Raw genomic sequence first — 141,864 nt, 5'->3', positions numbered from 1 at the left:
GCCACCTGAATCGTAGGTAGGAGGCAGCATGTGAGAATCTGCTTGCCACTGCTAAGTCCCTTCTATAGAGAACTTCTCCAGTGGCTAGTGTCTCTACTTCCTTCCCTCCTGTACAAGTTGCCCCAAACCCCACCCCCCTGCCACCTCTCCGTTCCTCAGCCAGAATTTTCTGTAGATTTTGGGGACAAGTGTGTATCTTTTCACATTTCCATCTAGCCCTTGGCATATTATCAACTTTCTCTGAGTCTTACACGCTTTGCAGGTCACTGCTTCCTAAATGGATGTGTCATGCTTATTGGGGTGGGTTAAGGAGAAGGAGCAGGAGAGAAAGAGGAAAAGAAAGCCCCTCAGATACCACTGAGAGGGAAGAAGGGGAGAGAAATACAAGGAAAGAAAGGAGGATTAATACTCAGTAAGGCTGAAGCAAAATGGAAAGTCGTAATTCTGGACAATACTAAATCTGATCGAGGGAGAGCCAATTTCCTCCTGTTCTAGAATCTTCCTTGTCCCACCTCCCTTTTCTTACATAGAAGCAACAGAGGGAGGCACAATTGAAGTACAGTTTTGGGGTGTTTTCTTGGTTTGTGTGGGTGTGCTTTATCCTGTCTTAAATTAAGAATTTGTTTCTACCAGAATTAGAAGTAATACTGATGATATAAGAAGGCTTATGTGTTTTTGCTGTTTGGCCCTCCCGGTTCAGAGGGTGTTCCCAGCGTCTTTTCTTCTGTTTTCAGTCATCCTCCCTTTGACATAGAGGCAGCACATGACTTTGGCATAGGGCAGAGGTTTTCAAAAATAAATTTTAGCAACTGATCCCCTTTCTCCAAATGAAATCTGTTGCAGAAGCCCAGAATGTAAAATGGGTGAATGCAAATCTCCAGTTGAAACAGGGGTTGAAGGTCATGCCTGCCTCCCCCCACCCCGCCGGAAGCTGCTGCCAGACCTGCAGGATAGAAATCCAAGACTGGGGCTCTCTCTGCCACACCTGGAGGAGCCTTAAGAAGCTCTACCTCAGATTGTACCAAACTCTCCATCTCAGCCACAAGGCTGCCAACTCAGGCGGAGGGGACCAGGACTCCCCCAAAACCTCCCTACACCCTGAATGACATTGTAAAAGGAGCTTTCTCTCAGAGACTAATAGAGGCAGTACTATATGCAACAATTAACTTGTTTCCTTCCAATTGCTTTATCATAAATGTCTGGGTTTTGTTCACATTTATGTTCTTTTTGTGATCACTAAGAATAAAATATTGTGCTGTGAACACAACTAGATTTTATAAACCTAAAGACTGTCGAATTGTGCTGCAGCTTACCTTGTTATGATGTAATCACACCAATTATAGGAGGTGATGTTTTAATGGGAAATGTTACCCACTTGGCAGACACTATTGATTTAAAATAAAAGAAGTGATTAAAAACAATTTATGGAGCTCTCTTGGGTAAAAGCATGAAACCAATATAAAATCATTGGATTGTGATTCATGGAGTGGACGGTGTGGGACTTTCTTAGATGCGATAGTTCAGACAATATTACAAGGAGACCCAACAAAGGTTTGATGGAGTGTTATTATGTCGCTCTCCTACTGCTAAGATTATACCATTAAATCCCAATTAACATTTCATGTTAGGACTCTTAGCCATTTTGCTAATTTCACTTTTCAACTTAATTTAAGGTAAATACTCTGCATCTTTTATATCCAGAATTTCCATCAATTTTCTGAAGATACACTTCCTTTATACTTATGTTCTGGAAAACAACTCATCATCTAATTCTCATAATTAGCATTTAGCAACAAATTAAGAACTTATTCTTAAATGGTCCGTTTTTGATAGGGGTAGTAAGAAGATTCTGGCCTCCTCACACACATGAGAAGAAAAAAAGAACTATACTAAGCAAATGTTGCAGAAACAGTTCTTTCCTGAGATCTTTGGTTCAAAACTTCAAGCAAAACAAGGTGCTATTCTGACCATAAAGGCGTACCTAAAATTAGTGCCTCTGTGGGAGACAGGAAGGAACTCATAAATAGTCGAACACTGGAACCTCAGTGTAAGATACGGAAGTCAATAAACCGGTCTGTTGTCTTTCTGTTCAACTCCTGCCTGAGAATTTTATTAGAAGTGAGTGAGAGAGAAAGAATAGTAGAATATTTTAAAAAAAATTATTTTTAAGCTACATAGTAATTCATGGAAAAACACTTTAAAAAGTCTAAATGTAAATGTAATGTAAATGGAGTGAAAAGTGACAGTCCCTCCTCACACCCCTGCTTCCCACGCCCCACTTGCATCATCGGAAGTAGTGACTCTCAACAAGTTGGTGTTTTTCTTTCTAATTTTTTTTTCACCTAAATGGTTAACATATGGTATCGTTCTGTGACTTGCTATTTCCACCTATCAATATGTCTTGGAAATCTTCACATGTCATTATACATAGCTTTATCTCATTCTTTTAAACAGTTGCATAGTGTTCCATAGAATAAATGTGTTTTAATATATTTACCTGTTCTCCTGTTAATGGACATTTAGGTTGTTTCCAGTTTTTCACTATTATACTCATTCCTGTAATAAATCCTCTTATACACATCTTTATACACATATGAGAATTTGGGGGCAGGGTAGATGCCTAAATGGATGTAGCAAGACCGGGAATCTGAGGAACCTGAGAGGAGAGGCGGGAAATGTCAGCAGACTGGTGGAGTGAGAGGAGGTGAGGGAAGTGGGAAGCGAGCAGGTGTGGGTATTGAAGGCCTGCTCCTGTCCCCCAGTGAATGGCACCAACCCCAAATCCCTATCCCACTCCTGTTGCTTTGCCTTACTGTTCAGGAGCTCATAGTAACCACGCAGAATGTGATGGTCACTGGATGCTGGCTGATGAGATACTCATTCCAAACCTCTTCTTATCTGGACTGAAACAAAGTTCAGCACTCGTTTTACTTCAGTATTCAATGTAGAAGATTTATCTTATCTTGCTGCTGAAATTGAAAATCACCTGTATTTCATTAAATGAGGAGATTAGGATTTTAAGAAGCTGCCAGCTGCCAAGTATTTGCAGGTTCACTTTTCCTTTTTTAGTATTCATTGCAAATTTCCATTCAATGTGCTACTTTGGAGATTCCATTTGATTGAACAGAGGCAGCATCTGCAGAACCCTGTGAGGGACGGGAGGGAGCTTGCTAAAGCCCAGAGTAATGCAGAAAAGCAATTCTAATGCAAAAACAAACACAAAAAACTGAAAAAACAACCCAGAGACACTTTGGAAACACAATAGATGATAGAGTCATCCTATTCTCTTCACTTTAATGAAATGATTTTTAAAAGCACTCTTTAAAACTCTTTTTTTTTTTTTTTTTGCTGAGGAAGATTAGCCCTGAGCTAACATCTGTGCCAATCTTCCTCCACCTTGCATATGGGACACAGCCACAACGTGGCTGACAAGCAGTGTAGGTCCACACCTGGGGTTTGAACCCGTGAACCTGGGCAACCAAAGCAAAGCTCACTGCACTTAACCACTATGCCACTGGGCCAGCCCCTCTTCTGCTTTTTTTTCTGTTTTGTTTCTTTTGTTTTACTAAGCAATGGAAATCCTCATTTAGCAAAAAATTTGCAGGAAAGCATATAGAACTACAAGGATAACTGATGTTGCCAATAGGTGCGCTCAACTTTCTTCTTTCATGTTCCCTTTGAGAGCTTGGATTAAGGTCAAAGAATCAGTTTTTGAATTTAGAATCTACCACACGCCAAGTACGTGACCTTGGACAGTCACCAGAGTTGCACATTCTCTGTCCTCGTCTTATTTCCTGGGACAGGGACACTGATCTTGGCGTATCTTGCTAAAGGAGATTTGACCAAGTTGACCACTCTTTCCTTCCGGAAACACTCTTTTCACTCCACTCCAAGGATACCACAAGCCCTGACCCCTTTCTCTGACCATACATTCTCAGCCCCCTTTTCTGGTTTCTCCTAGTCTCTCTGTCACGTAAAGACTAGTGGCCCCACAGCTCAGGCCTTCGTTTCCTCTTTGGTGATTTCATCCATGGTTGTGGCTTTAAGCACTACTAACATGTCCTGAAAACAGATTAGCCCAACCTCTACCCTGAACTCCACACTCACACATCCACCTGTCTATCTGACATATCCATTTGTGCATCCTCATGGCCTGTAAGACCAATCTGAGATGATCTCCCAAGCCTTCTCTTCTCGCAGACGTCCTCATCTCAGTAAACAGTGTTGCCATTTTTCCAATTGCTCACAAGTCTAGTTGTCATCCTTGACTTTTTTTTTTTGCTTTGTCTCCTCATGTCTACTCTGTCAGGAAATCCTATCCACCCTACCTTCAAAATATATCCAGAAATTAAATCACTTCTGACCACCTCAACTCAGCCACTCTAGTTCAAACCACCATCATCCCTTGCCTGGGTTATTGCAAAAGTCTGCTAAGGTCCATATTCAATAGAGGAACTAGATCTAAGCAGATGATCCTGCTAAAACAACACTTGTCTGTTCAAAACCTGCCAATGGCTTCCCATCCCACAAACAATAGTAGTCCAAGTCACTACAGCGACCTAAGAGGCCCCACCTGGTTTACCTCTCTCTGCCCCACTGGCCACCTAGTAAGCACCTCAGGGCCTTTGCTCTTGCTGTTCTCTCTTCCTGGAATGCTCTTCCCCAAGACTGTTGCGTTGCTCACTAGCACACCACCTCAAGGCCTTCCCTGGTCACTCTATCTAAAGTGGCACCCCCCATACTTCCTGCTCTCCTCTGCTTCTCCGTTCTTTATTGCACTCCCCGCTACCTGAAATTGAAAATACTGCACATTTCATACATTAATCTTGTTCATTGTCACCCGCTACAACGTAAGACCCAGGAGGGCAGGAATTTTGTCTGCTTGCCTCCCCATGAATCTTTAATGCTTAGAACAGTGCTTGCACACAGGTGCTCAGTAAATATTTGTTAAAGGAATGAATGAATAACAGACAATGGCCCCATCTATTAATTCTATCTGCTTCCCATGAGAAGGAAGACAATATCGCAGGAAGCATCAAAGAACATTCAGACGTCAGTGTGCTTTCTGAGGCTCTTCCATAACACTCTATTATTTTATCATCATTGTTTCTCTCCAAACTGCCACTACGTGAAGAGAAAGCAATGATATAATGCAAAAATATGCAGTTTCCTTTTTTTTGTTTTGGTGAGGAGGATTGGCGTTGAGCTAACATCTGTTGCCAATCCTCCTCTTTTTGCTGAGGAAGATTGGCGTTGAGCTAACATCTGTTGCCAATCCTCCTCTTTTTGCTGAGGAAGATTGGCCCTGGGCTAACATCCGTGCCCATCTTCCTCTATTTTGCATATGGGACGCCACCACAGCACGGCTTGATGAGCAGTGTGCAGGTCTGCGCCTGGGATCCAAACCTGCGAACCCCAGGCCACCAAAGCAGAGTGTGTGAACCTAACTACCATGCCACTGGGCCAGCCCTGCAGTTTTCTTTTTAACTGTATGGTTTTCTTTTATTTCCTTAGATCATTTCAACATGACAGTTATTTTCAACCACCTGTTTTACTTTTGACCAAAACCCTTACTTCAAATAGACTCATATGGCAGAGTTAACAACACTTCAGTGAGCAAACAATCTTTCATTTCTTTAGGAGGAGCTGTTTCTAGCCACCACACTCATTAGACAGCTCTCTGGCTGATAATCAGGGGTCGACAAATTTTGTGGTGTATTAAAGAAAATGAGAAAACAGGTGTACTCACCTTACAGAACATTAATTAAATAGCTTACTAATAAAAGACAACAGCTGAATTCTAAGACCAGGCATTCTTGCAGTTGATACAAACTTTGCTGTAAAGAGATATTGCTAAATTCTACCTAAAATAGTCAAGTAGAGACAATGCATAGAATGTACGAATGTACTTCTTCCTTCTTTCCTTCCTTCCTCCCTTCCTTCCTCTCTTCCTTCCTTCTTCTCTCCCTCTCTCTGTCGTTTTTTTTCTCCCTCCCTTCCCCTCTTCTTTTTCTTTCTCCTTTTCTTCCTCCCTCCCTCCCTCCCTCTTTCTCTCTCTCTTTCCCTTCCTTCCTTCCTTCCTTCCTCCCCCTCCCTCCCTCCCTTCCTTCCTTATTGTTTTAAATGCCATCTAATTTTGTTTCAATCTAGCCTGTTAATCTTCTAAATGAAGCTGGGTTGGCTAGGTGACTTGTGCGCAGTGGCAGAGCTGGGGGCAGATCCCACTTTCCTGACTCCTGGCCCAGGGCTCTTTTATAACCTATGCCAGATTAGCTGTTTAGAAATGCACCAGTAGTTCTCGCCTGCCTAAACATTAGAATCACCTGGGGAACTTAAAAAAAAAAAAGGAAAACCAAACTACTGAAGCCTGCCTGATCACCACCACCAGCCTCATCGACACTTTTTTAAAGGTTCATCAAGGGTATTTTGTGCACCGCCAAGGTTGAAAACCATCCACTTAGCTGTTCCTCCTTGTGAAAAGGAACTTTTTGCCTTTGTCCATTATTATTTAGCACCCTCAATTCTCCCACCACCTCCTCTTCTCAGGGACAACAGATGCCAATCAATGGGAGTCCCTTCACCTCACCACCACCCTGTCTACAAACTGCTTTCACCCACTCTCTCTCCTTACTTTCATAAAACAAAAGAGGTACACCTTTCTGGTGTCATGCTAACCTCTCCACCTGGCACTGGGCTCCTCTCTCGTCTGGGCCTCCCTAGGGACTGGCTGCAGTTGTCTGTTTATAAATCACACACATCTTGTTCCCATTTCCAGTGTCTGGCTCACAGAAATGTGGTAGAGATTTCTAATCGTCTATTCAACATCCATTCCCACATTCTCTCTTACCAACAGAACTTCTGTCTTATTGAAGCAGCAATGTGCTCTGAGAGAAGACACATTTTCCAGCCTCTCCTGACACTAAGTGTGGGCATGTGGCTATGTTCGTCTAATGACATATACATAGAAGCTGTTAGAGGGATTTCCAGGAAGTCTTTTTAAAAGGGGAGACAGGTGAATGGAGAAATCCTTTCTCCTCTTCCTCCCCCATCCTCCTTCCTGATGAGTGGAAAGTGGACATGATATCTGGAGCTCCAGCAGCCATGTGGGACCATAAGGTGACCTGGAGAGTAGAAGCCATGCACCGAGGGTGGTGGAGCAGAAAGATGGAAGGAGCCCATGTCCCTGACGACTTTGAGGAGCTGTCCTGGAGCACTTGCCTCTACTTTTAGATGAGACTAATGTTTTTAAATCACTGTTATTGGTGGTCCTGCTATTTGTATCTGAATTAATCCTAATGGATGCAGTAGGTAATCAAAAATTCTTTTTTCCAAGAATAGATGGAGTGGTCATCTATGATGGTCATCTATTGTCTCCCCAATTCCGTGTTTCTGGGAACTGCCCCTTTCCTCCATCCACAAGTTCCTTCAGTGTCACCCTGGTCAGCTGGCTGCAGTGGACTGTTGTGAGGTATCTAATCCGAGCTGGACCAATCAAAGGGTTTCCCCAGGAATTCTGAGGAAACACAGTCTCTCTCCAAGCACAGAATTTTAGAAGCACACTTCAGAAGCTGTCGTCAGCCATGTTTTTCTCTGTGTGGTCTGCAGACAGAGGGCAAGAAGAATGAACAGATGAACATAGAGGGGCAAAGAGGAGAGATGGAATGAGAACCCTAAATGCATCTGAACCCCTGGTGTTAATTGCTAATAAAGTTCAATTACATTCACAGCTTATGATAGATGAAAAACTTTTATCAACAGTCTTCTTTTTGCTTAAGCTTCTTAAAGTTGTATTTCTGTTATTTATAATTGAGAGTCCTAACTAATACAACCTCCTAGAATTAAAGAAAAAGAAAAAAGCTTTGTATTTTGCTCCCAGAGTCTATACGAATTTCTTTTATTAATGATTAGCAAGGATTGTGTGTGTTTGTTTTATCTTGTACACCAATTTACCTGAAATTGAACAGGGACAACTGGACAAAGATACAATGACATTGTTTTCAGTAAACTGTTCCAGGAGTTGAACCCTAAGCCATCCTGACAGCTTCTCCCAACATCGACCTCTTTGCAATTACAGAAGAAGAATTTGCAATAAATGCAATTCAGCTTGAAGAAAACGCGATAAATGTTAAAAGCTGTGAGGGACCACTGGATTGCATTATCAACTCATTGTGCATCCTATTTGGAAGACTAAAATAGAAATGAAGTTCTAATGTTTTTATTTTTATAAATGTTTACAATTGTCTTCTTTCCATCTCAGCAATTATGCCTGGATAAAGATAGTGCACATTATCTGAGAAGAGGAAAAGCCCTTTAAATTACATGACTGAGTTTCAGAATGTGAGTAGAGTATGGCTAACCAAAATGTTCAAGTGAAATGATGCACATTTCCTTTTCTATGACTACATAAACAAAAGTCTTTTGCACGATATCAAGTTTTATGTGGTGGTACTGGCACAAAAACAGACACACAGATCAATGGAATAGAATCGAAAGCCCAGAAATAAACCCACACATCTATGGACAGCTAATCTTTGACAAAGGAGCCAAGAACATACAATGGGGAAAAGAAAGTCTCTTCAACAAATGGTGTTGGGAAAACTGGATAGCCATATGCAAAAAAATGAAAGTAGATCCTTACCTTACACCATACACAAAAATTAACTCCAAATGGATTAAAGACTTGAATGTAAGACCTGAAACTGTGAAAGTTCTAGAAGAAAACATAGGCAGTACGCTCTTCGACATCGGTCTTAGCAACATCTTTTCAAACACCACATCTGACCGGGCAAGAGAAACAATAGAAAAATAAACAAATGGGACTACATCAAACTAAAAAGCTTCTGCACAGCAAAGGAAACCATCAACAAAACGAAAAGACAACCTAACAATTGGGAGAAGATATTTGCAAACCATACATCTGATAAGGGCTTAATCTCCAAAATATATAAAGAACTCATGCATCTCAACAACAAAAACTACCAACCCAATTAAAAAATGGGCAAAAGACCTGAACAGACATTTCTCCAAAGAAGATATACAGATGGCCAACAGACACATGAAAAGATGTTCAAAATCACTAACTATCAGGGAAATGCAAATCAAAACTACAATGAGATATCACCTCACGCCTGTCAGAATGGCTATAATTAACAAGACAGGAAACAACATGTGTTGGAGAGGATGTGGAGAGAAGGGAACTCTCATACACTGCTGGTGGGAGTGCAAACTGGTGCAGCCACTATGGAAAACAGTATGGAGATTCCTCAAAAATCAACGATAGAACTACCATATGATCCAGCTATTCCACTGTTGGGTATTTATCCAAAGAACTTGAAAACACCAATTTGCAAAGGTACATGCACCCCTGTGTTCATTGCAGCCTTATTCACAATAGCCAAGACTTGAAGCAACCTAAGTGCCCATCAAGGGACGAATGGATAAAGAAGCTGTGGTATATATACACAATGGAATACTACTCAGCCATAAGAAACGACTTCAAATCCAGCCATTTGTGACAACATGGATGGACATTGAGGGGATAATGCAAAGTGAAATAAGTCAGAGGGAGAAGGCCAAATACCGTATGATTTCCTTCATTAAGTAGTAGATAATAACAACAATAAACAAACACATAGGGACAGAGATTGGATTGGTGGTTACCAGAGGGGAAGGGGGGAGGGTGGAGGGTGAAAGGGATAATTCGGTACATGTGTGTGGTGATGGGTTGTAATTAGTATTTTGGTGGTGAACATGATGTAGTCCATGCAGAAATAGAAGTACAATGATGTACACCTGAATTTTTTGCAATGTTATAAACCAATGTTACTGCAATAAAAAAAAAAAAAAGTTTTATGTGGTATAAAATGTAAAAGAGGAAGCACCTTATCTGTGTTTGTGCAGAAGCCAGATAACTCTGCCATAACCTGGGGAAGAAATGACTTAAGTGTCACCTCCCACATCTTCTGCTGTGAACAGACTTAAGGGCTACTAGGTGTCATAATCATTAACACACAAACCTGACAGAAACTAAATCTCAGCGCACAAATTGAAAAAAAAACCCAGTATCTGCTATAAATGACATCTACAAATTCACACTTGGCTCTTCCCATACGTTCTTTAGCTTCCCAACAGCTTGTGAGGTATTATCATCACACTTTACAGCTGAAGAAACTGAGTCAGAGAGATGATGCATCTTGCCAGGGTCACTGAGCCAGTAAGCTTTTGAATGTAGTTCACCTCATTCCCATCATGTGCCTAATTCAGCCCTGTGCCCTACTGTGAACCCCTCAAGGTGTGGAAGCTGATGTTTAAATTGTTTCTTTAAATCAACATTTTCCATGCAAGACTGGAATCTTCTTGGTAGCAATAATGTGTACAGCACCAATAATATACCAGTTCCATCAAGAGTATATTAAAGTCAGCAGGTGTGTGTAATAGAGGAATTAGGAAAGGCTCACCAGTGAAACATTTTCAGAGTCAGCAATAATGAATCATTTACAAACTAGGCTTGACCACCAAATGCTACACATGATCCTGGACTGAATGCTACGCCGAGGGCAAGTGTGACAGGAGATTTGTCATCAAGATTATTATTGGGACATTCAACAAAATTTTAATATGGGCTGTAGATTCTTTTTAAAATGCTGTATCAATGTTAAATTTCCTGCATTTGATACCTGTACCATGAATACTTAAAAATATGCCTTTATTTATATAAAAACACATTGGAGTATTATAGTGAAAGGGCCATAATATATGCAAGCAACCTCTCTCAGATAGGCTGGTAAACAAATTGTATCTCTAGAGAGAGAGATAGAATAAGAGAGAGAAAAAAAGCAAAAGTGACAAAATGTAAATAATCTGGCAAAAGATATATAGGAATTCTTTGTATGTATTGTTTTCATGATTTTTCTGTAAGTTTGAAATTATTTCAAAATATAAGGTTAATAAAAAAACTTAGGGGCTGGCCCAGTGGTGTAGTGGTTAAGTTCATGGGCTCCGCTTTGGTGGCCTGGGGTTGGCAGGTTTGGATCCAACATGAGGACCTATGCACCGCTCATCAAGCCATGCTGTGGTGACATCTCATATACAAAATAGAGGAAGATGGGCACAGATGTTAGCTCAGAGCCAATCTTCCTCAACAAAAAGAGGAAGATTGGCAACAGAGGTTAGCTTAGGGACAATCTTCGTCGCCAAAAAAAAAAAGAGCTTAGACCCAGGAGCTTTGGATTCAGGTTCATATTTCCCATTACTACCTGAGTGGCATTTGGCATTTCACATAACCTCTCTGGACCACATAAAATACAGAAGTTACTTTAACTGTGGATTGGCATTCCATTACTTGGAGAAACCTCAGCTCGTCGGTCCCCTACCCTGGGCAGTTTCCACTTTCTCACTATTCCAAACAGTGCTGCAGTGAGCAGCTGTACACGTGCTTCCTTGTGCTCAGCTTGTCCTAGAGCTGATCCGCTCCTATCAACAGGGATAAACTCAAGAATATAAGATTGAGTGAAAAAAAGCACACTGCAAAAGGATACGTTAACATGGTCCCATTTATGTAAATTTTCAGACACTAAAATACATCATGAAAGTATAAAAACCTACACTGGATTGATATACACCAGTTTCACCAGAGAGCTTACCTCTAGGGGAGAGGGCGAGGAAGGAAAGTGTAGGACGTGCTTTAGTTGTATCTAATGTTTTATTTCTCAGAGAGAGAGAGACAGACAGACAGAAGAAGAGAGACAGACAGAGGGAGAGAGACAGAGAGAGTAATAAAAGGTTTCAGCTAAAGAATCTCTCAGTCTCTTCCAGCTCTAAGGGTCTACATTTGAATTAGATTTGTAACCTTAACAAACTTTACAACCTTTAGCCTGCTTATGAGTGTGTGCAGCTTAATTTAACAGAATTCAACAAGCACGTACGGAGAAAATACTTTATGCAGGGCATTGAGCTACCTGCCAGGTAGTCAGAGATAAATAAAACATGGTTTAGAATGCTTTCAAGGAAAAAAGACTCTGACGTTGTCTTAAAGAAAAGGGTTGGTTAATCATTTCCTTGAGATAACGAACTTAGGCTACAATTAAAGGAGATAGTGAAGATGGGGGGAAGGGTGGGCCTCGGTTAGAGAAATGCTTGCAGCCATACATTCCTGATGTGAGGACAGGAGACTTTCATTCTCAGCATTGTTGGCTCAGCGAACCGCCTAAGGAAGCTACACGCCAGAGGAAACATGTTATTACACATTGGAATCAAGTGGCCCTCCATTAATAGCTACAATCGAAACTGCATGTTTTGAAACAGCAGAAAAACACAAGCAAAGAGAAAATATTTCTGATCTAGGACTGGTATCGTTTAAAGTAAAACAAAGTGGAAGTTTGGTAATTATCCAGTGAATTTCTGCAACTTGATAACCAAACTGAATAATTCAAGCAAAAAGTGCATCTATTGGTACATACACACGATTACAGAAAACATCTATCTTTGAGGGTCACCTTACGGAAACATGAACAGAAGAAGGGTTTATCCCTCGGGTCTCTTTTGGTACCAAAGAGCAGAAAACCTAACTCATGAAAATAGGAATTTATTGGATCAAGTAACTAAAAAGTCCAGGGGTAGATTCAACTTCAAGCACACCTTGACTCAGGAGCTCAGGCGATGGCATCAAGACTCCGTTTCTCCCCATCTCTCGCCTTGTCCTTCTGCAGTGTTGGCTTCATCTTCAGGCCTCATATAGTGGCCACAACAACTCCAGACTCAGGTCACTCTCACTGCTAGCAGTCTTGGGGAAAAAGAGGTGGTCTCAGCTGAGCAGTTCCCACACAAATTCCCATACTTAGGGTGCTTGGCATCACCTGTGTCCCATGCCTATCTCTAAACTAATTAATCACTGTTGCCAGGGAATGCAATGCTCTCGTTGGCCGGGCCAAGTCACATGCCCACCAGAGGAGTCAGGGGCGGGGTCAGCTCTACTCTCAGCACATATGGGGGATGACGTGTTCTCAGTTGACATTTCTCACACTTTAATGGGCATTAAATTGCCCATAATCTGCATTTAAAATGCAGATTATGATTCAGTAAGTCTGGAGTAGGCCCAGAGAGTCTGCATTTACCACAATCCTGGCCATACGAAACTCCAAGGAGCATGCTAAACTGCTGTTTAAGGATTGCAAGTGTAGTAAGTTGCAGGCTAGACCAGCTACATAAACTAAGTGGCCCAGTGCAAAATGAAAATGTGGAGCTCCTTGTTCAAAAGTTATTAAGAATTTCCAGAAGGTGACAGCAGAGCATTAAATCAACCACAGGGCTCTTCTAAGCTTGGGGCCTGTGCCACTTCACAGGTCACAGACCCATGAAGCCAGCTTTGATTGCAGGCTTCTGCTCTGGTGAGTTGGGGGCCAGAGCAGGATTGCTGTGAACGGTAGGAGAGAGACAGAGGCAGACCCTGTGGTCCTTCTCTGCTCTTCTCCCAAATAGATTCTGCCTCATCTTCGAACACATGTTGAACAGTTATTTGAATACCATCTCCTTGAAGGAGCACCAGTTATTAGCCTGCTTGTGGAGCCCCCGTATCTCATTAGTAGAGCCCTGAAATGCTTACCCCTCTTAATTGCCACTGATTTTGCTCCCGTATTAGGCTAGATATTCTTGCTGTGTGTCCCCAAAGCACCTCACACTTTCACAGTCATAGCACTTAGCACATAGTATTTCTGTTAACAAGTTCAGTTGTCTGTCTTCCTTCCTGGACCCTAAGTTCGAGGAGGGTAGGGACGGTGGCTGTCTTGTTTATCTTGGTGGCCCCTTTCTCTAGTCTGGTGCCTGGGACAATGTTTTATAAATATCTATTAAAGGAGTCAGCAATTGTAGTAATAGTTAACACTTTTGGCATTGTCAGATGTTTAAATTTTAGCCATTCTGGAGCGGAGTGGTGGTATCCTATTATCGTTTTAATTTGCATTTCCCTGATGATAATGAGGTAGAACACCTTTTTATGTATTTACTGGCCTTATGAATACCTTCTATATTAGTTTGTTAGGGCTGCCATAACAAAGTACCACAAACTGGGTGGCTTAAACAGCAGAAACTTATTTTCTCACAATTTTGGAGGCTAGAAGTTTGAGACCAAGGTGTCAGCAGGGTTGGTTTCTTCTGGGGCCTCTCTCTTTGATGCATAGATGGCTGTGTTCTCTCTGTCTTTACATGATCTTCCCTCTATGTGTGTCTGCCTCCTAATCTGCTCTTCTTATAAGGACATCAGTCATATTGGATCTTAACGACCTGAGTTTAACTTAATACTTCTTTAAAGATCCTATGTCCAAATACAGTCACATTCTGTGGTACTGGGGAGTCAACATACGAATTTGGGGGTTGGGGACAATTCACATAACACATATCCTATTTTGTAGAAATGTCTTTAAAATCTCTTGCCCATTTTTCTTTTGAGTTGTCTGCTGCTAGGAGCTCTTTATATATCCTGGATTCTGTCCTATTTGCTCTCTTCTCTCTCTCTCTCTTCTCTATATACCAGCTACAGGTATATTAGGCCTTTCTATTGTGTCCCTTATGTCTCTCACATCTTTGTCTCTCCCTGCTTCAGTCTGGATATTTTATTCTGACCCATATTCCAATTTACTTATTTTCTCTTTAGCTGCATCTAATTTACTATTAAATCAATCCATTCAGTTCTTACTTGGTATTTTTCAGTTCTAGAACTTCCATTTGATTCATTTTTATAGTTTTCAGTTCTCTGACAAAATTCTTCATCTTTTAATTTACTTTCTTAAACATATTCTCATAGTTATTTTAAAATCATGTCTAAAAACTCTAATATTTGTATCTTCTGTGCCTCTGTTTCTATTTTCTTTCTGGTTTAGGTCAATTATTATTTTTGTAGGTTTAATTTTTTTTATTGAGTTCTAGACCTTGTACATGAAGAATTATAAAGGCGATTTGAGGCTCTGGGTTGACTTTTACTTCTGGCAGGAAGTTTTGATAGATAAGCCAAACAGGCCTCCATAGAGGTTGCACTAACTCACATTCCCACCAGCAATGTAAGTCAGTGCGTTTTCTCTCAATATACTCTCCATCTCAGTGTTTTTTTGAAATTTGATCCTTGCCAATAGGATAGGTAAAAAATGGTCTTATGAGGGGCCGGCCCAGCGGCACAAGCGGTTAAGTGTGCACGCTCTGCTGCACGGCCAGGGGTTTGCCGGATCGGAAGCGCACAGATGCACCACTTGCCGAGCCATGCTGTGGCGGCGTCCCATATAAAGTAGAGGAAGATAGGCATGGGTGTTAGCTCAGGGCCAATCTTCCTCAGCAAAAAGAGGAGGATTGGCATCAGATGTTAGCTCAGGGCTGATCTTCCTCAAACACACACACAAAAAATGGTCTCATGCAAATGAAAAGAGATACCACTTCACACATACAAGGATGGTTATTATCAAAAAGACTGGTAATAAGTTTTGGCGAGGAACTCTCATATACTGCTGATGGCAGAAATTTTAAATGATGCAGCCACCTTGGAAAACAGTTCAGCAGTTTCTCAGAAACTTAAACATAGAGTTACTACTTGATCTAGCAATTTGACTCCGAGGGATATATCGAGGAGAAATGAAAATATATGTCCACCCAGAAATTTGTAAACGAATGCTCATAGCAGCATCATTCCACCAAAAGATAGAAACAACCAAATGTCCATCAGTTGATGAATGGATAAACAAAATGTAGGATATCAACACAGTGGAATATCATTCAACCATAGAAAGAAACAAAGTACTGATCCATGCTACAACACAGGTGAACCTTGAAAACATTATGCTATGTGAAAGAGGCCAGTCACAAAAGACCGCATATTATATGATTCCATTTATATGAAATGTCCAGAATAGGCAAATCTATAGATACAGAAAGTAGATCAGTGGTTGCCTAAGGTTGGGAGGGATGGAGAGTTTGAAGGTGATGGCCAAAGATTACAGTGCCTCTTTTCAGGGTGACGAAAAACAGTCTAAAATTGATGGTTCTGGTGATGGTTGCACCACTCTGTGAATATACTAAAACCATTGAATTATATTCTTTAAATGGGTGAATTGTATCATATATGAACTATATCTCAAGCTGTTACAAAAAATGGCCTCAGTGTAGTTTTAATTTGCATTGCTATTATTAAGAGGGAAGTTGAGCATCTCTCTACGTATTTATTAGCCCTTTCAGGTTTTTTTCTTCTGTGAATTGTCTATTTATATTCATTACTAATTAGTAATGAATTAGTATGAATTTCTATTCATTTTTTTCCCCTACCAATTTATAAGAGTTCTTCGTACATTTTAGCTACATTGAGATGCTTTACAGATTGGCAAAAATTAGAAAGTTGGAGTGGTAGGCAGAAAAATGGCTCCCTAAAGGTATCTACATTTGAATCCCCAGAACCAAAATATGTTGTTAGGTGGCAAAAGAGAATTAAAGTTGCAGGTGGAATTACAGTTGTTAATCAGTTGACTTTGAGAGAAGGACATTATCTGGGAGGGCCCAATGTAATCAGAAATGTCCCTAAATGTGAAAGAGGGAGGCAGAAGAGGGAGCGTCAGAGTGATATGATGTGAAAAACACTTGACTGGCCATTGTTATCTTTGAACATGAAAGGGAGCCATGAGCCAAGGGATGCAAGTAGATTCTAGAAGCTGGGAAAGGCGAGAAAATGGATTCTCCCCTAGAGTCTCCGGAAAAGAATGTAGCCCTGACAACACATTGATTTTAGCTCAGTAAGACCCATTTCAGACTTCCGACCTTCAGAATTGTAAAAATTTTTGTTGTTTTAAGCCACCAAGCTTGTAGTAATTTGTTGCAGAAGCAACAGAAAACTAATACAATTGAATAATACAAAATTCTGAAAAGGATGAGAAGAAACAGATATCCTCATGTGCCACTCATGTGAGTGTCAATTGGTACAGTGAATTTTAGAGAGCAATTTTCTAGTACTTAGTGCAATTGAATGTGTGCATCATTTATGATAGCTGGCCCTGGTGATCTAGTGGTGAAGATCTGGTGATCTCACTACCACAGCTGGAACCACATCAGCCATCTATCGGTTGTCATATCATGGTGGCTGCCTGTTGCTGAAAGCTATGCCACAGGGTATGTGCAATACCATCAGAGTCACCCACGGTGGACAGGTTTCAGCAGAGCTTGCTGACTAAGACAGACTAGGAAGAAGGACCTAGCCATGCACTTCAGAAAAAAATGGTCATGGAAACTCTATGAACAGCAGCAGAGCATTGTCTGATAGAAGATGAGACGATGGCACAAAAAGACCGCACAGGGTTCTGCTCTACTGTACACAGGGTCACTAGGAGTCAGAATCAACTTGATGGCACTAACAACAAATGATTTATGACCCAGCACTTCTATTTCTGGGTACACATCTCAGAGAAACATCCATGTACATGCACAAGAGGCATACATAAGGACGTTCATTCATCAAGGTATTATTTGTGGTAGCAAGGAGATGGAGGCAACCTAGAAGCCCATCAATATGAGTATGGATGTGGAAATGTGAGTTAACTTTTGATGGGATGCGATGCAGCAGGCTGAAACAATGAACCAAAACTACTTGTAACAACATGAATTGATCATAAAAACATGATGTTGAGAAATAAAAGTAAAATCGGTATTAAATTCATCAAATATCATTCATTTAAAATTTTAAAACATAACAATGTTAGATATTTATCACAGATTCATATGTATGTAAATAAACATATGGAATGTGTATTAGAAAGACATATAAATGAGAGTGTCAATGTGGTGGGAAGGGGAAGACTGGAGGTGGAGGATAAATGAGGAAAAAAGAAAAGAAGACAAAACAAAAAGTTAAAAGGGGTGTGAATTAGACTCACCAAAAAAAGAGAGAGAGGACTCAAATAAATAAAATCAGAAACAAAAGAAGAGACATTACAACTGATACCACAGAAATACAAAGGATCATAAGAGACTGCTATGAACAATTATAGGCCCAAAAAATGGACAACCTAGAAGAAATGGATAAATTCTTAGAAACATACAACCTGCCAACCTGAATCATGAAGAAATAGAAAATCTGAACAGACTGATTACTAGTAAGGAGATTGAAGCAGTAATCAAAAACCTCCCAACAAACACAAGTCCAGGACCAGATGGCTTCACTGGTGAATTCTAACAAACATTTAAAGAAGAACTAAAGCCAATCCTTCTCAAACTCTCCCAAAAAATAAATAAAAGAGGAGGGAACACTTCCAAACTCATTTTATGAAGCCAGCATTATCCTGATACCAAAGCCAGACAAGGCCACTACAAGAAAAGAAAATTACAGGCCAATATCCTTGATGAACATTGATGTAAAAATCCTCAACAAAATATTAGCAAACAAAATTCAACAATACATTAAAAGGATCACTCATTATAATCAAGTGGGATTTATTCCAGGGATGCAAGGATGGTTCAACATCCACAAATCAGTCAATGTGATAGACCACATTAACAAAACGAAGGATAAAAATCACATGATCATCTAAATAGATGCAGAAAAAGTATGTGACAAAATTCAACATCCATTCATGATAAAAACTCTCAATGGGGGCTGGCCTGGTGGCGCAAGTGGTTAAGTGCGTGGGCTCCGCTGCGGCGTCCCGGGGTTCGCTAGTTCGGATCCTGGGCGCACACTGATGCACCGCTTGTGAAGCCATGCTGTGGCGGCGTCCCATATAAAGTAGAGGAAGATGGGCATGGATGTTAGCCCAGGGCCAGTCTTCCTCAACAAAAAGAGGAGGATTGGCAGATGTTAGCTCAGGGCCGATCTTCCTCACAAAAAAAAAAAAAAAACTCTCAATAAAGTGCGTATAGAGGGAATGTTCCTCAACTTAATAAAGGCCATATATGACAAGCCCACAGCAAACATCATACTCGATGGTGAAAAGCTGAAAGCTTTTCCTCTAAGATCAGGAACAAGACAAAGGTGCTCACTCTCACCACTTTTATTCAACATAGTAATGGAAGACCTAGCCAGAGCAACTAAGCAAGAAAAAGAAAAGAAGGACATCCAAATTGGAAAGGAAGAAGTAAAACTGTCTCTACTTGCAAATGACATGATATCATATACAGAAAACCCTAAAGACATCACCAAAAAAACTCTTAGAACTAGAAAGCAAATTCAGTAAAGTTGCAGGATACGAAATCAATATACAAAACCAGTTAGGTTTCCATATACTAATAATGAACTATCAAGAAGAGAAATTAAGAAAACAATCCCATTTACAATTGCATCAAAAAGAATAAAATACCTAGGAATAAATTTAACCAAGGAGGTGAAAGATCTGTACACTGAAAACTATAAAAAATTGATGGAAAAAACTGAAGATGACACAAATAAATGGAAAAATATTCCATGCTTATGGATTGGAGTAATTAATGTTGTTAAAATGTCCATACTACCTGAAGCAAACTACAGATTCAATGCAATCCCCACTAAAATTCCCATCACAGAAACCAAGCAAAAAATCCTAAAAACTTGTATGGAACCACAAAAGCCCTTGAGTAGCCAAAGCAATCTTGAGAAAAAAAGAACAAATTGGAGACATCATGCTTACTGATTTCAAACTATTATAAAGCTATAGTAATCAAACAGTATGATATTGGCATAAAAACAGACACATAGATCAATGGAACAGAATAGAGAGCCCAGACATAAACCCACGTATCTCTGGTTAGTTAATTTACAACAAAGGAGCCAAGAATATACAATGGGGAAAGAATAGTCTCTTCAATAAATGGTGTTGGGAAAACTGGACAGCCACATGCAAAAGAATGAATCTATCTTACATAATAAACTCAGAATGAATTGAAGACTTGAACATAAGACTTGAAACTATAAAACTGTTAGAAGAAAACACAGGTGGCCATTCCTTGACATCGGTCTTAGCAATGATTTTTTTGGATTTGACACCAAAAGCAAAGGCCACAAAAGCAAAAATAAACAAGCGGAACTACATCAAACTAAAAAGCTTCTGCACAGCAAAGGAAACCATCAACAACATGATAAGGCAACCTACTGAATGGGAGAAAATATTTGCAAGTCATATATCTGATAAGGGGTTAATATCCAAAATATAAAAACGACTCATACAACTCAATAGCAAGACAATCAAGCAAACAATCTGATTAAAAAACAGGCAGAGGATCTGAATAAACATTTTTCAAAAAGCATCCAAATGGACAAGTGCATGAAAAGGTGCTCAACATCAGGAATCATCAGGGAAATGCAAATCAAAACCACAATGAGATATCACTTAACACTTGTTAGAATGGCTAGTAACAAAAAGATAAGAAATACCAAGTGTTAGTGAGGACATGGAGAAAAGGGAACTTTTGTGCACTGTTGGTGGGATTGTAAATTGGTGCAGCCACTATGGGAAACAGTATGGAGGTTCCTCAAGAAATTAAAAATATAACTACCATATGATCCAGCAATTCTACTTCTGGGTATTTATCCAAAGGAAACAAAAACACCAACTTGAAAAGATATCTGTACCCCATGCTTATTGCAGCATTATTTACAATAGCCAAGATATGGAAACAACCTAAATGTCCATCGATGGATGAATGGATAAAGAAAATGTGTTATATATATATACAATGAAATATTATTCAGCCACAAAAAAGGAAATCCTGCCATTTGCAACAACAAGGTCTACCTCAAGATAGATCTTGAGAGCATTGTGCTAAGTTAAATGTCAGATAGAGAAAGACAAATACCATATGATCTCATTTATATGTGGAATCTAAAAAACAAACAAACACACACCAAACTCATAAATATAGAGAACAGATTGGTGGTTGACCAGAGGCAGAGGGTTGGGGGTGGCAAAACTGGTGATGGTGGTCAAAAGGTACAAAATTCCAGTTATAAAAAAGTCCTGGGGATGTAACGTACAGTCTGGTGACTATAGTTAATACTGTGTTGTAAATTTAAAAGTTGCTGAGATAGGAAATCGAAGAAGTTCTCATCACAAGAAAAAAGAATTTGTAACAATGTGGTGTGATGGATATTAACTAGACTTATTGTGGTGATCATTTTGCAATATATACATATATCAAATCATTATGTTGTACATCTGAAATTAATATAATGTTATATGGCAATTATATCTCAATAAAAAAAATTGTAACCATGCACTTTCCCTGATGCTGAAATTCTGCTTCCAAAAATTTATCCCATGAAATAGCCACACAAGTTCAGCAATAAGTATATAAACTATATAAAGGATATTTCTTGCCATATCATTTATAATAATGGAAAATTACAAATAAAAATGTCCATTAAAGTCTAAATAGTTCATGAATTGTGGTCTGTTTATACTTTAGATGTGAGGAAGTTGTTTAAGAAAAGTATGAGGTAGACTTATACCCCTTGACATGGAAAGAACTCTGAGATGAATAATGCTAATAAAGAAATAATACATATACTGCAGTCTCAAATACACCACACAAATAAAGGTGTATGTTTGTGAACACAATGAATAGAAAGTGGATGTAGAGATTAGAAATTGTTAACAGCAGACCCAGCTTTTGAGTTGTGTTTGCTTGGAAAGTTTGCATAAATTGAAAAAATAGAAAGTGTCACTATCAAAGCATGCTGTGGAAGGACTGTTAGAGAATATGAGAGGACCAAAATCTCCCTACACCAAAGATTGACAATTGTTGAGTTTGTGATTGGGGTGTGGAACAAAGGGGATTGTTCATATTTTTTTCTCCACTCTTCTGTATTCTTGACTCTTGCCCAATAAAAAAAAATGTACTGATGTATTAATTGTGAAAAAAAAAAGGCAGGGGTAGGACTTCAAAAAACTTGCATGCTCTGTACTCCATGTCCTGACAATTATACTCAACCCAATTCTACACATTTAGGGCAAGGTCAGCAAACTTTTTCTGTAAAGGACCAAATAGCAAATACTTTAGCCTTTGTAGATCACATAACATTTACAATCTCTAGGATTCAGAAAAAAAATTACTAGATGGGCAAAGAAGCACAATTAATGTGACTCATGAGTAGGAGAAAAATCATGCAGTAAAAATAAACCTAGAAATAGCAGAGATGATAGAAATAGCAGGCAAGGACTTTACTGCAACTATGATATATGTACTCAAGGATTTAAAGGAAAAACTGATGATAAGAGGAACGGAAACTATAAAAAATAACCAAATGGAACTTCTAAAGCTGATAAATATTTTAACATATAAAACTAATTGGGTGCATTTAATAGATTTGATACTGCAGAAGAAAGAGCAATAAATTTGAAGACATAGCAATAGAAACTATCCAAACTGAAGCAAAGAGAGAAAAAAAAGCTGAAAAAAAAGAACAGTGCCTCAGCGACCTGTGGCACAACATAAAGCACTGTGTAACTGGAATCTAGAAGTGGGGGCAGAAGAAACATTTGAAGAAATAATGTCTGAAAAATTTTCCGAATTTGGCAAAAACTAAAAAACCACAGATTTAACAAGCTCAACAAACACTAAGCAGAATAAATACCAGGGAAACCCCACCAAGGCACATCATAATACAGTACTGAAAATCCGTGCTGAGGAGAAGATCTTGAAGGCACTGAGAGAAAAGAAGACATAACACACAAGAGAACAAGTTAAGAGTCTCGCTGACTTCTCATCAGAATCAATGCAGAGCAGAAGACATGGAATAATGTCTTTAATGTGCCAGGGAGAAAAAAACCCATCATGTTATATACAATAAAAAAATTCTTCAAAAACAAAGGTGAAATACAAGACATTTTTAGACAAACAAAAGCTGAGAAAATGTGTCACTAGCACACCTGCTATAGTATAGTATAGGAAATGTTAAAGGAGTTTCTTTAGGTGGAAGTGAAATGATATCTGGGGGAAATGTTGATCGATACAAAGGAATGAGGGCGCTGGCAATTGTAAATATGTGGGAAGATATAGAAAATTTCTGTTTTCTATTTTTAAATTTCTTTAAAAGATAAACAGATAAAAGTGGTAACAACATATTGTGGGGCTTATGATATATATGAAAGTAAAATATACAACGGAATAGCGTAGAAGATATGAAGACAGAAGTACAGTGTTGTGAAGCTCCTGCATTATACACCATTTAAAAGTAGACTGGGATAAATTAATAACACATATTTGTAAAAACTATCAGACATGAAAAGATGTTCGTAGTCAAGGCTATGAAGTCTAAATCAATGAGATATCATATTTCACCTGTTAGATTGATAAAAATTACAGCAGATGGAGAGCATTCACTGTTGGTGATAATGTGGTATGCCGGTAGGAGCATGAATTGCTAGTTTGGATAATAATCTGGCGTACGGGCCGGCCCTGTGGCTTAGCGGTTAAGTGCGTGCTCTCTGATGCTGGCGGCCCGGGTTCGGATCCCGGGCGCACACCGACGCACCGCTTCTCCGGCCACGCTGAGGCCGTGTCCCACATATGGCAACTGGAAAGCTGTGCAACTATGACATACAACTATCTACTGGGGCTTTGGGGCGAAAATAAATAAATCTTAAAAAAATAATAATAATAATAATAATAATCTGGCATAATCCATTAAAGTGAAAAAGCTCATACCCTTTGATTCAACAAGCCACATGGAAGATTTTACTACACACAAATAAAAGCATCATCTATTTGTACAATGTATATGGGTAAGAATATTTTTATTTTGGTTAGTATTTTGTACTTTGCACGAAAATTGGAAAAAACCTGAAGACCTGTAAATAAGACAATGATTGACTAAATCTTAGTACATACATAGGATGGAATACTTGTAGTTGTTTAGAGAATGAGTTAGATCCATTATGTATGTTATGGAATGAAGTTTATACCGTGTGGTAAAGAAACACGAAAGATAGATAGATGGATGCATAGACAGATGGCTCCATTTTTGTTTAAATGTAGAAAAAAAGCCTATCATGTTATTATATATCTATAAAGGCAAGAAGAAAAATGTGGAAAGATTCCCAAAAAATTATTACTTTCTGGGGAGAGATTGGAGAGGAGAAGACAAATTATTAAAATTTGATATTACTCTGTTGTGTTTGACTTGTAGAAAAGGATACTTAATTGAGATTCTTCCTGTCCCAGTTTTAGCAGAGGTCCTATAGGTCAAAATCAAAAGCTCTAAGACATCACCCAGCAGACAGCAGTGCTTCCGACCAGTGACTGCTGGTGCCTCACTTTCTTCTCCTTTCCAAAGGGGAGCATTCATTGTTCCCGTTTCACCACTTTACATCGTGGGGGGCGGGGGGAGGGAGGCGCAGGTAATGTGCATTTGGGGATTATAGACAGTGGACCAGAGGAGTCATACCCCACTAGGGAGCTGCCGCTGCTGAACACCCAGAGAGCTTGGCTCTGAGCTGGGTGCAGTGACGGGACAGGATTTGGGGTGTCACACTCGGGAAATCAGAGAGTATTTTCTATGTATGGGAATCATGGAGCAAAGGGATATTTGGAGCCTAAAGGACTGAAATATAGAAAAGAATGTTAATGCTCACCAAGTATCCATGTTCCAGAGTGCTCTTCATTAGGCTCATTGAGGAACTCTACAACAAAATAAATAAATAAACAAATAAGGAACATATGTGTGATTTTGTGTAGGAATGTTTGTAAGAAATTTGTCTATTATGTGAGTCACTCTCTTCTTTATAAGAATCCACTTATAAAAACACTTTCTCTTGAGCCATCAAAATTCTGCCTCTGATGACCAAGCTACAAGCCCTTATACTATGGAATCTGTGAATCTGTAACTCATATGTCTCTTAGATTCAGCTGTTGAGAACAGCAGAGCCAGAATGTGAACTCCGTTTACATTGTGTGGGATTTGCTGACAGTGTTTTAAATTTGCCCATGTCTCATTTTACTCTTTAACCTTTATTTTCATTTAAAAAGGCCTCTGGCAACCCAAAAACCTCTTGAAAGTGCATTCCTCCTATCCAAGACATGGCATTTTCCATGCGGTCTGTTTATCTATAAACAACATCGATGCTTGCCGAAAGTCAGCTGTGGAAAAGTTACAACTCTGCACTTTAAGAATCTTTGGGGATTACTGATAATCTAAGAATCTTGCACTATAGTTTTGTACATAAGCCTTTTGACATATGACACTACAAGTATATTTAGGAGCTATGTTGGTGTCCTAGAAGTGTAACACTTTGGACAGATGAGTAGAATGAATAATTAAGTGAACACTTTTAGAAATGAAACTTCTGCAAAGTGAAGCAGCAAGGATGAATAATTAATCTTACATTCTGATCTCTTTATTAAAGTAAAAGGTTAAAATGTATGTCAAAACCTTCTTACGAAGCTTATCTGGTGCCAACATTTGTCTGAGGCACTAAATCACAGCGTTGGCACCCACCTCTTCATATTTATTCTGACAAACGACAGCCGGTGGTTCACAGCACAGTGTGAGTAGGTATTTTCAGGACTTTTGGTATCAACAGTGAACAAAAATAGACATTTAAAGGAATGGAAAAGTACCAGAAATGGAAACTGAACTAGTATTTCCTAGAAAAGTCTTTGTCACTGTCACTGCGGTTATTCACCTAACTGAGCTTTTGATTCATCTAGAGCTACGCAGAGGCCACCTCACACCCAGAGACTTCAAAATAAGCATCCTAACAATCAGAGGTTGATGTTTTGGCTTGTATGTTAGGTTCTTGCCTCATCAGGCATTCTCCATTATTTAGGGCTTGCTCTCAGAAAACACAGAAGCAAGACTTTTTTTTTCTGTAGCTAGACAGGCAACCACTGGCAACAGCCATGCATCTACTAGGGAAACTCCCCAGATATTAAAAGGAGAAGGAGGAGGAGAAGAAAGAGAAAGGAAGAAAGAAAATAGAAAGGCCTCTACTGATAGTTAGAGTCCATACAGAAGGGTCACTGACTTGCTGAGAAAAACTATATATAATTTTCCAACTACTTTTTTTTATTTCACCTTTGCTGAAAGTTTTCAAGATTCAACACCACCTATAACTTTGGTTCACCAAAGAGGGAGATCTCTCCAGAACAAGTCAATTCAACTCAACAAATATTTGTTGAGCACCTGTGCCCCTCACGGTGCCAGGTGCCGGAGATAAGGGAGCAAACAAGACAGGTGCAGTCTTTGCACTCATGGAGCTTATAACACAGGGAAGATGCAGGAAGGATGAGAGAACCACTGTTACCAGTAACTATTAGCACAAACCCTCCCTCAGTGTTTAACCCTAAACTGAATGATACATCGATGGACTTAGAAGATGATAATTTCTCTAATAATATTTATGTAAGATTGGTCATCTTCTGATGTATTTGCATCTAGGGAAAAGAAGAGAAGAAAGAAGACTATCATTGTTGCCTGCATCTTATTGTATTCTCATAATTCATTGTTCTTGCTTAATAATCAGATTCTTTCTCCAAAACCTCTCATCTGCTTCCCTAAAGAAAATGGCTTGGATGCGTGTGGAATGCCATCTTGTGTCTGACTTAGCAATTTTGTAAGATGATGTAATTAGAAGTTAACAGACCAGTGGTCTTGAAACATTTTAGATTGTGTACTCCTTCAGAAAAAAGTGATTTGAGAATACACCTCCAATATATGTTCAGTTGCTTTTTTCATTTACATACAAATTTTATATATACATAAATATATATTGCAAATATTTATTTACAATATATATTGTAAAATGTACACAACAATATAAATAAAATTTTAAAATGAGAAAAAGAGTAAAATACATTTTTGGAATAATTTATTAACAAAATAAAAGCCTTTCTTCTCACTAAAAATTGTTGAAAAATAAGCTAATCTATGAATTATACAAGTTTATTATTAACAGCTAGTTACCATAATTTTATTATCCCTGATATTGATCAGTCGTCCTTTCAAACTAATCAGAAGCAGCCACATTTTCATATTTTTTAACAAATGGGTTCAAAACTCACTGAACTACTCAACTGAAAGATTGAAACCAGATAGAAAATTGGTTCCAAGATTTTTAAGCATTTTTTTGGTAGGTGAAAGACTTACATAATTTTTAGTGGGGAAAAAAAAACCCCCACACAATAATGGTAACATTTTGAAATACTTGTTTTCAAATGTGCTCTTCATAGCACTTTCTTATTCAGTGTTAAAATGTTATCTTTACGTAGAAGGGACAGAGAAGCCTGTGATTTTTTTGAAACTATTAGGCAACATACCACTGAGAGACATATATCATTACCAAACGCTCAGTAAATTTAGAATATTTGTGTTTTTCTGTAAAAAAGATAAAGTAAAATATAACTCACTTTTAACTAAGATAACTCTTTGTTGCAAATGATTTTCACAATCATTTACCATCTCACTACACAGTAATGTTAAGACTCTACAATTTAAAAGATTTATTTTTATCAAATTATTCTCTTGGATAAATTGCTGAAGTGTGTAAACTACAATATGTCCAGTCTCATAAAAGCAGTCTACTGTATGTTGTCAAAGTACATTTTTCCTATTTAACATCTCTAAAATTGGGAGATGTCTCATGCCTACTGCCCAAACCGTACAGTGAGGTCGTTGGCTCCACGTATGCTCAGCAAACCTGGCTTGGTTTCAGCGGACTGGAAGAACATCCCAGAGAGGACAGTGGGGCACTCTTTAAAGAAATGTTGCCTTCATGTCACTGAGGATGACATCGGGTGAAACAAAAAAGTGATTGGGAGTGTTGGACTCTGAATGTGAACGTGTCTAAAGAATATTTTAACCAAGTTATTTTGCTTATATTTTGCTTTTTCTTATTTGAATGAGCAAGAATGGTAGATAATAAATATATATGCCTAAATAAATCTAAAAGGGATATTTCAATAAATAAAATTTTAATCAAAAATATTCTCAGTGATAAGAAAGCATTGCATCATCGTTTACGAAACAGTTCTTTTTCTTACTGGTATATAAAAAATGATATGTCTTAGAGTTGATGAATTCCTAGATTCAATGAACTATTGTCATAAGGAAGGGCACAGCTGTCACCCCCTCCGCATTTGGTGCGCTTTGCCCTCTTCCCTCAGAACCCCACTTAGAACATACAGAACACGTGACCATTTAGGGTCGGTGTCATGCCACCTATTAAATGCTCATTTCTTTCTCATTTTGCAGATAGCAAACACAAACGAGAGTCCTAGTACTTTCTTGCCACACGGGGTCGTGCATGCAGCCCCCTGCGGGGAGCAGGGCACCGGGTGCGGGGAGGGCCGGGCAGTCCAGAGCCCAGAGGAAGAACCTCTGGGGAAAGTTCCCAATGAGTGTCAACCAAATGCCACTGCTCTGTGTCTGTGAAAGACAACAGCAGGATTTGTCGTGCTTATCAAACTCATCACACAACTCAGTCGGTCTCCGGAGACAGGCGATCCGCTCCGCGTGTTCTCTCGGGGGAAGCGGAGGTGGGGCGCGGTAACCACCTCCTCAGGGCTACGCGGGCACAGCCCGCCGGGGGCACCGGCGCGCAGCGCGCCAGGAGCGCGGTGAGTGCGCGGGGACTTGGGGGACGTGGGGCGGCGGGGACCCCGGGTCCCGGGCTGAGGGCGCACGCTGGCCCCGACGCCCGGAGCGCGGTGAGTGCCCGGGGGCGCGGGGGGCGGGGGGAGGGGACCCGGGGTCCCGGGCTGAGGGCGCGCGCTGGCCCCGACGCCCGGAGCTCGGTGAGTGCGCGGGGACGCGGGGGGCGGGGGGACCCCGGGTCCCGGGCTGAGGGCGCGCGCTGGCCCCGACGCCCGGAGCGCGGTGAGTGCCCGGGGACGCGGGGGGCGGGGGGACCCCGGGTCCCGGGCTGAGGGCGCGCGCTGGCCCCGACGCCCGGAGCGCGGTGAGTGCCCGGGGACGCGGGGGACGAGGGGCGGAGGGGGGGGCGCCGGGGACCCCGGGACACGGACCGAGCCAGGGGTCTACGTGTCCGGCTCCCGTGCCTCGCTGCTCCCGGGGGGACTTGGGGGGCGGCCACTCCTCACGGAGGGCCGCACGCTTGGGGCGCCGAAGTTCACTCGACGTGCTGGGTTGGGGTTTGGCCCGATGGAGGCGAGGGGCGCCCCCGGGGCGGGACGCAGCATGGTGGGGGCGCGAGAAGGGAGGAGAGATGGCGTCTGGAAGGACAGAGGGCCCCCCCTCAGGGTCCAGCCTGAGCCCAGGCCCGCCGGCAGGACCTTGGGCGAGTAAGATATTGAGGAGTCTTGCTTCGTCTTGCAGCAGGGTGAACTGTCCCTTCCTCAGCAGCACTTTCCTGTGCCCTCTGTAGACAGACCCGGGGTCCCTGCCTGGCCAGTTACTGGCAGAATGCTCTGGAGTGGTGAGCCGACTCAGCCTCAGTTTTCTCGTCTGTGAAATGTCTCTTTAGGGAGGCCCGTCTCACCTGGGTGAGGGGCACTAAAAATAAGCATTGTTAAGAGATTAAGTATCTGTATGATTAGATCTAGGTCTTACAAATAGTAACCCAAAAGCATACAAAAAGTCTTTTTCCTGATGTGTCTAAAGAACAGGGCAAAATTCGTCTGTATCCTTGTTTTTAACTCTGGATGATTGTTACAATCCCCTAGTGTATATCCTGTCTGGATAAAAAGCTTTGTTGAGCACCTACTTTTCTCTTGGGTATACGTTGTTATCCTATTCAATTCTTTAAAATCCCCGGGGAAGTGGTTGTTCGTATTCCCGTTTTACAGATGTGGAAACTGTCTCACTTTCAGAGAGAGAGTGAGTTACAGGTTTCTGACTCCAAACTCTGTTCTCCTTGCCTTTGCACCTCTGGCTGGTAACATTATATCCACCTTCACTTGGGCAAGCAAACATTAGATTCTCATCTCCCATTAGCAAGGAGTGGTACAGCGCCCTATTTCTCTGTCCCACGTATAACTGAAAGGACCTTGGTGGCTAAGAGCTGACACTCTCCTCCCCCATTTTAGTGTGAAATCCTCAATTCATTACTATCACTTTGTTAGGCAGAAAGGCTCTAGAAGAGTTTGCAACATTCTTTTGTCGTGTGTCATGTTTCTTGAATGTCATAATGGTTACATAGGATGGTAAATTTCAAAATTTTGGCAAGCCCTGAATCTTCTCTATATTAGAATGAGTTCTAGTGTGCAAGACATTCTAAAGCACGTGTAAGATTTTTATGGGAGGAGAATCCTCTGAGTACAGTATATGTTGTGCATCATTTCTCGATGGTGGACTTATTTTTGTATTACTGCACTTGCTTTGTTCTCTGGCCAGTTATTTGTCATCTTTGTAATTATACTCACAGCACTGCTCTCAACTCTTACATGTAAGTTTGTGCAGGCTAACCTGAAAAGAAAGCCAGATCCCAAAGAAGCCTCGTCCAATTTCCTTTGGGTGCTTGTTGTTAATGGTAACAATGGTTTTTGAAAGCACAAATATATATTGAACATCCATTATGTTCAGCACATCGTGCTGGTCAGTGTAGTGCATATAAAGAAATCTAAGACCCAGTTCCTGTCCTCAGGAAGTTAAAACTGGGAAAACAGTAATTATGAGAACACTGAGTATGTCATAAATGACAGGTGGCATAAAGTCACCTATTATAAAGGAGGTATGGGATCTAGTTTTAATCAAATTAATCTTTCAGTGGTGAGCCAGAAGAATGGGCAAAGAGAGAAGTCAAAAAGCCAGGCTAACATAATTCTGATAATGTCCTTGAAAAGTAAGTGATATTATCCTTTTTCTTATAAGAATAATAATAGCAAATGACAGTATTTATTGAGCTCTTGCTGTATGCCAGCCACTGTGCTAAGAGCTTCTCATTTAAACCCCCCATAATCCTGTGAAGTGGGTGCTTTATAGATAAGGAAACTCAAACGTGGAAGGTAGTCCTAATTTATCTAATTCTGAATTTACTTCTAGTTTTTCTGTGTTATCTTAGTCAACTTGCAGATTTCCCCACCCGTAGAATAAAGATACCAATAGTTATGTTATATAGTAGAAGACCAAATATTAACAACTCAATGATATGCTCTGCATTGTGATAAATTGCTAAGTAAATGCCTATAAAAGGTTGTTAGGATTATAATCTTAATTTACGTCTCTTTGCAATGATATGCAGAGAAAGAGGAAAACATTAAGTGAAACATCAGGCAAAGATGTTGAGACATGGGGTTGTTTGTGTAGAGACTTTAGTTGAATTCTTTGTTTATATAAGAAACCTTGAGAAACATCTTGGGATGGTGGTCACACTCTTTCCCAGGGTGCCTCCAATTATATTCAGATAACTGTGAAATTTCTAGAAAACTCAAAAAACAAAGTAATTGTAATGTGCTTTAATATTTTTAGATAGCACTTTATGAGAAGACTCAGGGGTTGATGATACAAGGGGAAGGAAAACTTGCCAGGATTTCACAATACCCCAGATCCCAGGGAAAACCCCCCACCCCCATGCCCTTGTGCACAAATAGAGACCTCAAGATTGAGGACGTCCAAGGATAGACCTTTCCAATAAACTAAGGAAGAAAAGTTAGTGAAAGAAATTTAATTTTCTCAATAAATGTTGACTGCCATTTTTCAAACAAGGAAAAGAGGCTTTGAAATATGAAGTTACTTGTGATGGTCACACAGGTAGAAGTGGGAGAACAGGATGGTACCCAGGTCCTCTGGCCCCAAACACCATGCTCTCTCTAGTACAGCATCCTTCCCAATAGAAGATGCCTCATTTTATTTATAGTTCTAGAAGGATGCAGTGAAAATAGAGAAGGTTGGATTGTTTAAAACTTAATCAAGCAAGTGCCGTGAAAATTGTAGGCTTGTGGAGCTAATCAAAGGAAGAAGAGGAACCATAGCAAATAACATCGATTATTATCTGCAAACATTGATTTGAAAGTACCTTGTTTCTTCAAGACTCCGTCTATGTCTTGTTTCTTCTTTCTTTCTTTATTTTTTATTATTCTATTGTGGGAATGCTTGTTCAATTTATAAGACAGTTCACAGTACAAATGATTCAGGGGTTGGGGCTGGATAAGATTTCCTAATGCATTTTAGCTGTAATTTGTTTACACACAACATTTCAGGATCCCATCTATTATTATGTCCAGTGTGATATATTTGAAATGGAAATAAAGACAAATAAAATTTACAGAGAGAGTATTCCAGAAAAGAAGAGAGAAAACTGTAAGGAGATCTTTGTTAAGGAATATAATAAAGAAGTCATAAAGAGGGAAAGGAGAAAACACTCTGACTGAAATTAAAAAAAATAAAAGGACCAAAACTTCAGAAGTCTCCTGAATTTGAGCAAGAGAAGAAAGTTCCTGCACATGGGTAAAATTAGAATTGCAAATGCTTACCAGTGAGATGAGAGAGAATTCAAGAGAGCTTCAGCAGCTGCCTCAGAAGGGAGAACAGGTGTGTGTCCAGTTTGGCTCATATAACGGTTTGGGGACTAATGGGTAGAAAGAAGAAAAAGTAGAGAGGTTGACGTGGTGTTACTTTCCTTTCCCTTGAAGCCATCAAACATGCCATTATGAAGGGGCTGATTTGATGATCGGCACCTGGCAGGCCAGCATTTGTCCATGTTGTGGCTTGTTAGGTTTTTCACCAAGTGGTAGATGCAGAAGGACAAAGGAGAGAATGCTTCATTTAGGACGCTGTTCTTTTTCATGACAGAGTTCATGAAAAGTCATGGAGAAGAGAAGGTTGGCTCCAATGACTAAGTTGCAAGTTAGCCACTTGGTGGGTTTGATTTTCCTTTTCCATCCTCATAGTGGAATAGATCATTAGAGATGGTTACAGACTGTATATGCACTGGGTTTTGTTGTTTCATCCTTCTTTGAGGGAGGTAAGTATCAGAAATAAGGAATCAATCTTCTGAAAATTAAAACATTGGGCATAATAAGTGCTTTACTAGGTGGCTATCAGAAAGATTGTATGTAATGTGCGTGGTGCCTGGAACATAGTGAGAGATCAACGAACTGTAGTATCAGTATTAACGGTAGTGTTAACATTAGCATTATTTTTAGTATTGTGTTGCTGTTGTTGCTCCTGATCAGCAGCAGTCTCATATGCTAGAAGTATGCTGGATTAGAAATCGGGAGACCTATGTTCTGATCTGGATTCTGCTATTTCATGTGATCTTTGGCAAGTCTCATCTTTTCTCTAGGCCTCAGTTTATCTATCTGTAAAATGGGAAAGGTAGAATAGATAACCTCCCAGGTGTTGTCTTTATACTGATCTGCCACCGGTAAGGCATGTCTGTAAGTGGCTTTGCCCGCAGAAGGGAGGGATTTTGTCCTGTGCCTCATTGAGTCAACTGGGTAACTAAGGGCATGACATTTGTAAGACGGCCGGCCTTGATGCGCATTCAGAATGATCCCTTGGTTGTTCTGCAGTGGCCCAGACTCAAATGTCAGCTGTTGGGAGGGAAAGGGAGCTGCAGGCACGTGGTAGTCACTAGCTAACCTGTGAGGTTTCTTCCTCCTCTGACTTACTAAATTCTTTGACAGCCAGGGTTAAGAGTAAAAATTGCCTAAAATGATTTTTTACCGAGTCAAAAAAACATTCAATTTCAGTACGTTGAAAGTCATAAGTGATTTAGAAAAGAAATGCAAAAGCAGGACCCAGAAGGGAAGATGGGAGCCAGTCTCAGTGGAGGGCCTACTTTGTGCCAGGTGTTCTCATGGGTCCGTGACACTATCACCTTAATATTCCCAGTAGTTGGGCAGGCACCGTGGCTTAGCGGTTAAGTGCGTGAGCTCCGCTGCTGGCGGCCCGGGTTCGGATCCCGGGCGCGCACCGACGCACCGCTTCTCCGGCCATGCTGAGGCCGCATCCCACATACAGCAACTAGAAGAATGTGCAACTCTGACATGCAACTATCTACTGGGGCTTTGGGGGGAAAAATAAATAAATAGATAAAATTATAATAACAAAAAAATATTCCCAGTAGCTGTGTCTGGATATGTATTACTGGGTAGGTGTTACTCGCTGCCTGAATGAGGAAGGGGCACTTGTACAGTTAACAGCACACAGGGGAACTGAGGTTCACTAGCCTTTTTCTTTTCCACAATGCCTCGCCGCCCCTCGAACTTAACGTGGCGCTTCAGGAGAGCAGTAACGTGGAAGCAGAAAGTGTCCCTGCCTACGTGAAGTTATCACCTGTGGTAAGGGTTTTCCTGGCTTAGTGGAATACGGTTTTGAAGTGGCTGCATGTTTTGTGCTTCTTCCTGGAGCAGTGGGGAAAGAGACTCACTGAGGGGTGATCGTTACCTCTGCCCTCCTGCCAGTTGCTGTATTTCTGGCTGGTCCCCGCCCCCTTCATTGAGACATTGTTTTCACTGTCTGGAAACTGTCACAACTTGAGTGATGAGTCAATGACACAGCACACTTTCTTTTTCTGATTCAAGAGAGAGTTGTAGTTTTAATGTTGACCCCCCAGGCAGGCTGTATGAAGGATGTTTACAGTTGACAGGAGGTTTCATTTTATTGGAAAATACCTCATTTACTTGAAGGTCTTTGGGGTTTTGAGTTTCTTATAAACGGAGAGGCTGTTTTACTTGGTATTCAGAGTAAATGATCAAGTCTGTGTTTAGTTCGATGTACTATATAAACTTGAATTTATCCTCTGTTTTGCCTATTTTATATATAGGTGTGTGTATATATCATATATATGCATATTTCATATACTTTTCATATATATACATTTTAAAAATTCTTATAATAACCAATTTAATATTTAACTATTGAATATTTGACTATTTGGAGAATGTTATAGCTGCATAAATTACAATGCATAAATTGCAATTGAAAGATACCCTGTAGATATCCTTTGCAGTCAGGAAGCAAAAACCTATTTAATCCGTATATATCTGTTCATTTAGTTATCTTCTAGTTCAATCCATAATTTCCTTTATGCCAGAATCTTCCAAATTTTAGTGAAGCAACTAAAGTAGCTACAATAAAAAAAACTTATTAATAATGTTGACCACAATGTAGCAAAATAAGATTTAATGTAGTTTTAATGTAATGACATTAAACCAGAAGTGAAGTAAACACAGAAAAACAATTTAAGTTTCACTCAGTTCGGCACATGCCTACTGTATGCCACAGATTGTGGCCTCTGCCCATGAGGAGCTTGCAAGCTAATGGAAGAGACAGGCAGATACCTAAATAAAATGGTTCTGTTTAATATGGCAGGTGCTTAGAAAGGAGGACGCCAGGATGGCATGAAGATACTACAGTCACACGTTGCTTAACGATGAGGATATGTTTTGAGAAATGCATCGTTAGGCAGTTTTGTCGTTTGTGGACATCATAGAATGTGCTTACACAACGCTGGGTGGTACAGCCTACTACACACTTAGGCTATCTGGTACTAATCTTATGCGACCACCGTCATATTGTTGACCGTCCACTGTTGACTGAAATGTCGTTATGTGGTGCATGACTGTAGTAGGAGGCTTCAATCTGACCTGAGACATAGGTAAAGCTTCCTAAGATCTGACTACTTCTCTCTGCCTCTACTACTCTAGCTGTGGTCCACATCACCATCATTTCTTACCTGGGTCTCTGTAATTGCTTCCTAACTGGTCTGCTTGCTTCTACTCTCGCTCAATACATGGGGCCAAGACTAGTTTTTTGTTTATTTTTTTTTTTTTTGCGTGTGTGTGTTTAATGTAATTCATATCTTGTAACACTCCAATTAAAACCCAGTTAAATAAATAAAATCTCTAATTAAACACCACTTGTTTCCCATAGCTTTGGAAATAAAATCCAGGCTCCCTTCCATGGCAAACAAGCCTGTGGCAGGTCTGGCGCCTGCCCTCTTCTCCAATTTCATCCTATACCGTTCTCCCCACAGTCACCTTCCCCCGCCTCCCTGGCCTTATTTCTGTGCCTCACCAGCAGCAAGCTGGTTCCTCTGCCTCCAGGCTTTGCACTAACCATTCTCTCTGTCAGGAGAGTTCTTCCTGAGGCTTCGCTTGGCCTGCACCCATCTCAGCTCAAGCTTCCCCTTCTAGAAACACCTTCATTGACCGGCTTCTCTCTTCCCCAGGCTCTGTCTTCCCTTAGCCTCTGTTAATTTCTTCTTTTATCATTATCTGAATTTGTTTGTTATTTCTTTGTTTTCTGTCTCCCTACTCCAGAATATTGGTTCCCTGAGAGCTGAAACCCAGTCTGCCTTGTTCTCTTTTTTGTTCCAAGCCCCTGGCACATAGCAACTGCTTAATACATATTTGTTGAATGAATGACTGAATCAAAGGTGTCTGAGCTGAGTTGGGGTGGATGAGTAAGACTTGGCTGGTCTAAGAACAGTGGAAAGGTAAGAGAATAGCCTGAACAAAGACATAGAAGCGTGAACTGACATGAGATGTGCAAGGGAACTATAAACAGCTCAGTGTTACTAGACAGTAGAGTGTCAGCAGAGAGTGGTGGTAGATTGGCTGATGATGAAGACAGGAATTAGCTCACAGAGGCCACTGTATGCCATGGCCTTGGACTTTATGGTTTAGAAAGATGGTAACTGTCAGATTCTATTTAGATCAGCATTTCTCAAATTTTTTAACCAAGACTCACAAGAAATCCATTTTATATTATCTGTAAACTGAGATCCATTTCCAGATTTTGGAAGCAACCACATTCCTTGGCTCATGGCCCCCTTCCTCCATCTTCAAAGCCAGGAACAGCAGGTCCAGTCCTTCTCACATCAGAGCTCGTTGACTGACTCTTCTGCCTCCCTCATGCACTTTTAAGGACACACGTAATTAGATTGGGCCCATTTGAATAATCCGGGATAATCTCCCCATCTCAAGGTCCTTAATTTTAATCACATCTCCAAAGTCCCTTTGTCATGCAACATAATATATTCACAGGTTCTAGGGATTAAGGCATGGACATCTTTTTTGGGCCATTATTCTGCCTACCATGGGGATGTTTATAGGGAGTTTTCTATAGCTCATAATCCTCCCCCCACATCCCGTCTTTCTTTCAATAAACATTTGTTGAGTACTCTTTCCCAGTGCTAAGTGCTGGCGTACAGCAGTGAGTAAGACAGTCAATGTTCTTGCTTTCATGGTGGCTTAAATTCTAGCACAAAGATAGATGACAAGCAAGTAATCAAGTAAGTAAACAAGAGAGTTACAGACTGTACCATGAAGGCAATAAGGCGATGAGCAGAAAGGAGCTGGGCAGGGCCACTTTGACTAGGTGGTCAGGGAGGGGCTCTCTGAGGAAGTGACACATGATCTGAGATCTGAAGGATATAAGTCAGCTGCTAAGAATCAGGGGAAGAGGATTCTAGCAGAGGAAATGGCAAGTACAGAGTCCTCCAGGCAACAAAGTGCGTGTCTTGTTCAAGGAGCAGCCTGAAGGCCAGTGTGAATGGAGCACAGCGAGCACAGCAAAAAAGTAGAGCGAATGATGGTGGCAAGATGGGACGAGTGAGGCCATGCAGTGGCTGAGAGACTGTGTGTGGTAAGGACTTTGGATTTTATTCTGACAGCAGTGGGGACCTGTCGAAGCGTTTTAAATAATGGCGGTATTAAGCAGATAATATAATCTGATTTATGTTTTTTAAAAGGTGGTCAGCTATGTGAAAGTGACTTAGAAAGGGGCAAGGATGGATTGAGAGACACATTAAGGGTCTACTGTAGTCGTCTAGGGGAGAGATGACCGTCGTTTGGACTAGGGTGAGGACGGTACAAATGGAGAGAAGGGGATTCATCTGTGATACATTTTGGAGATAAAATTGACAGGACTTAGTGATGGTTTGGTTGTGGGGCGTGAAGAAGACAGTGGAATCAAGGATGACTTCCAGGTTTTTGAGCAAGTTAAGGGATAACAATGGTATTCACTGAGATAGAAAAGGCTGGAGGAAGAACCAGATTGGAGAAGAGAGACAAAAATTCGAATGAATATGTTGATACTGAGCAGTCTGTTAGACGTCCGAGAAGTGATGCCAAGGAGACAGACATAGGACACTGGAGCTCAGAGAGATGTCTGAGTTGAAGATGTGCATCTGAGAGTCTTTAGCATAGACGACGTCTGGAGCCAGGTGACCAGATGAGATGCCCCAGGAGACAGTGGAAATGGAGAAATAATGTTTGGAGTGTGCTGAGGTCCTCCAAGAGCTGAAAGCCGGGAGGAGGAGGAAGAGCAACCGGTAAAGGCTGTTGAAGAGATGCCAGTATTATTCGGGGCTTCCCTGGGTGATGACCAGCCTGGAGGAAGAGGCGTCAAAGGAGCAAGTGGGCACTTTCCTAGAAGCCCACCGGGGCACGACCATCGTATCTGTAGCACTTAACCTCGTGCCTGGCACGTGAAAGGTAGCCATCACTGTTGAATGAACAAGTGAATGTTTCTGGGGCTCTCCAATACATCTGGCACGTTTCTAGGTATGGGAATAAGAGGTGAACATTTGCATTGGCTGGTTCCCAGTGGCCTGACATCACAGAACTTTCCAGCCTACTTTCTGAATTTTTAGCCCACCTCTAATAGAATTTAGAGAATTTGCTAATGACTGGTAGAGCCATTCCTTAGGTTTAAATCTGGAAACAATTGGAGATCACCAGCGTGCATATTCCACACCATTCAAGAAAAAGATACTTAAGTAATAAACAAGCAAACAAACAAGGAAAATTGAACTTCTATCGAAAACCCAAACAACCCCCTCAAACCCTTGGGATTTATTTCTTACTGCCAAAGAGATCAATCTTTTACTAAGTTCCAGGGGGGTTTTGAGCCATTTTTTAATCTCCTATTACTTCCAGAAGCACTTGACCAAATCAGAAATTCTCATTAGTCTGGGGATTTAACATGACTGTGTTTGACTATGAAGATGCAGCCCTGTTTGGAAGAAAAAAAATTTTGTGTGGGCCTGAGGCTCAGAAGGTTCAGTACCTTTCCCCTGGTCTCAAAGTATTTAAACCTAGTTCCAAAGGACTCCAAAGGCCGTATCTCTTTTTCCACCCTTTGCTGACCCCAAGAAGCTTAAGTGACATAGGGGTTAGAAGTGGGTAAGATTTTCAGTTTACTAGTTGTAAAGGTGTACTTCATTTTTTAAAAATAACAAACAAAATCTTGGTAATATGGAGAAAGGTAAAGGGGCATTTTTAGCCCTTCTCAATGATGTTGGTTCTGGCATTTTCTGAATGTATTTAACATGAATGAATTTGTCTTCTTTTACAAGAAAAAATACAGAGGCGTATTCCAGAGTTGACTGTTGATGGCATATACAGTTAGAGGGTGCTTATTGGCACTTATTTTTATCATCATGTTGCTGTTGGTTAAGGCAAAAATAGGTAAGGTATTTCTGTTTGTTATCTAGTCTGTGAAATTATTTGTGGTTTAAATTCTCAGTTACAGATAAAATATGCATTTGTGGTAAATGTTCTGGTAGTTGATCTTTTATAATCAATCTTCTGTCATGTTTAAGTAGGTAAGTCTGGTTCTATGTCTGTAACTAATATGTATTTTATTTAATCTACACTCATGATTAATGTAAGAGTCTAATCATATCGTTTCCTCTTAAAAATGTGTCTGGGTAATAAAGCTAGAATGTTTCATATTGCAGTGCTTTTTAACAGAGGGTATTCATGGGTGAATTCAGCTATGCTAAAAAAATAATGGCTGGCATTTTCTTTGGTTTTTTTATTGGGAGCTTACTTTTGACTTTCTGGCCCATTAGGATCAAAGAAGATTAAAAACACAGAAAACAAACATATAAATAAGATAAGAGAGGGAAAGAGACTTAATTTTAGTCATGAAAATAAAAATGAGAACTTTTTATCTTAAATGAATTTTCAGTATTTCCTGTATTTGGTTTAAATAACTTCTTTACCTGTTCCCGTTCGTGGGTGTTGATCCAAGCAGTCTTACAGTTACCCAAGGAAGATTTTCAGTGGAGGCTTTACATCACATCTAAAAATTCAGGGGGAATCTATAATTCTGACATTCTTTCCTTGGCAGTTACTGAGTACCACCAAAACCTGTTAATTTCTGAATAGTTGTTGTATTTATTGACACAAAAACTTCTGGAGAGTGACAGTGACCTCTCTTTTAAATCAGAGTTTAAAGTAGTACCCGGCATATCATAAATAGCATGGAGAACTCCTTCAAAAAGAAGAATACATTCATGTAATTTCATGTTAGCTGTATTGGGCAGTGGTTCATCCAGCCCAGGGTCTTACATCTTGAAGGAATACCAAAATATGGCATGGGAAGACCTAATTTCCATCCTTGGTGCCAGCTGCGGACACGCCAGAGCCCCTGAATATTTTCTCTTTGTTATAAAATAATGTTATAGATCACACATACTTTACACCACTAATACAGCAAGAGGGGAAAGTATTCCCGTCTGCCCCTTAATATTTGTAATAGCCTTTTAAAACTGTCTTTTTTTTCTTTTTTGGCATGAGTATTGAAGTAAGGTTTATAAATCATAAATGGGGATGGAAACAAATGTGATTTATTCTGGAAAGTACTTGTTAGTAGTCTGATGAATAATTTGCGTATGAGAGAGAGAGTTTTTCCTGGAACTGTGTTCCTGAATGTTCTTCCAACCCTATTTTCTCCCCACTTTCCTATTTGTAGTTCTGGTTATAGTATTACTAGGTTGAAAAGGATGCATATTTTAATGCAAATACAGTTAGACTTTAATATGGTTGCCTCCTGCTCTCATTGTGCATCGCCAGTGCAGCCAGAGCAATGTAGGTTATTTATATTTCCATGATTCAATGGGGTTAATTTTACCCTGCTTTTGGGAATTATACAACTCTCCATTTTAAAATGGGTTTCCCATGTGCCAACTGAGTATTGCATTTGTGTCTTCTTGCAGATGTGTGTAAGAGAGGAGATGTGACTGTGAAGCCTTCCCATGTCATTTCCCTTGGATCAGCTGTCAATATCTCGTGCTCTTTGAAGCCCAAACAAGTCTGCTCGCCATATTCCCGTTTTAACACGTTAATCCTCTACCAGTTCCACAGAAGAATCCGTTTTCAGCGTGGTGACTCTCTCAGTTCTCAAGTCACAGATCTTCCCCTGGGTACAACTCTGTTTGTCTGCAAACTGGCCTGTGGCAGTAGTGACGAGATTCAAATATGTGGGGCAGAAATCTCAGTTGGTGGTGAGCGTTCCATTCTGAATTCCTAAAAATTGATGATCTTTGGGTATTTGTTATGTATTAAACAGAAATCCAAATATAGGGCAGTGTTCCTTCTTCTCCGACCACATGGATATATTTTATCTTGATAGCAACATAAGCACCTCAATGTGAGAAGTCCAGAAACCAATAGCATTGGGGTCTCATTTGGTAAGTTTCTCTTCTCCTCCTCGTCCTCTTCCTCCTCCTCCTCCTCCTTCTTCTTCTTCTTCTTCCTCTTCCTCTTCTTCTCTCTTTCTCTCCTCTTTTTGGCTATTAAGCCCATTTACCTATTGTCCTTGGACTGCAATGGCAGGAAAATGGATCTCTGCAGCTGAGTCTTCATGCCTTCTTGACTTAGGAGAATTTGTTCAAAGCCACAACCTCCTAAAAAGAGGAAAAAGATGTCTCTTTCGACTTTTGCAGCCCCGGCTGATTGCCCAAGGCTGAGAGCTTCTCCCCTCTCTAACGCAATGCATTGCGTAGAAAATCGTTCTTCCATCCACACCCACGCCTGACTACTGGCTATCATACTTAACAGAGGTTAAAAGAGAACTATCATTGTACTTGCTATGTTTTCTTGGGTTTTCTAGAAAACTGCCTGAGGCAAAACTGATGTGCTAACACTTCATGTGGGTGGCGGGGCTGGGGGAGGTGTGGTACAGTTCTAGAGAGTGAGGGAGTGAGCCAGGAAAGGAACAAAGCAAACATGAGGTGGTTTTGTTACTGAGCTGGCCACAGCGTCTACAGAAAAGACAGCTGGTTGCTTGGTCACTAGGGACATCCCCAGAAAGAACGTATGGAAATACAATGACAGGAGAAGGAGAAAAGAATTAAGCTGTCTGTCATTGGTCAAAGTTCATCCACAGGGCATCAACTCCCCCCACTGCTGGCTTGCACTGCTGGTCCCTCCAGGCAGCTGCTGGGAGTAAGAACTAAGACATCAAAGTTGGCGTCTGCAGCATGAGCCACAATGCACAGGATAGGCCAGCAGCACACCCTCCTGCAGCTTGCAGCCTGCAGCCTGCAGCCTTGAAGGCCCAACCTGGCAAGCTGACGAGCATGCATGGGCCCTGAGTGGTCCCATGGCGCTCCGTGCCTCTGTGGTTCCAGGGAAGCTCAGAGCGGCAGGCAAGAGGCATGAGGAGGGTAGGAGGACTTGCTACTGCAGGCTGGCTGACCAAGATGCAAGGACAGGGTCCCTGTCGGAAAGACAGTGATGTAGAGCTCAATGAGACACTCAGGAAAGATGGAAACCTCTTCTCTGTGACCTATAAGGATATGGTTAATACCAGGCAACTGAGGGCCACCAGAAGCATTGAGCAGAACACCTAGCAAATGACCAAACGAATCCCTGGGGGGTAAGGAGGCATAGACTTGGTCCAGTACTCCTCTTCCAGCACAGGGCCTCCTGTGCACACCACTTACGGGTCAGGCCCGTTCAGCTCTGACAGCCTGTGGGGTAGTGAAAGGACCACGGGCTCTGAGTCCCAAGCCTGCCACTAGCAGTGTACCATTAGACAATTTCAATTCTCTGAGCCTCAGTTTCTCCATCTGTGTTGTGGAGATGCTAACACCTTCCTCATACGATGGTGTGGTGATTGGATGACACCTTGTACACAGAGGGCTTGGTCTAGGACCAGGCACACAGGGCGCTGAGGTGATGGGCGCTAGGGTTGCTGTTCCATCTGGTTCTACTCTTTTCTTTGTGTGTACAGCATGCTGGTGCTCACCTCCCTTGTCCTCAGAACACCTGAATATTTCACCCAGGTAATTCGTCATCTTACTAGACCAGCCTTGCCCCTTTGTATTAGACATTCCCAGCCCTGCGACGTCAGCTCCAGGTGTCCACCACGCCGCTGGGGCTTTCTTCTTCTTTAGGAGGCTAACCACAGCCTGGGAGTCGGCATCCTTGCATGTGTCCTTGGCCATTCCAGTCCATTTGCTGTCTTTGCTCAGATACACGAGAGTGCTGCGACCCTCTCCCTTGTTGCACTCTTCTATCCAGAGTGTGGGGGTGCACTCGTGACGGCGTGAGCATCGAAAGATCTGGGGGATGGTGCAGAGTGTCTGTCACGGTGCAGCTCAGTTGGGTGGTGCTGCAGAGTGTTGCTTGTGCAACGTGCTTGAGTGGTAACCACACCATCAAATGGCTGCTCTATGAGCAAGTTTAGCACCTTTGAGGTGAAGGGGTGACTGGAAGCAGCACGTTTTTCTGAGTATGGCTAGTCATTCCAAGAAGAGACACCATGAATGTTGGTTTCACCCAGGGTAGTGAGCTTAATTCTGTCTAATGAGGGAGGAAGCAGCCCCTTTTCTTCTTTGTGATAAGTGGAGGTCCATAGTTCCTTTGCATATCCTGGGAGGGCCGGTCATAGCTGGCAGGTTCTTCAGAACTGGGGATGGGTAAACAGCCTCTAAGCCTTTTCTTCCCAGCCCCTTCCTGGGCCTGTGCTGCTCTGCTGCCCAGAGTTCATGTAACTGTGTAGTAACCCGGCAGTCAGTGCTCCAGCGTGACCTCATAGGATTGATCTACAATCTGCTTAGACAATCAAGGCAACAAGTGAAAGATGACGGATTTTGGCTGGATTGTTTTCAACATATGCTTGGCTGTTGATTATTTCCGAAAGCTATGTTTCTAAAACTTTTTATTTCCCATAATAAGTGGGGGTCTTAAAAACAGTAACAACCATAATACTTATAATGATTGTTTATATTGTAAGCTCTTTTAATCTTCAGAGGCTTTGATTTCTGGCCCTTACTTGGCATCTCTATTATGCATTTGTGTTGAGGAGAATTAGGTCTGGTTTCCCCTGGGACCAACAGTCTCTGTCAAAACTAAGTCCTACGCTGAAGTAGACACCTGATTTCATGGTCCAAGGACCTCACACTGAGAAAGATGACTTGATATGTGCGTAAAAGCTATGATCTTTAAAACAAGAGTCTCTGCAAACTCTGAGGAGTAAAGGTGAGAATGAGAACTAATTTTTTCATTATGTAAAAGTGCCAGGAACTTTATATCTCCTTTGGTCACCAGAAGACCTTGTGAAGGGTTAGGGTAAAGATGGTGGTTTGAACATATGTATTTACTTTCATTCCCCCTGAAATAAAGCCAAGATGCAATAAAGAAAGTTTTCTAGAGGCACAAACACTAAAGGACAACAAAGTGGGAGGGTAGATGCATCAGCAAAATTTTGGGTGCTGGAAAGCAGGTGGATGAGTGATATCTGGCTTAACCAACAGCTGAGAGTGACAAAAGTCGAGGTGCAACCTGATTTAATGCAGAAGTTCCCACCCTAGAAGGACTCAGAAATTGGTAGTACCATGTCCTTCTGAGAGTGAGGGTAAAAGTGGGGCTAAAAATGAGAGATTTGATTGAGAATCTATTTCAAGAACAGATTCTTAGATCCCCTTTCTACTGCCGTGCAGCCAGTCACACTCCAGTTCACTGGCTTAAGACTGGAGGCTTCTTATCTGAGGGTCTCTGGCCTAGTTTCAGCCAGTGCAGCTGAGATTGGTGGGACCATACTGAAAAACAGAGGGATTAAAGGAACACTTACATACAGCTCCCTTCAGGCCTGTACCCTCCTCCAGGCAGATTAGAAAATCCTTTTCCGGGAAATGTGACCTGGCCAAGAGGAAATATCTAAAATTATTGACAACAGAGGTTCCCAAGAGAACCTAGCAGATCATCCTGGAGTGAAACCCAGAGTCAGCAAGTTCCCTCAAGGGACTCACGTGCAGAGCTCCAGCCTGTAAGTTGGTGACACTCCTGTCTGGTGAAAATATGGGGATCTGAGGACAATGTCTAAAACGAAGGGCAGAAACCAAAACAAACGTGGAACAAAGTGTATAAGGAAAGTGGAAGAGATAGAGTGTATTCAGGGAGAAGAAATGTTAAAAAACAAAAACTATCCTTGATATCCTTAGAGAATTGAGAAAATATTGCATACAGAACAAAAATAGGATGCTATAAAAAGGAAATATTCAGAGAATAGAAAAAATGCCCCCTTCCCCCAAAAATGAAAAGCAGAAGTGAAAAACCAATGGGAGTGTAGAAATATAAACTGAGGAGGTTTTTCCTTCATAGTAGAGACCAAGAGGTTTAAAATATAGGGGATAGAATGTAAAATTAGAGGAAAGTCCAACCTATGAAAACTATGAGTTTTTAGAAAGAAAAAAACAGAGAGGAGAGAATCATCAGAGAAATAATTCAAGAACATTTCCCAAACTAAAGGACAAAAGTTCCCAGAATGCATGAACTCATTGAGAATCAATAAGAATGAAGGAAAATAGACCCTCATTAAGCACATCTTTGTGAAAATTCAGAATAGTGGGGACAAAGAGAAGATTCTAGAATTTTCTGAAGAGGAAAAATAATCTATTACAATGGTTCAAGAATCAGAATGTCTTCAGGCTTCTCAACAGCAACCTAGAATGTAGATGACAACAGAGCATTGCCTTCAGAATCTTGAATGAAAGTTCTTTTCAACCTAGAATTCTATACTCAACCAAACTGTCAGTCAAGTGTGAAAGTAGAAAAAAGACATTTTTAACCATGCTCAAAATATTACCTCCCCTGCACCCTTTCCCAGGAAACTACTGGAGGATATGCTTCATCAATACAAGTAATTAAATCAAGGAAGAAGAAAGCATTGCATCTAAGAAACAGGAAATCCAGCACAATAAAAAGGAGAAGAAGGAATTTCCGGGATACTGAGGACTGGCAATTCCAGAATGGCAGCTGCATACCAGGCATAGAGGCAGACTCATCTTATTGGAAAGTTCACAAGGCTCCAAGAAAGAGGATTTCAAGCAGATGAAACTAATAGAATTCTCAATGTGTCTGAATATGTTGAACAGTGACTCAGATAATTGGCTTGAGAACTTAGAATTATGTTATTAATAAGAAAACTAAAAAAAAGGAAAACAAGGCAATTAATTACTAACTCCAAGATAAACAAAAAGTTGTACAAAAAATGAAAAGTTAATGTATTTTACGTGGCTCACTTACAAGTAGTTGTGTATATAGATGTATAAAATATATATATATATACATACACATACAAGGAAGTGTCTATTATTCTAGGAAAAGAAAGAGTTTATTATTCCATTAAACAAAACTATATGAGCTACATATTGTTACACCCATTTTATAGATGAAGAAACTGAAGTCCCGAGAAGTTCATTTGGCCAAGGTCACACAGTGGGTAGTTACTGTGCCCAGGTCCATGGTGTGTGCTGAGGACAAAAAAAATTTATTCCATCAATTACAGCTTTTTTTGGTGCAGACAATGTCTAGGGCTTCAATGGTAAACTTGTTTTATCTCACCCAAAGGAAATATCTTTCGACATGTGGGGCTCAGTATTAGGGTAGAATGAGATGACCGAGCAACAGAGTATTTTCTCTCACCTCCATGAAATCTGAGAAACTCCTGGCTTTAGGTTCTGTCTTTGACTATAAAATGGCTTCATTTAAAAAAAACACATCTTGCGATAGATGGGACCACGCCTGCCTTGTACTCGTTTGTATCTCCACAGCAAGCCCTGTGCCTAGCCAGGGAAGGTACTCACTGTCTATGTATATAGAGAATTCATTTATAGATGTTCATAAGGTGCTCCAAGTGATGCTGCAGAGATCAGATTTAGGTGGTACAGCCCAGAAGGACATGACTAGGGCCAGTGGGTAGAAGTGCCTTGGCAGCAAATTTCAGGTCAATGGAGAAAAAGAGCTCCTAATTTTTAAAGGCTTCTAATATTTGAATGGGCTTCATTCTAAAAAAGTGAACTCATCATCACCAGGGGTCATGGAGCTGTGCTGGGTGTTCACCTGTCAAGGGGAACAGGAGCGTATGGTGATGAAAGGCTTGGACTCAAGTCGGCCACACCTGAGCTGGAGCCCTCATTCTGCCACTTCATAGTTTTGTAATGGTTTTGGGCAAGATACTTAACCTCTAAGTCTTAGTCTCTTCTTTGGTAGAATGTAGATAGTAATAGTATGTACTTGATGTGGCTGCTCTGATGTCTAATTGAGAAAAACCACGCACAGAACACTTAGGACAGGACTTGGCTTATAGCAAGTGTTTGATCCATATTCACTGTTGTTACTATTGTCATTAGAAGAAATTCATCTTCAGAGGCAAATTTGAACTTGATAGAATCTAAAATAGTTCCCAGCTCTTTTGGGTATGGGAGATGTAGAGGAAGTATTGTTATCCTGTTGGCAAATAATAACCATGTAATTGAAATATCACCTGTGTGCTTATTCTTTTTAAAGTTGTTCCAGAACAGCCTCAAAACTTATCTTGCATACAGAAGGGAGAACGTGGGACAGTGGCCTGCACCTGGGACAGAGGTCGGGACACGCACCTGTACACGGCATATACTTTACAGTGAGTGAGATACTGCATTTTTGCAGCTTTTTTGTAGGTCTTCTCTTAGATGATTTTGACAAATATCTAACAGTTCTGGTTTTACCAGAGAGAAGAAGCAATAGACACCTCAAGATAGTTAGACACTTAAAAAAATTCTAGTGTTCATCTATGAAAACTTGTTCATCCATCTGAAGGGTGAGAACGTGTGTCTTGGGTCTTAGATCTAATTCAGAGTTCTCTTCAGGGCATCTGAGGCCTAAGCTGTGGACATTCTTCCCTGCTCTACTAGCGTTGAACTGGCTGAATTATATCCCTTCCCCCTTTTGCACTTGCAGACTCTTGGGGTCATGATATGTAAATAGACTCTTCATGTGGTAGCTTTCCATTAGCCTTGGAGGAGTTTCTTTTTAAAGTACCTTTGCGTGACCTGAAGAGTCCGTACAAAGAGAGAATCTGGGAGATTCTTTTTCTTGGAGTTGATCCATAATCCCATCCAAAGATCCAGCTGGTTTGCACCATGCCTAAGTGAGCAGGAGAAGGGGGATAGGAAGTGGGGCCCAGGGTTCCGATCTGTACTGGGAGCTGGCGCTTCTGTGCTGTAAATGCCAAGGTGGCCATGGATCCTTTGGATACTGACTGGATCTGCCCTGAGGATTTAAGATGTCAGCCAGGGTTTTGGGAATTCAGGCAATGAAGGGATGGTACTCGTCTATACGAACGTCAAAAAATTCTCAGTCCTACCAAAAAAAGGGAGGGGGGGAGGTATGGTTCTATTTATGATCATAAAATACAAATATTCCCATAGTGCATCCCCTAGTAATAAAACTGACTTTTAAAAAAAGTGTAGAATTTAAATACTTGAACACTTTGTTCTTTTGTGATCAAAGGACGCAGTAGCACATAAAGTATCTTGCTAAACACAGTTGTCTTTTATTTACAGGTTAAATGGACCAAAAAACTTAGCTTGGCAGAAGCAATGTAATGATCATTATTGTGACCATTTGGACCTTGGAATCAACCTAACCCCTGAGTCGCCTGAATCCAGTTACACAGCCGAGGTTACTGCTGTCAACAGTCTTGGGAGCGCTTCTTCACTTCCATCTACATTCACGTGGCTGGACATAGGTACGTATGATTTCACTCTTTGTAAGTGTCATTCATTGGCGCATGGACGTTATTTTAGAAATCACTCGAATATTCTATATGATTGTTTCAAAAGAGACAGTGGTTGATGGAAAGTGGCCAATAGGCATAGGCAAAGGATAGACGTTACCTTGATCCAAGTAAAAGGGTCTGTGAGCCTAGAGCTACGTAGAGCTGGCTGTACAAAATGGGATAGTCAACATTATTCTCTCTCGGAGAAATAAGAGCCCCGGCTTCAAATCCCAGGAAAGCACCCACCGTCAGTCATACCATCCACCTGAGGAGGGGGTCCTGTGAGGTTATTTGAGAAGCTCAGTGCAGGCCCCCCTTGGTGGAGGTGTCTTTCTACCCCCGTGAGTGCCCCACTGTTCTAAGATAGACTACCTGTAGGCCTGCCGGGCGAGGGCAACCAGGTGCAAACTATAAATAAAAGAGTATCAAGGTTCGGATGCATCTTGCTCCAAGAATACCTATCTCCAGTCAGCTTGGGAGCTGCAGTGAGCCAGTCCCCGCACATTTCTGACAGTTGTATCAGAGGCTAGTCTCAGGCATTCCCGAATTCTGACGTCCCAGGCAGAGCCTGGGCTTCTGGCCTGCCTGAAATTCCGGCCTCACATGCTATGTCTCTCATCTCTCTTCCCACAGCACGTCTTTGCACACATACTGCTAACTGTGAGTCTGCACCTAGGCATTTCCTGTACATTTTCCCATCACACTTCTCCCCATCCTACCTTCCATCTCTCTATGTTGACTGTTCATCTCTAAGCCACCTTCTTTCTCTCTCATTCTTTTCTTCTGTTACCTTCTGTTCCAGTGTCCCTTTCCTAGGACTTTTCCTACCAACATTTCTTCTCCTTCTGAGGAGATCACCACAAGCCACCTCTGCCTTCTCAGGCACTGGAATTGAATTCTTGGGTTTGGCACATTTTGTTGTGGTTAGTGGCGTCGAGTGGATTCGGACTCCTAACGCCCCCGTCTGTGCACAGCAGAGAGGAACCCTGCCCGGTCTTTGTGTGCTGTCGTCTCACCTTCTCAGCTTCTGGCACTGTATCAGATAGTGCTTTGCTGCTATCCATAGGGTTTTTCAGAAGCGGGTAGCCAGGTCCTTCTTCTTAGTCTGTCTTAGTCTAGAAGCTCCCCTGAAACCTGTCCGCATGGGTGACCCTGCTAGTATTTGAAATACTGGTGGCATAGCTTTCAGCATCAGAGCAACACACAGCTGCCACAGTATGACAACCACAAACAGGTGGTTTGGTTCCCTGACCAGGAATCGAACCCCGAGAGAGCACTGAATCTTAACCACTAGACCACCAAGGCTGGCACGCTGGTTTTCTTTAAATCATTGGATTAAATGGAATTGACACTATCACAATGGTGGTGGTAGTTTATTTAGTAAAATGAGGGTAGATTAAGGGGAATTATTTTAATGATTACAAGTGAATCAAACTTTTTCTTCTTTCTAAAAGCCAGGGACTTCTCTCTTGTGTATTTCACCATATTTGGTAGTTGTGCATCTTAGAAATGAGTTTCGTTCAATTCTTTATATCTCACATCAATGCATATGGCAATTTTGGATCTTGGAGCCTGAATAACACCTTTTTGTTTGTCCTGGTTTCTAGTGAGGCCTCTTCCTCCATGGGACATCAGAATCAAATTCGTAAATGCTTCTGTGAGCAGATGTACCCTTCAGTGGAGAGACGAGGGGCTGGTGCTACTCAATCGACTCAGATATCGGCCCAGCAACAGCAAGTCCTGGAATACGGTAATGGGCTTTTGAGAGAGGAGCAAACAGGGGGCGTTCTTAGTGTCACTGCTCAGATCTCTCTTTTCATACCAGCAAAATAGGGAGTTGGAGAATATTTAGCCCAAAAGTAAACACTTCAGATATACCAGAAAGTCATATACACCTCTATTAAAAAATATCTTAAATTTGACCACTCATTCTGAAATTTTGTAAGCCACGGCCTTCTGTAAACCCATATTAATTTTCTACAATTTATTTAAAGGACTCATTTCTCCTTGTTATTCTACTCCTTGACCCATTATTACTTTTTAGTAATTTTTTAACATATTGGAAAGAGAAATATTAGGGAATGCCCATAAAGGCTTATATGGAATTGAATTTTCCAAAGATAAAGCTCCACACTTTGATATAATATTAGGCATTACATTTTTTACAATAAAAAGTATGGGATTATAATTCCTTCCAGTATTTTTATAAAATATAATGGTTTACAATAACAAAGGATCAGTTCCACATATAGCTAGTACTCGAGAGGTATAATAATCAAATTTTTCTTATATAATTAAAGTTTTCTATTTGAACCCCGTTCTATGTCTGTGTTAAAACAGTCATCACATTCTAATTGTAACCAAATAAAAAATAATCTCTAGTGTAGAAACTTCTCCAAAACCTTTTTGAAAATTAGTAGTTTTTAACCTTTACTCGTTTTCAGCTGGTTTCAGGATCCCCCTAGAAACCCATATAGATGGGTTCTTAGACCTAGGAGATTTTGTTTTTGTTTTTTTGAGAAGCTATTATTTCAGATTAATGTCATATGTATTCAGCAACCCAGTCGTCGATATTTCTTCTTATCAAATGACAGATCTGAAAAAATAAAAAGGGTTATCTGACCTAGTTTCTTACCTTTATGTTAAAATTCTGTAAATTAGTTTAGTGTTAATAGACACCTTTAAAAATCTTGTCTGATTCAAGGTTAATGCTACAAATGCCAGAGGAAGACATGATTTGCTGGATCTGAAACCCTTTACAGAATATGAATTTCAGATTTCCTCTAAGCTGCATCTTTATAAAGGTAGCTGGAGTGATTGGAGTGAACCATTGAGAACACAGACACCAGAGGAAGGTATGTGTCAAAAGAAAAAAAAAACAGGTGGATGGAAGGGGAGGAAAGAAAGGGGGGGGAGAGGAAGATGCAGTGATTCTCTTGGAATAGAATCTCTAAAGTACTGGTACTGCGTGCATTAATTAACAAGTTCATTTTGACATTAACTTAAGTGCTAGAACTGTCCAGGGAGATGTGTTTATATTGCTAGGAAATTTTTAACATTAGATAATGTTTGCCACGTGTTGTCATGTTGATTACAAGCCTGTGACCAGTAATGTTTGGTTATAACTCTTATTTCTGTTTCACGTACTAGCTCGGTAATCTTATTCCACAAAGCTACACCAGTAATTATTTCCATTCCTTTATAGTTAAACCTTGAAATGTTTTACCTTTTGGATTCTATGAAAATTAATATGGCTCTATAAGTCATACTAAAAGCTTGAAAGAAGGTAGACTCTGTATACATAACATTTTAAAATAAAATTTAACATCCAGCAATCCTGTCTCCTCCAAATATCGCAGCCCTGCGCTTCTTCAAGCCTTTGGTCCTCACCGCTCAGATGTGTGCCACCAGACTGCCCGTAGCTATGACAAAGATGTCAAATATATTTTTCAGTCTGATGGACTTTTCTTTTTGGTAATTATTGGGAAGACAATTTTATTGAAGTGTAATCAAATATTTTCTTGAAGCAAAAATGTTTATATGAACTTTATGCCAATATTAACAAATACTGTTTTGTGTCTTGGAGACACAAGACAGCCATCTGAATATTAGTTTTCAAAACCACTCAATTAGTGATGTGGTATAGAACTTTTCATAATTTGTGTAAATTTGGCTCAGATGAAAAATTGTTGGCATATAATCCATTGCTTTATTATCTGGAGATTTTGAAGCATTCATGTGAGAAAATCTAAGTGCTTATTTGTGAAAGTTATGGATCCGTGTGCATGTAAACTGGCCTCATGATTAAGTTACATTCATTTTCTGTGAGCTACTAATGGTGTTTGGTAACTGATGACACTTATCAATGATACCCCAATGACGCTCGAGGACCTAAAGAGCCTATTAATAAAATATAATACCTAATATATAAATTGTAGAATCAATGTATATTCTTCCTTTCTTCTTATATTAATTGCATTTCTCTATTTTAAAAAATAATGTTTAAAAATGAATTCATCCAACAAATTGTGATTTATTCCCTTTCATTTTAAGATAAAAATCTCTAAAGTTGAGCCACTTGCTCTCTGCTTAAATGCTTGTCATTTTTATAATCCAGAACTTACTCCTGTTATAGTGTTACTGCACATAGTCAAAGGAACATATTTTTAAAAAATACCTCATGGATTAGATTTTGTTTATACATAGTACAGATAAAATTCTTGAAAATGGGCCATTTTTATGTCCAAGTACAAGGTAGTAAACAGGCTAAGATGTTTTTAAGTTATATCATGTTAAACTAAACTATAAACCAGGGAAACTCTGGGCTTGTGAATTCTTATTCTCAATCACATTTGAGGATGACCTGTTTAGAGATGTGTGAAAAGATTTTTCTTTTTTTTTTCTCTAAGTGTTTATCTGTTGAATTAAAAACCCCTCAAGGTAGGATGGTAACTTTCTCATATCCTATAAAATAAACCACCATCGTAACAGTGAATGCCGTACCTTGTTATGTTACAAACTCGTGGATGGTTATGAATGGACCCGAGAAAGCTGGCTTATTTAGAGTAACTGCAGGCGTTCATGAAGAGAGAAACCGTGCTCTGAGATACCACGTTTACCAAGCTCCGTGGGCTTCCTTTCGATGTCTGACTGTCCCTTTTCTGTGTGTGATCTTTTTGTGGGCTGTCTCTTTTCTCCTACTTTAAGCTGCTTGGTTTTCACCTCTTACCACTGTTTCTGTCATCAGTTTCTTTATGAGACACCAACTGATGTAACCCTAAAAGGTGTGAATTTTTTTTTAACACTTCTTCCTTTTAACCCTGTAAATGTGTACTCATATGTAACTTGGCATTTAAAAAAATTACTAGTAAGCTTTTTTTTTTTAGTTACTCTCTAAAACTGTGAATGATCTTAGGATACAGCTCTTTCTCTGCAGCCTTTGCTACTCAAGGCGAAGAGCAACATAATGTCTCCTGGAGGATTAGGCATGCCTATTTATATCATGTCAGCAGAGAATGAGGGTGTTATTTACTCCATATGGCCCTTTCTTGTGTCATTAAATCCAATTCTTGTCATGGTCCTCCATGAAGAACACTTTTTAAATGACGGCTAAGTAAGAGATGGGAGGAAAGAAACCACTTTCCCGTGTTTATGTGGACAGTCCTGCAATCATATCCATTGAAGGCAGGCCAGATACTGGGAAGCGAGAAGCCAGCAGCCATATTTGCTTCTAGTGGGAAAATAGTCTTGAGTTTGGGCTGCATGGTGTCCAGACATGCCTGAGAATACGCCCAGATGTTGGGGGAAGGTGATCCCTCACCACTTCTGACACCCAGGAGGAGACTCCAAAATAAAGATGCATGAGGCGTTCCTTAAAGATGTATTATCAATTAGGTCATTCACTGTTTTTTGAAGCCTTATTTACATGTTTGGTCTTGCTAAACTCTACTGTGGACAGTTAATAAGGGAGGTGTTATGTGCTCACACTTGTGACAGGGTGGTAAAGGAGGAGCCCCCTCCACCACTGAGGTGCTGGCATGAGTGATTGGTGAGAAACCCTCAATGAGGGAGAAAATGCAGGGTTACCAGCTGCAGCCACCCTTTCCCAGTGAGAAGCTAGGCAATTCATTCGTTCATTTGTAATTTTAAAATATTGCTAACATAGGTTCAGTGTGAAAAATTACATTCTAGAGGTTATTTTGCCATCCTGGTTAGCAAGCATTTCGTAATGGCCTAGCTTAGGGGTCAGCAAACATTTTCTGTAAAGGTCCAGATAGTAAATATTTTCAGCTTTGCGGACCATGTGATCTCTGTCACGACTACTAAAATGTGCTATTGTAGTGTGCAAGCAGCCGTTGACGATATATAAATACATAGACAAAGCTGTGCTCCAATAAAACTCTATTTATGGACACTGAAACTTGAATTTTATGTAATTTTCATATGTCACTAAAAATAATAATTCTTTTGATTAAAAGATTTTCAACCTTTTAAAAACGTAAAAACTCTTCTTAGTTCACGGGCTCTACAAAACAGGGAGCAGGCCAGATTTAGCCCACAGGCCATAGTTTGCTGACTCCTAAACTAGCCAAACTTGAAAGTATCACTCTTGTGTCTTTTTGCCTAAGGCTTGAGGAATTGAGAATGGATGGTTCTTACCTTTCTAAAGAGACTCACATGCAAATATTTTCATTAGAAGGAAACTGTTATGTTTGAGATCCAGTGACAGTCCCTACCCTCTTATTCTCCTCTAAGTCCGGCACCTACCCTGGAAGAAATAAATGCCTGGGCTCGATTATTTGACAAGATGGTGATCACCCCAGTAGGAAGAAATGCTTTCCATGAAGCCCTCCAAACAGAACCCAAAGAAACAAATGTGCTTCTCTGGATGGTCTGTGAGGGATGTGTGTGTGTATCGGGAGCCATGCCCGGTGCTGGGACGTAATGATAACCAGTCAGATCCTCAGGCTCAAAGGCTTGTAGTCTATCTTGGAACATTAGGGAAAGATTCCTGGAGGAGATGACACCAAGAAGAAATGCAAAGTCCAAAGGGAGTCCTGTGGCCTTCCTCTATCTAGAACATATGGCCTCCCAGGTCATTGCAGTAGGAGAAGGGAGCTATTTCCTCCCTGAAGTACTTGATTCTCCTGAATTCTGTGAAGTCGCATGTGCTGGTTTTTATTCTACCTTATTGGCCAATCCTTCTTGGTCTCTTTTGCTGGCCATTTTTCCCTTCTCAACCACAGTCGCTATGGCTTTACACTGGATGGGCTCCCTTCTTTACCCAGGTGACCGTGTCCAGTCCCATGGCTCTAAAACTAGATAGATAGATGATAGATAGATAGATGATGGGTAGGTAGGTAGGTAGACAGATAGATAGATAAATGATAGATAGATAGGTAGATAGATGATAGATAGATAGATAGATAGATAGATAGATAGATAGATAGATAGATATAGATAGAGTATATAGTTTCAGTCCTGGACTCTCTTCAGAATTTCAGATTTACGTTCCAATTGCCTATTTCATATCTTCCTTTAGATGTCAACAGACATCCCAATACCCACGTAACCTAAACAAAAACTTTTATTCTTTCTCCAAAGCAAAATGTTTCCAAACTACTTCTGTTTAAATCTTTTCTATCTCAGTAAATGACACCTCCATCTTCCTAGTTACTCAAGACAAAAATTGAGAAAGTATCCTTAAATTCTCCTTTTCCTCCATTCCCCCATATCAGCAATTGACTCTCCTAAACATATTCAAAATCTGTTCATTCCTTCCATTGCCGCTATGATCATCCTAGTTTTAGCTACTTTCTCATTACAAAGAATAACAAAAAAATGAACACTTAACGAACCCACCATTCAACTTAAATACTATAAAATTACCAATATATTCTTAGCCCTGTCGTGCCTCCCCAGAGGTAACCACTATCCTGGATTGTATGTTTATCATCCTCATACTTTTCTCATAGCTTTCAGAAATGTATGTATCTCTAAACAATAATTAGTTTTGCTTGTTTTTGAACTTAATCAAAATTGTATACTACATGTAATCTTTTGCAACTTACTTTCTTCCCATCAGCTCTGTAACACAATGCCTCCATTGATTGTAGTGTGGATGAAACGTCCCTGCTTCTATTAAGAAACAAGCTCTTTACTTGTGATCTGGATGTTAAGAGGTTATGTTGCTAAAAAAAAAAGAAGATGGAGGGAGTATTCAGCTACATCAAATGCTGCGGCTATGTCCAATGAAATAGGAACAGAGAAGTAACCCTTAGATTTGGCAAAACCATTGCCAACCAGGAGCAGTGTCAGTAGAGTGATGGGAACAGAATCTCAATTGGTGTTGTTTGAGAGTGAATGTGAGGTAAGGGAATAAAGGCAGTGACAATTCACAACTCTTCAAGAAGTTCTGTGAAGAAGAGCAGAGATGGGGGGCTAGCTGGAGCACGATATGGTATTAAGAAATCCTTTGCCTGTTTGTTTTTGTTTTTAGGATCAGAGATAATCAGTGTATTTACAAGGTGATGACAAGGGCCCAGCAGGGAGGGAGAAATGAATGATAGAGGAAAAGTGGGAGAGAGGTCCTTGATAAAGCAGGAGGATGGGATCTAGAACTCAGGTTAAGGGGTTGAATGGAACTAGAGATGCTTCATCCACAGTAAAATCAGTGGGGTGCTGTGTTAGGGAATTGATGATGAAGTTGGAAAGTTTTCAACGTGGAAAGATGAGGGAATCCCTGCCTGATTACTTCCTTCTGCTCAGTGACATGTTAGGCAAAGGCATAAGTTGAGAGAAACAGATCATCAGAAGCGGGCAGGTGGAGGGACTGACAGTACCAGCTGTTGGGAAGGAACACCCGTGTGGATGATGGGCCATCGAGAATAGTGACAGAGGTGACAGGAATAGGTGAAAAGAGAGAGCGAGCCAAGTGTTAAACGTCATCAATCAAAGAGGAGGAGGGATGGGGGAGTCTGCATGGCGCTTGCCATGGGGGCATAGTAGGTGATAACGTCTGAAGGCAGAACCCACCACTAAAAACTTGTTTAATCAAGTAGGTGATTGTAAGATCTGTTTGAACTGAGTTGTTTGGAACTAGATTTTAGATAAATGTATCACACCCCAAAGCGTTGACATCAAGGAACCAAGGCAGCGAATGACTTATCTCTCTTGTCCTGCTTTAGAGCATGACTTGGGCCAAAAAATGCTTGCGTGTTTCATTTAGTCCACTACCTGAAACCTCTCAAGAAGGCTTTTTCCATATGTACTTTGTGTTAGATTCTCCATGTTCACTGTTCTTGGAGATCGTTATACTTCTCTTCACTGCTGGCCGAAACTGTGGAGGATTGCTTTCCACTGCAATTCAGGTGTTCTCGTCCATGCCCCCGCGCTTGCCTTGGCTTCAGATATGGATGCTAATCTCAGCAGCAACACACGGCTTGGCCCAACTTGTTTACCACACATATTGTTTCATGGAATCCTGGAATCTTGGGATTTTCAAGTTGAAAGAACCCTTGTGGTCATTTAGGCCCATCTCCTGCTTACATTAGGATCTCCTCATTTTTTTATGTTGGTGCCTCCCTCCTCTTTAACTGGACAACCTTTCCTTCTACTAGGAGGTACTTTCATCTCAGGAGAGCTGACTTCCATTTCTCAGTATTTGTATTTTTAATCATTTGTACCCATTTGTTTTGTAATCATTTGACATAGGAGCCTTTGATTTTCCTTTTCTCACCTGCCTGTAATAGTTTTATCTGTCTTCTGTTAGATAATGCTGAGGTTAGAACTTGAAGTGATTTCGTGACAGTTGAATATCAAAGATTCTAATATTAGCCCTTTTATTGCTTTAAGCAGCAGTGGTTTGACACCCCGGTCATGAAATGTTACACTTTGAAACTCATGCAGACTCGGCTAATGATTCCTCTCCCAGAGAGGCTCACACTGCAGGTGGGCACCATTAAAATTTCAGATTCACTTTCAGTTTACCCTTTGAAGAGAATATGATTCTAGAATTCAATTCTTAGCTCTGTAATATTCTGTAAGGTTGTAGATCTTTAATGAAGCAAGGAATGTTCCCTTTAAAATTCTTACAAATGTGTAATTAACTGAAGACCCTGAGCACTATGGAACAAGTCAACTGGCTCTGACAGGGAGCAGACCCAAGTTTCCAGATGCTGATTATGTAGTCAACGTCTGGATTATCTTGTCTGTGGCACGTTCAGACCTTCACTCAGTGTAGTGAACTGCAAAGAAAGAACAGGCTCTTTGGGGACAGAGAGACCTGGGCTTTGCCATCAACCAGCTCTAATGTTTTGTAAATCACTTAACCTTTGTCAGCCTCCTTGTCCTCAGCTGTAAAACAGGTATAATCCCCTGCACCCCCTGCGTGGTGTGAGGATTAAATGAGATAATGTGCATAAAGCATCTGCATGTCACCTGGCACATAGTGGGTGGTCAATAAATGTCCGGTCCCCTTTCCTCTGTTGCCTGTGCTTTTTTCCTTTTTGCATCTGGATAGCAGAAAAAGGTCCTGGGCTTGCTTCCTGGGTCACTCTTCATAATCCTGAAGGATGGGGAGCATTTTCAGAATGTCTGATGTAAGTATTTCTTACCGCTAAGTCCTCACTGCAAGGGTAAATACTACCACTGGTGGGAAGAGAGGGGGAAGAAAGAAGTGAATGTTTAGAAAAAGCAAGAAGAGAAGAGGGCAAGAGAGGCAGGAAGAGGAAGTGACAAAGGAAGAGAACAGATCACAAAAGAGGCACACCAGCCGGGGATGGAAGTGTTATAGAGAAATTGTCAGCCCTCTCAGAGCCAGGCGACTGCATGGCGCAGGGTGAAGACCACAGGCCGTGTAATAAAACAGATCTGTGTTCAAAGCCTGCCTTCTCCAATTAGCAGGGGCTCTTGAACAGGTTGCTTTGCCTCTTGGCACTTCAGTTTTCAAATGAAGAAAACAGCACAGCTAAATTTACCAACTGCTCACCGTGTGTGAGCACTCTTCTATTCATTCAAACTCTCACAACAGCCTCATGCGTAGAATTACAATCCTCGTTGGACGGGTGGGGAAACTGGCTAAGGATGTGGTTAACATTTGTTCAAGATCACAGAGCCGGGATTTGTCCGTAGATGGCTCTGGAGCTCACACTTTAACCGCCGCACTAAAGCTGTGTACGTCACGGGAGTGAGGAGGACGTGAGATATAGCTGTGAAAGGGCCACACAGGACCTGCCTGGAGTGTGTGCTGGTACATGTGCTCCCTTCCTTTCCCTCTTTCTCTTCACCTCTCCCTGGCTGCTTATCTTCTCTTATCCAGGTGAGACTTAATTTTCTGGAAATTTCCATCTGGCTAAATGGAACTTACTACTCCAGAAGGAACCTCAATGTAGCCTCACCTCAGATGCACTCTAAGTGACTATTAAACAAGTTAGGTTGGTGTAACTGAAGCCTGTTTTCAGTGGTTGCTCCTATTGATTCCACTCCTGGGTGTAAATCAAAACAGCTGATAGTGGGAGAAATAAAACTACTACACACACACACACACACACTCACACATACACACACTTTTATACACAGGAGCTGTCTGTTCAGTTTCTTTTCAAGTATGTTTGATTGACTTTCTCAAACTAAATTAGGTCATATTTGACCATTGTCTTACAGACTGGTGGTTATTTCTTCTATCAGTTCAGCCTGTGTTTCAGCACCAAGTCGATAATGTTGCTTGATTTGTCTATTTGTCCATTCATCATTGAACAAAGAGTTACTGGAAGCCTGTTACATTCTAAGCACTGTGCTGGGTTTGAGGAATATTAAGATGAATGAGATAGGGCTTCTTTTCAAGTAGATCATTGTCTAATGACCATAAAACCAAATAATTATACTATAACGTGGAAAGTTCAGGAATGGAGATGAACACAAAGTTTATCATTTGTATTTTGTGTTTTTACAGGATCAAAAAATGTTTTCCTTATGATTTATGTCTTTATTTTTCTGCTGAGAATTCTTTCTGCATTCCAACGAAAAAGAACCACACATACTTTCTTTGAGTTATTTTATTAATACATGTTTTAAGAGTAAATTAGGAATCTAATTTCCTCATCATTTTTTAAAATTTGTTTTTAAGGTAACCTTGTTTTTTCTGACTTCTGTGGCCAAAGATATACATGTTCATTGTTTAACATAAGAAAAAGGAAAATACTGGGGCACAAAGAAAATTGAAATTATGCTATAAGCCTACTCTCCCAGAATCATTTATTGAATAACCAATTGACTTTTAAAGTTTTTATATTGTGTGTGTGTCTGTGTATGTGTGTATGAAAATATGATTTTTCCCCTTCAAAACAGAGCCTACTGGGATGTTAGATGTCTGGTACACGAAACAGCACTTTGACTACAATAGACAACAGATTTCTCTTTTCTGGAAGGTAAGTTTTCAGTGTCAACTTAAAATTCAGGAGAATTATATATTTGGTTTTTTGTTTTATTTTGTTTTTATTGAGATATAATTGACATATAAAGAGAATTATATATTTGAACAATAAGTTTCAAGACCAGAAAAAGACCTTTTATTTCCACAATGGCTTTGATAAGAGACTTCAGAGACGTTGTTGGAGCTCATTTGCTCAGCCACATCCCCATGATTCTTGAGTCACTGTCACTTACTTGTGCCAGATGAGGGGGAGAGGTCTGGCTGAGTTCCTTCCTCCACACAATCACATCTTTTCCTTCTCCACCTCCAATCGGATCAAGGTTGCAAGCATGTCCACCCTCTGACGCCCCTAAGCCATCTCTTCTGACTCATGTCCCCTCTCTGCCCACCCTTCTGTCTCCTACATACAATATGCCCAGCAGTGACCAGGCCACCTTACTTATTCACTTTTTGGGAAATTAAAGATGGGAATCCGTGGATGTGGATATTTAGGAATATATTTTCTGTAGTCATTGAAAAGGGAGAGGGTGGAAAGAAAGCTGTGGTACCTCAGAAACACTAATAATAGTAGAAAATAACACAAACAGGGGGAGAAAGCAGCTCCTCCTCGGAAACAGCAGGAAGATAGTAGTAAACCCAACAACCTTCCAGTAAACAACGAGGCCTGATGTTGTTACAGAGTGTGAAGGTTTCACAAAGTGCCAAAAGCTCGCATTGTCATTTCATTTAATCCTAAGGAAAACCTTGGGAGGTAGGTACCAGGTATCCCCCACTGAACAAATGGGAAAACTGAGGGTCAGAGATCGGAAGTTCTTCCCAAAGTCGCCCAGCTCCCAAGCGCAGAGCGGGGACAGAACTCTTTCTGCTACAGCATGACTCATCTTTGCTGGAAGAAAATCCTGTTTGAATTGGCATGCCCATAAGAAGAGGTGTTCAGGTGAGCTGTACTCCTCTTTAGTTCCCAAAACCACAGCCCGCTCACTACACCTTTTCCAGTTAAGGGTAAGTAAACAGTTTTGGAATTATGAAGCTGATCGGCGTGAAACTAGAAGAGTCAGAGTATGAAGGTAAAGTCCTCTGAGGGGGTTAGGATGAGACATTTTGATAATTGCAGTCTTCTTCAGTTTTAAGAAATGAGCTCTTTCTCCCTCTTTTCCTTTCTCTCTCTCTCACACACACAACGTCTGGTGTAAGAGGAGACTGCTATAAATAGCCGGCTGAGTCATAATCAAGCTCTTCACTCTGAAACTAAAACTGCAGTTTAAAATTTATTTTAAAATAAAGCCATTTTTAAAAGCAAGACAATTCTCAAAGCAAGACTTTTACAGCAGCCATAGTTTGTGAATATAATAGAAGAACCCAGCACAATTCTTGGCTGTTGGCTTTCATTTTTACAAGTAAGTGACTAGTTAAAACCAAAATTCCTCTTCCCATGAAGATTCCTCCTCCCAAAACATCCTCAACAATGATCCGAAAAGATACGCTGTGTTAGTCCCACCTCACTCTTCTCTGCTCCAGGTTGCTCTCAGTAGAACGAGGGTAATGATACTGGCATCTGTGTAGCTGATGAGATGGTTGTGGGGATCTGTAAATGAGAGGACACAAACTAGAACAATCCCTGGGGCCACCAAGGAAAAGTGAAATGGTGCTGCGTCACAAATTATCCTAACAGTGAAAGCAACACACCCGGTGCCGTGCCTGTGTGCTTCTCTGTGTAACAAAGAGCCTTTAGAACAGGCACGATGGGGGTACTTTGAAAGTAGAATAAACATTCATTCCCACAGGTGATGCTTAGCAAAAATGCAAATTCTTCTCTGCTTCTCATTTTAGTCTTGTTCCTAATCCTCACAAAGCTTAGGTTCTAAAATGAGGTCTTGGAATTCAAAAGGACTTTAATTCTCCTCTAGTCCGCCCATCCTCTGATAAACATTGCTCCCACTCCACCCAGGACAGACAGATGTCTCTGCTGGGACCTTCTGGGACAGGGAGAATTCCACTTTGTGTGCAGCCCATGCATGATGGGCATCTCTTATTGCTAGAAAATCTTTCCTTTTGTGGAGCCAGAATTGTGGGTGCTTTGGACTGGAACTGGCTTGAATAAGAAACCAAAAATGTAAATACTAGAAGCTTCTAAACTTGGCACCAGATGGTGGTCATGACAGGGCGCCTTCAAAACCTTCAGTGACTGTCCAGCGTGAGGGGCCCCATAGGAAAGTTGGCTCTAGTCCTCAGATTTGCAGGGCTGCTACGAGATAAAGTCCTTTCCTGCCACATCTTGCGCTTCTTCAATGGCCCTAAACAGGCCCCTCACCTGGGAGTGGGAATGAACACTGACCACAGGTACTGAGATGAGCAGGCCTGCTTTGGACCGAGAACCACAGATCACAGACCTCTAGAGCCAGAGGGAATTTAGCCAGCAAGCAGTCCCACCACTCTTTTTTTTTTTTTTTTTTTTGTGAGGAAGATTAGCCCTGGCCTAACATCTGTTGCCAATCCTCCTCCCCTTGCTGGGGAAGACTGGCCCTGGGCTAACATCCATGCCTGTCTTCCTCTACTTTATATGTGGGACGCCTGCCACAGCAGGGCTTGACAAGCAGTGCCTAGGTCCACGCCAGGGATCTGAACCCGCAAACCCCCGGCCGCCCGAAGCACAGCGCACAAACTTAACCACTACACCACCAAGCCGGCCCCCCATCACTCTTTTAAACGTGGAAAGAGGTCTAGGGAGGTAAAGCAATTTCTGATGAGTGGATTTCGGGGGATATGGTGCTTGTCTCTGGGAGCCTTTCCCAGGCAGATATCACTGCCCCTTCTGTTTGGAACCACTGCTGTCCCACATGTCCCACTGGGGATTCCTCACGCCACTCTATGGAAGGCTCTGGAATTTGACAGGGTGATGACAGAAGGGACTCGTCTAAACGTCAGACTAGAGAGAAACGCTGCAGGCAGATCAGGTGGCTTGTGGGGGCCCCAAATCAGGCCTCCTCGGGGAAAGGAAACGAAGACGTGCATGTGGTGGGTTTTTTTTTACTTTGAGCAATACTGGGAAACCCGACAAGAGGGACACCCCACCGCTGCAGAGAGGGGAATTTCAGGTCTCAGCCCAGAGGAAGCCCCGAGTAAAACCCCATTAGCCTGTGAACAAAGTGAGAGTACGCTTCTCTCATGGCTGGGAAGTGCAGGGTGACCTTTCGCTTCTGCAGGATGTTTACATTAGAGGAGAATGACTGGGCGCTGGATGGGTGCGGTACCTGTGTGTGTGTGTGTGTGAGTGTGAATGTGGGTGTGAAGTATGTGAGCGTGTGCACGTGTCACTGTGTGATGTGTGCGTATGTCCACATATGTTGTCTATGTATGTGAGAGTGCAAAGGGTATGTGTGGATATGTGTGTGAATGTGTGTGAGTTTTGTAGGTGTGAGGGATGTGAGTGTGAGTGTGGGTGTGTACATATGAGTATGTGTGTGAGTGAGTGTACATATGTGACTGTCTCAGTACGTTCAGGCTGCTATAACAGAATACCAGAGACTGGGCAGCTTATAAACAATAGAAATCTAGTTCTCACGGTTCTGGAGCCTGGAAGTCCGAGATCAGGGTGCCAGCATGGTGGGGTGAGGGACCTCTTCTGGGTCGCAGACTTCTTGTATCCTCACATGGCGGAAGGGGTCAGGGAGTTCTGTGGGATCTCTTTTCTCAGAGCTCTAACCCCATTCATGAGAGCTCCACCCTCATGGCCTAATCACCTCTGAGGCCCCACCTCCTGACACCATCACACTGGGCATTAGGGTTCCCACATGTGAATCTTGGGGACACACAAACATTCAGACCATAGCAATGAGTGAGTGTGAGTGTGTGGAAGGTGTGTGGGTGGGTGTATGTGGGTATGAGTGTGTGTGTATGAGTTTGCGTGAGAGTGTGTGTGTATGAGTGTGTGTGTGAGTGTGGGTATGAGTGTGCGTGTAAGTGTGTGGGTATGAGTGTGGGGGTGTGTGTATGAGTGTGTGTGTGAGTGTGCTGAGGGTGAAGGAGACCTGTGCTCGGTTGCTCTGGTTCCCACATGGTTACTCATTTTCCCACACCTTGGTTTCTCCTGAAAGCTCCACTTCCTGAAGAATATCCTGTACTATTTTTTGCCAAAGCTATTTTTAAGAGAAAAAAATACTTTCCATTTTGAAGCCAAAAAGTACAACCTAATCTGTGACGTGAAACAAGAACACCTGGGTATTGTTAAAACAACAAATGCAGTAACGAGTAGACAATGTTGCTGTCACAAACAGCCCCAGCGTTGGTTAGAGCCCTCACCAGGCCTGGTGGCAATCCTCTCCCTTCGAGGCCCTCCATCATCTCCTCCTGTGCAAAGGTTCAGATCCTTTCCTGTGCTTGGATTAAGCCTTGCAGTCCATGATTCCAGTACCCTTTCTTCCAGTGAATACAGCATGTGTCCTTTGAGAAGAAAGTCCCCTTGGGTGGGTGGGTGGGTGGGTGGATGGATGGATGGATGGATGGATGGATGGATGGATAGATAGGGAGATAATGTATGAAAAGATATGACAAGGGGTTAGAGCCGCAATAACCTTTCTGGTTTCCCCTGTTAATTTCTTCAGAGTCCTCTCACTGTCTTGGTCATAGCAAATCACAGACTTTCTGAAATTATAGTTGAGGCCGTAGGTGTGGAAGAGAAATATGTGTGTAAATGAAGCTGAGTTCACTCCATTCATTCATTCATTCAAACAAACATGTTAAAGCCCCTCTTTGGAACCAGACAGTGCTGCATGCCAGGGATGTGGAAGTGAAACAGACAGCCCCAGTCCTCAGGGCCTTGAGCTCACAGCCCAGCAGGACACACATAGGAGTGGGGAGGTGAGGGCACTCAGATGCTAAGGAGGAGTTGATGATTCAGCTGCAGGGACGACTGTCGGGTCACCCAGTAGAAAGGGGAGTGGGTGAGGAGTCAGACCTCTGGAAAGGTGATACTGAAGCTGATCCCTCAAGAACAGGCTCCCAGGACCAGGCAGGAGAACTTTTGGCAGGAGACCCTCTGGGGACTATGGGTTCAGCAGATCACTGTGGTGAAGTGCCATCCGTAGAAGTATAAAGCAAGCCACAAATGCGGGCCACAAGTGTCATTTAAAATTTTCTCATAGCCACATTTTAAAAACTAAAAAGAAACAGGTGGAATTAATTTCTATAAATATTTTATTTAACCCAAATATATCTGGAATATTATCATTTCAACATGTAATCAGTATTTGAAAATCGTTGATGAGCTATTTTACATTCTTTTTTTTCCTACTAAGTCTTTGAAAACCGGTGTGGCCACTAAGTGCTGGTCAGGTACAGTGGCTAAGAGTTCACCCCCCAGACAGCAGCACATCTCAGGTCAGACTAGCCTCCCTGCAGGGCCCGTGGCTTCCTGTGGCCAGCGGCTCCTCCCGTACTGGACCGCCCAGCTCTACGGCCTTGACGAGCAGTACGAAGAGCTAGGGAAACTCTTGGTTCTAAAAGTTGGGAGAATATTTGATGTTTTTTATTCATTAGTTAAATGAAGTAATTCATTTTGGTAAACAGCTACCCTCGCACCATAGAAAGTGAGAAGAAAGAAAATAACAAGCCCCATACGCCAGTTTATAGCACAGCCTCAGAAAGACCGTTGTGACAGGAGGCGGCTTATTCAGTCCATTCTCTCTCTCTCACCCAGTGTTTCTCTACTTAGGATGAAGAATCTTCCAGCCTATGTCACATCACATCCAGTGGATGAATTCTTTGGCCTCCTCATATGAAAGACATTCAGTACAAGTAGAAAGTATTATTTGTAACTTGATTTATAATGATGTGGGACAGAGGTCTATTGTAAATCCCCAGGAAGACGGGCTGCCAGGAGCCGGAGGCCCTTGTATAATTACGGGAGGTGTCCAATCTCAGAACCAATATTTAAATACAAAGCGGCAGGTGGGAAGATTTCGATAGTTTTGCAGCCATATTCAACTCTCCCTCCCTCCCCTTGCCAGCCCTTGTCCCATCACGGGCTGGCCTGGCATTTCTGAAGATATTTTCAGAAAGAACATGTTGCTTTCCATGGCTTACTAGTCACACATGGCACCAGCTGTAATGTAGGGAATTCGGCTGGACAGCAGAGTGTGGTCGGTGATGAAGATAAGAGAGTGGGTAGCAGAGAATTAACAGAAGATAGAAAACACGGATGGAAGGGGAGTTAACGTTTTGCTCTTACAATAATTTCCATTATTTTGCTGTTTTTCTAGTTGCAGAACAAGATAGAAATCATTATGCCAGGGTACTACCCAGAGGTCTGACTATCAGTTAAATTAGTTCAGTGTAGCATCACACCTGGGGAGTGTCTACTAAAGGCTGACATGCCAGCGGTGTAGAGTCCTATCTCCAGACAGAGCTGTGCTACCTGGGCTCAAGTTCCAGCTTCACCAATTACCGGCTGTGTGTTCTAGAGCAAGGTGATTAACTTCTCTGTGCCTTACTTTGATAATAATGGTATATATCACATGAGCTTGTTGTGAAGATTAACAAGAGAATTGTGAAAGGTGTCGCTGAGTCATTGTCAGGAGGCAAACATTGTGCATGACACTGAGGATGCAAAGATGAGCTGACAGGCTGGTGGGAAGATGGATCCACAGGTATACCATTTCAGTGCAGTGATTTTAGAACTTCCCACAGATGACGGTTGTCTTTTGAGTCACGCCTTCGCTGTGGACTGGGGTTGCTGAAGGCAGGGATGAGTTCTGAAATCAGGGTACGTGGGTGTAAGCCCACCTTGTAATCATCTGTATGACACTGGCAAGACTTCCATATTTGAAACAGTGTCCTTCCCTGAGCCCACCGAATCCTTCGATAAGCCTATGCCGTACATAGAATTATCCTCATTGTACAGAAAAGGAAACTGAGCCCCAGAGAGGTAAAACAATTCAGCTATGGTCACACAGCTGCTCTGTGGTAGAGCAGGAAGTCAAAGGATCTGCCCTGATAAGAAGAACTAAGTCAGCAGTGTTCCAAAACCAACCCCTCCCCGGCAGAAAAAAGTCTTCACTGACAAAGCTGTGACTAACAAGTATTCAAATTCCCCAGCTTTCTAAGGGGTTTAGATCACAGACTCTCTTCTTTGATATAGGCTAAGCTCTAACAGGTTTTTTTTTAAAAAAATTATTTGCATCAGCGGAAGTTCAGAAGTAAAATATTATTTTATAACAAGTACAGTAGGTTTTTTTAAGTCCTAAGAAGAAATGATTTATCAGTTCACAGAAACACCCTCCCTCCAGTGTACAGTTATCCTCCCTTATCCAGTGTTTCACTTTCTGCAGTTGCAGTTACCTGCAGTCAACCATCATCCAAAAATATTAAATAGAAAATTCTAGAAATAAACAACTCATAAGTTTTAAATTGCACACCATTCTGAGTAGCAGCATGATGAAATCTCGCATGGTCCTCCTCCAGCCCCCTGCAATGTGAATCATCCCCTTGTCCCGAGTGTCCACGCTATATCTGCCTCCCACCTGTCAGTCACTTAGTAGCCGTCTCTGTCATCAGATCGACTGTCTCAGTATCACAGTGCTTGTGTTCAAGTCACCCTTCTTTTACCTCACAGTGGCCCTGAAGCACAAGAGCAGCGAGGCTGGCAATTCAGACACGCCAGAGAAGCCAAAAAGTGCTTCCTGTAAGTGAAAATGTGCAAGTTCTTGTCTTAATAAGGAAAGACAAGAAATCGTATGCTAAGGTTGCTAAGATCCACAGTAACTTTTATTACAGTATATTGTTATAATTGTTCTACTTTATTATGAGTTGTTAATTTCTTGCTGTGCCTAATTTATAAATTAAGCTTGTATATATGTATATAGGAAAAAACATAGTATATACATGTTGCAGTACTATCTCACTCTCAGGTATCCACTGGGGGTCTTGGAACATATACCTGCAGAAAAGGGGGGGGTCTACTGTACTTAAAAACAAAACAAAACAGAAAACCAGGAGCCCTGCATTCTGACATGTGTCAGATTTTGTCCTATCGTGGATTACATTCACCACGTTCTTTTTGATGCTGAAAGCCTTTTGAAACAGCAGGTTTATGAGGGAGCTGTTCACTCTTTGCTTCTTGGACAAACCTAAGTCAGAAAGGCTAAGTTTACTAAGTTTAGATCATTTCCTGCAGGACAGAGCAGAAAGAAAACTGAAGGAGAGGAGCAATAGGACAGCTTTTCCTTTTTAGCACACTCTTACCAGTAGGAGAGGTGACAATGACAGTAGGAACACTGGCTGGAGTCCCGCTCTCAGCACTGCCCAAGAAGGTACAAGAAGCACCAGGTCTTGGAGACACTCCCAGGGACGTCAGACGCGTTCGGGACGGCGTCTTCCTCTCACACATCCACCAGGGGGCGCACTGAAATCTCACGTTACTTTTCTTCGGGGACCCCTTGAGTCAGTTTCTTAACCTGCCCAAGCTTCAGCACCCTCATCAGAATGGGGAGCTGTAAGGACTAAATGTGACAATAGATGCAAAGCTCCTGACTCATGATATGGCCCAATAAATGATAGTTTCTCCCTTATCACCCACCCCGTAAAAATAAGTTCATCTGGAAAGATCCAGCTGGCTCCTCAAGTCGAAGTTCTTCTGGCTTCACGGCTTGTCTTCTTGTGACTCAGGGCCTGTTGGCTCTGGAAAAAAAGAATTCTGGATCTCCACCTTCCCCAGATTGCTGACCTCATGTCATTGCTCCGCGTCAGAATGTACCACAACCCCACGGTTAGAGAAGCTGCTTTGCAACTTTGGGCCAGAAGGGTCACTGGGGACTCCAGCTATGACACATGGTGCCCCAGGCTTACCAGTTCCTTGTCTCAGGCTTGCCAATGGAGAGGTCACTAGAAGTCAGGAGCCCTGGGTTCCACTCTTGGCTCCTCCGTCTATCCCTGGAGTGGCCTTAAGCAAGTCGCTTCATGTCCGTGGGACTTGGTTTCCCTGTTGATAAAATGAAATGTTGAATCATTGCTAATCTGTAGAATCCCTTCCAGTTCTGTTGTTCTGTGATGATATTCCTTCCATCACAGCCAAGTGTAACCCAGGGGTGATGGATTACATACATTATTTGCACACTTTATGTTGCTATTATTTTTTTAACGAAACTAATTATACTGCTTTCAGTTGCTTTAGGAGACTATGTGCCTAGCCGGATAAATACCTGTTTTTCTATTGGCTCATTGAATTTTTGTTCCATGGACCATGTTGGACAAGTTAGGCCCATTTTCGAATTTGGTTAAGGAGACCGATTACCTGAGAGATGTTAACTTTTATGCCAAAACTTGAGCTTGATGCTTCATACAAGCCTAACTCACAGGATACCGTATTTATGTGTCTACCTCCCTCAACCCCACCCTCACCTTCTGTTTTGTGAGGTTTGGGGATTCAATCAGAGATGTAAAAGAAACTTTCCACTCCAAACAAATGGACTGAAGATATATTTTATTATATAGAGGAGAGTAAAGGCGATAGTCCACAAACAGATCTGAATAGGTCAAATAATAAGAGGGAAAAACACCAGTTTGATCAGAAAAGGAAACACCAGATTGGCTGAGATAGCGGCAGATTCGAATAGGTCATATAGTAAGAGGGAAAAACATCAGATCGATCGGAAAGGGAAACACCAAATCGACTGAAGGGAAATGACAGAAATCAACTGGAAAGAGAAATACCAGGTTGACCAAAAAGAGAACACATCAGATTGGTTACTCACAACATCCACGCCCCACTGCCGGGGAGAGTCCCTTCAATTGACATGGCTGGGCGGGAATCCGATCATCAGGGACTCTCACCAGGCCTCGGTTTCCAGCAGTTTGTATAGCATCAGTAGTTTCCAGAGTAAACAGTTACAGAGTTTACAGAGCAAGCATTCAGTATTCCCATGCACAAATGGTTACCAGTGGCGTACGTGCACTGAGCCTCCTGGCTATCGTCCCAGCCTGGCAGTTGTGTATGTGCATTGTTTTCCCTGGTTATCATCCCAGCCCAGCACAGATGGCCAGTCTGCCCTGGGCTCCGATGCCCAAAGAACCTTGAAATGTTACAAATTGCAACTATCTCCACGGGAGAAAAGCCAGTTCCCAGGAAAAAGGCCAGTTCCCACCACACAGAAAGCAGCTTTATATTTCTTTGTGTGCTGGTGGCTGTAAGTTAGTGAAACGGCCAAACATGGCTGTACTCATGTCAAGACACCTTCTCACTGATATTTTCATATTTTCAACTCTAAAATATGGGATATGGAGGTGAAATGCACGGGTATGGGTCCAGCCCTTCACTACCCTCTGGGAACTGTCCCTCATCTTTCAGATCCATGCCTCTGTTTCCTAGATCTGTGATCTGCTGGATTTCCACAGCAGACACTAGGCAAGTTCATCGGATCCTGGATGACTTGCCATTCCCCCTTCTTTCAGCACTGTGCCGTAGGAGTGAATGAGATTCTGGAGGTGACTGTGAAGGACGACAAGAAGGAGGGAATGGAGGCTGGTTGGCAAGGTGTCTTCTCCAGTTAGGGCTCTGTTTAGTTGTCAGGGTGAAACTGGAGACCTTTGGGTCCCTGGCAAGAATGGGGGGCTTTGTGAACCCAGTTAACTCTTGGGGAGAGCCTTGGGGGGATGCATGGGGTGGGCATGGGGTAATAGACCTACCTCTGGACCCACAGAGGAGACAGACAGGGAAGGAGAGTGAGAGACAGCCGAGGGAGTAGTCTGCCGTAGCCAGCTTTTGCTGTAATGTCTCCTGTTTTTCCTCCTGTGACAAAAGGCGTGCTTATTAATAGCAGTTCAGAACACCACAATTTCAAAAGTACTCACTCATTTTCAGCCACACAACAGGCCTATGAGACCAGCTGTGATGGGCATGTGAAATGCTAACTTTCTTGGTTCTTGCCAGGACAGAAAGCCGTCTTCTAGGGCAAGGCCGAATGTGCTCCCGACAGAGCCCTCAGAACGTGGCGTTCACCTGGTGCACTGAGCACGGTGTAAGATCCGTCTGGGGCCTTGTAGACTGGGGAGGGCACCTAGGCCGGGATCTGCATTACTCCAGCTCCCAGAACCGGCAATATCAAAAGCTGGATGTTCACAGATTGATGTACAGGGAGACGTGCAGCTGTCAGGCCCCCAGAAGGCCTGAGTCAGAAGACAGAAGCATTCCCGCTCGGTATGCTGATTATTTCGGAAGGGAAATTATAATCAGAAGGCCAGTTTATTACCTTAAAGTGAAAAATGCAAGTTTTAACTGAACCAGATGGTCATGTTAGTCCAGCTTCTCCTGACAGATAAACTACGTAGGAAACCAAATTATTAGAAGATTGCTTAGGGAGTAGGGAATCAGAGAAAGGGGCACTTGCCAAACCCAAGGGGTGTCTTTCAGCCGCATGAGGCTACTCGGGACCCCAAGGAAGGAGCAGCCTTGCCAAGAAGACTATAATGCTCCGGTCTGGTGAGCTAAGCCTCCCCCTCAGCGTGAGGCGTGGACGGGCACAGCCAGTGCTGGCCTTGGCAGCGCTCCCTCCCCGTTGCTTCTGTTTCCCATGGTCCCTATCCAAACTGGGTTACAAGACAAGTAATTCGTTTTCTGCTTACTTTCTGGGATTGCTCCCAAATGATCTCAGTTGGAATTTTTGCAGTTCCAAACCCCGTTAGTCACACGTTTATCAAGTCTTCATTTCTAGCACAGACAGCTAATCCAACTCACTAAGTGTGAATTTTACTAGTTCAGCTCTTGAAAATCTTGTTTGTGATTTTGTGGGCAGCTTTGCACTTTCTATACACAAAGTTATACGTGTGTGTGTGTGTGAGTGTTTCACAAACTTAGAAATGGCGCTTCAGAGGGGCTGAGTGCCTCGCCCCGGGTGGAGCTAGACCGCAAAGCCAGATCTTCTGGGTTCAGATCCCACTCTTGTTCCATTTGATGGAACCAAGTTTTCTTCTGTTAGGAAGTTTCATTTTGAAGCAAGAAAAGAAATGTGTTTTTGAGAATTAGCTTTAAAAAATGTTCACTGACTTTTTTTTCCCAACTGGTGGGGGTGGGCAGAGGCATAAAAGTGTGCAGTGGAGGAGATGAGAAGACGTAAGTAAAAAGGTCACTCAGGTGTGGCCTCCTGCTGCATGGGGCCGTGAGGTCCAGGTGCAGAGCATCCAGCGACCTTCCCTGAGAGCACACAGTAAGTGGACGTGTTTTGTTGCAGAATCTGAGTGTATCAGAGGCAAGAGGAAAAATCCTCCACTATCGGGTGACCTTGCAGGAGGTGGAAGGGGCGACAGCCACACTACAGAACATCACAGAACACACCTCCTGGACCTGGGTCATTCCCAGAACTGGGAACTGGGCAGTGGCTGTGTCTGCAGCGAACTCAAAAGGCAGCTCTCTGCCCACTCATGTTAATATATCGGACCTATGTGGGGCAGGTAAGTACCAACTTTTCCGTAATATTGCCTGTGGGAACTGTGTCTTACTCATCCCCCCTTACTGAGCCCGCAGGCTCAGCCCAGGGCCTGGCAGGAGTAGCACAGGCATTTAGACTTTGGAGTCAACAGCCTTCAGAGGCTGTCTTCTCCACTCAGCCTGTGAGTGGCCTTGGACCTTGGACAAGTGAACCTTTGAGCTTCAGTTTCCTCTTCTCTAAAGTAGGGATTGTATTACTTGCTTTGCAGGTCAACGTGAGATTAAATACAGAGACTAATACATAGCAGGTGCTGAATAAATGTTAGTTAGGAAATATGAGTTACATTAAACTAAACACTAATAGCTGGCTAACTTTTCCAGAAGCGAGAATAATATGTGTTTTCAAGTTCTAGAAAAAACATTTTATACCTACAATCAAAACGTATTTTAAAACCAATAGCATTAAAATGAAATTCTGGCTGTAATGAAATTATAGTAAAATTTTTATACTACAACACTTTATTACACAAATTTAGATCTGTAGACAATTATCTACATTGAAAACCTCCCAACTAGCCATATGTATTTTATAGTTGCATCCTCTGAGAACTAACTTCTCAGGATAAAAACCCATGATTAGTCAAGAAAATGGATATTGATGCTGTTTCTCAAGATCTGAATTATAAAAGGATTCCATGTCAAGATCATTGGCCTTTTTCCAAAAATGCCTCATAGAATAAAACTGTAATTAGATTCTTCCTTAAAATTCAGTGTAACAACTTTATCTACATGTGAGTCCAGCAGTCATCATTTTGAAGAAGCTTCTACCAAAACACGATTATTTTTATACACTGTTAAATCTCAGTTATATATCTTTTCAACCATATAGCTATAAACACAGAGATAATAGAGTAGATGAAAATAACTAGAAGAAAATACAAGTAAATATTGATATAACCTTGGGTTGGTATGTGAGTTAGGAATTGCTCTTAGGAATAAGGGTTGCTCTTACCAGAGGCCTGACTACAGTGACTTATTTATTCTCTCACGTACAAGAAGTTTAGGGGTAGACAGCTCAGGGCTGGTGTGACAGCTTCGTGACATCATTGGGACTCCAGGCTCCTTCTCTCTGTTCCCTCTGCCAAGTTGGCTTCCATCCTCAAGATGGCAATGGTCCAAGGTGGCTGCAGGAGCTCCAGCAATTCCCTTCTAGGTGGCAGAAAAGAAGAAGGAAGGGAGAAGGGCTCACCCCTCACTCTTGAGGAGCTTTGCCCCAGGTGCACAACACACCTACAGTCAGTGAGTCTAGCTGGTCACCTGGCCACACCCAGCTGCTCAGAAAGAGATTTCAGGCGGCAGTGTTCCCTTGCTGAGGAAGATGAGGAGGGGGGATTTGGTAGGCTTCTGGTAATCTCTGCCTCCTGTGGGGCAGGTGCCTAAGGCGGAAACCTGAAGGAAAAGATAGATTAATGATGGGAGGGCCGGCCCTGTGGCTTGGTGGTTAAGTGCGTGCGCTGCGATGCTGGTGGCCCGGGTTCGGATCCTGGGTGAGCATCGAGGCACCACTTCTCCGTTCATCCTGAGGCCGAGTCCCGCATACAGCAACTAGAAGGATGTGCAGCTACGACATACAACTATCCACTGGGGCTTTGGGGGGAAGAAATAAAATAAATAAAATCTTAAAAAAAAAAAAAAAATGATGGGAAAAAAAGGTTAAACTTTATGCATAGTAAAATAATTTTTTAAACACCATAAATAAAGCTTTAATATTTAAATAGCAATTTAAGAAAAAGTATGTATCACGTTTTTGACAAAAAGAAGATTGATTATCTATCTAACTTTTTCAAGTAAATAAGAGATCAGGGGATATGAACTGGCAACTCAAAAAATAAATATAAGAGAAACAAGAAAGATATGAAAATATGTTCAGCCTGACTAGCAATCAATGAGATGCAAATTTTGAAAAAACATGAGATATTAAATGGGACTAAGGAAGAGTAAGAAGAATTAGTGTAACCCACGTCAGTGAGAGTGTGAGAAAAAGATACTCTTGTACACTGCTGTGGGTGTGCAAATTGGCACAACTTCCTGAGGACCAATTTGGCAATTCATAACAAACTTTCAATGTGAACGTACCTTTTGACCAAGAAATTTTACCATTAGAAATGTATCCTCAGCAAACAATAGGATAAGAGCTTAAAATGTAAGCACAACGATGTTTGTTGAAAAAGTTTTTGTAATAGTAAAACACCACCCACAGCCTAAACATGTGATCCTGGAGGATGGACTGGTTAAGTATATGATGGCCCTCACCCCCCCTAAATCCCACACCAGCATTAGCGTGATGCTGTCGCCATGCTTTTATTGACATGGACAGATGCACATAATAAGTGAAAAAGCAGGCTTTCAAAAGTATACATGGGGGGCCGGCCCCGTGGCTTGGCGGTTGGGTGCGCGCACTCCGCTGCTGGCGGCCCGGGTTCGGATCCCTGGTGTGCACCGACGCACCGCTTGTCCGGCCATGCTGAGGCCACGTCCCACATACAGCAACTAGAAGGATGTGCAACTATGACATACAACTATCTACTGGGGCTTTGGGGAGAAAAAGGGAAAAAAAAAAAAAAAAACCTTTAAGGAGGCTGCGTTAGCAACCAAAGTTGAAGAAAAGAAATCAAATTGACTTTAAAAAAAAAAAGTATACATGGGATGAGGTCATTTTAAATATACATTTACACAAATATGCATTTTAGCACAGTAAAAGCATCTGGGAGAATGTACGTGGACCTGTTAACAGAGGTCATGTGTGCATCATGGATCACAGATGATTTTTCTTCCCTTTTGCTTTGTGTATTTTTAAAATTTTCTTCAATGGATAAGCACTACCAAGGTAATTTTTAAAGGGAATTCTGTGGGGGAAAATTGAAATCATACCACTGAGTAGTATCCTGCTCTTGTTAAAATGTAATATGTCCAAAGGCCTTACTTCTTCAAACCTCACAGCAGACAGGCCTTGAGGATATAAGCCTCATGAATTTTCTGGGCCCATTCCAGGCTCTTTATTTAGATTTGGTAACAGCTTCTCCAAATGACACATTCATTATTTTAAAATTGGCCTCTACTTTATTCATTCAACAGTAATTTACTGAGCATGTACTATATAAGGTGACTTTACCAGCAATAGGTAAAACGGACAGTCAAGGTCCTCCCGTTGTATGTTGTCAAGAGGGAGGGGCAGACATATAAACAGGTAAACTCTGTGCAGTGTGAGGTGTGAGACTAGTTGTATGCACAGGGAGCTCCAGGAACAGAGAGAAGCGAGGCGTGGGCTCGGAGAGGAGGCGGCATGTGAACACAGCATGGAGAGACGGGTTGGTGTTAAGCCAGGTGAAGGAGCGCAGGCGTGCGGCCGTGAGGGGTTATTTTAAAGTGAGATCTGAGTGGGCATCCAAGTTGAAAAGAAGAACTGGGGTGGGGGAGAGTTGAAGATAAAGGGGAGAAGGGATAATTAATGGAATGAAGCCCCTGGGGAGCTGGAAGATGATGGGATCCAGTGGCAAAAAGAGATCAGAGGAACTTCCTCCTCTCAGAATGGAAAGTTGTTAAATAAGGATGAGGCTCAGTAAGGATGAATGTGCAGGGGAGGTAAGGTAGGACATTGAAACAGTTCTCTAGAACTGAGCTGTTGCTAAGAGGGTCCTGGTCCTGGAACTCTTGGAATCTGAAGAGCCTATTGCCTCTCCTAAGAACACACTTGAACCATCCAATACAAGTAGTTGTGCGTCCCAGGGTGACCTGGAGGACACACTGGCAAATCACGTGGTCCCATCCTTGAGTGGTCTTGTCTCACACAAATTCGGAATGATCTGTAGGAATAGTGTACCGTGACTTTATGTCTCCCTCTCTTTCAATATATGTTCACACTACTTACATATATAGCTTTTCTTCTAGGAAGGGAAAAATAATGCCCCAACAGGTAGAGATATGTTGATTTTGGAGAGTAGGGACAACTTGATTGTAAAAGGCACCTGCCACAGTATTGCATATCAAGAAGCCCAAGAGTGATTTTGTTGGTTTATAATGAAAACTGAATGTATGCTAAACCCACCGGTCAACAAGTAAGAAGTATTTAATATTTCAGACTAGTTCCTGTGCTCAAGAATTCTAGAAACTACAGGAAGAGTCAGAAGCCAGTACAGTCATTCACAGAGGCACACACGATGTCAGAGACTGAGGCCCCAGGAGCTGGAGTAACTTAGCCAAGATCAAACATCCTGTTAGTGGCAGAGCTGGGCTGAAAAACCCGGCCACCTGTCTCTTAGGTGGGCACTTTTTCCAAATACCTTATGAACTTCGTAACTCTTTTCAGAAGCTCTCAGTGAAAAGAGAGGTGGGAAGTTGAATGATTGAGGCTAAAGGAATAATTTTGGAAGGTGACAGAGAGCAGGTGAGCTGTTAGGAGAGTTCTGAGGAGAGAACGTGCCCTGGCAAACACTGTGGGGGAGGAAATCCAGGCTGGGCCCCGGCAAGTGTGGTGACTCAGAGGCCGGGCAACGCCAAGCTGATTGGCTTAGCAACGCCCCAGAAAGCAGCGGTTAGAGAAGCTCTTTGGCTGCTTCAGCCTATTATCTGCAAAGGGTCTTGTGAACAGTAGGTACTCAATAACTATTTACTGAATGAATACATTTCATTCTCAAAAAAATCATAATCCCAGGGCATAGCCAGGACATCCAATGCCAAAGCAAATGAAGATAAAGGAAGTACTGCTGGGGAATTCCAGCTCCTGACAGGACAGCCAGTACACGGGTTCCCAGCTCTCACCACCAGGCTGGGCCCTGAGGATGCACAGGAGAGAGAGGGAGGGTGGCTGAGCACCTGTGCAGTGGGGAATCGTGATGAAGGGGCAGGGCTGCGGTAGCACTTTCTGGGTGCACTCCTTTTTCCTGCCCATATCGCCCTGATATGATCATCGCCTGGGCATTTCTACTATGGGGCAGGCACGTCTGGAGAGCCGGGCAGAGTAACCTCAAACACCTAACTAGGGCGAGGGAGCTTCAAGCAGAGTGCCTGTGAGCTAGCTGGCCCTTGAGATTTCTCCTGCACCCACCTCATGGGCCTGGCCACTACAAAAGAGAGACCCCCCCCCCCCATGAAGAGCAGTGCCAGCCATGAGGCACTGGCTGGTTCTGGAGGTGCCTCGTACACCTGATGGGAACCTGGGGACAGGTGCGGCTCAGGCTGCACCACTCCAGGCTGTCTGGCCTGAGCCTCCCCCCTGAAGAGCTCCTCCTCCCACCTAACCTTACCTGGAGAAGCAGGAGCCACAGCTCAGCTTTCACTCCCCCCACAGAAATATAAAGGCCACGGCTGCCCATCAGTCCAAAAAAAAAAAAAAAAGTGATCCCAGAGGAGGAAATCAGGGGAAATCTGAGAGGCACAAGTTCTGGGGAAGAAAGGCAGCACATGGAACAACCTGTACCCTAGGAAATATAACTAATACAACAGAAAGCACCGAGTTTAGAATCCACATAAAGAGTACCCTGAGAAAGATCAGAGAGGATGCTAGAAACAGGAGTCAGAAAGAGAAGCTCCCAAAAAGATTCAGTATGGAAAGTTTGTTGAAATAAAGAACTCAGCCAATAGGTTGGATAGCAGAAAGGACTGAAGACTGAATGAGTGAGTGGAAGATTGGGTGAGAAACTCTCCAAAAGGCATCAAAAATGGGGAAAGAAGCTGAAAAATGAGAATACTTAAAACTCTGAAAGAACAGAAAGAGAAGAAATGACAACCACTTAAATGGAGTCCCAGTAAGAGAAAAAAGTAAATGAAAGGGAAAAAAATACTTGAAAATATTTATCAAGTTTTATTTTATTTATTTACCGAATGTACCAGTCTGGTGCAGGATGCTGATATGGGGGAGGCTGTGGGGGGGGGGGCAGGGGAAATTTGGGAAATCTCTGTACCTTCCACTCATTTTGCTGTGAACTTAAAACTGCTCTAAAAGTAAGTCTATTTTTAAAAAGTCTGCAAAAAAAAAAAAAAAGTAGTGCAGAATGATCAAGCAGGGTTGACCCCAAGAATAGAAAGATGGATCAATCTCAGAAAAATGTATCAATATAATTCATCACATTAATACTGAAAGAGAAAAAAAGGCATATGTTCTTGACAGATGTAGAAAAGTATTTAGTAAAAAAAAGTTTTTAGTAAATAAACAGTATTTTATAAAAATAAAACCTATTTGAAAACTACAAATGAAAGAAAACTTTTTAGTTTTTAAAGACTTTCTACCAAAAATATGCAGCAAATATCATCTTAATAAAGATAGATAGGCACATTCTCTTTAAAGTTAGCAACAAGATAAAAAAAGGAAATAGATTTAATTTAAAGATTGGGAAGAGGAGACATTTTAAGTGTGCAGATAAAAGATTATTACATGGAAAATTCAACAAGGGCAACAGACAAATTACTTGAAATAATTAGACAGTTTAGCAGGTTTTCCAGAAATACGAATAACACATACAAATTAATAGTAGAAAAAGCGGTAGAAAATAAAATGCCATTTAAATAGCAAATTAAAAGTATAAAATGTCTAGGAATCGACCTAACAAAGAATGCATGAAAACTTTAAGGAGGAATTTTTAAAGCTCCATTAAAAGATAAAAAAGGAGAGCTGAATAATTTCAATGAAACAGCGTATTTACAAATGGAACAACTTAACATTGTAACAGCACTAATTCTCCCTGAATTAAACTATAAATTTAACTTAATTCCAATAAAAAATACCAGCTGGAATTTTGGGAGACTCTGATAAACTGATTCTAAAAGCTATATGGAAGAATCAAGTTTCATGAATATCCACGAACACTTTAAAAAGAGAAGAGCAAAATGAGGAGAGGCCTTTACCAACCAGTCAGATGTCACAAAGCCTAGTAATGTGAACAGTGTGTTCTGGGGAAGAGGCTGACCCAGACAAAGGCCCATGAATATATGGAACTTCATGTATGTTAGGGATGGAATCACATTTGGAAAAGTTGACTCATTGTGTGGAAAAAAATAATAAAATTTATTCTCTTAAAACAAAACAAAACAAACAAAACCTTTCAGCTAGATTTGGATTAAAAACCTATATGTGAAAGGTAAAACCAGAGGTCAACAGGAGAAAATGTATTGAGTATCTTTGTGGCCCAAGGATAGAAGAATTTCATAAATAAAACTGAAAATGTACAAACTATGCATTTACCTACATCAAAGTAAGTATTTATGTGCAACAAATGCATCATAAAGTTATCAGAGAATTGAAAGACTGGAGGAAGATATTTTTAGTGTTGAAAACTGACAAGTGATTAATATCTAGAATATAAAAGCTATTTCTGCAAATCAGACAGAAGACAGGAAACTGAATGGAAGAAATGAGTAAAGTATATGAACAGGCAGTTCACAGAAGGGGAAAATCAGATAGCTAGTAATATATGAAGAGAAGCTCAGCCTCATAAAAAATCAGAAAATGAAAATAAAAGCACAATTATATACCACTTTACATGTACCAGATTTGTAATAATTAGAAAGTCAGAAAATACCAAGCGTTAGTGGGGAAATGAGAGAACTCTCATGCTTTTCTCATTGGAGTGTCAACTGATTGGCTCTTTAGGAGATCAATCTGGCCATATTTAGTGAAATAATATGTGAATTTACTCTATAATCAAGCAATTCTGTGCATATATATCCAGAGACACTCTTGCACAGGTACACATGAGGACATGCAAGAGAATGTTCGTTGCATCCATGTTTATATTAGCAAAGAGTTGGAAGGAACCTCCTCCTTGTCACTTGGAGACTGGACCAAAAAAGGGTTGAGGCAGCAGTCTGAAGGAATGAACTGGATTTACATATAGCAGCAGGATGGATATATCCCAGACACATAATGTTGAGTGAAAAAAAAGTTAGAAAAAGCATTAGATTTACTCCCAAAATGTTTTGTGAAAATACAACACACGAGCTCAAAGCAACACTAATTTTCAAGGGTACATATATGTCTAAATAAATGTTATGGGAGGTGGATTAGAAGGATGCATATTATATTCACCAGAGCAGGTGCCTTTGGGGACACAGAGATGGAAAGTGAAATGGAAGATGAAGGGGAAAATAATTCTACAAATAACACTACCCAGGGTCCCTGCACTGATGCCAGTTCTCCAAGATCTGAGCAGTAGGATGAACAAATCTGTGGACCTGAAAGTCCTTAAAAAGCAATTGGTTCTTCCTAAAACTTTGCTGGGGTGAATTGTTTTTTTATATCTTGATCCACTCTGATTTAGTTTTTGTCCCTCCCTCTTTTCCCCATGAAGGGTTGCTGGCTCCTCGCCGGGTCTCTGCAAACTCGGAGGGCACGGACAACATTATGGTGACGTGGGAGCCTCCCAGCCAGGCTGCCCCTGCTGTCCAGGAGTACGTGGTGGAATGGGGGGAGCGCCATCCAGGGCGCAGCGTGCAGACCCCTCCAAACTGGCTGCGGAGTCCTCCCTCCAACATGTCTGCTCTGATTGCAGGTACGTAGTTGTTCACTTTCCTTCTGGAGAGTTACTAGGTTTACATTTTTTGAGGAAATTGCACGTGGGAACCCAGAACCTGGCCTTCAGTTACAGGCGGCTGCGTGAGAAGAAAGACAGTGATGACCCAGAGTCATCAGGACAGTCATGAGGACTGCAGCCACAACTGACCCACTGACCACCTGAAAACGCTAGCTTTCATTAAGGAAGAGTCCTGTGCCTGGCACAGTGCTGGCTAAGATGAATGAATAATGGCCCCAAGCATGGCTGAGAGCTAAGTGGTAACCAGTCAGTGGGACGGGCACTCTACATTTGGTGGTTCATTTAGTTCTCAGAACAATCACATGCAGCAAGAGTTGTTGTACTCACTGTACAGGTGAAACCAGGAGCTTTCATTCCCAATTCTGCTATTTATTATTTGTGTGATAATAAGTCCAGAATTTTCTGTATGATAACTGGTGTCTCCAGTCCTCAAATCCAATTCTGTCAGTGGTTACAAACAAGTGATAGAAATCATCTGAAAATACGTTAAAATGACTGGATAGAACTTAGTGTCATTTTTAAGTATAAGTTCAGCATAGTGTTTAAAAGTGCTGGTTCTGCAGCCAGACTGTCTGGGTGTGAGTCCTGGCCTTATCACTTACTAGGCTGTGTGAGCTAGGGCAAATTGTTCTCCTGCTTAAAAACACTTGGTTAACTATGAGTTTGTATTGATGTTACATTCTGGAAATAAACACAAAAAATTAAGTAATTCATACTTATCATGAATTCAAAATGGCCCTCTCCAGTCAGTAAGAGGACTCATTGCCGTCGGATCCTCACCAGCCTTTTCCCAGCATCAGGTTGGGGCAGAGTGGGATGTTTTGGGGGGGGGCAGAACACAAGCCAGCTCCTGGATTTTAGGTTGGCGGGACCCAGGCTAAGGTCATTAGTCCTGTCCTGTCTGAGTGAAAATGGTTCTGACATAAGAGCCATTCCTTTTACAGATATGTAGACATCAGGGTGCGTAGAAAAGCTGCCCTGATGCCCAGACCACTTGTGGCCCCTCTTCTGCCTGCTCCCATCTCACTTCTTCTGGGATGACTCCTCATTACTGACCATTGACTGTTGGCCTTCTCCCACACGTAATAGGGGAAATTAGCTTTCTGCAGATAACTCACCTAAGAGATGGTTTATAAAGGTGGAAACAGCCTTCGCCCAAGGGTGCCAGGTATATATGTATGCATGTAGGTAGTGGGAAACGAGCCAGGAAGTTGGGGCCAGATTGTAGAAAGGAAGTGAAAATCTTAGGAGCGTGGGCTGCATCCACTGGGCAGCAGGGCTAAGGCATTTTGGGGGTGGGGAGCAGACATGATTAGGGGGTTGTTTGTAAAAGAATTAGCCAGTAAAACAAGAGTCCTTAAGGTCAGAACCAGGGAACAAGCTTGCTAGGACTCTGCTCTTTATGAGAAGGGAAATGTCAGCATAGTGATGGAGCCACATTTTCTTCCCTCCTCCATTGGGGGTGGAGGAAGAAGCCCACAGCTTCTGATGCAGCAGTTCCCAAGGCCTCTGCCCTGAAATCCCATTTTGCATGGCAAAATGCAATGAAACCATCTGCCCGATGAGCTCATCTGGAACTCCCACGCCTCCACGTGGCTCCACAGTGGTTGGTCGGCCCCTTCCACAACTAGAGGCGGAACAGCCAGGCACAAGCCTCTCCCAAATGAAATGTGATTTCGTATTCCATGTTGCCCTTTGGGCTTCTGGGTCTGGATGCCACCCACGAAGAATCTTGAGATTACTGAACTAAGCTGACTGCATCTTTTTCTCCATTTTACTTGGTTCATGAATACGAATCAGAACTCACCCATGGCATGAAGTTGCACATCTGAGCTTTATATACTTACCTACTTGCTGGAATATTTAAGGCACAATGGATTTTCATATAAAACACGTACAATTGGGGCTGGCCCAGTGGCATAGTGCTTAAGTTCACTCACTCTGCTTCGGCGGCCCAGGGTTTGTGGGTTTGGATCCCAGGCGTGGACCTACACACCACTCATCAAGCCATGCTGCAGCAGTGTCCCATGTACAAAACAGAGGAAGGTTGGCATAGATGTTAGCGCAGTGAGAATCTTCGTCAAGCAAAAAGAGGAAGATTGGGAACAGATGTTAGCTCAGGGCCAATCTTCCTCACCAAAAAAAACCCCCACATATTACTTAGTAAATTATTCTGTGATGAAAATTCCTCTTCCCTCCCAAAAAATATTAAACCCTAATCAATTGTCAGTATAGGAGACCAGACCTACCTATGGCAGGACATTAAACAATATGGGAGATAGTCCTTACTCTGACCACGTGATACTATAGTTACCTAGTAGGGATTATCTCTCTTTTTCCTTTAAATTTTCATTGGGAATTTAAAGATATGTCATGGGCAGTATCCTATGTGAGGGGGCTTTTCTTTAGAGGAAGTAGAAATCTGAGATTCTTGGAAATAAGGAGTTTTGGCAAGGAAGAGTGACTTGCCAATATAGATCTTCCTTGACCTACCATGGCGTTACATCCCAATAAACCCATCATTAAGTGGAAAATATCGTAAGTCAAAAATGCATTTAATACACCTAACCTACTGAACATCATAGCTCAGCCTAGCTTACCTTAAACGTGCTCAGAACACTTACATTAGCCTACAGTTGGGCAAAGTCTATTTTATAATAAGGTGTTGAATATCTCATGTAATTGAATACTGTCCTGAAAGTGAAAAGGAGAATGGCTGTATGGGTACAGAATAGGTCTAAGTGTGTTGGTCGTTCACCCTCGTGTTCGAGTGGCTGACTGGGAGCTGCGGGCCTGCCCCTGCCCAGCATCATGAGAGAGGATCACACCGCATACCGCTAGCCCCAGAAAAGATCACAATTCGAAGTACGATTTCTACTGAATGCATGTTGCTTTCACACTGTGGTAAAGTCGAAAAATCATTGATGGAACCATCATAAATTGAGGATTGTCTGTAAACTTCATGACTGACAGAAAATTGCAGTGTGGCACTTCAAGAGCTAGGAAGGAGTATTAACATTCCCAGGTATCTTCCGAATCTTCCAGGCTGTGAAGCAATCGAGATCTACCTGTGGGAGAAGTGAGGGGAAGGAGGGGTAGAACGAGAGTTGTCAGATCCTGATAAGCATCTATGCAATTAGAAGAGCCTTTCAGGTTCTATGCCTGCAAAACACCAGCCTTGTTTTTCTGTAAACAGCACATAATTTATTTGTAGAAGTCAAGGTTTTTTCTTGTAGGTGAGTTTTGTTTCAAAAGCAGTCTGTGTGGTTCTATTTAAATCTTTGTTGGAACTGGAATGGCTTTTGTCTCCTTAATCACGATGACTCTGGACAGAAACTCAAGTTTGTTTCTTAGTTCACCACGAGGTGAACCTGGGATGACGTAGTCATCCTTTACCCTCAGTCCAGACTGTACCGGAACCATCTTCAAACGAAGACAAGGCAAGAAATGCCTTGAATGCACCTGCACCAGACAGGAAAATGGCTCCCTTTAGTGACTCACATGGGATGCCACACCTGTTACACGAACTCCCTTTTCTTGCAGAGAACATAAAGCCCTACACCTGTTATGAAATCCAAGTGCATGCGCTGTCAGCGGACCAGAGAGGCTGTGGCTCCACCAGAGGCAACTCTAAGCACAAAGGTGAGTCTTGCGACCTTTGGTCAAATTTTGCTGTAGTTCTATGATTTGGGTTTGGAGGGTGACGAAAGTCTGCTGTGTTCTACGTTACAGCCCCACTGAGTGGCCCCCACATTAATGCCATCGCGGAGGAAAAGGGCAGCATTTTAATTTCATGGGACGAAATTCCAGCCCAGGAGCAAATGGGCTGCATCCTCCATTACAGGATATACTGGAAGGAACGGGACTCCGATTCCCAGCCTCGACTTTGCGGTACGTGTGGGAAACAACTGCAGGGGACTTTCTCGTTCAGATGTCGGAGAACACGAGCCTGTGCGTGTGCATACACACACGAAGTGCTGCTCCTTCGTAGGTGCTTAATATTTGTGAAATTAATTGAATGAAGGAAAAGAAATCTACACACACACACACACACACACACACACACACACACAGTTACTGAATACATGTTATGTCCAAGCAAATTGAAGAAATGAAGAAAATGGACTAGGCTCTCTCAAGGAGCTCACTCATATGGAGAGAGAGCATTTCATAAAGCAATAAAGGTACTTCGGTACTATCATGTAGACCCTGGGGGGCTCAAGGAATGTGTCTGGAGAACTTTGGAATCCCCACATTGGCAAATACCATCATAGCATATGATTTTCTCCTTAAATGGATAACATATAATACAATTTAAGTAACTCCTGATGACCTATAATTATTTTATAACTATAAAACTAAAGCAATTAAAATAAATTCTGGCTGGAGGATTATCTCAAATGATTTCATGGATCACTTATTCACATAGCAGCTCTAAGTCATTTGCCAGATTTGATGTTCTAATTTTTTATTTATTCAGAATTTTATTTTTATTTTTTCCAGCTTGACTGTCTCCTTATTTCATAGGCAGCTGGCTTTCCTTCCAGAGAATTTATCATAAAGAAGCCACATTTTTATTCCTGCACGAAAGCTAGTAGGTCCAGGAAGAATAGCAAAGCCACCGTGAGATGTGGGGGCCCAAGCTGCCGGCAGGAGTGAGGTCTACCTGGGAAGCTTTAGGAGCTGGTCTTCTCTCTTGACCTTAGGAGATTGGCAATGTTGCTTTTCTGGAAGTTATGACTTTTGAAGCTAGTTAATTTCTTGTTATATAAATAATACTTGCACAGAAAGATATAAAATGGACATTATCCCTTCCTCCACATGTAGGCTGTTAGCAGTTCTTCACGTGTTCTTCCAGAAAAAAACGTACTGCATATACAAGCCTATATTTGGGATTACCATCTGTATTTGGATCTGCCCTTGTTTCTGCCTCTCAGTAATACATACTGGGGATCTTTCCACATCAGTCTCTATGGATTTGCCTCACTGCTTTTCAACAGCTCTCTAGTATTCCCTTATAAGGCCTCACAATCATTCACTTAACTAACCCGCTGTTGGTAACAGACCATATCATTGAACAGAGCTGCTTCCCACTGGGCCTGTTAGGGTCAGTTCTGAAATGCGCCCCAAAAGGTGGTGAACCAGTTGACCTCTTCATAGGCCATTTGGAATTAATTCTTCATGTGGAATTTGCTCCCTCCCAAATTTTCATTTCGGCAGAGTTTAAACAGAGATTCCTATTTACAACCAGAAAGATCAACATCGTCAGTTGGTTCTTAAAGCTGCTCTTGTAGATGTTGAAGAAAATACCCACCTTATTTTGCCACAAATCTGATGAATCTAAAGTCTATAAAAGCGTATTTTAAAATAAAAGGGGAGGAGGCACAGATTCAATCAGTTTAGATTAAATTTCCCTTTTATTCAGTAAGCACTTCTTGATGAATAAGACCCGCTCCCTATCTTCCTCAAGCTCCCAGTCTACTGAGGGAGATGGAAGGTGCAGGGAAGTGATGCAGCTGCTGTAATCAAGGACTGACAACTGCTGATCGCATTTGGCAACCAGAAATGACGGTGGATTCACAAGTGTGGTTGCTAGAGAGCAGCAAAGGGCAGTAGGTGGCGGAGGAGGGAGAGAGACACCAGGCGAGAGGCACCACAACAGCAAGAGGAGGATGGCGTCCGAGGAGGAAGGGCCGTCTTCCAGCCCAGGCAGAGTGCAGGAGGAGTGCTCGGCCCTGCCTGGGCAGGAGAAGGGAGGGCAGACCTGGGCTGGGGCCTGGGTGTCTGCATCTTGGTATGTTCCACAGGTGATTCTGGTGCACAGCCAATGGCGAGCGCACTTCTCTACTGGTGTACATGTTACACTTTGTTACTACTTGGCAGTTTTTGCCAACAGACTCAGCATCATGAGGGCAGAAGCCATGGCAATTTGCTCACCATTGTCTCCCCTGTACCTACAATACACCCAGGCACACAGTCGGTGCTTAGTGAAAACAGTATTTGTGGAATAACAAATGGGTGAATACTGCCCTACACTTTGTTAAACCAATGTAGACTGTTAGGTAAAAACTAATTTCCAGAGGGCCGGCCCGGTGGCACAGCGGTTAAGTGCGCGCGCTCCGCTGCGGTGGCCTGGGGTTTGCAGGTTTGGATCCCGGGCGCGCACCAATGCACTGCTTGCTAAGCCGTGCCGTGGCAGCATCATATAAAGTAGAGGAGGATGGGCACGGATGTCAGCCCAGGGCCAATCTTCCTCAAGGAAAAAAGGGGAGGACTGGCATCAAATGTTAGCTCAGGGCTAGTCCTCCTCACACAAAAAAAATTAATGAATTAAAAAAATAAAATAAAAATAAAAAACTAATTTCCAGTAACAATGCAGCTCTTCTGCCTGCTGCCACTTGACCTTCTTACCTGCAGCCTTTCAGATGACTGGCGACCATCACATCTTCCTAAGCTAGTGCCTTTGTCATTTAATCACCCTGAGTTTAAAGTTTCAGACTCTACGGACTGAATGGCTCTCTTTCTCTCTGCGGAGATCACAGCCCCGACCGAGGCAGCAGAACAAGTATTTCCTGCGTGACTTCTTGCCTTCTTTCTCCCATTACTCAACTCAACCTGTTTGCCAGCCAAACTGCTGACGCCTCACCCTCCTCACTGCTCCCCCCGAGAGGTTCTAGTTTTATTCTTCAGATATACATGTGTTTGTGTGTGTATCAACTTTTTCTGCCCAACAAACCATACACATCCCTTCCCTTCTGTTCCAACATTTCATTCGCTCCCAGAGCTGAGATGCCCTTAGACAGTCGGACAGTTGCTGATGCTTTGCTGCAGGAGATGAGCAGAAGGTCTCTCCAAAATTAAGTTTTTAATCCTCTGCCTTAGGAGCAAGGAAAGAGATTTTTCAGTTCAATCTTCTAGCTGAAGTCTGTGCGAGCAATTTCATCAGGTTAGAAGCGGCTTGGGAATTTTCCACAGGGTACTTTTTCTCAACAGGATGTAAAATACAGCAATTGCTCTGCTAGTCACAGCTGTTAAATGATCTGCTCAGGCCTCAGGCCCTGTGGGCAGAGTGGACGTGTCCATCTTGCTGCTCACCCGTACTAAGCAGGGTGGGGAGTGTGAGGTTCTGTTTTCCCCACTAGATGGTGAACTCTTGGAGGCAGATTCTATGCCTTTGTATACTTGGTGCCGTTTCCAGAGCAGACAATAAGTATTTGTGACTGCTGAAAGACATTCCGCAGACAGGAGATCGTGGACTTGCCCTGGGGGTTGTGTGGAGGCACGGAGTGCTGAGTCCTGGGTTCCCGCATGATCCCAGCGCAGGCGTGCGTCTGCGGAGCAGGCTGGCAGGACTTTACAGGCCTTCCCAGCTTTGGCGAGGCCACTCCGAACCTCACACCCAGCAGACAGCTGGAGGAGCTGGCCTGTTTACTGAAGGCTGCTGACGCTCATGTTTCTTGGAGGAGAAGAACAGCCTCAGTGCGTTGCTCAAAACCCAGAATCTTCCCTGCCGAGGCGCTGGGGGCACAGGGACTGATCATCTAGGCTTAAACTGCCACATTAATCCAATCTAAGTACCACTGCTCTCGTTTTTAGATTTTCTGTCAAATGGAAGCAGGTCATCATATTAAGGCCAGTGAGCCCAGCACCCAGAGCCTACAAAAAAAGTGGAAAGTCAACATTAATAAACGTTACTTAAATTCTTATTTCATTAATTGCTAAACTTAGGATTCTTAAAAATTCCACTGAAAACGATTTGTACATTTAATTTCCTCCCCGAGAGTTCTCAAATATACCTGATAAATGCTGGAAACAGTATAGTCATAGGAAATAAAGGGAGTTACTACAGGTAAATAATTTCAAAAGCAAAGTGATACAATTCTTTGAAAAGATTTTACCTCAGGGGCCAGCCTGGTGGCGTAGTGGTTAGGCTCGTGCACTCTGCTTTGGTGGCCTGGGGTTCACAGGTTCAGATCCCGGGCACAGATCTACGTACCACTCACCAAGCCATGCTGTGGCGGTGACCTACATACAAAAAATGGAGGAAGATGGGCACAGATGTTAGCTCAGGGCCAATCTTCCTCAGCCAAAAATAATAATAATTAATTAATTAAAGAAAAAATTTCACCTCAGAAAAAATATTTAATTCTTTTGATATGCTGTGAAGTGGGGCCTCCATAAATGACGGTGTCTAGGACCTATTAAAGTATTAAGTACTAATGAATCAGGACTATTTTAAAACAGCAATGTGCTTTTCTCTTTCAAATTAAATGAAGCATTAACAAAAAACAATGAGTAAAAGCCACAGTCAAATATTTTCATTAATATGTGCCTGTCTTCATCTTCCTCTCAGAAATTCCCTATAGGGTTTCCCCAAATTCCCATCCCATAGACAGCCTGCGGCCCAGAGTGACATACATCCTGTGGATGACAGCTCTGACAGCTGCTGGCGAAAGCCCCCGAGGAAATGAGAGGGAATTTTGTCTGCAAGGTAAGAAATGACTTTAAGGATGGCGAGTCCACCCTGGAGTGGGTGTACACTCCCAGTACATTTGACGTAGAGATTATCTTTAATTCACTCATTACTTCCTTGCTGCTACACCTTTATGCTTGCTGTTTCCGCTAACTGGAGTGCCCTACCACTTCACTGTCTGCTTGGAGACAGTGTCTACCCGTTTTTCAAAACTCACCATAGTTTTGTTTCCTCCTCCAGGAAGCCTTCCCAACGGCATCTCCATATTTCCTTCATAATGCACATTTGACCTGTGTTCAAAACTCTACATCCAGTAGGCAGGGACTGGTGTCTGTTTATCTCCGTCTTCAAGGTCTAGAATGGTGCCCAGCACATAGGACCTGTTCACTCAATATCTGTTCAATGAACGAGGAGAATAATCTCAACAATAACAAGAGCAGCTCTTGCATATCAGATAGTTGTTTTGCACCAGCCATTGTGTTAAGCACTTTGTGTACTCTATTAGTTTGCTAGGGCTCCTGTAACACAGGACCACAAACTCAGTGGCTTAACAACAGAAACTGATTTCCTCACAGCTCTGGAGGCTGGGAGTCTGAGGTCCAGATGTCAGCAGAGTTGGCTTCCGAGGGCTGTGAGAGAACCTGTCCCACACCCCTCACCTTGTGTCCGGTGGCAATCTTGGGCGTTCCTTGGCTTGTAGATCTTTGCCTTCATCTTCACATGGAGCTTTCCCCGAGTGTGTCTGTGTATGTAAATGTCCCCTTTTTATAAGGACACCAGTCATTGTGGATTAGGGGCCACCCTCCTCCAGTCTGACCTCGTCTTAACTAATCACATCTGCAATGACCCTATTTCCAAATAAGGGCACTTTCTGAGGTATTGCAGGTTAGAACTTCCAACATCTGAATTTGTGGGGTGGGAGGACACAATTCAGCCCGTATAGCACATCCTTTTTACTCATTTAACTCTGACCGCAACCATGGAAAGTGGCTGCCTCACGTGATTGTCCCTTGCCACACTACCAGGCACTCAACATGAAATGAATCAAGGAATGAGGGATTAGGGTGCCTTTTTACAAGTGTAAGGTACAAAAAGTGTACCCAAGGTCATAGAGGTGGTGAATGGCAGAACTACACGTCAAACTCAGATCTGAGTTTCTTAAGGTAGAGTCTATGAAGAAGTGACCCAGCTAGCCTGAGCTGCCAGCAGCTAAGTTACGCTGTTCTCTCTGGCAGCGCTAGTTTGCATCTGCTCCAAGCATAAAACAAGCTGTTCTTGCTTTGTGACATGGAGTGTCAAGTTGACCATTTGGGCCTCTGTGTTCTATGCCAGGTGTGTCTCCACAGGGAAAACTGACAAGCCCTCTTCTCATCTCCCAGAAAGTTAACTTGTCAGCAGTCAATTGGATTAAGGACTCAGTGTCTTTCGACTTGTGGTACTTCAGACTTGTCCCATCTGCCAGGAAGGCAGGCAGATGCTGAAGAAATGTCACATTGTGCCGACTGTGCGGGGTGGTGACAAGGCGCTAACTCCCCTGTTCAGCCCTGGTGACACACCTCTCATGGGGGCTAGCAGATCTCTGGCCTCTAGTCCCCCCTGCTCACCTCCCTCCCAGCCTGTCCTTCACTCTCTCAAAGAAGAATCTTTCTGTAAGATCCCCAGTGCTGACATTCCACCTCCTGTGGCCACCCAGCAGTGGTCCCCCAGGGGCCTTCAAGCTCAAATCCATACTTTGTTACCAGGGCTCCCTGACCTGGTCCTGTTCACCCATCTAGCTGTGTCCTCTGCTGCAGCCTCATCACTCGTGCTTGAAAGCAGGCCCAGACTCCCTGCAGTTGCTGGAAAGCCCTGTGCTGTCTCCTCCTTCCATGCCCTTGCAGAGTTCTGTCTGGTCTGCGCTTCCCTAACCTGTCCACTTAGCCAACTCCTATCCATCCTTCAACCCTAAACTTGCAACACTGCGCCTCTTGGGAAAGCTTCTTGAGCTGCTCGTGAGGCCGTTTCCCATGCTGTTCTCTGCTCCACTGCCTTGCACATGCCCATGTTTATGTATATCCCATGGCGTTGTGGTTTACTGTTTACATGTTTACAAATCTGTCTCCTGGACGAAAGTCATGACTTCTTAAGACAGCAGAGCCCACGTCCTATTCATCTTTGTATCCTAGCACCGAAGAGGGCCTGGTATATGGTCAATACTCAATAAGTGTTGGATGAATTAATGAATAATTCTGACATGTAGCAAAATGCAGTAGTTCTTTTCATAGGAATGAATTGGAACGATTTCAAAGACCCTAGTTAGATAGAGGGCTTATCCAATGGTTTGGTGAAATGAATGGCTACCATTTCTCGAGGGCCTCCTATGTTCAGATACATTGCCATGTGCTTTACATACACCACCTCTAACCTTCACAACAACCTGCAAGGCAGACGTCATCATTCACCTTCTATAGATCGAGAAGCTGAGGTCCACGGATCACACGTCAGTGAGTGGCAGGGCCAGGACTAGAGTTCGGGGCTCCCAGTTCACAACCAGTGCTTTGTACAGCATGGCCGCTTTCCTTCTGCCCTTAGAGGAGGGAGCCTTGTAGGGCTGGAGCTCCTCCCTTAGAACCATAGAGATTGGCCCCCTTACCGCCCCCTCTCCCTAACTGAACCGACAAAAACGACTTGCCTTGTTCCTGAGCCCACCTATGCAGGAGCTGTGGGGAGGCCCAGACAGTTCACACAGCAGTTGGTATTTTGAAATGTTCATTGAAGATAACTCAGTCACTGGGTTTGCTAACTTTTCAGGTAAAGCCAATTGGAGCGCATTTGTGGCACCGAGCATTTGCATTGCTGTCATCATGGTGGGCATTTTCTCAATGCGTTACTTCCGGCAAAAGTGAGTTGGTTACACCTGCCAATTTGGTAAATGTATTTTTTAAAATGATAATAACTGTTGCCGCTATGGATCAAAGAAATGGACATTCTCATACGTTGCTGGTGGCAGAGTAAATTTATTCAGTTTTTTTTGGTGGCAGTATGTTAACTTTTAAAAAATATGATACTTTTGGGGCCAGCCCGGTGGCACAGAGGTTCGCGCATTCCACTTCTGCTGCCCAGGGTTCTCGGGTTCGGATCCTGGGCGCAGACCTAAGCACCACTTGTCAAGCCATGCTGTGGCGGTGTCCCATATAAAGTAGAGGAAGATGGGCATGGGTGTCAGCCCAGGGCCAGTCTTTCTCAGCAAAAAGAGGATTGGCAACAGATGTTAGCTCAGGGCTAATCTTCCTCACCAAAAAAAAAAAAAGAAAAGAAAAAAACTATTATACCTTTAACCTAGCAATTCCTACCTAGAAATTAATTCTAAGTATATCATAGGTGTATGCAGATATTTAGTCTCAAACATGTTCACTAAAGTATTGTTCATAAAAGGAAAACGATTTGAAACCTAAACGCCCAATGATATGGGATCACTTAACTAAATCACAATATATCTCATGCTATATAGCATATTATGCACCCGTTAAAGATGATGTGGAAGAAGATTAAATAGTATGAATATTTGGTATATTCTATTTTAAAAGCAGGTTGCAAAACAATATGTACCTTCATTTTTAAAAAATAGTGCATGACTCATGCATACATATGCAAAATAAATCAGTTAGCATTAAATTTGGCTGTCTATAACATAACAAGCCAAAATAACGTGCCTTAAGCAAGCTAACAGTTTCTGCCCCAGGTGGAGGAAATGAACTCAGGTAAAGAGCTGGTGCAGCAACCGCATGGTCATCAGGGACCTTCCTGCTCCACCGTCCTGAGGTTGGCTTCCATCCTGAAGGTCACCTCGTGGTCCAAAGGCTGCAGGAGCCATAGCCCTCTTGTGGGCGTTCTACAGCTACAGGGAGAAGAGAGGAGGGCGCCCACCCTTCCCTTTTCAGGCGACTTCGTGTGAAGAAGCCACACACGACCCTTTTGGTTACATCTCATCGGCCAGAACTTGCTGAGGCAAGGGAGGCTTAAAATTGTGGTCTTTTAGCTGGTTCACTGTCGGCCCAATAAATCAGAGTCCTCTTCCTAAGGAAGAGGGGAAAGTGGGTATTGGGTGGCAATTAGTGCCCCAAGGATATACAACAAAATATTAGTGGTAGTTGTATCAGGGGATAAAATCATAGGTGACTTTAGTTCTTTCTATTTAACTGTATTTTCTAAAATTTCCTTAGTGAACATGCATTATCTTGTAGAGAGAGATTTTTTTAATGAGTCAGTTATTCAATACAAAGTTTTCTTCAGATGTGTAAAGTAAGAGAAGAGGTCAAAATAGAACTAGCTCAAAGTCATCCTACCGGCCACTGAACATGTCTGAAAGGCGAACATTTATTGAAGCTCCGTGTGTGATACTTCAAAGCAGAGCTCTCTTTAGGTAGACTTTGAACAAGTTTAACTCAAAAAAAGTCAACTAGGATCAGATGCATCGTCTTCACAGAAAGAGTATCAGTTAGGGTGAAGGCTTCTGCTGAAAAAAAAAAGGCCCCAAAATTTAGTGGCTTTAATAAAGTAGTTTATTTCTCTTCCGTATAATAGTCCTGAGGGAAGTCTTCCAGGTTGGTTGGCAGCTCTGCTCCACACAGTCATTTAGGGACCCGGTTTTCTTCCACGTTTTTGGCCCACCATCCCTTGGGCACTGTCCTCATCTGCATGATCTATACGAGGTCACAGGGACCTCTGCTCACAGTTCTTTGGAGAAAAACTGGTCACATGGCCACATCTCTTGTTTCAAAGGGCTTAACACATCCTAGAAGCTTACCCTTCTTATTAAACATCAAAGCTTATTAAAGCCAAGTCTTAGAGATGTTTCATATTGGTCTTGAATTTTTTAAAAATAGTCAAAATATTTAAGTCGCATGCATTTATAAGAAACATTTGTAGGATTTTTTTCCTTTTCACATCATAAAAGTAATATAAACTCATTTTCAAATAGTTTAAAAAACCCAGAGATGTAAGAAGGAAAAAAAAAGACCCACATTTCCTCTGACCACCCAATACAATTACTATTAACAGTCTGGTTATTTCCCTATGGTGTTTTTTTCTTGGCATCTCTTTTCACATGGTTATGTTCAAGCTATTTATACCATTTGTACCCTGTTTTGTTCTAGTTTTTTTTTTTTTTTTACTATTTTAGCATAATAATTTCACCTGTCATTACATACTCTTTATAAACAGTCTAAAAAACTAAATAGTAAGCTCCCCACAGGTAGGGACCAGTTTTCTTGTTTGCTGTTCTATCCCTAGCATGCACACCATGCTGGTCAGACGTCAGGGGTTCAGTCAGTGTTTGCCGAACGAGTGCCTGGCTACATAGCGATCCGCTCAACATCACTCGGAGCAAAAGCTCCATTGTTTAGTTAGCCGACCCAAGTGGTTGCCTCAGGACTCTTTGTCATCTCTCCAAACTTCACAGAGCGCTAGTGCAGCCTTGGATGACCCGGCATCTTTCTCCTTCAGTGTTTGTATTTCACTCATTTGCATATCCCCACGCTGAACACCCCCTACACTGAAGTCACCACACTGAGAACCTGCGTGTCCACGCCTCCCTGTGCACACTTCACCAGGTGTCCCTGTTTCCTTTATCTACAGGGTGTTTGTTCTCCTGGCAGCCCTCAGACCTCAGTGGTGTAGCAGAGAAATTCCAGACCCAGCGAATAGCACTTGGGCCAAGAAATACCCGCTTGTGGAGGTAAGGCATAAAGCCTGCGTGGTCAGGTGGTGGGGTTCTAGAGGTCAGCACATCTAAGTTTCCCATCGTAGTTACCAGGAAACCTGGTGCTGAAGTCGCTCGTGCTAGTTACCACCTGAGCCCACAGTCAAGGCACAGGGACTCCCAGAAGCTTATGACCAGAAGACTCAAGGCCCACAGCTTTCCGTTCCTCCTCCATGCCTTATGTTCCCCTCCTCACCTCCACTTCACTTTAAAAGAAATGAAAAACCAAGTATTCTTGCCAAGTACTAGCCTGAGCATTGACTCATCCAAATTCAAGAAAACTGAAGCTTTACCGTGACATCCCAGTCCTGTCTGAGCAGAGAACCGATAAATAGAGCCCCGACTATTTTGGTCTTGGCACGAAGCCAGTACATCACTCCATTGTGCAAGGAAAAGATGTTCAAGAAGGAGAGGTTGCTTGGCGGGCAGATGAGGGAGCCGAGAGAACAGGAAGCGAAGGGAGCTGCTGCCACACGGTCTAAGGAGGTGAGACAGCTCACAGTGGACACGATGTCCATCTCTGGTGGAGGGTCTGGAAGGTGAAGGCATCTGAATCTGGAGCAAGACTGCGCATTTAGGCGGAGCAAAGGGGAAGGAAGCAGTATGCCAACGTCTTCCCATTGCCCCAGGCCTTGGCAGCCCCACACTCCCTTTCTCCCTGCTTATAGCCCTTCTCCTCAGTTACCCAGTGCATTCCAGCTTCCACATCCTTCCTCAGGCCAGAAGCCAGTGGTCCCAGCCACTGCTCAAGGAAAGAGCTGGTCTTAGCCACGTCTGCCTCACTCGGGATGTAAGTCACTGCTGTTTAGTGCCTTTGAAATAAGGCTTGGATGCAAACCCCTCCTCTGCCATGTACTATGTAGATGACCCTTAGGCAACTTGCCTGATGATCTGAGCCCTAGCTTCATCTTCTGTTAAACAGGAATTGACAACATCTCCCATGGACACTCTTGTGAGGATTAAGTAAGATGCCATGTGAAGCACATGGGTCATATAAGGCAAAGATCGTTCACTTTCTTCCCAGGAAGATTCATATTTAAAGTCTCATCTCTCTATTGAAGGGTTTTGTCCCTGTTAAGTTATGATGGCAAGAACAGTAATAATAATAGTAGCTAATACATGATACTTTTTTAAATTATATTTTTATATATATTATATGTCATATACATGATATATAATTAAACACATATAATTGTATTATAAAATAATATATTTATATGTTTAGATAGACATATATATATTACCTTCTATATGGCATTTTGAAAAAACATTTTTTATGCATTAACATCTAATCCATTCAACAGCTTTACGAGGTTGTACTATTATTATCCTCATTTTTCAGATGAGGAAACTGAGCCACAGAGGACTAAGGAACTTGCCCAACATTAGTCAGCTAGTAAATGGTGAATCCTGGATTCACAGACAGTAGGATTGCTGTCCCCCATAATCTACATCCTAAAAGACCTTTCTACATTATATACGTCTACATTATCTACGTCCTAACAGATCTTTAAGCACAGTGTGAGAGCAGTGTTTTTAGCAGTCAACACCCCGAGCTGAATAAACTAAAGAGGTGTTCACACCCGGGGCCCTTCCCTGGTAGCAGTCGTGTGATGACCCATGGGAAGGCATTTGACAGGGATCCACTGCTAGTGTTGGAGGGGAGTCAGTACCAGAAGGTGAATCAGCTGAGCCTTCAGACCTCTCTCTTCCACTGCTGAGATTCCACAGTCCCTTGTCCTAAAAGCCTGAAATAGCACGGGGGGAAGCCGCGCTGGGTCAGTCGCAGACACCTGGCTCCCAGGCTGATAGCTTTGGTGTCCTGGGCTTTGTTTGCCTCTGCCTGGGCCTGAGGGGATCCAGAGGCTGCAGGGCCCATAAAAAGCCTAGAAGAGATGCTGAGAAAGACACACAGAGGGTTAGAGAGACACAGGGAAAAGGCAACAGAAATTGCCACACACATGGCCCACGTTGTAGAGTATAAGTATGTTCATCGCAGCACTGTAATAGAAGCCAAAAACTGGGCATAAGTAACCTGCCACCAGGAGGGCAGCTTAAACATTTGGGTGCATCCATACAACAGGACATTATGCAAGTACTGAAAAAAAAAGAGATCTATCTCTAAGATACTTAAAAGTGAAAAACCAAAGTTTGTAACAATTGTCTGAAGTGGATTCTCACTTGTATAAAAAGGAGGGAGATTTTATACACACACACACACACACACACACACACACACACCCCCAGCATGTGCACGGGATCTTTCTGGAAGCCTACGTATGAAACTGACACTGCTGGTTGCTTTTGGGGAGGGGGTTGGGGATATGAGGGCCACTTAATTTTCATTACAAATTCCCTTTGAACTTTTAAAATTTTTTACAAAAGTATATGCATATATTTCTTTTGCAAAAATAACTGGTGAATTAGAAAATTTAAAAAAATTTAGCTTAAACATGGCATGCGTGATGAAGGCCTTGAGGCAGCCCCAGAACGCCAGTCACTTGACCCTTGAAGCAGGGAGACTGTTTTTAAAGATTCAAACTGCACTCCTGGTGATGGGCTGAGGCAGACATCAGAAACACGACAGTCCTTCACCTCCAACAAATGTGTGGAGTTCTCAGCCTTACATCCCCCTGCCATTTCTTTATATGTGGCTAAAAAAACCACGCGTCTTACAGCTCTGGAGGAAAAGGCCAAATGATAAAGGGGATCACTGGGATGTTATCCATTTTGAGCTTGTAAAAGCTTAAAATAGTGTGCCCGAGGTCCCTGGGCCAATAGTGATCTAAGAGGCCCTGCCCCAGGACTTGTCAGCCGGAGGGCCCGCTTCCTCAAGGCCGAGGAGCAGCCTCTGTCAGTACTGCCAGAGCTTCCAAGAAGGCAGAGCGAACGCCTCACCTCGTGAGAACAAGCCGCGGTTTCCGCGCCCCGTGTAATCTCGCCCACATCTGTGGCAGCAGCGCTCGTGAAGGCTCTGCTTCCCAGAGCCACCGGCCATGTTCCAAGCAGACCGACATGCCAGGGCCAGTCTGCGCAGTGATGGGAAGAGAGCAGCCTCCTGAAAAAGAAACACACACGTGCCCTCTAGCTTGTCAGGGCCCCTTGTGGACGTCTGTCCCGAGACAGCACCATCGCTCACTTTTTGGACGCTTGCCACGCTCAAGGCAAGGACGAGGACATCAAAGGCCGCAGACCAAACCGCTCTTGCACAATTTGGCATTTAACACACGAGGGAACCAAAGGCCAGAGAATTTTCCCAAGCTGTAGGGTGTGCGAGTTGGGACTAGTCCTACAGGTTTGCCCTGTCCCGAGGCTATTTTTTGTCATCCTACTCCTCCCTTAAGACATGGTCCCTGCTCATAGGACTTATGGACATGTAAAAAGAAAAAAAAAGTGACAGTACAAAGCATCATGTGGCAAGAACCTAAGGGGTGGTTTCTCTGCTGGCTGTTGTAGGAGTCCAGGGGAGGGAACAGTCACCAGGGGCTTCATGAACGAGACGGGGTCAGGCAGGAGATGGTGCAGCAGACAGAAGCAGGGCGGAGGCTGGCCGTGGAAGTGTGGTGGAGGCGCTGAGAAGAAAGTGTGTCAGGAAGACCAGGACAGTGTGCCTTCAATAGTTTCTGAGCAGAAACATGGGAAGGTGGAGGAAGGTGCAGGAACCCTCTGCCAGGCTAAGGGCTGGAAGCTTCGCTGCGTATGGAAGCCTGAGTCGTTAAAGGCTGGGAGCGCTGCTTGAGAAAGACCAAGCAGACCGTGTAAAAGACAGTTTCGAGGATGTAAGGAGAGCCCCAATGTTACTAAAGTGCTTGAACCTGGCCTCAGGAATCAGCCGTAAGTTTGGGAAGGAAAGAGATATGACGCTGAAGAGCTGGCAACTGATATGAGGCTGAGAAAGAGAAAGTAATCAAGAGAAGTAACAGAGAACTAGCTGTAGGGAAAAAAGGGTGAAAATTTCTCCCAAAAAAGTTATCCCAGAGGGGTCTTTCTTAAGAGCAGAACTGATGAGGATATTACCTTGCCTAAAACCTCTCAGTAGTTGTATCAAAGCCCAAACTCCTTAGCATCCCTTAGAAGTCCTCTCGTCACATGACTCCTATTCTGAAGCCTCAGTTTGCCTGTCCTAAGAAAGAACTAGCAGGTTCCAGAATAGACCCGTCCTCCTTACCTACCACCTCCCTACCTGGAAAATACTATATATCTTTCAGGATGCAGCTTGAGTGGGACCCGTTTTTTTTTTTTTTTTTTTTTTTGGTGAGGAAGATCAGCCCTGAGCTAAGATCCATGCCAATCCTCCTCTTTTTTTTTGCTGAGGAAGACTGGCACTGAGCTAACATCCGTGCCCATCTTCCTCCACTTTATGTGGGAGGCCGCCACAGCATGGCCTGACAAGAGGTGTGTCGGTGCGCGCCCGGGATCTGAACTCGGGCCGCCAGCAGTGGAGATCATGCATTTAACCACTACGCCACAGGGCCAGCCTCAATTGTGACCCTTTTAAAGTCCTCCCTGCCTCCTCCCCCAGCCAGAGGCAAGCTCGGCCTTTCCTTCGCACCCACCATGCCCTCTATCCTAGAGGAAAAGCAGCCAGTGCAGTTTGGTTCAAGGTTGAGCAGCACAGTGATGCACTCACTGAAAGGAGTCCATGGCTCCCGCCTGTGTGCCTGCCGACACTAACTGCCTCTCTTACCTTGCAAAGCCAAGGGCCCCCAGCGTCCTGCCCCAAGCTGACTAGGCAATGCAGGCTGGGAGGCCTTTTAGAACCCTGGAGAAGTTGGTTGTCAAGGCTACTTAACAGCCACATAAGCCTCTTCCTCTCCTTTCTCAGGAGAAGACACTGCTGCCCTTGGACAGGCTCCTGACAGACTGGCCCACTCCTGAAGAACCTGAGCCCCTGGTCATCAATGAGGTTCTTCATCAAGCGACCCCAGTCTTCAGACATCCCCATCGCCCCAAGTGGCCAGACAAGGGACAAGGAGTCCAAGGTCACTACACCTCTGGGGAAGATGCAGCGTACAGTGCCTCAAGCCCACCACCTGCAAGAGCCCTCACAGCCGAGACAGGACAACTAGCGAATCTGTACAAGGTGCTGGGGAGCAGGAGCCCCGACGCAAAGCCGGGAAACCCAGCCAGCCCCTTGACAGTCCTCCCGGTGGACTACCTTCCCACCCACGAGGGCTACTTACCCTCCAACATGGACTATCTCCCTTCACATGAGGCTCCTGTAACCCACCCTCTGGGGGAACCAGAGCCGCAGCACATCTCTCTCTCTGTTTTCCCCTCAAGCTCCCTTCACCCGCTCACCTTCTCCTGTGGTGAGAAGCTGACTCTGGATCAGTTAAAGATGGGGTGTGGCTCCCTCATGCTCCGAGTGGAGAAGCTTGAAGCTTGGAACGTCGATGTGCCCCCAGCCAGCACAGCATGCCCCATCTAGTGACACAGCAGTCCCCTGCTCCAGTGTCATCACCCCTGCGTGCTACCATCAGGTCTGCTTGCAGCTAGAGGGCAAGCAAGCTTGCTCAGGGTGACTCAGGAACTGAGAGTTGGATCTAACCCAGATACCTCACTTGCCTTCTCCAGAGCCTGAAGGTTACATCCTCCACCATGTGGACCTAGAGACTCCAATCAGGGTTCCTACAACTTTCTGGGCTATGCTGGCCAGAAAGCGGAAAGGAGAGGGTGGAAACCAAAACTCTTACCAGCAATGGCAACCAGTCCAGAGGGCCATTCATGCAACAACTATTTATAAAGCAGCCACTCTATACCAGGACTTATGTCAGGATCAGTGCTGTCCAACAGGCCTTTCTGAGATAGAAACGTGCTCTGTATGTCTGCACTGTTCAATACAGTAGACACTAACCACATTAGCTATTGACCACTTCGCAATGTCTCTAGTATGACTGAGGAACTGAATTTTTATTATAATTAAAATAGTCACACATGGATAGTGACTACCGTATTGGAGAACACGGCTCTAGATGATGGATATACTAGTGAGTTACAAGGAAGCTTCAGAACAGATCAATTTAGTTTTACAGATGAGGCTATAAAAGACCCTGATGAACACCAATACAAGGGCTCCCAAGATGGTCATGACTGTCCTTATTTGTGGAAGCCTAAGAATGTAATTTTTCCTAATTTTGCTAGCTTATTTTGCCTTCATCCTTTCGGTGAAGAGCAGCCTGATGGTGGAAAGCTACTGTAAACCCACCATAGGACCCTGGCAAGCAGCCTCCCTTTCCAAAATCTGATGTCTTATAAAGGAGGGGCCCACAGGCTCTCTGGCCCCTTGTGTTTCCTCCTCTTTCTGCTGCAGCAGGTGCTGCCTTCAGCACCAGGGCTACCTCAGGGTCTAAGACCCAAACCACCAAGGTTGCACTCAAAAGTCGTCCTCTTCTCCCAAAGGCATCTGCTTTCCCTCCTCAGAAAGACTGAGCCGGTCCTCAGAGAGCTCAAGTTGAGCCTGGAAGATAATTCTCTTCTCCCCAGCACGAACTTGGAACGTGATATATGTTCTAGTCCTTTAAATCTGTGGCCCCTGGCTTGTCACTCTCCTCTAGCCCATCCCTGCCTCCATCCCTTCACTATAGGCACTTCTGCTAAGTTGGTGGGGCAAGAGTCTTGGCTAAATGCTAATAGTACTCTTCCCAAAATAACAGGATGAGAGGCCCAAGAACCTTTTGCTTAAATCCCCGTCAAGCCTGGGGCCTACCCTCTACTGCCATCCCACCCAAACACTGGAACTGAGGCGGCTTCGGTTTATCAGATGTCCCTCAGAGCTCTAAAAGTTGAGGCGATGAACATTTGCTCTGCTTGTTCACATGTAACTCTTCCTCCATGCTTCCTGCCATTCCAGACTTATTTAGTTCTCCCAGGCTTTCTTTGGATTTTTTTTTTTTTCTCCCCCAAAGCCCCAGTAGATAGTTGTATGTCATAGCTGCACATCCTTCTAGTTGCTGTATGTGGGATGCAGCCTCAGCATGGCCAGAGAAGCGGTGCATCGGTGCGTGCCCGGGATCCAAACCCAGGCCGCCAGCAGCGGAGCGCGAGCACTTAACTGCTAAGCCACGGGGCCGGCCCCAACCCTAGGCTTTCTTTGACACACTTAAGCTCTTTCCTTACATCTCCATTCTACCTATTTAACTGGTGCGCAGCACCCCCACACCATGGTTCTTAGCGTCTCAGCAGCTTCAGTGTTGGCTTGTCTGCACCCAGGACCTGATGCCCCTTGTTAGTTTGCACTGGGCCATCACAGACAAGGCCACCTCCTCAGAAGCAGGCCAACCTATCACCTCTTGACAATGAGAGCCAACTTTTGCTTGCAATACAGTCATGCGTCACTTAACAACCATGTTCTGAGAAATGTGTCATTAGGCGATTTCATCGTTGGGCGACCATAAGAGTGTACTTACACAAACCTAGATGGTACAGCCTACTACAGACCTAGGCCCTATAGTACTAACCTTACGGGACCACCATTGTATATGCAGTTCATTGTTGACCGAAATGTCGACATGACTGTTATGCAAGGCATGACTGTACCTGTTTTTCCTATTTTGATTTCCTTGATTACGCGCTATCCATCTTAGTCACTCTTCCTCCCCCCACTGGGCTCCAACACCCAACTCCCAGTCTCCCTTCAACCCCCCATACCTTTTCCCTTTCCTTAAAGCCCCAGGCAATACTGCAGTCCTCATTTGTTTTCCTAAAAAAGTAAAAAAAAATTAAAGGGAGGTTTCCTTGACTCCTAAAGGCTCCTTCTAAGGATGCAAGGCCTTCGTGCTCCCCTCGCGTGATCTGAAGGCAGGAACCACGGCAATCTGTTTCCCCAGCACCACATCTGTCCCTAGCAGGCTATCAATAAAAGGTAAAAGACGTCACCTGCCACGGCTTTCATCTTGCTCCTTCTGTTCCAGAAGCCAGTCCAGCTGTGCCTGCTTCCTCTGTGCTGGGACAACTGAGTCAGCATTTGCTCCTCTTCATTCCCAACCCCCATCCTACCCCGTTGTCCACTGACGGCCCTGCTATAATACACGTCGCAGTGTTTATTCTAAAGACCTATTTGAGCACGCCTTTGGCTGCTCACTCTGCCAGTAAAATGTCCTCTTTCCATGAATGACAGAGGATGGATAACCTCGCTCTACCCTCACCCCAGGTAGTTTTCACAATCCTCCTCCCCACCCACACACAGTCAAAATCCAAAATCAGGCTGCCTAGTTTTACGAGGACTAGGTAGAACTCACCAATATTCACACGGCCAGGCTTGCTCTCCTCGGGAAAATTAGCAATGGTTTAAAGCCTCACTCCTGATATACATCCCAAAGCCAACCCAGAAATCTCTGCTCTATTGAAACATCAAATTCCTTGATTCTCTGGGACCTAAATACTACAAATAAGAGTCCAAGTGCATTCTTCATGGATTCCTGGTAATCTCCACCACTAATTCTTGTGTAGAAATCCTTACCTTGAATTGTTCTTTGAAGGGGCCCTCCTTCCCAGAAGCCAGAGATTCTATTTCCTGGGCCTGTGTCTTCCTTACAGGCAATAGGAAAGTCAAACTAGTGTTATCTAGTTCTTTCCTTTTACTGCCTTTTTCCCTCCACCCTGTCCCAATTTCTCAGTTCCCCTTAATAGCCTACATACAGCTGCAACTCACCAATGCCCTGAAGCCAGTAAAAGAGATACCAAGCTAGGCATTCTATTCTGGTCAATGCGCCCTATCCGATGCTTGGTTTTTCTCCATTAAGCTCTTTGTCTTTGTCTTTCACCTGATGCAGTTGTCATCTGTCCCAATATGGCTGCTCAATCCTTCCAAAGGAGCCCTGTTTTTCTCTTGCTAGCCTGCAGGAGTCATGGACGTTCACATTATCTACCCTCATGGAAGGCTGACAGGTGAACCCTCAAGTAAATCACTCTAGAATAAGAGATCAGAAAAGTCTCTTCTTCCCCCTAAAAAAAGATAAGCAATTCCATCAACTGGCTAACTGACAATGGAAAGAAACAAGTCAGATCTTCACATAACAGCCTATACTGGAATAAATTTCCAATTAAAACTTTGCAAAGCTCACACACACCAAGTTAGATAAAAAATATTTGCAATGTATGCCAAAAATAACTTACTTAATAAGGTGCTCCTACATATCAATATGAAAAAAGCCAACACTTCAAAGAAAAATGGACTGAGTGAGCAACTCACAAAACACAAGTAAATGCCCAATAAGCACGAAAAAAGACAATCACCTGTAACCAAAGAAACGAAAATTAAATACCATTTTTCACTTACCAAATGAGGAAAATTACAGAAAAAAATTAGCCAGTATTAATCAGAAAAACTGGTGTTCGCAACCCGGAATGTTAGTTGGCTCCTTTCTGGAGGCAGTTGGGCAATATTCAATGAAATTTGAATAAGCAACTCCATTCCTAGCAACGTAGACTAAAGAACAGCATAAATATCATAAATTGAACAAAGAACTTATCACAGCATTGATTAAAATGTGGACAGGGGCCTAAATGCCCCTCAGTAGAGACGTGGTTAAATCATCTATACAACGAGACGCTGAATGTCAGGGAATCTATACCGGTTTTAGGACACCCCATTACTTTATGTTCTGAGTAGGAAAAAACATTAAAACTAATATGCCATCGATTTCTATGGTGCACGTTCTTCCCCCCATATTTTAACATGTTTGAAGTTGAGATGGATTTTAGAATTGATGAAAAACATCCTATGCAGCCTTTTAAAAAGTAAAACAATATTTGACATGGAAATGGTTACAAAAGGCTGAATAGAATCATCTCACTTTTACAAATCAATGCAAAAAAAAATTTTTTTAAAGAATATACACCAAAACGTTAATAGTGGTTACTTCCAGGTTTTTAAATTACGTTTTTGCATTCTTTTCATCACAAATACTCATACTCTTAAAATTGGATAAAATCATTAAAATATAAAATATTACCAATTTCTTTCTGAAGACCTGAGACAGGGGGTCTAGAGAGACACTACCAACCACTTTCTCTCTGGCCCATGTCTCTCATCCTCCACCTCCTCTGTCTGGCACTTTCACTGACCCTTAAGTACTCCTGTCAGACAGCAGGAAAGGCCAAGCAGATGACCCATCAGGTGAGGGCTGGGGGTGTTAGGGTAATAACCGAAGCAATGGGTCTTTGAAATACAAAGTTTATGTAACAAGCCAATTTTTGCCAAATTCCCATTCTAATAGGAATTGTTAATAATGACCAACAGCATCTAACACAATACTTAGTACATGCAGTTTTTAAGGGATGTAATTCAGTTCTGACCACGACTCGTTAAGGCAGGTGTTACCTCCACTATAGAGATGAAGAAACAGTTAAGTAACTTGACCAAAGTCACACAACTCATACCTGATACCAGACGGTCTGGTTTTGAGCATAACTTTCAACTACTCTAATTCCTTTCTATGCAAGTGACTGCTCCACAAATTTACGTCAGTTGGGGTTCTGACTGTAGGTGACTACTACAACTGTGATTCCATAAAAATCTTTGAAGCTATTTTTACTAACTAAAAACCGGCAGTTCCATACTTCTAAAGTTCTAGATCATTCTTGGTTCTTGAGAAATCTACCTAAAAACCAGGTAAATTTTAAAACAAATGACACCAGGACAAATCTGGTACTCCTGGATTATCCAGCTAATTTATCTAACCAGTTAATCTAGATCCTACAATACAAGGCACAGGTGGGCCACAGAAGGTAAATAACACTCCCAAGAAAGCCTATTATTTTAAGGAAATCGATAAATGGAGTATTTAAAGTTGTAAATACACTATGCTGTTTAAATGGAAAAGTAACCAGAGCAACGTGTTTTCTCTTAATTAAAATAGCTACAACTCCACCCAACTTACCTGATTTTTTCCAAACATGAAGGCTATTTCTTGAGCAAAAAGGAATTAGGGCTGCATTTGACTCAATTTTGTAGCTTGTATGCATTGTGGAAACAAATAAATGCCCTTCCTTCATTCTATGGTAATTGGCTACACATTTTGCTATTTCTTTATTTACAAGTGGCAAACCCATTCTTAAGCTGGTTCTGCTGAGATTTCAGTCACATCTCTAAGAAACATACAAACCTATTATGTGTTGCCATGGGTCCCTTTAAGTCACTTCAGGCGACTTTTCAATTTCCATCTCTTCCATAAGAGACCCTGCCCTTGCCTAGGCAAGAGAATGTCAGATGAGGTTCAAGACACCTTCCCTTGCCAATTTTAGACATTTTACTACCTACAGGTAATAGGACCCAAGGAAATACTATAAAAGCTATTATGAGATTATCAGAGAGAATAAACTGTTCTCAAAGGTCCTGAATTTTCACTGGAAAGGCAGCAATGCCCACAAGGACTATTTTCACTAGTTCAAAAAACTGCAAAAACATTTTTTCAAAAGTGGATGAAAATTAGTAGCAAAACAAAAAACACTTGTTCCTTTATGAAAGAAAATGTCAGTTCACTTGCTAAAAGGGCAATTATGTCTCTTTGCACATTAGCTGAGAATGTGGCCTGTGTTAACCTGGGCGCATTTTTCTCGTGCCATCTAAACCAAAGAGCCGGGAGACCCCTGTCCTCAGCCCTCCCCTGCCAAAAAAATCTCTCAACATGAAAATCGGATGTTGCAAGATTTCACTTAGAGATAGAAATCGTACTTTATTCCATCACAAAGGGAATAAAAGTCCATTGCTTTCTTTTCACAACACTAGAAAATACTTGTTTCCTAAATTTTCTCTCCTTCTCTCACACTTGTACTACAACTACATGACTGTTTCTTTCCATTCCCATAGACACTCCCTTTAGTTTATCCCCTGGCAGGGTAGCTTTCAGACCAGCTGCGTAGGCAGTTTTTTAAAAAAATACCCACTTTTCACCTGCTTGCAACAGATTAAAACAACTTACAAAGATAATTAATTCAATAAGTCATTTCTCCAGCTACAGACGCAATCAATCCAATTTTTTTCTCTAAAAATCTGCAGGTATTTTTAAAGTTTAAAAACTCAAAGTAGCAAGAGATTGATGATCCTGAAAAACAGAGGACCATCCATGCTTTCCTGTAACCGGGAGGCACTGGTTATCTAAGTTCTTCAATCAAAGTATATCAGTAATTTTCTCTTAATAAAATTTGCCCGTTTTCCCCTAAAGAGAACTTCTTTCTCAGGTCATTTTTAAGTACTTCCACTTAGCATCACGCAGTATCCAAGGCACTTCTCTGCTTCAGTCAACACGACTTCCAGCTCTGCCATTTGATTCAAGAAACAGAGGAGTCAGTCCAATTGTTAGCAACACTTTGCTGGATTCTGCTGATATAGTGACTAAATGCCACTCAATCTTCAAGGGATACTGTTATCAACAAAATACAGTGGTCTGAAGCACATACAATATACCTGCTAGGTATGCTGGTTTTTGCCTATGACTAGCGACCACTGAACATCTGTCTTAAAATGTAGCTTTATCCAATCCAGTCTTCCCATGCATTCTTCAGAAGCTCTTAACTTAGACTTTGGCACCTAAGTGAAGCCTCAGTAAATGTGTTCACAAAATCAAGTTGAAACCAAATTATCTACCCTTTTTAGGAAAAGTTCTTCCTTTTATACTGAACAAAAAGTGTGGAAGCTTCACTGAAAATTCAGAATTTCCAGAGAAAAGATAAACCACATACAAAAAATAAAGTATCTGCATGGGGCTGGCCTGGTCGCCTAATGGTTAGGTTTTCGCACTCCGCTTCGGCGGCCCAGGATTCGCAGGTTCAGATCCCAGGCACCGACCTACATACCCCTACATCAGGCCATGCTGTGGCGGAATCCCACATACAAAATAGAGGCAGATGGGCACTGATGTTAGCTCAGGGCCACTGTTCCTCTCCCCCCAAAAAATAATAATGGTATCTGTGTTTAGTTCAATTCGCCAATCATGAAAGCCTAAACATTTTCAGCCATGAAACCAGGCGGGGGAGGGAGGGGAGGACTCTACCATCTCCTTTGATGTGTTTAGTCACCAACTTCCAAAACAACCCTCAGCAGTCTGCGCTTGACAAATCCTCTAAACATGTGCTCTTCTAAGTACTGTCCGTGTGGTTGCCAAACAGAGGAACATTCACTATGGATTACACGCATGGTGTAAAAGGAGAATTCAACATGCAAAGTTCCCAAAACAAAATTATTCATCAGCTAATATCACATTTTAGTCCCAAACTGACACAATTCTAGGCAAATGCCTAGAACCAAGTTGAGCTGGACAACTTTATACAGAATCTTCATTCTAGGTAGATGAAAACCAACGGCATTTCTTCAAACTAGAGAACTTTTTAGGTCCTAAAATCTATGCAAGAAATGAAATCAGCTAAAACTTGCAATTAAAGTGACAGTGTAAATACTGTCCAAAGATATGCTACTTCCCATTTTCCTTAGTTCACCAAATAATATCAAAATCCTGAATATTAGCCCTTCTCTGTTCACATTTCATACCAGTAGCACTTAATGCAGCTATTTAGGGAATAAAGCCACAGCAAGATCAGTTGAGAGCAACTGTCTTATCACCTGGTATGAATCGATTATCTAAATAGGATAAAAAAATCCAAATTGAATCCGAGTTGTCAGGTTATCACCAGGTTATCTTTTGTCTTTCACGCACAAAACTTAAAACACACATACAAGTGCACCAGGAACTGCCACAGGCCCCCAAATGAGCAGCAAAAACAATTGGACTCTCATTTCTTCTTTACTGATTTAAAACACTAAGTACCTACATAATGAACACCTCAAATACATAATTCAGTAAATTATTTCTAACTTGTATGGACCATTTCTCACCTTGTCTTTCCTTCCATTTAGACGTGAACAACTGACTCCCAGTTACTTAATACAGTAATCAATGGCACAAAACCTTAATTCTGCCCAAATGGGTATTTTCCTGATTAAGCTCTGAGAAATAGTTCTCAAAAGCCACCAATTCCTGCCCCAGGCTCGAACCATGGAGTTAATTAAAGCAGACGTTTTCTAAATTACACAAAATGTTCAGAATTCTCACCTCATGGGAAAATAAATTAGCATGACAGCAAGATCTCAGCACTAAATGACAAGTGCCACCAAATGTGAAACATTCAACTATAATCGTGGCATTAAGCTTACTTTTACAGCAAATTTATCCTTTCCTTAACAGCTTTTAGAATATATTTAAGTAGCAAGCTACACAATCTTTTTTAAAAATAACAAGACCACCTTAACTTACAGGCTGCCAGATACCTTGCCCTCATATTGATTAGACAGATAAGGGACAAAAAACTTGCTTTAAAATACTAATTTCACAACTTTCCATGGGGTAGGATGATTTTTAATTTGTACCCAGAACTTAGTTTTTACTTTAAAAGAACTCTTATGCTGATCTGTGAGAGACAGCTTTGATTAGGGGTCAGCGCACATTTTCTGTCAAGGACCAGATGATGTTTCAGGCTCTGTGGGCTACATGTATCTTTGTAGAATACTAGATTTTTATTTAAAAATGCAGAAGCCATTCTTGGCTCAGGGACTGTACAAAAACAGGCCACAAGTTAAAATTTGCTGACCCTTGGCTTGGATATGGCACATTTCAACAACACTCATTTCTAATGTCAGTACTTTCCTCTGTAGCCAAAATCTTGATGGCTTTAATTATATCTTACCCAGTTTCTGATATTAAGCTTCTCATCCTTCAGGTTACCTTTCTTTCCTTATATTCTTTGATTTAGTAAATTCCTCTCAGCCTGAAATAGACATTTCAATCACTTCTCATATAACCTCATTTGCCTAACGTAAGTAACTGAACACAAACTTTTGAAAGTTGCCAATTTATATCTCAATGATAAAACCTGACAATTTTGCAAACGACGTTGATAAATTATTTCACTAATTACTAGGTCTGGAAATTTGTTTAGAGATCATTTTACTGCCTTATTACTAGACAGCAGAGCATACTAGTAATCAAGTTCTGGGCTTTCTCCAGTTAACTTGGAGATCTGACTTGTAAGTGTTCAGACTTCCGAAATAACTTATTTACATGTTAATATCAGTTGAATTACAAACGTTTGGGTTAGAATCTATTTTCTAAGCCTTTACTTTCTTTACAAAGTAGAAGTACATGCACCTGAGCCCTAGAATTTGCTATTACCAGTTACTTTAACATTGGGATAGATGTCCATTAATATACCTGAACAATCTTACCTTAAAGTCAAAATCTTTCCATTCTAGCTTCACATTTCTCCCTAAGGTTTTCTTTTAACCTTTTAATACTTGTTGCTTCCGTCAACATAATGCTAGAGCTCTTAAAGATATATTTGAAAAATCCAATGTATTACACTTTGTATGCAACTCCCTAATAGCATAGTAATTTTTCTTTCTTTTTTTTGAGGAAGACCAGCGCTGAGCTAACATCCATGCTAATCCTCCTCTTTTTGCTGAGGAAGACCGGCTCTGAGCTAACATCTATTGGCAATCCTCCTCCTTTTTCCCCAAAGCCCCAGTAGATAGTTCTATGTCATAGTTGCACATCCTTCTAGCTGCTCTATGTGGGACGCGGCCTCAGCATGGCCGGAGAAGTGGTGCGTCGGTGTGTGCCTGGGATCCGAACCCAGGCCGCCAGTAGCGGAGCGCACGCAATTAACCGCTAAGCCACAAGGCCCCATAGTAGTTTTTCTATTTCAGCACAACCACCTCTGACAATTAGAAAAATAACACAATCAGAATGAGTTGTTAATCTTCTCCCTCCAAACCCATGCAAAAAAATAAGCCCAAATAGATTTACAAGCCTGGAGATGATGTGTTCTGCTTCCACTTTTAAAATAAAACTGAATAAAGGAATAGTACCTAGTGACACATTTTAAAATCTTTCATAACTCCACACAGGTCTCGAATAGTATTTAACTAAAAAAGAAACCATACCCCAATCATTTCAATGCAAGCTGAAAACATCTTAAAAAATATCAACTCTGGCATCATTTGCATTTAAAAGCATCAAGATATTAGTTCACTAAAACATTCAATCTGCCACCATTATTATTCAGGGATCTATATCCATTAAGGGCTTTTCTTTAGACTATTATACCTTGCTCATCAAAAGAAAATAAAAAAGGGCATTCAGTATAACCTCCACATTCAGACTTGCTAAGAGGAACGTCAGTCCTTTCAACTCATTTTAAGTTAAGAATTCAACTTCCTAGGGGGCTGGCCCAGTGGCGCAGCGGTTAAGTTGGTGAGCTCCACTGCAGCAGGGTTCCTGGGTTCGCGGACCTACTAACCACTCACCAAACTATGCTGAGGCGGCATCCCACAGGAGAACTAGAAGGACTTACAACTAGGATATGTAACTATGTACTGTGGCTCTGGGAGAAAAAAAGAAAAAAAAGGAAGACTGGCAACAAATGTTAGCTCAGCGCCAATCTTCCTCAAAATAAAAATTCAACTTTCTAATTATAATACTCATTAAAATAGGTATCCCTCAAAAAAGTGATTCGACAGCCTGGTTTAACATAAATCCCACATAAACCAAACCTAAATATAAGGGGAAAAAATGAAATATGAGCATTATCTTGAGGGTGCACACAGGTCAGAAAACACGTGACGATAAATGGGCTCCTATTTGTTTTTATGACTTTTAAGAAGTGAGCATGAAAATAAAATCTTTATTTTCAGTTATTACCCACCAATAAGAGAAAGTTAGGTTCACAGTTTTAGCTCTTGACACAAAGTGAACTAGGAGGCAAATTTACATCCATCAGATACAACTAATGGACCAACTTTTTAAAGTTCAGGCTATCTTGAAAGCTTGCAACATACCAGATATTGCTGTGTATTCTCTAGTGACACAATGCCAGCAATGGCTGACAGCGAGTAGAACTTGTGAAGTGTTTTTAATAGGTGTTTTCTATATGTTGCTAGAAATCAAGAGGTTTATAAACATGTTACATGTCCAGAAACAAGTTAAGATACTTGAAAGTCTAAACACACTGATTTAGGAGTGCGTATGTTGCAATCTCAAGAGGGGTCAATAGTCCATATGGACTAAGTTAATACTTGCCTCTGGGTAGCAGGTACGTTTGTAAATATAAAACCATGTTAGACATTAGCACCAGTGCAGAACATGCTCAGCATCATAAGATCCAAAACACCAGCACAAGTTTATCCATCATTAAAAACCAATTACCTCCTTCATAAGATGTCAAACTAGTAGGTAACTAGATTAATAAATCTAATCCAAACGATTAACTCTTATAGTGTACAATTTCTCTCTTTTAGAAGTATATGGGAGAACTAATCAGCTAAGTAGCAGACATTTTATGATTTAAGATCTTCAATATTTTTAAAACTGGACATTACCATACATAGGTGGAAAAATTACTGAAAACTGAGTGACAAAATAGTTTTAAAACTGTAAATAAAACTCCTTTCCTGTTTAGCTTAATAAATGTGGCAGAAGACTAAAAATAACAGCCTAGAAAACCTGTTTATTGATCATTCTCTCCATCTATGTTTTAGTAAATGGTGATGCTCCTGATCAAGGAATCCATTATGAACCTAATTTTCTAACGGAGAAAGGTAAAAGACATTTATCACCTTCTGTGGAACAGTCATCTATCAACTTAAGACCAAAATTAATAGTAATATAGGAAATTCAGAAACATTAAGATTTTTGGTTTATATTTCATGGATGGTGCTGCTGTTCCAACCTTATAAAGTAAAGCTGTCTGCTTTCCAAATTCTAAAAATTAACATTCTCCCCCATCTTACCATACTAACCAGTGCCCTTTGGTTTCTTTAGAACGAGGAAGGGTTAAAGGGTTGTTGATTATGCACGTACAATTTTGATTTGAAACGTTTCACACAAAAAAAATCATACTGAGTGGCCACTTATTTTACAGAGCAGTTTAAATATTATGCATTAGCCAAATCAACTTGTCCCACCCACCCTGATGGAACGGAAAAACCCAATACCCATAAAACTACTTCGCTTGACAAGACGTGTCTAACAAGTAGCTTGAGCAACTTTCACCAGTAAGGTGTCTAGTTTGGTTTAAAAATTGGAAAGTCACACATTTTAAAAGTAAATCTAGTTGAAACTGTGAATCATTTATAATTTGAACCTAATGAACCATGCAGGAGGAGCAGAGGATTATAATAAACCAATGTGCTTTGAATCTGTTCAAGTACTGATATTTCCGTATATAAAGATTTAGCATATATAACAGCTATCATGAGAAGTGAAAAAAGATTTTCCCCAGAAATGAAAATATTAAAACTAAGTTAAAATACATAAAGTAGTTAGTATCCACACAGCATAAAATTTGACAAAGTTTACACGTCCCAGTTGACCATGTGTGAAAATGCAAAGCAGGTATTAAAACTGATATTATGTCCAATATTTAAAACCAGTTTGTAATTGGGGGAACATCTAAATCCTTAATTAAAAAACACAATGAAGTGAAAGCTTTAAACTGGTACACACTGTTCACACCTATATTTCAAGTTTGGAAATGCATATTTGCAAGCAGCAATACAAAAGTATTCATGAAGAATGCATAATCTCTGAAAATTATGAAAACATCCCTGCTACCAATACATTTCTAAATACAAAACTGACTACCATATTGTTACTTCTGTGTAGCGAGAGAAGTTCATTTTCAAAACAGATAAAATTCAGTCTTTAGGTGTGAATGGTATGAATGACAGTCTTTTTTTTTTTTTTTAAATTTCTTAGTCGTTTGGGATCCTTAAGCATGCAAAACTTCAGAGAGGAGGGTCCACAAAGGAACCAGGGTTGTTTTATGGCATCCAGTTAAGCCAGAGCTGGGAATGCCTCTGGGTCATCTACATCAGGAGCAGAAGCACTTGACTGAAAAAGAAACAAACCAAAATTAACAATTCTCAACTCTTGAAAATAAACTGCCAGTGTCTACATTTAGACACAGAACTCTAAAAAATCCTGAAGTTAAATACTAAGTAAAATGTGTCAAAGCTTTTACTTAAAAGGCAAAATTATGGATCAGAATAGGACTACAAATATTTGCAGTGACCCTTATCCTGAATTTCTATCAAGACCTAAGAAGAGTCCCTAGAAACAGCGTGGGTTACTTTATTTTTCAAATAAATCACACAAGTAGGATATATATGTGGATTCTTACTTTGGGATATATATGTGGATGGGATATATATGTGGATTCTTACTTTGTTGTTCAGTATTCTCACATCTTCCCCATTTGCTAAATAAGAAAAGCATCAATTTGAAAGCAGGCTAAGAAACTGATTACAATTATTTAAGCAGCACATCCATCAATGTTAGAAAAGAACCCAACTGCTATTTACAGTTAAGTACAAATAACAAAACAACAAAAAACATATATTGAAAAGGTCCATATACACAACACTGGCCTTTAAAAAGAAGTGATGTCAGAGAAAGAAACAGAAACAAAATATCATCACATTGTTATTGGTGACCATAAAATCTATAATATTAAGTTACCACTATAATCAAACATTGACAGACTCAATCAAGCAGGTGGGTCCCCCAAATTTGTATATGAGGTATTGAGAATTCAGGTGGACATTATGGTTTCCTATCCAGACCATAAGAGAAAATGAACTAACCCAAACTAACTGTATGTATTAGTTTAATAAAATCTTATCATTAAAGCATGGACTTTGGTACCAGACAGATCAGAGTTCAAATCTATCAATTACTAGGGCTTCTATCAAAATATTTCGTAAGAATTTGTTTTGTGTCATACACTGTGCAAGGCATTGGAGATTACAGAAAGTCGGACAAAAATCAATCCCAGCTCTTAACAGAACAGTCTAGTAAGAAATCAAGAACAAAAAGGTGTCAACAATCACCTAGTGAGTGTCACACAATTATACAATGGACACAAAGGTTATGTTAAGCTGAGACCAGAAAAGCAGTGAAGACTCAAGGCAAAGGAAATAGTTGGCATTTCAGGTAGACCTTGGCAAAAGCCAGTTAACATGACTCCCTACCTGAATTTCCTCTTTTGTAAAATGGGGATGTCAACATAGTAACAAAATGTGAAACGCCTAGCACAGCACATGACCAGCACCTAATATGAACTCAATAAAGGGTGGTAATTTAACTCTACTGGTAGCACTATTCAAACAGTGATTTAAGTGCTGTAAACAAAAACATAACCTAAAATGCAGTTTCTTGAAGACATGTCTACCTCTTTTTCTTCTTCTATTTATGTCCCCAAAAGACCCAGGGCAGTGGTTTACCAAAAAAGGTCCTCCAATGACTTAAAAGGGTAAAAGAAATCTTAAAATTACCTTGTCAGTCCTGCTACCACGGTTTGGACGTCCACCACGCCCACGGCCACCTCGTCCTCCCCTGCCACCACGTCCTGGGCGGCCAAGGTCTCCAAAATTGATCTCCAGCTGAGACGTTATATCATTTGCTGGCTTCCGGAAATGATGGTCCATAACCGACTCGTCAGCATGAGCCTAAAAATTTAAGTGAAAGCCAGCCACTGGGTGATGAATCTCTTTATAAGTTATAAAGAAAAACTTCAGTTCTATATTCTTCCAACTGTGACTTGGGAAAAGAAATTGTGTACAGACTTCTCAGAATGCTTTTCTGTTCATATACAATTATACATTATTTCACATAAATTGGAGAGCTACAGATTCAAGTAAAACACAACTTTACAGGAGGAGAACCCTGAAAAGCTGTGCACAAATAAAACCACACTTTAAATATACCAAAGGAAGCTTCTTAAAAACGAAGCCCTCATGTTTGTGAAATCCAAATACTCCTTTGTATTTATGCACAAGCTAAATGACCCAGTCTGCAAAAAAAGCCAGAGAATTTTCACTGCTTAATGCCCGATTTCTTTGTATATATGTAATAAATAGGTTTTAACCTTCTAGTTGGAAACTATTCTTATAGTACTTCAAACAACATTTTAATTCTTCTAAATAAATGTATAATCTTTCTCTTTTCTGAAGGAATAATGAACATTCTGTTCTTTCTAAAAATCTTATATTACATCTGTTAACTACTCTTTAAAGTACAAATAAATTTTGTATTTCTATCCATGTTTTCACCCCTTTAATCACCTAACACCCAAATTAAACATCATTCCTTAGTGCCAGGCCAAGCTAATTTAAAGGCAATAGAAGTTTCTCTTTAAAATAGTAATTTTATTTTATTTATCTTTTTGTGTGTGAGGAAGATTAGCCCTGAGCTAACACCTGTTGCCAATCCTCCTCTTTTTGCTGAGGAAGATGGGCCCTGGGCTAACATCCTTGCCCATCTTCCTCCACTTTATATGGGACACCGCCACAGCATGGCTTGATAAGCCATGTTTCAGTCCGCACACGGGATCCGAACCCATGAACTCTGGGCAGCGAAAGTGGAGCACTTGAACTTGACCACTACACCACCGGGCCAGCCTCTAAAACAATAATTTTAAAGGAGCCCGTAACAAAAAAATAAATCTACAAAACCACTAGCAAATTAAAGTCAACACTAATTGTCTAATTTTTAAATGTTTGCTATTGCAAAGCAATGATATCAATTCATTAATTAGAAGCTTTTTCTTAAGTTTCTAGAAAACAGAAGCCAAAAAGCATAAGTTGATACACTACTGGAACTCCTCAAAGATTTTATTACAATAATAAAAAGAAAGTTTGGATGTTCAGGGCACATCCCTAACCTTCAAGGTAACTAGGAGGATAAATCTGCAAAATTTTTTTTTCTCGAGTAATGAATAATAATTAGGAAATAAGGGCCATGGTTTCAGCTTTGTCGATACCACTGTAACTCAGTTCTCCATTTCTAACAAGTTTCTTCTTTTCCCTAACTACTTCATATTTGTTGTGAGGATGAAGATATGTAAAAGAGAAAGAGCACTTAAAGTGTCATACATAACAAACCTGAAGACCTATATATATTCAAATGATAAGGCCACATATGCCAATAAGGCCAGATTTCAACAAGTACCCATCCAAAAGGCAACGTAACCCTAAGATCCCAAACATGTCAAAATGGCTCGATAACGAAAATGTTCTGGTTTCAAAGTTATTTAGAACCAATTTCACGTTTTATAATTTTCAAAAATTTCTAATCATATACATCACCTTGTATAATAATTTCTGAAAAGCTCAATGTAAAATAATACTTAAAATTGGGATACCTAACCTGATGTCTATAAAATGCATGAAGAGGCTTCAGGGCATTAAGGAATGATTTAAAATTGTATCAGAAATTTGTGTATGTATCTTGTTCTGGAGAGAAGTTCTGTCAGGACTCCAAAAAAGTTAAGAATAATTATCTCAAAAAAAAAAAAAAAAAAAAGAATAATTATCTCAAAGGCGTCTAAGTAAATCTTTTTCATATTAACCTAAGCAGTTTAATAACTGTTCAAATGAACCATCTCCCCAAAGTGAACTTTCGTGGTTCTTTAACCAGGAATCCTATTTGTTTTACCCAGATAACCAAAACAACTTTAGCTCTAAGAACTTTGAAAAAATAACCAAAAGTGTTCTAATGAAGCAAAATGTTTTTGCCTACAGGACTTGACACTTGAGACAATGTCCTCATTTATACTATTTACGAAGGCAATGTTTAAAAAATCATTTCTAAACCTAGAAAAATATTTAATCTCTTCAAATTCAATATTATTTTAAATATTTCCAAGTTTGTTTCACAGCTGTTTTTTTCAAAAAATTAAAATGTAATAAGATCTTACTGAATCTTTTTTTTTTTTTTGTGAGGAAGACAAGCCCTGAGCTAACATGCCAATCCTCCTCTTTTTGCTGAGGAAGACCGGCCCTGAGCTAACATCTGTTGCCAATCCTCCTCCTTTTTTTTCCCTTTTTCTCCCCAAAGCCCAGCAGATAGTTGTACGTCATAGTTGCACATCCTTCTATAGTTGCTGTATGTGGGACGCCTCAGCATGGCCGGACAAGCAGTGTGTCAGTGCACACCCGGATCTGAACCTGGGTCGCCAGTAGCGGAGAGCACGCACTTAACTGCTGTGGGGCCAGCCCCTGAATCTTTTTATAACACGTTGCCTTTGTAACATTTCAATTTAACTTTATGACTAAAATCTCATACTTAAACAAGCCCTAGAAGGATATAGCACTGGGACATTCCTCTAAGAACGTGCCCCAAGACTTAAATAGAAGCTACCAAATCAAAAGCCACCAATATATCTTTCTCAAATATTTTCATTAGTTTCCATGTTTCCTAAGGAAAGGAAACCTGTAAAATTCTCTGGTCTTGATAAGACATCCTTCCTCAGTAAAAGAGGATACTACCATTTACTGAAGAGTCCTGACCATTATATATGGCATAGGTAGTTTCAAAAGCTGAATACTGAATGAAACCACACATTTTATTTTAGGTTAAACCACACGAAACTGTCAACCTTTTCAACCTAATACAAGTCCTTTACTGATTCCCAGTTTCGCAAGATTTTTAAAAATATTATCACAACTTTGAAAAGACCTACCATTTTCTAAGACACTAATAAATTGTATGACATACAAGTGACTGACAGCTTTTTAGGGAAAAAACCCAAACCCACCACATTAAATATAATTATGGATTGAATGAAGGACTCAATTTCTTGGAATATATAGTAATGCAGTTTATTTTCTCTTTTGAGCAATATATTTGCCCCAATGATCCTACATAGAGCTTTGCTTTTTTATAAACAGATTATCCACGTGAAATTCTAAAAAACTATAAATACGATTCAAGACATCTAAACTTTTCCAAACACCACAAAACTTAATTTTACCTCTTCACTCTTTGACTTATGAAGAACAAATCCTTTCTTCCACTGCCCATCAGCACCTTCATTTGGTTTGCGAATATTAAATTCTACTTTTGCCCGGTCCTTATTTTGAATAGCCTTCCACTCATCCAAAGTCATTTCTTTTGGACCCTCTTCCTTTACTTCTTCAACCTCATTCTCCCTGTGAAAAGATGTTTAAGTTAAGCCCCTGGTAGGGGCTGATAAAACCTACAGAACTTATAAGCAAATTAATCTTGGCTGGTTGGTAATCTTTTAGAGATTATCATCCAAGGATGGAAGGATCAGTTTTCTTTGTAACCCAATGGCTACATGTAACTTGGTAGACACCAGGAATGCAATGCTTACTGAATTAGTGAAAGCATGGATAACCGAGGAATATACAATTCATCTTCATAAACTCTTAAATGATCAGCTATCAGTAATACAACCTTAAACTGGTTTACCAAACCTAAAATACAGATTTCTTAAAAATCACACCACTTTGTTTTAAAACTGTACCCCTATGTGATTAAAAACCTTGGCCTAGCTTCTCCTAAAACACATTTTTAATTTCCATCATTTCCCACAATATACAACTCATAAGATACATGAAGGTAATCATCTAGGATGCCTGTGAGCAACCAAGTTTCATATTCTAGAATAAAAAAGAACTGTTCCTGCAACCTTTATTTTAACAACACTTAAGGCAAAACAAACTTTAAAATGTGTCTACACATTTAAGGGTAGACATAAAGTGTCTACAAATCCTAAATTCTCTATACCCCAATGTTCGAACAAACTTGTATATGGACAGGAGACTAAGGTTTCACTAGTAATGGAACTCTCCAGAAAACACAATGCTTTCAATAGTTAACAGTAAATTAGTTATTTCGAAATGAAATTCTCAGTCTATAACTACTATATATTATCTTTTTACCTTTTTACAGAAACAAAGCATAGGCCTAGGAATCAACTTTTTTAGTCTAATCTCAATTCCCAATTGTCACCAACAAGTTGTTTGCTATTTTGGGAGCCCTGCTTCTTTCCAAAGATAGCAGGTGATTTAGTTAGCCTTAGAACTCAAATAGCTCCCTTCCACGCTACTCTTTACTGTTTGACAAATCCCATCTTAAAACTTCCTAAACCAAGTTTACATTGAATCGATGAGATCTTCGCTATCAAGTCCAACTCTGTCAGTTTACAGATGAGAAAACTAAGGATTGAAAGAAGGTCCTAGTTACACATAAGTTGTGACACAGCCAAGAATAGAACTCAGCATACCTTTATCACATCCCGAAACCATGACACCTACCTTCCTTCAACAGTTGTTGTAAGGATCAAATGAGACACAACAGAGGCTATGGAAACTATATAGGAGGGAGTTAATCAAAGTCAGCCAAAGCAGTGCTTCTTGAATTTATACTTCCATATGCAAGATATAATGCTATGTTCAGATTTCCCCTACACTGGACTAAGAGCAGAGACTGCTCTAATACCGTCAGAATCTTATTTGCTTGCTTCCAATACCCTACACATACATCATTTCCTTCTGGTTAAGTTATAATCTTTGCAGATCACTTTTAAGGGGCTTTAAACATGGGCTCTTTAGTAAAGGAACAACAGTTATGTTCAGCATTGTCAAGTACTTATTGTTACATAAGGTTCACTTAACTCACCACTCACATTTTGTTTACCACACAAAATTATGATTCTATCTAGTTTCATAAAACTGAATTTATATTACCCTAAGTTCAACATATCACTTAAGATCATGTATTTATCTACTCTCTCCAACAGTACATCAATTATTATTCCTTATTCCAACAAACCCACAAAACATGATACTCCAGTCATTATAGTGGTTCACCGTAAGAACAATTCTTCCTGGAGAAAAAGAAAGTTTAGAAGAGCATCCCCTCCCTGACTGATCTGAATATGCCCTGGTTAAGAATTACTGACCTAAATAATCTGTAATGCAAGACTTTAAAGCACAATACTGTAAGAAATGACTCGCATATAATTATGCTTGTCATAATGGAAACCAGAGGAAGGCATTAAATTATTTCTACCAGCATAACTTAAATCTTTAAAACTCTCCCATCCTTGAATAAAAGAAAACTCCAAAACCAAGCCTTCTACCTAAAAACTCAGAAAATGAAAAGGATTAAGGAAGCTGGTGAACTAATAACATATTCTGGCCCTTGTTCTCCTCATACATTTTAAAACAAGCCAATAATGCTATGTTCCAAATTATATGTTGATGGGAAAAAACCTTCCAAGAGATGATGGAACTAATTTTAAAATGGTCATATTTTCTACTTTTAAACTCTCTCAGAATAAAATATGTATAATGTTCAAAAAACTTTCAACTACTAGTTCTAAATACTACAAATTCAACTATTTGGCCTAATTTTTAGAAACCCCCAACTTCAGCTTCCAGTTCCCACCTATTCAATGTCTCTGGACAGCTGTCACTAGAATTATCCACCACAAACTCTCTACCAAGTACTGTGGTTAGGGAAAATGCATGATATCTTATCCTATTCTCTCAGGTTAAAACAGTTAATTTTTGTGCTTAGGGCTAACAGGTTTTACTAAAATATGTATTTTCCTTATCTTTTTAAGATGATAATGGTAATTTCAAATAGAAATAACTATTTCTTTTTTTAAACTATTAGAGCCCAATATATACATGTGTAAAGCACTCCTTTAAATAGATACTATTTGAGGGACTGGGATACAATAAAAGTCTCTTCTGTTAAAAAGCCATCAAATAACAGCATTAAACACAGGTTATTTTCTTGGTAAAAATCCAAACTGATTTCAATGCGGGAGCATTACGACTACACATAAAACAACTTACTTATTTTCAGTGTCTGCAACCGGATGTTCTTCACCTTCAGGTGTTTCCTCAGTCACATTTGATTGATCCAAGTCACTGCAATTATAAGATATTTGTTTCTGAATGTATTTTGGGGACTCTCTAAGGAAAGAAAGAAAAAGAAAGGCATCTAGGTCCATTTACATGTAACTGCAGGATTCTTTATACAAAAATATTTAAAAATCTTCACATTCCCTAAGAGTCTTTTCCTACCAAATCTATCTCCCCAATAGATTTCTAAGAGAAAATAATTTAAAAATGCATACTGATTCAAGTTACAGTGCAAGTACTTTATTCGAAAAGTAGCAGGACAGAGAAGCTGGTTCTCAAAGCAAGCTTCACCAGCTTATTAAATGTCTGTAACAACCAGAAAGGTCAATAGGTAGAAAAGAAACTATTAAAGACACAGAAAATCAGAATACCCAATAACTTCAACGTAGGGTTTCAGGAAAAGCTACATATCCATATGAAAAGAAAAATTAATATTGCATAAACTGAATTATAGAAAAATTGGTTATTTGATACATTATAACCCACACATATCCAACAAGACATAATCTTATAAGGAAGTAGACCTGAGATAAGATCATCCATTCTTGTCCCAGGCACAAGTAACATTAAATAGGGTCATGGGTGAACCTCTAGTAATGTATAGAATCAATTTTATTAAAATTATTTATTTAAAAAAATCAGAATACCAACGTTAATTCATCTTTGACAGTTCCCCAGTTGTGAGATCCGCTACCTCCACGTTTGTCCTCATGCTTCAGGCCACTGTAATGTGAAAAAGAACTAACAAAACTGAGTTAACATAATACTCTTCAGTTCTAGAAATTCAAATTTTTTTTATTAAAGAAGTAGATTCAAATCTAAAAATATAATAAAAACCAATATAAGACTTACGATCTATCACTTCCACTATGCCTGTCAAATTCACGTTTGCCACGAGAATCAAATCCATCTCCTCGGCCCATTCCACGTCCACGGCCTCCTCGACCTCTTCCAAGACCACCACGGCCTCGGATAGGTCGGTCAATAATCGGTCTATAACAAATAAAAAATATTAATACTTCCAAGGTTTCCAGGAAAAGAAATAAGGGAAATTCATTCAAGGGCTCAAAAATACAGCAACACATTTACTGGCTCATAATCCAACAGTTAAACACACGTTTTAGAAAATTAAAAATAGTCTATTTCTAAAAACATGAAGAAAATCAGAACAACTAGGAAGCTCTCCGGAAACAAGAAAATTGTTTTGGCACTCTCTAAAACTTTACTACTACTGCATCTACGTTTTCATTTTATTCATTTCACATTATAATCCAGTAAAACTGCTATTTGCCAATACACTTAAAAATTAAAATAAACACATCTAACCTGCATAATGAGTAGTCTGTTTTGCTATAAACAACTACCCAACAGGACTCTCCTATTAACTCAACATCAGGGGATAGCAAGGAAAAGAAACTGTCCATCAATTCAACTGAAGTGTTTCATTACAAGAAATCTAAGTCTCGACACTAAAAGCTGTTACCAAAATGTCTGAAGTATAACAATGCGCACATTCAGATATTTTTCGGAAAAACTGATAAATGTAACCAGCTATACTACTACCTGGTAGTTATGCCCAATTTATAGCTCTGTGTTAATATGTGACTCTATAAACTCACAAAACATGAAGAGATTAAAAAAATCTTGCCTATCAACTGAAAATTCTCCTCCTTCGCCCTTTTCTTCAAGTGGCTTTTCAAATCGTCGTTCACGAGGTGGTCGCCTTTCTGGTCTCCTATCAATTATTTTCCCTTCACCTTGAAGTTGTTGATCAGGTCTTCTTCCAACGCGTCTTATTCCTAAAATGACAAATAACTTGCATAAGCAAATTATTTTTGCAACACAAAAAATTTAGACCTAGACTGTTTAAAAAAAAGTTGCTCCCCTTTCAGTCCACTAACTAGCACTTCTCGATGAAAAAGATACTGGGCATCTCTAAAGTGTAACAAAGTACTTCAGAGAAATCCCTATTTAAAGACAATAAACTTATTTTAAACTTCTATTTAGTTTGCTAAATCATTTTTTGCCCTAAAGCATTCTCTCTGACTTGGAGGGCATCTGGGTAACCACTATTCCTCTCACTTTTCAAGATGCCAGTCTCTTAATTTAAAATTCTAAAATCGAAGAAATTTTAGGCAAATGATACATTTTGGCTTTAAAGATATCAAAGAAGATAACACCAGTAGCCATTCAGAAATAATAACCAAGCAAATCAACACACTCACCAGATAAGGACCCTCAAAAAAACCGTGAAGGGTCACTATTTTATTTTACATAATCTGGAGGATAAAGAAAAAAAATGCAATAGAGTAAAAAGATTGGTAATTTTATAAAACTACAAAACTGAAAAGGAAAACAAATGACATTTAGGATTACATCTCCATAGTTTTAAAATAGCTATTATCCAGGAAAAAAGCATCCTCTTCCTCTCCCATTACTGTTTGTTTACATATATATATACTTACGTGTGTATATACAATGCACAGCTAACTTAAAATGTTATGCAACCAATAGAAAATAGTCCAGTTATTTTACTATTATGGATGGAGAGCTTTTCTCTTGGTTTGCCCTTACAAGTATCTTTGTTTTCAAAGACACTTTAAAAACACACACACACGGACTCCTTTTAAGCAATACACAAGAAATAGAAACTTGTGGCACTAAGTGATGGCTGAAACCTTACTGATTTCCCCCTTTATTACTTTTTTCTTTAGTGTTTGAGGCCCACAAAAGCAACCAATATGCATTATTAGTAGTCTTAACGATAAGTAGATTGATGGTTAAATTCATGACTAGAATTTCAGGTATGCTGTAATTGCCAAACCACCATTTCTGACAGTCAAAAAGCAGCTGAGGAATTGGTTTTACAACAAGATCTTAAGTTGATTCACTCTGGTTCTAAGACGTGGAACACCATGAGGATGCACCCAATTGTTCAGTTGCTTGTAACTAGAATCAAATGGTAAATATCAACTCTTCAATGAAATTTTAAGGTCAGTTCCACATAAACTCTCAGGACAGACCACAGATGGCAGATCTTACGCCAAGGCATTTTAATAAATTTCGTCAGAGGTACAGTGTATTTGGGTGGAGCTATGGAACCAGTCCTTATAATGATGATATCCAAACCAAACACACCCAAATGAACAATGGCTTGCTTCCCCACCCAATATTCAATACTAGGGTTACAGAATCTAAAAAACTTACTAAATAAATTCATCCAATAATTGACATTTAAAAATGCAGTCTTCTCTCAATATTATTTACACATACTCCGCCAAGCTCACTTGATTTTCACCAGATTCCAGGCTTTTAATATTAGGAAAAAAAAACAACTTGATCTACACTCGCAGTGCAAGTGTGTGGTGTCGGTTCTCAAGTTCTCCCAATAAACAAAAGACAAGCTACACAACTATTTCATACAAACATTAAATACACATCGAAGCTATGTCCAGCGTTGTGCTAGGACCTATATTCAAAGGCACAGAGCACAGGATCAGGGTAACAATCCTTCCCACAAGAGGCAGGAACTTGGTTTACAGGTCTCTCCTTCCCCAATGCCCAGAACTTCCACTGACAGGTAGCAGGATCTCAAAATGAGTCTTTTTCATGCAACATTTTCCCTATATTTATAAGCCTATGTTTTACGCAATTTAAGGTTAAGAGTGCTGCGAAAGGCTAATCTAAGAAAAATGTTGATAGCTATTATGCAAGTTTTCCCAAAGAAAAACTACTGAATGACAAACTCAGTGCTGGTTATAAATTGGAGACAATTCTCTATTTTTGGAACTTAAGACACTAGTTTCTAAATAAAAGCTTATTTCAAAAGTGGGCTTTATGATCAAAACAACTGAGGGATTTAAACTATGCTTCATGCTTTGAACCTTAAAACGTGTGAACACACCTACCTGGTACATTTTAGATTTATACTTCAGACTCAACTTTTTCATGTGCTTTCTTTGGATTAACGTGATTAAGGAGGTAAAGTTGAGCATAGTTTAAATAATCACCCAAGCCAGTGCTCCTAAACAGAGAAACGCAATGATTTAGTCAACTGTACTACAGGTTGCTATGAAGCTTAGTTGACTGAGCAGGTATTCGGCCTAAGTGACACACACACGCTTTCTAAGACTCCAGCGTGTGCTTCCCTCCAACCTGTAATTTTAATACAAGAATTCTTTTATTTTATTCACCACCTGGGTTCTTCATTCCAAGCCTCACAAAACTTCTATATGTAAAAAAAAATCCTAAACCAAAGCCTAAATACAGTTGTTTTGATTTTTTAAATTAGTTGAATGCTACCGAATTGAACTAAAGCTAATGAGAAACAAGCCCTTTCAGGAGCACGTGGCAGTAGAGGGTAATTTCAACTTTCAACGTACAAAGGCAACTTGAAGGACTCAGAGCTTCGGTCCTGCACCTTGCTATTGATCACGGATGCTTTCTTACCCCCAACGGTTTTGCTTTTTCCTCCACCACCAAACACAAACCCGTAATGAGTGAGAACGCAAAACTCAAGCTCACGAAATCCTGTGACGCCCAGCGACCTGGAAGCAACAGTTACCCGCCACTGAAATCCTGCCCGAGCTGCCCGCACACGTGGAGGAGGAGCTGCAGGCTCCAGAGCCGTGCGGCGCCGCGCGTCCTGACAGCCTCTGCACGCCCCCCACGAGCCCAGCCACCCGCGGGGCACACTGAGTGCGGGGTCGGGACAACGACCGCGACCCAGCGCCAGCCTCAGGGCGGCTTCCTGCAACCGCAGCCTTCGTTCAGAATTCCCGCTCCCGCCCCACCTGCAGCCGCATTTCCCTCCGCCCCGACAGCTCAGCTCCCCCCGCGAGTGACTGAGCTTCTAACAGGTGATGGGGCGAGGGCACAATACAGCACGTGTGGCCCTAAAGCAGCAGCCTCCTCCACCGTACTGAGTCCCGAACACGGAGGAGTCAGGCGTGCCTCCGACCCCAGCTCTGCACCGGGTCCTCCGCGCCCTCGGGGACAAGATAGCAGGAGAGAGACACCCCCTGCACCCCCAGCAGCACGCCGAGCAGCACGGGCCGTGCACCCCGCGCCGCCCGCCCCGCCACTACCGAGGCTGCAGCCCGCGGCCGGCCCCCGGCGGGAGCGGGGCCGCGCTCGGGCGCCGCGCTCCCCGCACCTCGCAGGACCGGGCTTCTGCCGGGGAACGCGAGGCATCGGCGGCAGGTCTCCGGGGCCGCGGGGCTCCAGGAGCACGCGGCGGCCCGAGCCCGTCGCTCCCTCCCTCCGCCCGGCTCCCCACCTCCGACCCAGCTCTACCTTCTTTCTTCAGCGCCACGGGCGGCTGCGTCTCCTCCTTCTTGTCAACCACGCCGACGCTGGCGGGCAGCGGGTTCTTGCGGTCTTTCTGGGACTCCTTCCGCAGCTGTTTGCCCGCCGCGTTGGAGTTGGTCTGGGCTGCGGCCTGAGCTGCGCTCTTGGCCCCGGGGCCCCCAACGCCGCCCCCGCCGGCTTCTTTTTTCTTGTTCTCGGCTGCTTTCAACACCTCGAAAGGGTCCGATTCGTCGTCAAATAACTGGTCGAATCGGTTGGTGACCACGCAGCCGAAGCCCTCCTGTAAGTGCCCAGGCATGATGGTGGCTCGGCGGCGCGTTCCTCCACGGATTGCAGCGGGCCGCGCCGAGCCAAGAACGCCTGCTTCAGCTCTTCCCACAAGATGGCCGGGCCGAGAGAGGGGGGCCGTCTTCTCTTCCGGCGCCAGGCACACATCCGGGAGCGGCCCGCGCCGCAGGGCACCATGGGGTATGTAGGCCAGCGTCGCTTCTCCCAAAGCGGCTCCCAGCGGCAGGACTACAGTTCCCAGAATGCAGGGCGCGACCACTCTTCGCGCGCGCCCAAGAGGCAGGACTCGCGGAGGGAGAGGAGCACGCGAGCCGAGGGAGGGGATGCGCGGTGGTGGGCGGAGTCCTGCCACCTGCTCTCGCCGCCCTTCAACTCGCGGCGTCTCGGGCTGCGCTGGAAACAGGGAAACGTGACGGCGGGTTTTGCCCGCGAAAGTTCTCTGTCTTTGCTTTTACTCACTCGCCTCCGGTCCGGGGCTAACTTTCCCCACCTCCCCGGAGGTCAGGGTGACTCCCAGATCTGACAACTGGAGACTCCCAAACTTCCGGGGCTCGGGTCGGGGGGCCGCCCCGGCCTCGCCAAGGCGGGGGCGACCTGTCCCAAGTCCCTAGCGGCTCAGTTGCTGGGGTCGCCGTCCTGTATCCCCAGTGCTGAGTCGAGGCCCTTCTGTTTAACGTGAGGCGGCAGACGCCTCCGCTCGCGCGGACGTGAACGCGGGTAGCGGAGCTAACGCAGAAGACAGTGGACGATCGCAGGGAGAGTGGCGCGCCTTTCCCGGGCGGGAGATGCCCGTCGCGACCGGCGCTCTAATTGATGTTAGCTCCTGACGCCGCAGCACTAGACCCTGGGCAAGCCTCCAAGAGGCGCTGTTTGGAGAAGCGCTCTCTAGAGTCAATCCAGTTGTCCGCTAGTGTCCGGCAAGCCAACGATTAGGTGTTAGTGAAACGTGCTCAAGAAACAACACTTCATAGCATCTCAGTGTGTAGTGTGCTGAGGTGCAGTGGAGGGGAGGAAAATATTAATTGTCGAATTAATTGTCGTTACTAAAAGAATTGAAGTTAGTTGAGAAAATTAAAGCCCGTTAAGGTAATAGAGTGTCAGTGCGTATTCAAGCATATTTGGTAACACCGTGTTTCAATATGTCATCATTTTTAAACCTTTTTCCATTAACACAAAATATAACAGAAAGTGTGTCTCTATGTTCCAGGTGCTATAAATAACCTTAATCTCAACCACAACTTGTTAGGTAGGTAGTCTCCCCTTTTCGCAGGTGATGAAACCATTTCAAAAGTGAAATGACTTCCCAAGTTCACACCTCCGTAAGCGCTAGTGCCAGGAGTTGACGGTCTTCTAACTCCACTGTGACACTATTAACATCAACTCCTTCATCCAGACTCTGCCTCCTGATAGGAGTCAGTCAATTATTAATCAATTTTCAATATTTAATAAGATTTAAATATTATTGCATGCCAGGCAGTGTATATAACATGGCTGAATGTAGTATTATCAACTTCTGAGAAGATTTTAAATCAATTCCTTCACAGGGAAATAAGTCATATTACAGGCATGTGGCAGCAAGCTTGGTGGTTTTCTTGTTTCTAAATGCAGCCCCCAGTCCTCAAAGTTACCTATTCCTCTGTTGCCTCATTCCTGCCACACACACCCCCATCTCTCACACACACACCCCCTTACATCTGGCTCTTGTTTATCTTCCCAAGACTTGAAAGACAGGGAGATTTGGGCCATGCTCTTGGTGCCCCTTTGAAAATAGCTCAAGTGCAGTTTGGAAGATCTCATGCTTGAACCAACCCTTTCTCTTTACCAGGGGCTTTCTCTTTACCAGGGGCTGTTAACATGTGCACTTTTGTGAGTCTGCCAGTTCTCTCCTTCCTGGCTCTTTCGGGCCACTGCCACCACAACAATATGAAGAGCTAAAACTTGATGTTTCACTATGTGTTTGATGCACTTCGCATGTGTTACCTCACATCAGCTCTGTGAGAAAGGTATTAGTACTGTCTTTTTAAGGTGAGGAAAATGAAACACAAACAGACTCAGTAACTTCCCGACTCCTACCACAGTCTAGGGAGTGGGACAGGCCTGTCCTTAGTTATTTTTATCCTATGTACAGATCCCTGGTTTCCTCAAGCAGATCTTTATGACCACCAAGCATTAGGACAATGAGAATATTTAAAGGTAAGCTACACATAGGGGAATTGTATGGCTGTGAATTTCTGAGGGTCGCTAACACTCCTCAGAGAATTTACCTATTACTATAACCTAAAAATATGAATAAACATTTGGGGAAAGGGGGAAAAAAACGTGTAAGCACTTTCAACTTCCCTCTCTCTGTTTCTTCTTACCTGGGATTTTGGTTAATCCAGGAAAGTTTTAAAGCCCATTTTTAAAGTACACAAATAAAGCTCAAAATGGTAATTCTTTTATGTCTCACAATCAATTATTATTTTATAAATAATTATTTTCGCTAGTATTTTCTTTCCCCTAAGAAATTAAAATAGTCTTTAAAAATATTTAAAAATTCCTGCTACTCTTGATAGAAAAAATCTTGGCCGAATAAACCTCAAGGGAGGAGGAAAAAAGACTTCTTGGCAGACTCTTATTCAAATTAAAGGCATGAGTTGTAAAGGGACAAGTTATAAGATACCACTGATTAGAAATGTAGCCTAAAATATCAGCTGTCTGTAGCAACACTTGACTCACATATTGGTCTCTGAAAAATACTCATGCAACTTCACAGCCTTATCTATAGCAAGCTCTCTAAAGAATTTTCTAGCAGTAAATGCTGAAAACTATCCAAATATCTTAATTAAATATCCAATATAGTCGCCTAATGATAATGAAACCGAGAAACAGAATATTATACCTCCTTCCAGCCCTCACTTGCTTTTAGGATCCTAATACTCAATTCTCAACCACATTACAACTTGTTTTTACCCATTTCTTAATCATCTCAATTCCCTGTTACTAACTGCTGCTATATTATTATAATAATTACTAACAACTACTACAATTTGAGCATTTACTATGCACTGGACACTGTGCTAAGTAGCTTACATGCATTATTTCCTTTAATTCTCAGAGCAACCTTATGAAGTAAACAGTATTACGACCTCTACCCGCCTTTTACAGATAGGGAAATGGAGGTTGAGCGCCTCTCCCAAATTCACACTGCCTGAAAGAGTCCAGGCAGTTGGGTCTCACACCGCTATCATACTTGTGAGCGACACGGTGCAGGGAACAAAGTCCTTCATCCTTTACGCTGCTACCATCTGTAGCAAGAGAAAACTGTTATTCCCTTATAACACTTTGGGGACGCTGGATACAGGCACCTCATAAATGTAAACAAGAGACTCTAATTTTTACTGTACTCTAAATATATAATGTATTTTTAAAACAAAAGCAATAAAACTGGTACCTGTGTAGGAAAGGGCAAATCCTCTATGTCTGAGGATAGAATGCTAGGTGTAATATGCAAGTCGAGGTTCTTGCTAAAGTTAGACTATCAAAGCTAAAAATAGAAATATTACACTCTCTATTTTGCCACCTTAACCTTACTTTGAAGGTTCATCCTCTTGATTTTAAACTTCCCTTCCCTTTTTTTCTACGTTGAACTCTTAGAGGAAAAAAAAAAGCTTTATTGAGATATAATTCACATGCCATATAATTGACCCATCTAAAGGGTACTATTTAAAGGTTTTTAGTATGTTTACAGAGTTGTGCAACCATCGCCTCTATCTAATTTTAAAAATTTTTTATCACCCCAAAAAGACCATTCCCATTAACAGTCACTCCTCATTCCCTCCACCCCCAGCCCTAGGCCACCACTAATCTACTTTCTGTGTCATAGATTTGCCTATTCTAGACATTTCATATAAATGGAATAATATAATATGTGGTCTTTTGTGACTGGCTTCTTTCGCTTAGCATATTGTTTTCTAGGTTCATCCATGTTGTATCATGTGTCAAGTACTTCATTCCTTTTCATGACTGAGTAATATTCTGTTGTACAGATACACTACATTTTATTTATCCATTTACCAGTTAGCGGACATTTGGATTATTTCTGCTTTTTGGCTATTATGAATAATGCTGTTATGAATATTTGTTTACAGGGCTGGTATGGACATATGTTTTCATTTCTCTTGGATATTTATCTAGGAATGGAATTGCTGGGTCATATGGTAACTCAGTGCTTAACATTTTGAGGAGCCAAACTATTTTCCAAAGAGGCTGCACCATTTTACAATCCCACCAACGATTATGAGGGTTCCAATTTCTCCGCATCCTCACTAATGCTTGTTATTGTCTGCCATTTTGATTATAGCTGTCCTAGTGGATGTGAAGTGCTATCTCATTATAGTTTTGATTTGTATTTTCCTAATGGCTAATGAAGTTGAGCATTTTTATTGGCCATTTTTATATCTTTGAAGAATGTTTATTTCGATCCTTTGCTTTTTTCTAACAGTATATTTATCTTTTTATTATTGAGTTGTAAGAATTCTTCATATATTCTAGATTCAAGTGCCTTATCAGTTATATGATTTGCAAATGTTTTATCCCATTCTGTGGGCTGACTTTTCACTTGCTTGGTGGTATCCTTTGCAGCATAAAAGCTTTTAATGTGATGTAGTCTTTTGTGATGAAGTTCACTTTATCTATTTTTTTTTGTCATTTGTGCTTTTTTTGTCATATCTAACAAGCCTTTGCCTAACCCAAGATTAGAAAGATTTACTTCTATGTTTTCTTCTAAATGTTTTATAGTTTTAGCTTTTACATTTAGGCCTACGTACCACTTAAAATTATATTTTTGTTCCAAGTATTTCCTCTTAATTTAAATTAATTTTGAATATGTCAAACCAAAAAGAAAAACCTTTGAAGAAAAAAAAGATACTGTTATGATTCATCTTGTTCTTCTTTTAAAAACATTTTATTTTGGACATTACAATAAACAGCAACTTTTTAGGTTTAAATACATCCAATGAAGTTCCACATGCATCTGTATAAACCCCTTTGGAAACAGAAAATATATTTCACACTTAATACTATTTATCTATCCATTCTGATAATAAACATTTAATTCAATAACTATTTATTGAACATCCACTGGTGGGTCAGGCACTGTTCCGAGCCCTAAGGATTCTGTGTTGAACAGAACAGGCAAGGCCCCTGTTTCCATGGAGTTTACACGCTGGTGGAAAGAAGCAATGAGTACACAAGTAAATAAATAGATCACCAAGATCATTCTCAGAGAGTGACGAGTGCTATAAGAGTGTCACGTGAGGGAAGGACAGCTTTTTTGGATTGTGTTGTCAGAAAGCCATCTTCTGAACTGAGGCCTGAATGGTGGGAAGAAACCAGCCCAGCCTTGCAAAGATTTGAAGAAAAAGCAAAAGAGACAGCAAGCAAGAGAACAGGAGGTAGGAAGGAGCTTGTAGGTTCCAAGAAGAAAACAAAGGCAAAAACAAAAATCTCTGAGTGTCTGTAGCCAAATGAGCCTGAGGTTGGGGGCGCAAGTTGGAAGACAGACCCTGTAGTGAATACAACAGTCTGTGTGTGCTTTCAAGTTGCTTCCAGTTTCCTTTTTCAAGGAGAATCCCTCAACTAATATGGTAATAAAGTTTAACATTTAAACCAGGAAAATATTCTATAATCAAAATTTTTATTTGTTATTCTGAAAGAGGCCAGTTCAACGCACTCTTGAAGTTTTAACCTGATAGGCATTGAGCAGGCGAAGACATTCCTACCTGATCCAAGAGGAGCTCTAACATTGCTCTTTTTTACTATCTAAGAGAAAGGCTCCCCCTCCATACTCTAACTGTTCCTGGCTTCCGCGAAGTGGACGAGAGGCAACAATACCAAACAAAGATTGTTGGCAGAAGCTTTCTTCATGGGGATATCATATTATTTGCCAGGAGCTACCATAGAGCTGAGACAGAACATGTCCAGGTGGTATCCATAAAACTGCAAAATTAGAAGAGATAATTAACTTCCAGCACAATGCCCAGACATAATACGCAGTGAATGATAGCCCTTATCTGAATAGCTTAAACCGATCTCCAGAGATACTACTCTTGATTGCTGGCTACAGTCTCACAGGTTTCTACTGCTCCCAGAGGAAACTACCCAGGGTAAGGGTGAAGGAGATGGAGCCTCCATAGCTGACTTTCACAGGTGGAGATCATGTGCAGAAACTCGGGAGCAAATTGTATGTGTGTAGAGATCTCAGGTCAGGCAGAGATACAGGAGGGAGGGCTACAAGGTCTTGCTGCCCACCACCACTGGGAGTTTCTTCCTCTAGTGCCAACTTCGTAAAGATTGGGTTCGAGTTTATTAAGGGTATTCCTTTTAAATTTTAATCTGGCCTCTCCAATTTCCTAGAAAGTGCATACAAAATTTTGCATATTCCCAGGGTAGAAGTTACTTTCATCAGATCTTCTGAAGCGTTTAAGAGCAAATCTACGGACACAGAAAGTAGGTTAGTGGCTGCCGAGGGCTGTGGAGGAACAGTGGGAAAGAATGGGCAGTGACTGCTAATGGGCATGGAGTTTCTTTTAGGAGTGATCAGAAGGTTCTAAAATTAGATTATGGTGATGGCTGTACAACTCTGTGAATACACTAAAACACACTGAATTGTAAACTTTAAATGTGTGAATTGATGGTATGCGAATTATATCTCAATAAAGTTTTTTAGTATAAAAAGCACCTAAAATATTCAAAAGACTAAGAACCACTGCTGTGTGGCATGAACCTCTGTGTCTTATTTTCTAATTCCAGAAAACTCACAGCTGTCACGTACTGAGTGTTCACTGTGTGCTAGGCACTGTGCTAAGTGCTATACGTGTATTATGTGGTTATATAACAAACTTCGAGGTAGGATTATTAGCCACACTAAACATGAAATTGACAAATGGTAGAGACTGGATTTGAATTCAGTTGCATCCCGCTCCAAAAACTCACTTTCTGTCCATTATGCCACCGGTACTTCTCAAACTCATCCAACTAAGTGCCCATGATCGCCAGAAGGATACCACTTTTGAGGGCAGTGTAGGATCTTACTGCCCCTCCACGCTGTTCTAATCAGTCATTACATTCTCACAGTTCTTCCTATGATCTCCCAAAGGTCATCCCCGTGGGCAGCACTCCAATGCAGGCCTCCATGTCTCTCTAGGAGCATCACTGTAACTGCTGGCCTTGACTTCAAATCTCATCTGGTCTAGATTATCCGCTTGTATCACTCCTAGATTTGACAGCTTTTCCTGGCTCCCCATTATGTACAGGATAAAGTGCAAAATCCTCAGCAAAGCACTGAAGGCCTTTAATACTCTGGCGCCATGTCTTTTCCTGCCTCCCACCTCATAAACCCTAATCCTCAGCCATAAGACTATTCACTCTACCCCAGGCACGTGCACATGCTCCTTGCCCTTTATATACCTTACAATTCACATCCTGTTCCAGTAATTCAGGTGGCAAATTCCTTTTCATCCACCAAATCCTACTCTGAGTTCACTTCCTGTGAGAAGTCTCCTCTGACACTAAAACATCATGTCCCCCCTACACACGTGCTCTAATATCACCCATTTCTACCCCATTGGCAGTACTTATCACACTGCATTGTCATTGTTTGTCCAGTTACCTCTTCTAGTAGTTTGTAAATATTTGCAGTGGGGTGTCTTGTTGTTATGCCCCCAGGGCCCGTTGCTTAGCACAGAAACGGATCTATTGAAGAAATGCACCCTATATTTCCCGCTAGAACATGAGTCCTTTTATTACAAGCATCCTTCTACCTCCTAAATATCTGTTCAACAAGACATCGTGCTTATTGAGCGTCTATGATGTGCCAGGCACGGTTCTAAGCATTTAATATGGACTAACTCATTTAAAACTCATAATAACTGTATGAGGTCAGTGTTATCATTAACCCATTTTATATAAGGGACCTGAGGCACAGAACAGTTCAAGAACAAGCTGTGAGGCCTTGAGAAAACATGGCAAAGCCACAATTCAAAGTGGTCTAGTTACAGCGTCTGTACTCCGACACTATGCCGTATTGCCTGTGTGTGAGGGTCTGTCAAGCGAGGGAATGCGTCAATAGAATCCTTTCCAAGCGGTACAAGAGTAAAAACCCAGGAACCCTGAGCCTGTTCAAGGAGGGAGGATAGAAAGTGCATTAGGAACTGGAATGCACTTAATTTCTCATGGGAGTCATGTTAGAGATTTCATCGGGATTGGTTGAACTACTGTGAGAATTTCAGGCCCCTTACCAGCAGTGTAAGCAATCGTGAGTTGGCCAATCATGCTGGGAAGGGTCAGAGCCTGGTCTTGATCCCGGGCTGTGTGAACTTGTCTCTGCTCGGCTGCTCTGGAATAAAGCCCCCCCCCCCACCCTCAAACCATCACCCCACTTCATAGCTGTGTGACCTGGGGTGCGCTTCTTAACCTCTCTAGGCCTCAGTTTTCTTATCTGTTAAACAGGGATGTAGTTGTGAGGGTCTCTTAGGATTGTAAGGATTCAATGAGTTAATATATGTAAAACACAGCAGGGCTTGTAGTTAAGTGCTCGAAAAAAGATCAGTCAGGAGGAAAAAGTGTTTCCCTTTGGGGATGGTCACCAGAGCCAGGTAATCATTTCAGTGGTTTGTGAGCGGCTGCCGGCACCTTTTCTAAATGAGCAGAAGAGGGAAGAGAAAGGATCCAAACTTAAGCCAATTCTCCTGCTTTTCATCAGGTTTGGGAAAGAGAAGGCCGTTGTAAACATTTGCTAAAGGCAGATGCTGGGGACATATCACCTCAGCCGCCGCTCATTAAGGGGAGCCCGACCATCTATTACTCGCAGAGAACACCTCTCTTCCGAGGAATTCAAGCAGCTTTTAAAACTAGACAGACCCTTTCTAGCTCAAGGGGATTCTAAATTCTGTTAATAATTTTAAGGGCCCCCTTTCCTCCTTCCCCTCGACCGTCTTCCTCCGCTTTCCCCTCTGGCTACAAATTTCCCTCACAAACAGCTTTTTAAAATGCATTTCCACTAGTAAAATCCCTGACTTCTTTTTTGTTTATGTTGAGAGGAAACGGTTAAGAATGAAAGTAAAAGAAAACAGAGAAATACTCAGTCTCCTTGGCCGCCTGCCAGGAAAAATGCTGAGAATGTCAGAGGCCTTGCTGAAAGCTACAGAGGCCTTGCTGAAAGCCCCACAGCCACAAGCACGAGGAGCAGCCCACTACAGGACAGTCCTCTAGGGGATTTACACCAACCCCTAAACAATGGGTGGCATTAGGACCTCTTCTCCAGCAAGGTCCCACCACAGGGCTTGACAGTAAAATGTTAGAGTCTTAAGCTCCCAAATCAGTCACTAAACCAGGGCCTGGGATCTCAGGTCACATGCAAAGGATTCAGATGTGTGAATGCGTTCATCTCTCTGGGAGGCCATATGCTGGGTGGTGAAGACAGGCCCTGGGGCCAGAGAGACCTCGGTTTGGACCCTGGCCCACTACTTACCACCTCGGTGACTCTGCACAAATTGCTTATTCTAACCAAACTACTATTTCTTCATCTTTGATATTAAGAATAAAACAGTACCTACCTCACAGGGTTGTAGTATATTAAATCAAAAGTTCCTAACACCATTCAAGTACTCTGCTCAGTAAGTGTTAATTACCACTACTACTAGTTTTGCCAGCCCTCAACATTGACAGGTGGAAACCAACACATTGTACTCCAGCTTCTGGTACAGAGGCTGCAGGACCACGCCACTCTTAGATTTCTTTCATGATATCCAGACCAGTAGGTCACCCCAGAGCATCTGGCTGGGTCTCATGACTCAACTACAAGTTTCCAGGGCAAAGGAAACCTGAAAGGGAGTAACTTGAATCAAAGACAAGTGATACACTTATCAAGAGCAGTACCTATTTGAGCACCTAATACATTATCCCACTTAATCATCACAACAGATGCTACGGGAGTATCATTAGTGCTACTTTATAAATAAAGACACTGAAGCTCCCAGAGGTTTACCTACCTAGTAAGTGGTGGAATTGGGATTTATCCCAGGATTATCGAACACCAAACCTTCTTCTATTTCGTCTCTACTCTAAGGTCTTGGACCAGAGGCTTCAAGATTTAGCAGTGTAGTCTAGAAAAGCTCAATATTTTTATTTAACATGAACTGTGGCAAAAGCTCAAAAGGTAGTTGCTCTCAGCAGCTCCTTACCCCACCTGGAGATCAGAGTCCCCCTTAAGCACATTTCTCATAGAAATATGCTTGGTTGGAAGAGATTCTGAGCAAGACTCATTTTATCAGCCCTCCATGGCTAGATTGCTGGTTTATTATAAAAAGATGTAACTCAGCCAGATGGAGGAGATGTAGAGGGCAAGGTACATGGGAAAAGGGCACAGAGCTTCCTTGTCCCCTCCAGGCGCCCCACTCTTCCCAAATCTCCGCATGTTCACGAACCTGGAAGCTCCTGACTCATTTAGACATGTTAGAAAGATACCAAAAACAGGGGCGACACCCGACACTGTCTTGGCTATCCACACTTGGTGATGAACGCCTACCAACAGGGCAGAGCTTGCAGGGAAGCCTGAGAGAGGCAGAGCACCCAAGCAAAGCAATGACGTGCCCCAAATAGTCTTGTGGCAGAACGTATTTTCCAAAGATGAATACAACAACAACTCATCCCACCTGCTCTTCTGCAATGTGATCTTGCAACTCCCCATTAAGAGGTGGAGTCCAATGCCCTTACCCTTGAGTCTCCGCTGGTCTTAAAGACTTGCTTAAACAATCAAATGTGTTGCAAGTGGAAAGACGTTCTGGCTTTTCTGACGTGGGGTCGTAAGAAATATTTCAGCTTCTGGTTGGGTGTCTTGAACCACTCACTCTTTTTTTTTTTTTTTTTTTTTTAAGATTTTATTTATTTTGTTTTTTCCCCCCAAAGCCCCAGTGGATAGTTGTGTGTCGTAGCTGCACATCCTTCTAGTTGCTGCATGTGGGACTCGGCCTCAGGATGAACGGAGAAGTGGTGCCTCGATGCACACCCGGGATCCGAACCCGGGCCGCCAGCATCGCAGCGCGCGCACTTAACCACCAAGCCACAGGGCTGGCCCACCACTCACTCTTGAAATACTCTCTCTGAGAAGCCCAGGCCACACAGAGATGTCATGTGTGGGGAGTCCAGGTGACAGCCCCAGTAGAGCTCCCAGCCAAGAGCCAGCATCAGCTGCCAGCCTTGTGAGTGAGGAAACTTGGACGTCCAGCCTTGTCAAGTCTTCAGATGACTGCAGGCTCAGCCAGGACCAGCTCCATAATTTGTAGGGCCCAGTACAAAATGAAAATTTTGGGCTCTCTGTTCAAAAAGTATTAAGAGATTCAAGACAGTAACAGCAGGGCATTGAACAAGCATGAGGTCCCGTGTGTCTGTGCAGGTCACATGCCATGAAGCCCGTCCTGGCCCTAGTGGACTCTGACTGCAATCAATTGAGCGACCCCAAGTAAGAACTCCCCAGCTGAGCCCAGTCAACCCCTAGAACTGAGACACAATGATAAATTGTTATCTTAATTCACTAAGTCTTGAGGTGGTTTGTTATGTGGCAATAATGAGAACATTCCCACAAAACAGCTGTAGGTAGCTCTAACCGGAAAAATGCTAACGGCAAGTCTACAAAAGGACCCTCTGTTCAAACACATGCAGGGAGTTGATTTTACACAATACAACACAACACGTAAATCCCACATCCAGGAGTAAGGCTTCCCCGGGGTCAGAGAGATGAGTAGAAGGCAGGCATAGCTGCCTCAGAAACAGCTGAAAGAAGAGGTATTACCACTAAAAATAAAAATCAAAATATGAGTAGTTCTACTCTGCAATTAGATCTATTGGGGCAATGGAAAGAGGTTAACAATGAGGAAGTCAAACCATTTGGGTATCTCTCTAACAGGGAGAATGAGAAAGCTTTCTGGGGATGCATAAATAGTTTGATTTTCTGAAAAAATGAAAAAGTTGAACTCTGCAAACTACAGCTTAGTTACTTCAGTGAGCATCCTGGGCTAGATTCTGGACTAGCATGTTAAAGGAATAGTTTGTGAATTACTAAAAGAAGAAGAACTGCTCACTAGGATCCCACACAGATTCATTAGGAATAAACCATGGTAGACACAGGGCTTGGCACACAGTAGGTCATCAAGAAATATTTGCTCCACGAACTAATTTTATTTCTTTTTTTGATGGAGTCACTGCACATTTCATGAGGAATTCAGGGCATTTAGCAAAACATTTCATGAATTCCTTGAGGGAAAGAGAAACGTGGGCCACAGGATAGTGGAGTTAGGTGATTTGTGACTGATTAAACAATCAGTTACAAATGCTTTGTGAAAGAAGGAATAGAACCCCGGCCTATCTAGCATAGTGGAATAAAGCATGGATTCTGATGTCATTGCTCTGCCATTTGTTAGCAGTAAGACCTCAGGCAAGTTACATAACCCCAGTTATGTAACCCCAGTCTCCTTGCCTGCAGAGAGGGAATAATAACCCACACGGGATAGGCACGAAGTAGTTAAACAGAAACCCTGGGTCAGTTGGCTACGTTCACCCCCCAGAGAACCAGGGCAGGTGGTTCCTCTGCCAGGGAGACAATTACAGTGTGAGGCAGGAAACAACCAAAGAGGAAAAAGGTTTTGAGTAAGAGGAGAGTCTTCCGGGCAGTACTTGGCTCAGAAGACAGTCCTTTTTTCAACAGACTTTATAAAGACATGGAGGTCCCTAACAGCTTGTCCTTCCACCACAGGCCTAAGAAGAGTCACTGACATTCTAGAGCCTTTGGAGGGATTTTTGACTGTGGGGAGAGTCATGGCTCCTGATATATGTGAGTCTGTTCTATAACTATTAGGTACAGAATCAAAACATAAGAATAATATAAATTCAGCAACAGAAATACGTAATGCAGGGAAACCTCATGCTGGAAAGACCCAACCTTGGGCAGCTTCAGAGACTGAGAGTTCTGTGCAGTCGGCAGATCAGCATTAAAACAGAAAAGAAAACAATCCTGGGACAGTCCAGGAGGCCTAACACAGGGCTCGGGCCTCACGCTCAAAGCTCTCCAGTGTACACTTTTGATGTTTTCTCCAAATCAGGTTGTATATTTGGCTGTCCTGGAGATATACTTACAGAATTGAAAGAAGGTCATGTTCATTATGCAGTTTTAAACTGGTTTTCATTGCTGGACCACACCACCATAATGCGTTATCAATTAGTGTTTTTAACAATATTAATAAATTTAGTAAGACAATCCTGTAATTATTTTATGCGTAGCACAAATATATCACTTTTATCATACATTAACAAAACCGTTACTAAAAACCAATGTGTAAGCATGACCACAATTTTGTAACCCTATTGTTGCATTTTTAAAAAACATACAAAGATTCACAAAACCCTATATGGCCTGGGCTTCTTTGAGCCTCTGAGAGAAGACAGATGAAAGCCAAGTTCAGAATCATGACAGTGAAAATAAATGATTCAGGCCAGGACAGCATAGGTGCCTCTCCATGGCTGCATTTCTCCAGAATCAGAGATATGACCTGGCGACACTGGCCTTGCTTTATGAGTTGCCATTTGTGTGTTTGGAGGTTCTTCCTCTATGGAAACTAGTTTTCACCCTTTAAAATGGGGAAGATGATGGACTTAATGAACGGAAATATCTCAGAGATCATTA

The 141,864-nt window shown here is 41.8% G+C and overlaps 2 protein-coding genes across 5 annotated transcripts; one reads left to right on the top strand and one right to left on the bottom strand.

The window, feature by feature from the left end:
- The first annotated feature begins 37,306 nt into the window (after positions 1-37,306).
- On the top strand, positions 37,307-102,391 carry IL12RB2 (interleukin 12 receptor subunit beta 2). Its single transcript, XM_087449229.1, has 16 exons — positions 37,307-37,477; positions 39,192-39,303; positions 40,839-41,126; positions 47,419-47,533; positions 48,456-48,640; positions 50,278-50,420; positions 51,375-51,525; positions 60,518-60,597; positions 72,821-73,040; positions 81,360-81,560; positions 85,146-85,244; positions 85,335-85,493; positions 89,956-90,093; positions 92,866-92,956; positions 95,692-95,791; positions 100,641-102,391. Exons 2-16 carry the CDS (start codon positions 39,228-39,230, stop codon positions 101,244-101,246), a joined length of 2,652 nt encoding a protein of 883 aa, XP_087305355.1. The 5' UTR covers positions 37,307-37,477; positions 39,192-39,227; the 3' UTR covers positions 101,247-102,391.
- Positions 102,392-112,472: 10,081 nt separating this feature from the next.
- On the bottom strand, positions 112,473-128,245 carry SERBP1 (SERPINE1 mRNA binding protein 1). Of its 4 annotated transcripts, none has more exons than XM_004431473.3 (8): positions 127,845-128,245; positions 124,198-124,348; positions 123,402-123,542; positions 123,201-123,290; positions 122,481-122,600; positions 119,621-119,798; positions 116,142-116,315; positions 112,473-114,699 (listed from the first exon to the last, which is right to left on the bottom strand). In XM_004431473.3, the coding sequence occupies exons 1-8, from the start codon at positions 128,155-128,157 to the stop codon at positions 114,643-114,645; spliced, it is 1,224 nt and encodes a 407-aa protein (XP_004431530.1). In that variant the 5' UTR covers positions 128,158-128,245; the 3' UTR covers positions 112,473-114,642. The 4 variants fall into 4 exon arrangements, with proteins under 4 accessions (XP_004431530.1, XP_004431532.1, XP_004431531.1 ...); XM_004431475.3 differs by having other exon boundaries at positions 122,481-122,555; XM_004431474.3 differs by having other exon boundaries at positions 123,201-123,272.
- Between the last annotated feature and the right edge of the window lie 13,619 nt (positions 128,246-141,864).

Source organism: Ceratotherium simum, chromosome 2 (genome assembly GCF_057802395.1).
Source record: "Ceratotherium simum simum isolate JZ-2026a chromosome 2, ASM5780239v1, whole genome shotgun sequence".
Taxonomy (NCBI): Eukaryota; Metazoa; Chordata; class Mammalia; order Perissodactyla; family Rhinocerotidae; genus Ceratotherium; species Ceratotherium simum.
Note: the sequence above shows the minus strand (reverse complement) of the source record. Positions and strands in the feature narration are given on the sequence as shown.

What these genes read in the sequence shown, in the direction of transcription:
- IL12RB2 (XM_087449229.1), top strand. Translation starts at nt 39,228, where the DNA reads ATGGCATATACAGTTAGAGGGTGCTTATTGGCACTTATTTTTATCATC. An exon ending in AGATTTCTCTTTTCTGGAAG is followed by an intron (nt 60,598 to 72,820) that starts GTAAGTTTTCAG and finishes GTTTTGTTGCAG; the next exon opens with AATCTGAGTGTATCAGAGGC. An exon ending in TTCCCAGCCTCGACTTTGCG is followed by an intron (nt 85,494 to 89,955) that starts GTACGTGTGGGA and finishes TCTTCCTCTCAG; the next exon opens with AAATTCCCTATAGGGTTTCC.
- SERBP1 (XM_004431473.3), bottom strand. Translation starts at nt 128,157, where the DNA reads ATGCCTGGGCACTTACAGGAGGGCTTCGGCTGCGTGGTCACCAACCGA. An exon ending in CGTGGCGCTGAAGAAAGAAG is followed by an intron (nt 124,349 to 127,844) that starts GTAGAGCTGGGT and finishes TTGTCATTTTAG; the next exon opens with GAATAAGACGCGTTGGAAGA. An exon ending in GGAGAATTTTCAGTTGATAG is followed by an intron (nt 123,543 to 124,197) that starts GCAAGATTTTTT and finishes TATTTGTTATAG; the next exon opens with ACCGATTATTGACCGACCTA.